The 116,557-nt window shown below is 46.8% G+C and overlaps 1 protein-coding gene across 6 annotated transcripts; it reads right to left on the bottom strand.

The window, feature by feature from the left end:
- Window positions 1–6,930: 6,930 nt before the first annotated feature.
- Window positions 6,931–98,061, bottom strand: SFSWAP (splicing factor SWAP). 6 transcript variants are annotated; one of them, XM_054444800.2, is made up of 19 exons: window positions 97,686–98,061; window positions 94,894–95,063; window positions 94,181–94,312; window positions 89,013–89,098; window positions 83,065–83,290; window positions 81,609–81,721; window positions 80,226–80,361; window positions 54,600–54,840; window positions 53,450–53,581; window positions 52,480–52,573; window positions 51,316–51,487; window positions 43,576–43,806; window positions 41,943–42,133; window positions 30,522–30,787; window positions 23,335–23,490; window positions 21,972–22,097; window positions 9,308–9,499; window positions 7,562–7,634; window positions 6,931–7,244 (listed from the first exon to the last, which is right to left on the bottom strand). In XM_054444800.2, the coding sequence occupies exons 1-19, from the start codon at window positions 97,901–97,903 to the stop codon at window positions 7,179–7,181; spliced, it is 3,021 nt and encodes a 1,006-aa protein (XP_054300775.1). In that variant the 5' UTR covers window positions 97,904–98,061; the 3' UTR covers window positions 6,931–7,178. The 6 variants fall into 6 exon arrangements, with proteins under 6 accessions (XP_054300775.1, XP_054300779.1, XP_054300776.1 ...); XM_054444804.2 differs by having other exon boundaries at window positions 94,941–98,054; XM_054444801.2 differs by lacking the exon at window positions 23,335–23,490 and having other exon boundaries at window positions 97,686–98,052.
- Window positions 98,062–116,557: the final 18,496 nt, after the last annotated feature.

Below are 116,557 nucleotides of genomic sequence, written 5' to 3'. Positions count from 1 at the left end.
TGCTAGATACAAATCCCTTACCAGATACGCGATTTGCAGTTTTCCTTCCATTCTGGGAGCTTTTCACTTTGATGGTGTCCTTCGATGCACAAAAGTTGTACGTTTTGATGAAGTCCAGTCTGTCATTTTTTCTCTCATTGCTCTTGCTTCTGTGGTCCCGTTGAAGACACCACGGCCACCACGGTCACAAAGGTTTAGCTTCTAACGGGGGCCCGCAGCTTCCACTCTTACACGTCGGCCTGAGCCAGTCTGAGTTCACTTTTGCACATGATGTGAGGGAAGGATCCAGCTTCGTTCTTTGCACATGGACACATGCCTTTCCCAGCACTGCTTGTCGAAATGAGCACTTTTTTTCTCCCCTGAATTGTCTGGGCTTTCAGTTCTGTCCCTTCAGTTCTGCGCGGTCCGGGTCCCTGCGCTGTCCAGTAAGTTTTCCAACTGTGAATTGTGAGTCTTTCAACTTTGTTCTTTTTCATGAGTGTTTTGGCTATTCTGGGTAGAAATGCTTTTTTTTTTTTGAGACAGAGTCTCGCTCTGTCACCCAGGCTGGAGTGCAATCGTGTGATCTTGGCTCACTGCAACTGCTGCCTCCTGGGTTGAAAGGATTCTCCTGCATCAGCCTCCCGAGTAACTGGGATTACAGGCACGTGCCACCATGCTCAGCTTATTTTTATATTTTTAGTAGAGATGGGGTTTCACCATGTTGGCCAGGCTGGTCTCGAACTACAGACCTCAGGTGATCCACCTGCCTTGGCCTCCCAAAGTGCTGGGATTACAGGAGTGAGCTATTGCACCTGGCCAGGTTATACACTTTTAATTTTGAAACAAATTTATTTTAAAAAATTGTGAAAAAAATATTTTGTGATATGTAAAAATTCTATGAAATTCAGATCTCAGGGTTCACACATAAGATTGTATTGGAACACAGCCACACCCGCTGATTTACATATAGTCTCTGGCTGCTTTTATGCAACCGCAGAGTTGAATAACAGAAACTGAATGCTCTGCAAATACTAAGATGTCTACCATCTGGCCTTTGCTGAACGTTTGCTTATGCTAAAGATGTTTGTGCAGATATGAGAAATGACTTAGGCACAAGGTTTTTAGAGTAGTGTTATTTGTAACAGTAGGATCAGAAACAACCCAAACATGCCCCAGAAGAGGACTGGTGAATCAGCAATGCGTCATTTATAAAATGGAATATTACACAGCTATGAAAAGAAAGAAGAACTTCCCCAGCCCAGAGGCGCCCAGGGAGATGGGACTCGATACAAGGTGGGAACCTGGATGGGATCCTATGACAAAACAAGGACATTAGGGGAACAAAGGGAATCTGAAGTATAGACTTTCAATAATAGTAATAATGTATCAATATTGATTAATTCATTATAACAAATGTACCATCCTAATGTAAGGTGTTGCCAGGCACGGTGGCTCACGCCTATAATCCCAGCACTTTGGGAGGCCGAGGCGGACGGATCACGAGGTCAGGAGTTCAAGACCAGCCAGGCTAACATAGTGAAATCCCGTCTCTACTAAAAATACAAAAATTAGCCGGGCGTGGTGGTGGGTGCCTGTAGCCCTAGCTATTTGGGAGGCTGAGGCAGAAGAATCGCTTGAACCCAGGAGGCAGAGGTTGCAGTGAGCCGAGATGTCACCACTGTACTCCAGCCTGGGTGACACAGTGAGACTTTAAAAAAAAAAAAAAAAAAAAAGATGCTAATACAGTGATATAGTGGAAACTGGGTGCTGGTATATAAGAACTGTGTACTATCTTCACGATTTTTCTGTAAATCTAAAACTGTTTTTAAAAAAGGTTATTATTCTTTGGGAGGCCAAGGTGGGCAGATCACTTGAGGTCAGGAATTCGAGACCAGCCTGGCCAACATGGTGAAACCCCATCTCTAGAAAAATATAAAAATTAGCCAGGCGTGGTGGCGCATGCTACTCAGGAGGCTGAGGCAAGAGAATCGCTTGAACCCAGGAGGCAGAGATTGCAGTGAGCTGAGATCGCACCACTGCACTCCAGCCTGGGCGACAGAGTGAGACTCCATCTCAAAAAAAAAAAAAAGTTTATTATTAAAAAAATAGGGAAGCTCTTTATGTTCAGATAAGGAAATGACTCCAAGACATCAGTAACCGCAAAAGCAAAACGAAGCTGGCACAGAATGGAAATGATACACACTTTCTGTGTTTAAAGGTGTGGGGCTGGAGGGGGAGAATATATTTGCACATTTGCTTGTATTTATACAAAGGAACTTGGAAGGATTCACAAGAAATTCCTGTGTAGCTATGTGAGTGAATCACTTATTCAAGACAAAACCCCAAATGTTGGCCCTGAGGTGGAAGTTTTCAGCATTCTTAGCGACTCCTCACACTCAGTGACCTGCCCGGCCTCGTCAGCGCCCCGTTCCCAAGCCCTTTCCCTGCCTAGCCGCCTTCTTACTCACAGCCCCCAGTGCCTGTCTGGCTCCGGGAATCTGGTGGAGTGACCCAGCCCTCTCAGCTTGCATTAGGGCTCAGATAGCTGAACAATCCAGACGCGGGTCACACCCAGGGACACGCAGGGCAGTGATCCAAGCCACGCACCAGGAAACATCAAAGCAAATGGCTTCTGACAAAAGCCAGCCTTACTAAACACAAGTGAAGGAGACAATCTTTGGAGAACAATTTTATTAGCACAGTTTAAGAACCTTAGAAATGACACAGTGAAACTACTGTAAATCTGTCCTAAAGAAGGAAAGAATATTTTTGTTGTTGTTGTTGTTGTTGAGATAGAGTCTCACTCTATTGCCCAGGCTGGAGTGCAATGGCGCCATCTCGGCTCACTGCAACCTGTGCCTCCTGGTTCAAGCGATTCTCCTGCCTCAGCCTCCCGAATAGCTGGGATTACAGGTGTGCACCACCTTGCCCAGCTAATTTTTGTATTTTTTGGTAGAGATGGGGTTTCACTATGTTGCCCAGGCTGGTCTTGAACTCCTGGCCTCAAGTGATCCACCCATCTTGGCCTTCCAAAGTGCTGGGATTACAGGCGCGAGCCACCATGCCCGGCCCCAGAAGGAATCTTTTTAAAGGGGAAAAACTCTAGTTTCATAGCAGCATCCTTGCCGACGGTGAAAGGCAGGAAGCTGTCTAGATGTCCAATGGCAGGAGAATTAGGCCCAGGGAGGGTGGGGTTGCATCTCACATGGGTGAGGGATCCAGCCAAAGTCACCCTTGGAAATTTCTTCAATCACCCATAAAGTAAGACATTTGGGGTTTAACATAATAGTCCTTAGCTGTGATAAAACTTTTTTTTTTTTTTGAGACTGGAGTTTCATTCTGTCGCACAGGCTGGAGTGCAATGGCATGATCTCGGCTCACTGCAACCTCTGCCTCCTGGGTTCAAGCAATTCTCCTGCCTCAGCCTCCCGAGTAGCTGGGACTACAGGTGCCCACCATCATGCCTGGCTAATTTTTGTAATTTTAGTAGAGACAGAGTTTCACCATGTTGCCCAGGCTGGTCTTGAACTCCTGACTTCAAGTGATCCTCCTGCCTTGGCCTCCCAAAGTGCTGGGATTATAGGCGTGAGCCGCTGTGTGCCTGGCTGGTGGTAAGGAATTACTACTGTGTCATACACACAGTAATGTGTCTTGTATACACTATGCAAAGTCTAATTTTACAGGTTTTTTTTTTTTTTTGAGACAGGGTCTCACTTTGTTGTCCAGGCTGGAGTGTAGTGGCTCATTCACGGCTTACTGCAGGCTTGACCTCCCAGGCTGAAGCTATCCTCCCACCTCAGCCTCATGAGTTGGTGGGACTACAGGTGTCACCACGTCTGGCTAATTTTTGTATTTTTTGTAGAGACAGAGTCTTGCTCTGTTGTCCAGGCTGGTCTTGAACTCCTGGCCTCATGTGATCCTTCTGCCTTGGCCTCCCAAGGTGCTGGGATTGAATCACTGTGCCCAACCCAGTATTTTGTTTTTAAAGATGGAGTCAGCTGGGCGTGGTGGTGTGCGCTTGTAGTCTCAGCTACTCAGGAGGCTGAGGCAGGAGAATCTCTTGAACCCGGGAGGCAGAGGTTGTAGTGAGCTGAGATCATGCTACTGCACTCCAGCCTGGGTGACAGGGTGAGACTCCATCTCCAAAAAAAAAAAAAAAAAAAAAAAGATGGGGTCTCCCTTTGTCACCCAAGCGGCAGCACAGTGGCGTGATTGCAGCTCACTGCAGTCTCGACCTGCTGGGCTGAAGTGATCCTCCTGCCTCCGTCTCTCAAGTAGCTGGGACCTCAACTGCGTGCACCACACCTGGCTCCAATATTTAGAGTGCACGTGTGCTATTGAGTTTACCAGGGGGGTCTGTGCAGAGTGTGACACCACTGTACTCATTTCCGGGGGACACTGGCCATCATGAATGGCAACTCTGGAGACGAGTGGTTGGAGGGCTGGGTGGGTATTCTTCCTTGCTCCAGGCACTGATGCCTGTTCCCATCTACCAGGGAAGTGCCCCAGCCCTTCCAGCACCAATGCACCAAACAAAAACATCACTGTATCAAGACATGGCAGGTCCCTCAGGATTCCCCGATGTTCCAGACGCTGGCCAAGTCCGTGTTGTCCTCTCCGATGATCCTAGCTGCCGCCGGCATAAACATCCACTTGACAGTGCATGGGTAAAAGCACGGTCCTGCTGACGCCTGGTCCCATGTAACAATCTCCCTGCATCAAGACGCCAATTTCTGGCTCATGATCCCCGACCCTTTACAGCGGAAAATGACCCAGCAAACAAGGAGGGTGTCTAAAACTTGCAGGCGCAAACCCGAGGCAAAGCAAGGTCACCTCTGCACATACAGAGCCCCACCTCAGGAGCAGTGCCCAGAAGCCACGGCAAACATGAACAGCCACGGCAAACACGAACAGCCACGGGAAACACGAACAGCCACGGCAAACACGGGCCACGGCAAACACGAACAGCCACGGCAAACACGGGCCACGGCAAACACGAACAGCCACGGCAAACACGAACAGCCACGGCAAACGCGAACAGCCACGGCAAACGCGAACAGCCACGGGAAACACGAACAGCCACGGGAAACACGGGCCACGGGAAACACGAACAGCCACGGGAAACACGAACAGCCATGGCAAACACGAACAGCCATGGCAAACACGGGCCACGGGAAACACGAACAGCCACGGCAAACACGGGCCACGGGAAACACGAACAGCCACGGCAAACACGGGCCACGGGAAACACGAACAGCCACAGGAAACACAAGCAGCCATGCCTGAACATGCCCAGCTGCATCTGATTGCGGAGGCTAAGCAGGGTTGGGCCTAGTTAGTACTTGGATGGTTAGTACTTGGATGGTTAGTACTTGGATGGGAGACCAACTGGGAGTATCAGGTGCTGGAGGCTTTTGGAAAAAAAAAAAAGACTACATACAAAAATTTTTCCATGTAAAAAAACCTTAAAGTCAAAACAGTGATGACAAATTGGGGCAAACATTTACAAAATAAATAATGCCAGAAGGCTAAGTCCCTTAATATGTAGAGAGTGGTTATGATTGAAAAAGAACTCCACAGCAACACACAGGAATGGACATGGTTGAGTTCACAAAGCAATATAAACGCATTTTTAAACAGAAGAGAAACTGTGCCATTTGACTCATCACTGAAGAAATGCAATAAAAATCAAGACCTTTCCATCTTTCTGATTTAGCAAAGATAAAAATGTTTGCAGACGCTGCACCAGGAGGATGTGGGCAACATCTGCCTGAGGACGGTCACCACAGCACTGACCCGGAGCAGCCACTGGGGAGCCCTGAACTGAACCGCAGTGTACCGCAGCGGGAGGAAGCCAGTGACTTCCCGGAGATGGCTTCACGTCCAGGTGCAGAGGGGCCGATGAGCATGTGGGATGGATGGCTACTGCAAGCCGTGGGCGGGGGGAACCTGAGTGATCTGAGTCATCTCAGAAACCAACGCACTGGGAGATGCAGAGAGTGCTACATAAAGTTGGCCATCGGTTGTGAGAGGAACCAGGTATATGGTACCGTGGGGGTTGGGGTGGCGGAGGCCCTGGCTGTGCAGGGTGCAGGCCACACAACTTTGCCCTCTGCCTCGTCCAGGGCCTGTAGCATTTCTGAGTGGTTGTGGGCAGCTGCAGGGCTTGTGCCTGTGTGTGTGCCTGGCCCCACCCACCCACCTGCCCCAGCTTGCCCACCTGCCTCACCCACACTGGCTTTCGCGGGCAGGCAGTGTCTGGACCCCAAGCGCCATAAGGAGGAAAAAGTGTAATTCAATTTCTGGGTTTTGGTAAATTGGCAGAACTGAAAATGGAACTTGACCTCGGCACAGCAGGGTTAAGCAAACGCCAGGGAGTTTCCTTCCTGTGGGGACAAAAGTGTCACTGTGACCTGCTTACAGCAGACAAGCAGCAAATCCTCATTTCTGGTGTAAGGACCTTACGAGCCCCAACTCCAGGTGGCTGGACCCTCAGCTACACACAAATTGTGTTTCCACTGGGAGGCCGAAGCCTGCAGTGGAGTCCCGGGCATCTGGATGTCAGGAAAGGCGCCAGGAGCAAGCAGCCGGCGCTCAAGGCAACACGCGGTGCTCAGCATGGTGAGGCGGGGCTGGGCTGCTCCCCTGCTGTGCGCCACTGCCGCAGGGAGGACCTGTCCAGCAGCTGCAGCATGGGTGCCGGCAGGGACACATGCCCATGGGGAGCTGACGGCCTGGGAAGGGGTGCGTGGTGACCGCAGGAGGCATGGAGAGGGGGAAGGGGAGTCCAGTGGCTGCTGTCGGAGGGCTGGGGGCCCAGGACAGGGAGGCCCAGTGCTGCTCACCTGTCCCTGCCGCACCTCCATGACTACACGTATAACAGATGACAAATGGTCAAACAGACCCAGAAGCCAACCAAGGAGAGACGGAAGAAACCAGGCCAGGGTCTAGCTAGAAAAGGTGTTTCCTCCCATTTTATTTCATAATACATTTTCACAGAAACATGATATATTTACAAATATACAGGTAAGAGACTGCTGGTCAGAAATCTTGAAACTTAAAATGTCATCAAAAATTAATTTACAAAAGCCACCAAGGGTCCACGGAGGCGGCCAGGTGGATGGTGTGGCCAGCGTCCATGTGAGCCTGCCCAGAAGCCCACGCAGCCTCCCGGCTCTGCCTCCGCTGGCCCCGTCTCAGGAGGCGCTGGTTTGCAGGTTTTTGGAAGCTGCAAGCATTGCTCTGACTTTGGCCATGAGATCCTGTGCAGGGTGAGACACAGAGGAGAACCTGTGAAGACCTGGCCAGACAACCCACACGGTGAAGAAATTCATCGAGTTGGTGGTCAAGACCAAAGACGGTGCTAGCACCGTGGGGGCAGCGGAGGAGCCTGGCTGTGCAGCGTGCGGGCCACACGGCTTTGCCCTCGGCCTCACCCAGGGCCTGTGGCATTTTGCCCGACATCCCTGTCCCATGCAGGTGTCGATGGCAGGAGGCACAGGGAATGAAAATTAGCTAAAGAGAAACCACGAGGCCCCTTGATGAAAGGCTGGGAGCGGGAGGGGGCGTGCCCACTGACCTGAGTGATTTTGCTCTGCACGGAAGAAACGATTGCGGAAGAGATCTGGGCTTCTTTTTCCTGAGAGACTCCCCTAATGCAGACAGGGAGAGAGCAGAGCTTACAAGCGTGTGAAGACGCTGAGCCAAGGCCAGCGAGCAGCATTCCCACCTCCGAACCTCAACTCTAGAACTGAGAAGTGCCCACTGCATCTGCTTCCAGTATCCTTTTTTTTTCCCCCAGACAAGAGTTTCACTCTGTCACCCAGGCTGGAGTGCAATGGCACGTTCTCAGCTCACTGCAACTTCTGCCTCCCAGATTCAAGCAATTCTCCTGCCTCAGCCTCCTGAGTAGCTGGGATTGCAGGCGTGTGCCAACATGCCCGGCTAAGTTTTGTATTTTTAGTAGAGACGGGGTTTCACCATATTGGTCAGGGTGGTCTCGAACTCCTGACCTTAGGTGATCCACCTGCCTTGGCCTCCCAAAGTGCTGGGATTATAGGCGTGAGCTGCCGCGCCTGGCCCTCCAGTATCCTTCAATAAAAATTGGCATCATAAACATGCTGTGTTATACTCATCTGAAATGTTTACAAATTGCAATCTAACTCAAAAAGATTTTCATATAAAATTACCTTCAACACAAAGGAAAAAAGAAACAAAGAAAGGAAAGACGCAGCAGAATGGTAGAGCCCTCCCAGAACCATGGCCTTGGCTGTGGGTGCCCTCGGCCTGTGCATGAGGTGTCTGTGTGCTGGAGCCAACACCCCCTCCCCGCAGCGATGCTCAGCCTCCTGCACTGATGTACATTTTATCGTTATTACATTTTCAGAGACAGGGTCTCTCTGTGTCACCCAGGCTGATGTGCAGTGGTGCTGTCATGGCTCACAGCAGCCTCCACCTCCTGGGCTCAAGCAATCCTCTCACCTTAGCCTCCTGAGTAGCTGGGATTAGAGACGCGTGCCACCTATTTTTAGTAGAGACAAGGTCCTGCCATGTTGTCCAGACTGGTCTCAAATTCCTGCCCTGGCCTCCCGAAGTGCTGGGATTACAGGCATGAGCCATGGCGCCCAGCCCGATTTACATTTTAACTCTAAAGGTGCCACCTCTTAGATTCTAATCCATCTCAAATGAGCTGAGGCCTCTGCCACTAGAATGGAACAGTTGCGCGTACTCCCATGATTGACATTTACGGAAGCAATCAGTTTAAAGAGAGCAGCTGTTCCCAGATGCCGCCCTCTCTGGTTCCCCCAGGGTGTGGGTGCCTGGGCAGCGGAGGGTGTCTGACTTGAAGTCATTATCACCTAGCCCGGGACTGGGACGCCCACGTCTGTGCTGCTGCCCAGGTTTGACGCCCGGTGACAGGTTGGCATCATTTGGCCCCGGCCATTGCAGCCTGGGGACCTGCTCCAGCCACAGCAGCCTGGGGACCTGCTGACAGTTCCGGGTCTACTAGTCATTGCAGAGCCCAGTGTGCCTGGTGGGCATCAAGCACATGTGTGACACCTGGGCTGCTTCAAGTGGACTGCTCCACTCCTGGGCTCTGCAGGAGGGTCTCCCCATTACAGGACCTGCTCCTCTGAGCGCTCATGGATTGTGAGAAGCCACATCTAGGCGACTTCCTTGATAGAGGGGGTGCGGTTTGGCTTCGTGGCTGGTGCCCCTGGACACAGGCAAGGACTGACATAGGCAAGGACTCAGGGAGGAGGGAGAGTCCTGCTGGCCGCCCCTTGCCTTTCCCCAAAGAGAGCTGCTGGAGGACAGGGGTTACCTGGAGCGCTCCTGGCTGGAGCCCCGACTCTCCACAGGGGAGACGCTGGCCGAGTGGGCCGAGGGGGCCGCGGGGGCCGAGGGGGCTGCGGGCCGGGGAGCTGCCTGCTTGCTGGGTGACACCGACTGAGACCTGGCCTTGGACTTGGTCCGCGACCGGGACCGCCTCTTCTTTTTCTTCTCGTGGGGACTTCTGAAAGGCAAGAGTTTCTGTGAGAGACGTAGCTTTGTGTTTAAAGGCAGAGCACAAAGGGAGAAGCTCGGATCTGAGCCAGTTTTTGGCTAAGAGTTCATCAAGGCACAATTCAGGGACAGAACCACTCCAAACCCATTAATTTCTCTTAAAGCTACTTATTTCATGTAACCGATAACTGACGATGCGGGGAATCGATCCATGGGTTTAACAAAAGCCACCCAGGACACCGAAGATGGCATAATCTTCCCTAGAAGCAGCTCCGTCCCCGTTTAGGACCTCAAGTAAAATACTTGTGGCATTTAAGATGCAACCAGCATTTTATTTACATGTAAAATACCTAAGATAAGCAACCACAGGCAGTTCATAGTGCTTTGCCACTTATGTTTCATCAATAAAAATTTCCAAAAAGATACAGGAAATTTATTAAAGTATCCATACATCAAAGTTTAGTGTTCCTTTTTTTTTAAAAAAAAACAGACAGGGTCTCGGGCTGCCGTCCAGGCTGGAGTGCAGTGGTGCCATCACAGCCCACTGCGGCCTTCACCTCCTGACCTCAAGCAACCTCCTGCCTCAGCCTCCCAGACAGTTGAGACTAGGGGGCGCAGCTTCTGGTGCTGCTGCTTCCTTTTTCTTAAGAGATGGGGTCTCACTCTGTTGCCCAGGCTGGAGTGGCACTTCTTCCTGACCTGCCAGTTGTCCGCCGCTTGGTGATACCGCTTAGCCTCTGGGCAGTGGAGCCTGCTCTGTGGGCAGCAGCTCAGCTCTGCCTGCTGTCCCCTGTCCCCTTGCTTCCCAGAGTCCACGTCACCAAACTGACAATCCCACACCAGAAATGCTTTCCAGACATTCCGGCCTGCACCTGCCCTTGGACCATCCTTCTCTCCTGCCTGGAGAGGCCGACCCTTCGGCTTCCGCCTGGTCTAGCTTCATTCCACACCTGAGCCACGTGGCCATCTTGGCCACTCCCCTACAAACACCTAAGAGAGTGAACATGTACTTGGTAAAGGCAGACAGGCCTGAGCCCTTCCCGTGAGGCCCTCTAGGCCCTGAGGTGCCCTACCTGGCATCTTCTTTCAGAATTCATCTGTAACAGACGCTGCAGCCTGCGCTTCTGGCCCTGAGTACAGTGTTTCTTGGAGAGTCTTTGCATGGGTCATTTGCATCACTAATTTATTTCCTTCCTTCCCTCCCTCCTTCCTTCCTTCCTTCCTTCCTCCTTCCTTCCTTCCTTCCCTCCCCTATCCCTCCCCTCCCTTCCTTCCTTCCCTCCCATCCTGCTTGCTGGTGCCTGGACAGGACAGATCCTAGGAGTAGGGCTGCGGGGTCCCCCGCTGCAGAAGCTGCCAGGGGGCCTCCATGGCTCAGCCTCACCCTCGCTATCCAGGTGGACCCAAACTGCTCAATGTGCCAACCTGAAGGGGGAACCGTGGTTCCCTGCTGGTGTCTGACTCTCTCCTGGGGTTGCTATCTGCACAGCTTGCAAGCGTCTGGTCTCCCTTATGATTCTGCGTGCCACGAAGCCCTTTCCCAGCCTGGCCTCCTCTGCCTTCCAGGGAGACCCCCAGGGCCTGTGCACAGGCCCAGTTACCCCAAGCCCTGCCCCTCATCAGAGCCTCCCGACTTCATGCATTTCTTGTGCCACCCCCCGATATCTGGAACATTCTTGCTTAATGGCTGGGGCTGTGCTCACAGTCTGGGGTGCAGACCCCATTGAGGGGCTGTGCCCTCTACCCATCTCTAGGACCCCACTAGCGTCTGGCCCTGCAGAACTTAGACAGAGCTGTGGCAGCCAGGGACCACAGCATGCCCTGGTAGGGACAGCCCCGATATGCAGAGGGGGACTGAGCATTTCCTTTCTTTCTTTTTTTTTTTTAAATTTATGAAGTATTTATTGATCATTCTTGGGTGTTTCTCGGAGAGGGGGATGTGGCAGGGTCATAGGATAATAGTGGAGAGAAGGTCAGCAGATAAACACATGAACAAAGGTCTCTGGTTTTCCTAGGCAGAGGTCCCTGCGGCCTTCCGCAGTGTTTGTGTCCCTGGGTACTTGAGATTAGGGAGTGGTGATGACTCTTAAAGAGCATGCTGCCTTCAAGCATCTGTTTAACAAAGCACATCTTGCACCGCCCTTAATCCATTTAACTCTGAGTTGACACAGCACATGTTTCAGAGAGCACGGGGCTGGGGGCAAGGCCATAGATCAACAGCATCCCAAGGCAGAAGAATTTCTCCTAGTCAGAACAAAATGGAGTCTCCTATGCCCACCTCTTTCTACACAGACACAGCAACAATCTGATCTCTCCTTCCTTTCCCCACACTTCCCCCCCTTCTTTTCAACAAAACCGCCATCGTCCTCATGGCCCGCTCCCGATGGTCGCTGTCTCTTTGGAGCTGTTGGGTACACCTCCCAGACAGGGCGGCCGGGCAGAGGCGCTCCTCACCTCCCAGACGGGGCCGCCGGGCAGAGGCGCTCCTCACCTCCCAGACAGGGCGGCCGGGCAGAGGCGCTCCTCACTTCCCAGACGGGGCGGCCAGGCAGAGGCGCTCCTCACTTCCTCCCAGACGGGGTGGCCAGGCAGAGGCGCTCCTCACCTCCCAGACAGGGCGGCCGGGCAGAGGCGCTCCTCACTTCCCAGACGGGGCAGCCGGGCAGAGGCGCTCCTCACTTCCCAGACGGGGCGGCCGGGCAGAGGCGCTCCTCACTTCCTCCCAGACGGGGCGGCCGGGCAGAGGCGCTCCTCACCTCCCAGACAGGGCGGCCGGGCAGAGGCGCTCCTCACTTCCCAGATGGGGCGGCCAGGCAGAGGGGCTCCTCACTTCCTCCCAGACGGGGGTGGCCAGGCAGAGGCGCTCCTCACTTCCTCCCAGACGGGGGTGGCCAGGCAGAGGCGCTCCTCACCTCCCAGACAGGGCGGCCGGGCAGAGGCGCTCCTCACTTCCCAGACGGGGTGGCGGCCAGGCAGAGGCGCTCCTCACTTCCCAGACGGGGCAGCCGGGCAGAGGCGCTCCTCACATCCCAGACGATGGACGGCCGGGCAGAGACGCTCCTCACTTCCTATATGGGATGGCAGCCGGGCAGAGGCGCTCCTCACTTCCCAGACGGGGCGGCCGGGCAGAGGCGCTCCTCACATCCCAGACGATGGACGGCCGGGCAGAGACGCTCCTCACTTCCTATATGGGATGGCAGCCGGGCAGAGGCGCTCCTCACTTCCCAGACGGGGCGGCCGGGCAGAGGCGCTCCTCACATCCCAGACGTGGGCGGCCAGGCAGACGCTCCTCACTTCCTAGACGGGGTGGCGGCCGGGCAGAGGCTGTAATCTTAGCACTTTAAGAGGCCAAGGCAGGCGGCTGGGAGGTGGAGGTTGTAGCGAGCCGAGATCACGCCACTGCACTCCAGCCTGAGCACCATTGAGCATTGTGTGAGCGAGACTCCGTCTGCAATCCCAGCACCTCGGGAGGCCGAGGTGGGCAGATCACTCGAGGCCAGGAGCTGGAGACCAGCCCGGTCAACACGGCGAAACCCCGTCTCCACCAAAAATACAAAAACCATTCAGGCGTGGCGGCGCGCGCCTGCAATCCCAGGCACTCGGCAGGCCGAGGCAGGAGAATCACAGGATCCCGAGGCAGGGAGGTTGCAGCGAGCCGAGATCACGGCAGCATAGTCCAGCTTTGGCAACAGGGAGACCGAAAAAAGGAGAGGGAGACCGAAGAAAGGGGAGGGGGAGGGGGAAGGGGAGAGGGAGAGGGGGACTGAGCATTTCTGTCCGGGCTCCCTTGTGTGGTTCTGGGCGTGAGCAGACTGGGTGCCAATGAAGTGACCTAAAGCAGCAGCGCCAGGCCTGGGGCGCTCCCACCCAGCTCCATTCAAACAAGGCGGGACCTGCCAGAGGCGGTGCTTGCTGGCAGCTTAAATCCAGCTGCTGGAGGGGCTGTCCCTGGTGAGCTGGGCCCGGGCAGATGACCTGGCATCTTCTGGAAGCCGGCCTGACGTGCCCAGTGAGGACAAAATGTTGTTTACTGTTCAATACACGCATGTGGGACCTGCACGCAAGAGTCATTTTTCTAAACTGCAAAATGTTTTGTGAAATTGTTGTCTGTAAACACATGCCAGGATTTCAAAGGAAGCAGCAAATAAATAAAATATATACCAGCATGTGACATGTGTCCAAAATGACTTACTCCCTAAATCCAGCTGAGTTTATGTGGCTGCATAATGAACAAAAGGCAGGTTACTAATCCTTAACTGCAAACTGGTTCAATTCTGCTACAATCTGATCTAAGCCCTTGCTGAAGGAATGGAGCAACTCATTCATTTTTTTAAAGCACTGAGGTGCCACCGTCCATTGGGTGAAACGCTGTCCTCGGTGCTGCCACTGAGCTTGGCAAGTGCGCACACCCTGACACCTGGGCCCTATCCACGCAGGGGTGTCCCTTCATTCCAGAAGATTCCTCAATGCCACTTCAAGTCCGTCTATACCCCTTCTCCACCCTCAGCATTCCCCACTGCTCTGGTTTCTAGGGCACAGCTTAAAGCTCTATGTAGATGAACCCCACACTATCTCTGTGTTTGTTTGTTGGTTTGGCTTCTTGGTTTTCTGTTGTTTGTTTCTGAGACAGTTTCACTCTGTTGCCCAAACTGGAGTGCAGGGGCATAATCCCTGCTCACTGTAGCCTCGACCTCCCAGGCTCCAGTGATCCTCTTGCCTCAGCCTCCCAAGTAGCTGGGATAACAGGCAGACGCCACCACAAATGGCTAATTTTTTTTTTTTTTTTTTTTTAAGTAGAGATGGGGGTCTCTACTAAAAAAAAAAAAGAAAGCCTGGAAATCCTGGGCTCAAGCAATCCTCCTGCCTTGGCCTCCCAAAGTGCTGGGATCACAGGTGTGAGCCACCATGCCTGGCCTGTGTCTGGCTGCTTTTGCTCAGCAAAGCATGTCTGAGACTCCTCCACGACGTGGGGTGATCTTCAATTTGTTCCTTTTACCGATGAATAGTATTACATGACAGGACGCTACCATCATCTGTTGATTCATTCTCCCGTTAATAGAGATTTGGTTGTTTCCAGTTTTTGGTAATTATGAATCAAAGTGTTTTTGGTTAAATGTTGACTTTATAGAGGAGTTCACAACTAGGAACAGGACAGCTGGTCAGGGAGTAGGTGTATACTTAATGTCACAAGAAACCGCAAACGTTTCCCAACCCAGTGTCTGAGAGCACAGCCGCTGGGCCCCTGCCCACTCTCCCCAGAGCCCGTCCTGGTTTTCAGGGACGGGCGACCCCCGTCCAGTCCTGTCTTGTTGGTTTCATCAGCACGTCCCTGACTGGTGACTCATGCCATTCCACATCTTTCCACGTGTGTACCGGCTATTTAAGAGATCCTTCTGTGAAGTCGGCTGGCGTCATCTGCCCCCTTCTAATTGGGCCCTTTGTCTTTTTGGTACTGACACAGGCTTTTGTCAGAGACACATGCAGCAAAGCCTGCGGCCTGCCTATTCATCTTCTTAACTGTGCCTTTTGAGAGAAGTTTTTAAACTTCAATGAAGTCTAATTGGTTTTTTCCTCTTATCAGAGGGTTTTCTACATCTTAAGGAATCTTTGCCACCCTCAAATTCATGAACAGATTCTGTGTTTTCTTCAAAAAGCTTAATGGTTCTAGTTTTTGTTTAGATGTCTGATCTGCCCTGAATTAAATTTTGCATATAGTGTGCAGTGCACTTTTTCCCCATTCCGATACCCAGCTGTTCATGCAAGTTTTGTTGGAAAGGCTTTCCTGGCTGGGTGCTGTGGCTCACGCCTGCAGTCACAGCATTTTGGGAGGCCAAGGTAGGACTGCTTGAGCCTGGGAGTTCAACATCAGCCTGGGCAACATATCGAGACCCCGTCTCTACAAATAATAAAAAAAAAATTAGCCGGGCATGGTGGCGTGTGCCTGTGGTCCCAGCTGAGGCGGGAGGATTCCTTGAGCCCAGGAGGCTGCAGTCAGCCGGGCTGAGCCGAGATCACACCACTGCTGCACTCCAGCTTGGGCAACAGAGTGAGACCCTGTCTCTAAAGACAAAGAAAGAAAGGCTTTCCTTTCTCTTTTTCCTCACTGAATCGCTGTGGCTGTGGTCCCGGCCCCCTGCCTTTTGGGTATGGAATTTCTTTTCTGTACTTTCTATTCCATCCCACTGCTCTATTGTATCCTCATGCTGACACCACACTGCCTTGGTTACTGTAGCTTTCTGGCAAGTCTTGAAATCCTGCTCTTTGTCAAGGAGGTTGTTCTGGCTCTCCCAGGTCATCTGCGTTTCCACACATGCTTGGAGTTTGTGTGCCAATTTCTAGAAAAGCCGTGGGAGCTCTGAGTGGGAATGCACTGCATCTCTGCATCAACTTGTGGAGAACAGGAGTCTCAGTAATACTTAGTTGGCTAATATTTTGTGAAGTATTTTTGCATCTATGTTCTTGAGAGTCCTGGTCTGTGAACATAGGCACATGTGCACACACAGCACTGGTCTGTGAACACACATGCATGCACACACAGTACTGGTCTGTGAACATACACGTGCGCACACACACTACTGATCTGTGAACACACACGTGCGCACACACAGTAATGATCTGTGAACACACACGGGCGCACACAGTACTGATTTGTGAACACACATGTGCGCACAGGCAGTAATGACCTGTGAACACACACGGGCGCACACATAGTACTGGTCTGTGAACACACACGTGCGTGCACAGTACTGATCTGTGAACACACGTGCGCACACACAGTACTGATCCGTGAACACACACGTGCGCACACACAGTACTGATCCGTGAACACACACGTGCGCACACACAGTAATTATCTGTGAACACACACGGGTGCACACACAGTAATGACCAGTGAACACACACGGGCACACACAGTACTGATCTGTGAACACACACGTGTGCACACACAGTACTGGTCTGTGAACACACACGGGAGAACATACAGTACTGGTCTGTTAACACACAGGTGCACACACAGTACTGGTTTGTGAACACACACAGGTACACACACAGTACTGGTTTGTGAACACACACGGGCGCACACAGTGCTGATCTGTGAACAGACAAGGGTGCATGTGCACACCCCTTCCCCCAAACACAGAATCCTTATCTGGCTTAGCTTTGAGAGTTATGATGGACTCAAGAGATGAGATGGGAAGTGTTCCTTCATCTATTTTTTAAAAAGAGCATCTCTTCTTTCTTTTTGTTTTTTGAGACGGAGTCTTGCACTGTCACGGGCTGGAGCACAATCTCGGCTCACTGCAACCTCCGCCTCCCGAATTCAAGTGATTCTCCTGCCTCAGCCTCCCAAGCAGCTGGGATTACAGACACACACTACCACACCCAGTTAATTTTTTGTACTTTTAGCAGAGACAGAGTTTCACTATGTTGGCCAGACTGGTCTCGAACTCCTGACCTCGTGATCTGCCCGCCTCAGCCTCCCAAAGTGCTGGGATTACAGATGTGAACCATTGTGCCCGGCCCCTCCTTTCTTGAATGTTAGAATTCACTGGTGAAGCCATCTGGACCTGGAGTTTGGTGGAAAAGTTTTGTTTATTTATTTTTTTGAGATAGAGTCTCACTTTGTCACCCAGGCAGGAGTGCAGTGGCGTGATCTTGGCTCACTGCAGCCTCCGCCTCCCAGGTTCAAGCAATTCTCCTGCCTCAGTCTCCCGAGTAGCTGGGATTACATGCCACCACACCTAATTTTTATATTTTTAGTAGAGACGGGGTTTCACCATGTTGGCCAGGCTGGTCTTGAACTCCTGACCCCAGGTGATCCGCCTGCCTGGGCCTCCCAAAGTGCTGGATTACAGGTATGAGCCACTGCGCCAGGCTAGGTCTTGCTCTTTAATCCACTCCACAATCACTGCCTTTTAACTAGTCTTTAGTCTTCTTACATTTAATGTAATTATTTTACAGATGGTTTTAAGTCTACAATCTTGCTTTTTATTTGTCCCATTTGTTCTTTCCCACACCTGCCCTTTTCTGCTGTTTCATGAATTTAAGAAAGCATCTAGAATCCTACTTTGTATCTTCTATTGGCTTTTTAGCTACATTTTTGTTTTTAGTGGTTGCTCTAGGGAATTAGGTTATGCATCCTTCAGTTAGCAAAGTCTACCTTGAATTAACATTTCATGTATAAAGAAAGATCTTTACTGCAGCAGTAAACTCCCATTCACTCACTCAACAAATAGTTGTCCATGTGCCTTGTGCAGTGTTAAGTACTAGAAACTCAATGGGAAAAACTTGTAACTAATCATTCATTGTATTTGCTACAATAAGATAACCGGGACATCTTGTTGAAGTGTGCTACCAGAAGATTTGGTCAATATTCTTGTGAAAAGCCCTGGATGTGAACTCCTAGGCTCAAGAGATCCACTCAGCCCTCCAAGTAGCTGCGGCTGTAGGTGCCCGCCATTGTGCCTGGCTGAAAAACACTTTTATGACATACTCAAAATAACTGTCACGAATGTTGTTTTATATATTTCCACACTGTACCAAATTTTACTCCTAAAAACACTTTTATGACGTACTCAAAATAACTTTCATGAATGTTGTTTTACATATTTCCACACTGTACCAAATTTTACTCCTAAAAATTCCTCATACGTCCACATCTGGATTTTCAAATATTCACTAAAAGGAACCAGAGGTCCTTGAAGAAATGGCAGATTCCAGGGCTGTAGCAGGGAAAACACCCGGTAAACCTGGAACATCTTGTACCAAAAGCAAGAATGCAAAGAACTATGGGAGGTGTCAAAAGAACAGAACTGACTTGAAAGGGTTGCCACTGGCCAAACTGGAGACAATGTCACCATCTAATAGAATAATAATAGCAACAGATTATCACACAACAAATAAAAAATCAAAACCAAAAATACTCCTGAGTCCCTGGTGAGATTTAAACAAAGGGGCAGGGTCTTCAGCATAAACACAGAAGGAAGAAGAGAGAGGGAAAGTCACTATTTTGCAGTCAGCAGTGTAAGAACTGATTCAGGCAGGGGTCACCCAGGGATGCTGAGACAAACGAGAAGACAGCTGCTGGGAGCAGGAGAGCCGCGCTGCTTCAGTGTCACCTCCTGGATTCCTCGCCGGTGGGGAGACGAAGGGGGCAGATGCAGCCTTAATCAAGTGGTCAAACTCAGCATCATGAATGATGGGACGAATGGACACTTCTGTGTGTCCTGATCTGTGATGCAATGGGAAGCTACGCAATGTCGCCTACGCAGCCAAAACATTTGCCTGAACCCAGCCACGAGGACGCAGCAAGACGAAGCCCGACTGTGGGACCATCTATAGTGGAGCTGGCCTGGAATTCTCAGGAACACCAAGGCCATGAAATACACACATGAACGGAGGAGGGAGGGAGGGGAGTGGATGGGATGCGCAGGATGGGAAGGGGTGAGAGAGAGCAACGTGGCAAAATGTCAGCTCTTGTGGAACTGAGCTACAGATTTTATGCATTATGGGTGTTTATTGTACACTTTTTTTTGAAAGAGAGGGTTTCACTCTGTTACCCAGGTGGGGGGGGGGGGGGAGTGCAGTGGATATTCACAGGCACGATCACAGCCCACACTACAGCCTCCAACTCCTGAGCTCAAGTGATCCTCCTATCTTGGCCTCCAAGTGCTGGGATTATAGGTGTGAGCTACTGAATCTGGCCCCATTGTACTATTTTAAAAACTTGCCTATAAGTTAAAAAAATTTCAAAGTAAGAAGTCAGTGAAACAATCAGGCAATAATCAGTTTACAGAAATGACCCTTTAGGGCCGGGCATGGTGGTTTACGCCAGCACTTTGGGAGGCTGAGGCAGGCAGAATGCTTGAGCTCAGGATTTTGAGACCATCCTGGGCAACATGGCAAAACGCTGTCTCTACCAAAAATACAAAAAATTAGCTGGGCATGGTTCCCTGTGCCTGTAGTCTCAGCTACACAGGAGGCTGAGGTGGGAGGATCAGTTGAACCCAGGAGGTTGAGGCCGCAGTGAGCTGAGATCGTGCCACTGCACTCCAGCCTGGGCAATGGGAGTGAGACCCTATTTCAAATAAAAATAAAAAATAAAAAGAAAAAAAGAATCAAATCTGGGTAGTGGGCATTTCCCTGGGTTTGGTCTGGTGCTGGCACAGCATTAAAGCGACAGCAACTTGGTAGCTGAATTATGTGCACTGAACCGCAGCAAGGAAGTGGACGCCCACTCTGAGACAGGGACACAGCCTGGCTGTAAGATTAATACGATGATTGCTAATAAAACATATTCTGTACAAGTCACGGTAGCTCATGTCTGCAATCCCAGTATTTTTGGAGGTTGAGGCAGGTTGATCACTTGAGGCCAGGAGCTGGAGGGCAGCCAGCCAGGCATGGTGGTGACAGCCTGTGGCCCCAGCAACTCAGGAGGCTGAGGTGGGAGGATGGTTTGAGCTCAGGAGGTAGAAGCTGCAGTGAGCTGTGATTACGCAACTGCACTCCAGCCTGGGAAACGGGGTGAGACCCTGTCTCAAAAAAAAAACACCCCCAAAAGAAAACCAAACCAAACCCATATTCTGGATTTATAGACTAACTGGGAGCTTGTAATTAAATTGACCAGTAATTACACACGTATTCACCTCTGTTGAGTTCCTAGTGAATCACAGTTTAACACTCCGCAGACTTAGGTTTGCAGGTTTAATCCCGTTTGTCTGGGCAGGGCAGCGCAGGGCTCAGCACTGCACTGAGTCTAACCCTTTGCTTCTCTTGTGTGACCTGTTAGTGCTCGGTGAGAATGTCAGCAGGTCACGTGAGTCTGGTGTCTGAGTGTGCTGGCTGGCCATCAGGACGCTGCTACTTCCAGATACAATCACCACCTGCTCCCACGAGGTCTCTCTTAAAGCAAAGGTTAATGTGAAGGCAAAGCAAGGCCTCTTCTGTTGAGACAGAAGGAATTAATTTCTAACCATGCCCTTCACATATAACAAAGGTGATGGTGAATTTCTGATGTGAAATTACTTGTTTAAGGGATGGATTCTAACATTTTAATTTTCATCAGATTGTATGAGAGTAGACATGAATGCTCAGTGTAGGATTACTAAGGAACAAAATGTAATTTATAAACAGAGCCAGGTGTACATGAAACATTTGCTGGTATCTATCCGCTTTATAGTTCCTTTGCTAATTTTTCTGTTTTAAGAAAAAAATCACATCTTGTCAACGGAGGGAACTGTGGTACTAGGCCAATCGCAGCACGGTCTTCTTGCCCAGGGTGCTGTGGGGAGGATCTGCTGCGGCTCTCTGCCTAGTGTGTGCCTTGTGGCTAGGCCGTGTGGGTGATGGCTGGGGCCATCTATCCCAGGAGCAGGAGGGTCCCAGTGTGTGGGTGACCCTGGCAATGTAAGACTCGTCCTCTGGAAGGCTCTGGGACCCTGAGTGTCCTGACCCCCATGCACTTAGCAGCACCATGTTAAGAAACTCAAGGCTACGATGTGCAATGCTCCATCCTTCTCTGTGTAGCTCCAGACACAGACACGGTCCACCCACACAGCCAGGAGGCTGCACGAACTCCACATGGTGACACAAAACAAGCTCCTTGTGCTTGGAAAGAGTAGAAATGCACGGCTGCCCCACGCAAGGCACTGGGTGGCGACATCAGTGGGTGAGAACCAGAGGAGGCGCTCGTGAGGTGGCACCCCCACGGCCGAGAGGGTAGTGCTCACTGGCGGCACCAATGGAGGTGGCCGTCCACAGCTACTGGAAGCCGGGGCGAGAGGAGAGATGGTGGACGTATTTCCTGAAGTGAAAGGTGGAACCTCTACTGAGTGCCAGGCACTGAGTGAGGGGTGAGCCCGCGGCACCCTGGGCTGTCAGAGGCCCTGCCAGGCACCACGGCTGGGGCTTCTACTTGATGAACATGAACGCCAACCTCCCTCCATCTCCTGCTCCAACCAAGACAGGCTCTCCTTAGTGGTCAAGAGGTAAGCGGTGGGTGCTCCCTGCCCTCTGGGCCCCAGTAGGGCTCTGTGGCCTCTCCCGGGAGCTCCAGCCTGGGCCGTGGTCAGAGTCACACAGCACCCAGGCAACCACAGTGACTGCACTTGAGACCAGGAGGCTTTAGGACCAGAAACGTGCATTTTCCTTCTGTTTGTGCCTTCCCGTCCTCTCCACCAGCAGGTAGAGGGGCAGCAGCTGCATGTGGACCCAGCCGAGGTACCAGCACAGTGGAAAGCTGGACACGAAGCCAGGCCATGCAGAGCCCCGGTGGGTAAGTGACCCCCGCCCGCCAGACACAGGAGCTCAGTGTGATCAAGTGTCAACAGTGATGGCCACGCCACTGGGGGTGGGGGGGAGAACTCAGCACCTCCCTCTAGTCATCCACAGCTCTGCTCACAGATACCCAACCTTCAGACGCCCTTTCCACCCCGGGAAACCTGGCCCGCATCCGGCACCTGCGTGCACACCCAGTGGCCTACCTGGAGCGGGTCCGCTTCCTGCTGGCCCCAGGGCTGCTGCTCACACGGTAGGCAGTGGGCACGCTCCTCTCTTCCCTCCGTCTCTCAGGGGAGTGGGCTCTCCTCCGAGGGGACCGGGAGCGGGACCTGGACAGGGGAGGAGGGAGCGTTCAGCTCTGCGGCCTGGCTGGCGGGACGTGTCACGCTTCCTACTGCCCTGGCAGAGATCAGGCCCCGTCTGCAGAGGCTGCTCCTCAGGGTGCTGCCTGTGTAGACCCTGAGGCTTCAGAGAACCCCTGCCACACTTCACTACTCTACCGACAATGAACTAAAACCCAAATCCCATCTCAGAGGCAGAGATGGTCTCTCTCCCGTTCCACACACTTATCGCACCAAGGACAAACTTTTAACCAATATGCAACTGGCGTGGAGGCTGGAGCTGCTTCACATAGTCAATGGCAACCAATTCCCCAGGAGCCACCGTCTGAGTATGCAATTTATGACCACCTCAGGCTGGCGCTTCCTCCTCCTTCCTCCTACCTCTGCCCATTTTATCTCCCTATACATTTCAGCTCACTGATGTTTCTACCAACATGAGGTAAGAAGAGGCAATCAAACTCCAGCGAGTCATGTCTACCTGTCTGAATACCGGCAGTAAGAAACCCAATGGTAATGAAGCTAGAGGCCTACCTGGAAATTTCTCCTGTTCACACTAATCTTACGGCCTCTCAGCACAGATACTCAGGAACAGGCTGTGGTGTGCTGGCATGAAGCCTGAAACCCTCAATCCAATTCGGAAATGCCAGTCTCACGACAGCTTTGGCTAACTTAAGTGTATGCGATTTCACAGAAGCAAAGCCCCCCATTAACACTGACTCCTTCTCCTCATGTGCCTGGAAAGGACTCGCTCCTCTCCTGTGGTGACATAATCCACACGCGGCCACGAGGACCCTGAGACCCGCGCCCCTCCGGGGGTGATGCTCTTTAGTGGAGGCCCCTTAGCGATGAGTTTGGGACCTTCATTTTAGTTCTTTGTTCATTCAGTAAAGCTACTATTTTGGGAAGACCTGCAATGAGCACAAATCTGGAAAAAAAACACCATTTATTTCCATTTTGTTTCCATGACAACTCATTCAAAAACAATATAAAGAAGAGCGGTTTGATTTTGCCATTTGAAAAAGTTCTACATTGAATCATTTTCATGACAATAAACCGCAAATGCCACAGGCTGTGCTTCTACAGATCAGCTTGGGATCACTCAGCCCCTGACATCCTGGAGGGCCAGGAGTGGCTGCCCTTTAACGGATAGAATGGTTTTGATTTTTTTTCCAGACCTTTCCTAAGATTTACAGAACAGATGATAAAGGCGAGGTCAGTTAGACACCTTGACGTTTTACCAGGTTTTCCCTCAAAAGAGCTCGCGGAGTCAAATCTGGTGGTGGTCGAGGCTGCCTGATAACTTCCTGGCTTGGCTGCCGCTGTCACTGACGCGCTGCTCTGACAGGGCTCCGCGCGCAGCGTCCCTGGGGAGGCTGTGGCTCTGTGACACGGAGGCACACACTTCACATTCAGAATAAAAGGTGCTGGGCTGAGCGCTACCAGAACTCTGAAAAAAGCTCTGCTTATTCAAAGCTATAGCGGCTAGGGAATGCTTACACGTAGAATTCTACAATAAACCCAATAATCAGGAAAAATAAGTTAGTTTTTAAGGCCTGCAAATTCGTAACTTTGAAATACAATATCATTTTGTCGCGGCTATTAGTAATAGAATTCTTTAAAGGGAAGTGGCTGTTACCAGTAGATTTTCAAGTTATCTGGGGAAAACGCCCATCTCAGAACGAGGGGCTACATACCATTAGACAATTCTGTAAGTTTGACTTTAGCTAAAGAAGCTTTCATGCTTTTTATTCTGTTAATTAGGCTTCTCATATTGACACCACAACATAGTGCAAGAAACAGGAATTCCATTTAATAAGCAAATCATCTGTATAATGTGACCAGGGGCCTTCTTAAAGATGAAATGGTCTGAATTAAACACTTTCAAGCATAGCGTGACTCATAGGTTTTTTTTTTTTTTTTTTCCTCAAAAAAGCATAATGGTTTGCTTTCAAATAGAAACATAATGAGACTTTTTTCAATGATAAAACTCCAGAAATTTTATCTGAATGACAGTGGTCATATTCATAAATAGCCTCTTTTCTCCAACATTTAACCATTTCATCTACTCCACTTTCTCCATTCACGTCTCTACCCACGGCCTTTCAATCATGGAATTATCTGTGCAGATGACTCAGCAGCAAGGTCTGGGCTCTACCACAGCTGGAACTACCAGCAGCTCCCGGGATAATCCCTGCAGATGACTCAGCAGCAAGGTCTGGGCTCTACCAGCAGCTCCCAGGGCTGAATTTTCCTCAAGTTGAAACTGGATCTGATGTCACCTGCAGTTCCTCCTCGTGTCCCCAGCCCAGTGATAGCCGCTGCAGCTCCCCTCCTTCCTGGACTGCTCAGTGCAGACACCCTCTGGTCTTATCTGTGTTTCGCTACAATTCACTTTGATTCACTTTGCAAGGGATGGAACGATGGTCCTCACCTTGGCATGATCAACACTACCCCTCGGGGAACTGAAGCATCTGGTTTCCCCCTTTAAGGAGCAGGATTAGGAGATGAGTCATCGCTGTTACTGACTTGCTATGCAGTTTATTGTGGGGAAAAAGGGCAGTGAGGAGCCACAACTTTCAACCTAAAATAGAAACCCAGTGTGGCCTGAGTCCCTTCTGAATGCTAAACAAGACTCCTAAGAAACTCTTCCAAATCCCCGGTCTCCTTCACCAACCCCAAGTATTTAGGGAGCTAATTTCTACAAAGAATTATATATATATATATATATATAATTTTTTTTTTTTGAGACGGAGTCTCGCTCTGTCGCCCAGGCTGGAGTGCAGTGGCGCGATCTCGGCTCACTGCAAGCTCCGCCTCCCAGGTTGACGCCATTCTCCTGCCTCAGCCTCCCGAGTAGCTGGGACTACAGGCGCCGCCACGCCTGGCTAATTTTTTGTATTTTTAGTAGAGACGGGGTTTCACCATGTTAGCCAGGATGGTCTCAACCTCATGATCCATCCGCCTCAGCCTCCCAAAGTGCTGGGATTACAGGCGTGAGCCACCACACCCGGCCAGAAATATATTTTTATCATATAAATCTCTACACTGGAAGATATCTTAAAATGACAACATTCAAAGATCTATCTAGAACTCCCAGAAGCCCAGGCTAACTCTGAAGATGCATTTAGATAACTAAATGAACACAAGAGACTATCTTAGCAAAAGTTTTAAAAATAAACTTAAGTTTCAAGCTGATACTTATTAAAATTTAATTTCAGGTTGTAAATGAACTACATGAGTACTTCTTCATTCCATTAACATAGAGAACCAGATACGATATCAAAATACAAATGAAAACAGACAATAAAAGTATTTTACTTTAATCTTTTTTTTTTTTTGGACGGAGTCTTGCTCTTTTGCCCAGGCTGGAGAGCAGTGACACGATCTTGGCTCACTGCAACCTTCACCTCCCGGGTTCAAGCAATTCTCCTGCCTCAGCCTCCCGAGTAGCTGGGATTACAGGCGCACACCAACACGCCTGGCTGATTTTTGTATTTTTAGTAGAGATGGGGTTTTACCATGTTGGCCAGGCTGGCCTTAAACTCCTGACCTCAGGTGATCCACCTGCATCAGCCTCCTTAAGAGCTGGGATTACAGGCGTGAGCCACCGTGCCAGCCTCAATGTTGATATAAAAGACACTAAATACTACCTTGTCGTAACTAGTATACTTTTTGAGAAGCAACATAGTGATTTTCCAAAACTAAAGATTTTTCCATGACTAATTTGCCTTTGGAGATCCAGAGTCACCTATAACTTAGACATATTAAATAAATGGGACTTCAACCACAGGAACAGTATAGCCATTAAAGAAATATTCATTGTGCTGTAAGAAGGCTTTCTAATCTTAACTTTCTGTATTTCATATAGAATTTGAGTAATTTAATATATAAAACAAAATACATTCCATATAGCATCCTACCACAATTAGAAATATTAACAACTGCAGTATTCTACTGTAGGCTGGCAGCAGTCACTAAAAATGATCAATTAGGTCTGTTCAGGCCCAAGTGACAAGTCTGATCCGTTCTGAGTGGAGGCTGCGTTTGTAACAGTTTATCCTATCTGATAACAACAGCATTAACACTTTCAATATTTTGGTTAAAATTTAGTTATCTTTTATACTCCAATAATTCATATTACTGAGGAGATCACCGCCCCTCCCATTTCTAACTCGCATTTTGAAGCCACTTGGATCCCTGGAAATGATGATTGCTGGCAGAGCTTGGATGGAGGAGGCAGGTTTGCAGCCAGTTTAGAAAAATGCAATCCTACTAAATAAAACACGCACTCCCTGTTCCCAGAAGAGCTGAGACAGAATTCCACAAGAAAAGGTTATGGTGAGAAACCACCAGCTTCTTCTTCTTCTTCTTTTGTCATAGAGAATATGTTGATCAGGCTAGATTCGATCTCCTGGGCTCAAGGAATCCTCCTGCCTCTGCCTCCCAAGTATCTGGGGCTGGACTAGCTTGTTTAACTTATGTCCTCAGACTCCAGAGCCCATGGCACCGCTGGTCTCTGCACCCAGCTATGCCCTTGGCCCTGTGGAGGGGAACCAATGCCAGGGGCCAGCACCCATGGTAGAACTTGCTAGACAATCCAACACCTGGAAGGTTTTGTTTTATAATATTCTTATTTTCATTTTATAATAAACTTGCACTTTGCCTTCATATTTTGTCTCAGTTGCAAAATCAAATGCTTTTTAATCCGTTATTTAACTAAAACTAACTAAAAGTATGTAGATACTACCTCCTTGGCCATGGAGATTAATTAAAAATTTGAGTGTTCTGAAAACACTTTGCTCTGCTGACACTGTAAAATATTTTAAATGTAGGTCGAATTAAAATTGGTAGCCTACCATCACGGTAGAAACCATACTCAGATAATTTTTACCTTAATTTTTTCTTTTAACTGAAAGTTACAAACAAATGAGTAGGATTTTGCTTCTTGGACTTGTCAGCAGTGAATATATAAAAATAATATAGGCCGGGCGCGGTGGCTCACGCCTGTAATCCCAGCACTTTGGGAGGCCGAGGCAGGCGGATCACGAGGTCAGGAGATTGAGACCATCCTGGCTAACACGGTGAAACCCCGTCTCTGCTAAAAATACAAAAAATTAGCCGGGCGAGGTGGCGGGCGGCTGTAGTCCCAGCTACTTGGGAGGCTGAGGCAGGAGAATGGCATGAACCCCGGGGGGCGGAGCCTGCAGTGAGCTGAGATCATGCCACTGCACTCCAGCCTGGGCGACAGCGATACTCTGTCTCAAAAAAAAAAAAAAATAAAAATAAAAAATAAAATAATAACAATATAAAGATATATTTGTATATGTGAAGTAATATGTAACTAAAGCTATTCTAAATTATTCAAAAATATGTAACTCTAAATCTATCCTAAAATAAATCATTCAAATAATATGTCAAATGACCTTTTCTACTATAGACTAGTCAACAAAAAGGATGTACAACTTAGAAACCTGAAATTCCAAGTGTTAGGTGAAGCCTTTCAGCTCTGAATATACCAACGTGGGAAAAGCTGGGGGCCACGGCATCACCTGTCCTTAGAAGTGAATGGTAGGATACCCGGAAATATCAGACATCACACCTGCTGTGTTTGCAAAAACTCCCCACATGAAAGCTGAGCTAATTTCTTATGCTAAAGAAACACCATGAACAGCTCTTACAATGATCAGTCCCCAAGGCTTGGGATTTAGGAAGGAATTATGCTTTTTTTTGAGCCTGTAGAAAAGGAAAATTGGGAAGAATTTTACTGAATGTGGTTACCAGGAGGGCTTGTTTATGCCTATCTTCAGCTACGTAATGTCGTAAGAAACATTTTCAAGTGGGAAATTTTTTATTTTAATCTTCATTTAATTGCATTTAGAGGCAGGGTCTCGCTCTGTCACCCAGGCTGGAGTGCAGTGGCGTGATCATAGCTCACTGCAGCCTCACACTCCTGAGCTCAGCTCAAGCAATCCTTCTACCTCAGACTCTACGCTTGAGCTCAGGAGTTCAAAGCATGCACTGCCATGCCTGGCTAATTTTTAAAAAATATTTTGTAGAGATAGGTTTTCACTATGTTGCCAAAGCTAGTCTTGAACTCCAGGCCTCAAAGTAATCCTCTCATCTTGGCTTCCCAAAGCACTGGAATTTCAGGTGTGAGCCATTGTGCCTGGCCTCAAATGAGAAATTTTTAAAAAGCTTCGATATACAATACAAGTTCCTGGGAGTCTTCAAAATTGAAGATATGTTAGCAAAACTGTTCATTTGATTAGAAAATAGCAAGGTTTCTTTTTTGCGTGTATAAGGGTATGAAGTGATGAAACGTTTAAAACTCTTGCAAAAATGTAGAGTGAAAGATCAAATTGATTTATCATGGAGTCAAAGCCAATTTCACTGCAGAGGAGTGTAAATGCTTGTCAAACTTTAAGTGTTGGCCAGGGTAAAAATAAGGACAGCAGGCTGGGCACAGTGGCTCACACCTGTAACCCCAGCACTGTGGGAGGCTGAGGTGGGTGGATCACCTGAGGTCAGGAGTTTGAGACCAGCCGGGCCAACATGGTGAAACCCCATCTCTACTAAAAAAACAAAATTAGCTGGGCGTGGTGGCGCATGCCTGTAATCCCAGCTACTTGGGAGGCTGAGGCAGAAGAATTGCTTGAACCCGGGAGGCAGAGGTTGCAGCGAGCCGAGATCGCGCCATTGCACTCCCGCCTGGGAAACAAGAGCAAAAACTCCGTCTCTAAATAAATAAATGAATAAATAAATAAGTAAAGAAAGCAAGCATATTGTTTTTAGGATATATTCGGAGAGGCAAATGTGTAAAATTACACTTAAAAAGCCCGTAAAGCTCCCAAGGCATCTGTATTTTTCCCACAGAAACATAAGAGCTAACACCAATTCCAGAAGAAAAACTAGATGGGCACAGTCAGTGTGGCGTTAGAGAAACCGAGGGGAGTCAGCCAGTGTTCAGCAGCGAACCCAAGGTGTAACGGGGTCCTGAAAACAGGGCAAGCTGTGCCAACCTCCTGTAAGCCAGCCACTGTTTTGTTTTTAAAAAGTGGTTTTCACCAAGATGTAAATTCTGTGACTCTTAAATGTTTTTACATTTTTAATTTCTGCCAGAAATGTTAACCTGCTTTCTGAAAAACTGGCTCCTCATCAAGAAGGCCTTTGGTTTAAGTGACTCCTGGAGGGAGGGTGGAGAGAAAACATTCTGTACCAGCGCCGCCCTCTTCACACACGCTTACCCGCGCTGCCCTCTTCACACACACCCACCCGTGCTGCCCTCTTCACACACACTCACCCGCGCCACCCTCTTCACACACACCCACCCATGCCACCCTCTTCACACACACCCACCCGCGCCGCCCTCTTCACACACGCCCACCCGCGCAGCCCTCTTCACACACGCTCACCCGCGCAGCCCTCTTCACACACGCTCACCCGCGCCCTCTTCACACATGCTCACCTGCGCCGCCCTCTTCACACACACTCATCCGCACCACCCTCCTCACACACGCTCACCGGCGCTGCATCTCTGCACACATGCTCACCGGTGCCAAAGTGTGTGCAGAGTGTGGCACCAGTGAGTGTATGTGCAGAGTGCAGTGCCGATGAGTGCATGTGCAGAGTGTGGTGCAGAGTGCGGCACCAGTGAGTGCGTGTACGGAGCAGAGAATCCAAACCCAGAACCAGTGCTAAAGAGTTCTCCTGTCTTGCAACTTTACACATTTGAGACAAATTAGCATGGGAAACTTCACTTATACAAATAAAACAAAAGACCCCCAGCACACCACCCTGTGAATCTTCCACACAATCAGCAAACGGGGTAGGCTTGCTTCCAGGACCCATTAGAATTTAAACAAACCAACTTTTAAAAACCTGGCAGTAGTTTATGAGCTTTGAAAAGTTAAGTGTAGGCCTGCGCAGTGGCTCAGGCCTGTAATCCCAGCACTCTGGGAGGCTGAGGTGGGTGGATTACCTGAGGTCAGGAGTTTAAGACCAGCCTGGCCAACACGGTGAAACCCCGTCTCTACTAAAAATACAAAAATTAGCCTGGCGTGGTGGTGGGCGCCTGTAATCCCAGCTACTCAGGAGGCTGAGGCAAGAGAATCACTTGAACCTGGGAAGCGGAGGTTGCAGTGAGCCGAGATCGCACCACTGCACTCTAGCCTGGGCAACAAGAATAAAACTCTGTCTCAAAAAAAAAAAAAAAAAAAAAAAGTTAAGTATAAAACAAACAAAAATCTGAAAAAGATCTTACTTGGACTTGCAGGGCACACACGCACATGCATACACGCGTCTGCTTAATGAAAGCAGCCCTGATTTTAAACGTTCTACCTAGCTCTACTGGGTGTCCCGTGAAGGACACGGGGGTCAGGAGGGTACCAGAGGTGCCGCCCCCTTCACACCCACCTCGACCGCCGCACTGTCCGATAGGCACTGGGAAGAGAATGCTTTGCTTTTGAGTGTGATCTAGACCTGGACTTGGATGACGAATGGTACTTGGGAGAACGTGATCTTGTTCGAGATCTCTTTTTGTGCTTTTTCTTTTTCTTTTCTTTCTCTTCTTCTCTTGGTGGATCTTTGCTTTTGCTCGAAGGCCTATCGGGTGGTTTAACTTCTAAAGTAGGCAGAGGTCTGCCTCCAGTCAGTAGAGGGCAGGGCGTAGTGCTGGATTCCTAAGAATAAAAGGAAAATCTGGGTGTTAACAGGGAAAACAGAACATTGAAGATGTATATTTATAAAATTTCAACTTTGGGCCCCTCACACCAACAAACACAGCAACCATCTCTTAGAAAGTCTCCTCCTGTGGCTATCCAGAGTGACCTCCTTGTCACCTCCCAGGATGCAAAAGGAGAGAGTGAACCCTCCGGTTCCTGAGCCTTTTCACAGGCAGCACTCCCTTCCCAGCCCCCAGGCTGTGGACGGCCGGAGCCAACAAGAGGAGCACAGTATTAGAGTATTAGAGATGCTATGCTGGAAAAAAATACGTTCCTTTTTAGTTCAACCATTGTGGAAGTCAGTGTGGCGATTCCTCAGGGATCTTGAACTAGAAATACCATTTGACCCAGCCATCCCATTACTGGGTATATACCCAAAGGATTATAAATCATGCTGCTATAAAGACACATGCACATGTATGTTTATTGTGGCACTATTCACAATAGCAAAGACTTGGAACCAACCCAAATGTCCAACAATGATAGACTGGATTAAGAAAATGTGGCACATATACACCATGGAATACTATGCAGCCATAAAAAATGATGAGTTCATGTCCTTTGTAGGGACATGGATGAAGCTGGAAACCATCATTCTCAGCAAACTATCGCAAGGACAAAAAACCAAACAGTGCTTGTTCTCACTCATAGGTGGGAACTGAACAATGAGAACACATGGACACAGGAAGGGGAACATCACACACTGGGGCCTGTTGTGGGGTGGGGGAGGGGGGAGGGATAGCATTAGGAGATATACCTAATGTTAAATGATGAGTTAATGGGAGCAGCACACCAACATGGCACATGTATACATATGTAACAAACCTGCACGTTGTGCACATGTACCCTAAAACTTAGAGTATAATAAAAAAAAAAATAGGTCTTAAGGAAAAAAAGTTTTAACTACCAGAGGAGAGATTCCTCAAACCTCCAATATTAGGTTTTTAAATGAATATCTGCACTACTCTGACAATAATTTTTAAAGAAGATCTAGGTTCCCCTTTGATGTTTTAAAACCTCTCCATCTGAGTGTCACATACATACAGAAGAGCATATGAATCTTCAATGCATCCTGACACATTTCCACCACAGTGCATCGGAACCAGATCAGGAGACAGCACCCTTCAACAGCACAGGCCTGCAGCCTGCCCCTCTTTACCCAGAAAGCTCACTCTCTCCTCACTTTAAGTGAATTTTAAAATATAGCCATTAAACATTTCACACCTTTAGACACAGTGAAAAATCTGCAATTTATCCTTTGTGCCTCGAAGAAATTCAGGTTAGGTGCTGGGGTGGGACCCAGTCTCCCAGGCTGCCCCCAGCTGCTCCCGGGGGAGAGAGCTCCAGCCCAGCCCGTGGCAGTGTGCGCAGGACGGCATGTGTGAAAGGCAAAGTGCTAAGGGGGCTTCCCTCCCTTCTTTCCTCTCCTTAGGTCCACTGTGGCATGGCCAACTGGCTGCGGGAAAACACTGTAGAAATGATTCTTCTACGGTTATGCTTCTTACTTTGGCTTTGAGATCAAAAGCAATTCAGCAGAGCCCTGGTGGGGCAGGCCCCAATTTAAGATGAATTCCACTTGAGCTGGCTGCTTTATGATGGCACCGTGATTTCTCAGCCCTCTGTTCAGCCTCCTTGCTGTTTCCATTTACACCGTGCTCTCTAATGCGCTCCCTGGTTGTGGGTGTGCTGCGGGCAGGAGGACAGGGATGAATTCCTCTTCGGGATCTGATGGCCGCTATGAAGTTCATCTTTAAGTCTCTGCCTAAATTATCTCCAGGGACATCTTGGCAAAAAAATCCATTTTACTGTGGGACAGTTCTTATCAAAAAGGTCTTTCTCATTTAAAATTCTGTAAGTGTAACAATATTTTTCAGGTCAAACTTTTAAATATTTTATTATTATTATTATTTTTTGTTTGTTTGTTTGTTTTGAGGCAGAGTCTTGCTCTGCCGCCGGGGTGGAGTGCAGTGGCGTGATCTCAGCTCACCGCAACCTCCGCCTCCCGGCCTCAAGTGATTCTTGTGCCTCAGCCTCCTGAGTAGCTGGGATTACAGGCATGTGCCATCATGCCCAGCTAATTTTTTTTTTTTTTTTTTTTTTTAGTAGAGAAAGGATTTTGCTATTTTGGCCAGGCTGGTCTCAAACTCCTGGCCTCAAGTGATCTGCACGCCTCAGCCTCCCAAAGTGCTGAGATTACAGGCGTGAACCACCACGCCCAGCTAAAATATTTTATTGCTTACATAATTCTAACACACAAATGTCCAATGACAAACCAAGCTCTATATCCAAGAACACCTCCACTCTGGCATTAGTCAGGATTTGCCCATAAGCAATGCTAAATGATCCTTTAAATTAAAAATACAACAAATAAAAAGGTACTAAGCTTTACAACTTCAGAGGCTCAACATCCTAGCTATGACCTCTCCCATACACACCGAAAGGGAGAGGGCTTCCATTCTGCAAAGAGCAAAGAACACAGATTTGTGAGCTGAGCACATCCTCTGAGGCGAGCCCTGGGTGGACACCACAGAAATCAGCTGATGCACTAAAAAAATCCCAATATCCACGCCCTCTACATCAGGAGTACACACTGCACAGAAAGCAAGCCGGCCCCCCAATATCCACGGCCTCTACATCAGGAGTACATGCTGCGCAGAAAGCAAGCCGGCCCCCCAATATCCACGGCCTCTACATCAGGAGCACACGCTGCGCAGAAAGCAAGCCGGCCCCGGGGATGAAAGACTCCATTGGGAACCTCAGCACGGGTACCTGTGAGTGTTCGGGGAAGTCAGAGCTGCTGCAGGTCCTTTCAACAAGGCCCGGGATTTCCCCAGGAAAACAAAGAGAAAGCTGAAGAGGAGAGCCGAGATACATACTCCACCCTCGAGTAAGGAGTTTGTTCTGTGACGAGAAGGAAGAGAAACACGTCTTTGCTGTCTTTTTCTGGTGAAGAACTCTCCTCATTTACTCTCTCCACGCTCACAAAATCACTGCACTAATTTGGTGTGTGATTGATAACGCGCTGAATTAAAACAGAGGGGAGATGGAAAAACATGGTCCCTGACAAACGTCGTGAGAGACAAAACCAAATGGGTGCGAGACGCCATCTGAGGCACAGTCAAGACAAACAGGAGTGCGAGGAATCAACTCTCCAGCTGAGTTTCTATTCATATTTCTACTGCCAACTTAATGATTTGAGCCTCCAAACTTTTTTTTTTTGCCTTTATCCTAACTAATGCCTGTCATTAATAATACTTATCTCACCACTGTGGTTAAAGACTAGGGCTCCATTTTGAAGTAACGGGACAATCTGAATCAACACTTTCAAATGTCACTTGTAATCAAGTCCAGGTCTATTTATTCCAACAACACGATCATCCTTCACCATGAGGGTGAAAACTAGAGCTGCTGTGACCTCTGCCAGGCTGAATTAAGATGGTTCATTATGTTGACATTACTGCTTTTTTCAGCTTCAAGTGCTAAAAGTGCACAAGGACAGATGCCAAACACAGCTTTCCAGAAACCACAGCTGCCTTTGAGATGCATTTTTAATATTCCAGCAAAAATGATCAAAACCGAAGTCATGTTTGAATATAAGGGGGCAGACATACATTGGTTTAGCTAGAGTCTGGGACAAAGCAAATAACTTCTGAAAAATGGTCATTTATGAGAGCATTAAAAGCTTACGGCCTGCCACTTTTGTAACACTGGAAAATAACATTGATTAGTCCCCCTTTATCACAATGAAGTATTTGGCAACAAAATTAGTACATGAACTAGCAACTATTACTTCCTACTGTGGCAAAACAAATCGCTCAAAAGCAGACCGACTTTGTATCTGATTGTATTTGAAAATAAAATAAATCTTATTTGTGAAGGGCACTACATTAACTATGAAATGGATAACCAACACTGCAGTGTCGCTCTCCATCCCTTCACCCAGCCCCACTGCCCTACCACGTCCTGCCCAGGTGCATCCTCCCACCCCTGCCCCCACTCTGCTCCAGCGCCCCCTGCCCCGCAGCCACACTGTCTCAGTGGAAATGTGGCTCTCATCCTGTTGGTCTCTCATGCTCACTTATTCTGGCATCCCAGGCTCTCCACAACTGGCCTCCCATTGTCATTCCGGTTCTGCCTGAGAACACGTCTTCTCGAATGGGGCCACCTGTCCTTTACCACTTGTGGGTCTTTGGTCCTCGTGGGCCCTCACTATTCTGGTAAGCTCCTCAAGGCCTCGCCTGAGCCCCAGGTCCCGGAGCCGCCACTCTCTTCCTGGCTGTGCTGTCCTGATGGAAATGCCCATGTGTGAACAGCAACAGCTCAAATGCAGTCATGGTCACTGGTTAACAAGCAAGCTTCTAATGCATATCCCAAAGCACCTCAGCACCTAGCACATAGCAGAGATTCAGCAAACACAGGCGGGTTTCGGTTCCTATTTCCTTTTCAAACTCTTACTGGAATCGTAAACTCGGCAGGATCAGTAACTTGAAAACATTTGTGGGCTGGGTGCAGCGGCTCATGCCTGTCATCCTAGCATGTTGAGAGGCCAAGGCGGGAGAACTGCTTGAGGCCAGGAGTTCAAGACCAGTCTGGGCAATATAGCAAAATCCCATCTCTACCAAAAATACAAAAAAATTTAGCTGGGTATGGTGGCAAGTGCATGTAAGTGCTAGCTACTTTGGAGGCTGAAGTAGGAGGACTGCTTCAGGCCGGGACGTGAAGGCTGCAGTGAGCTGTGATGGTACCACTGCATTCCAGCTCGGGCGACAGAGTGAGACTCTCTCAAAAAAGAAAAAGAAAAAAATCTGTGGAACCTAAGAAATCATCCTGCAGTCTGTTGCTACTATGTAAATGACTGCATAAAAAAAGGGGTTCAATGAAGACTTCTGCTTTCTCTTCATCCTGGATTAAGAACACACACTAGGAATGAAGAGAGAATGTATGTGATACGGGCAGGAGGCAGGGAAATACTGGTGAGGGCTTCACACTCAAGCCTGGACCCGTGGCCCAAAGTGATAACTATCCCTGTTTTCCCACCTGAATGTTGCCTTTTGGCCTGCTCTGCCCCCTATCCTGTGCCCATAAGAACCCCAGACTCCAGACTCAGGGGACGCATGCAGAAGAGACAGCATCCGAGCGAAGAGAGGAGAGGAAGCAGCTGGATGTTGGAGAGGAGTTTGGCTGAGGGATGGCCAGACTCCAGGGGAAAATTATCTTCCTGCTGTACCCCCTTTTCAGCTTCCCTTTCTGCTGAGAGCCACTTCCACAGCTCGATAAAGTCCTCCACATTCACCACTCTTTAATATGTTCGTGTGACCTGAGTCTTGCTGGACGCCGGACAACAACTCAGGTACCAAGAGGGCAGGGTGTAAAGGCTGTCACCCTGACACTCCACTGAGCTGATTAACACTCAACATTGATTGTAACACAGGCTTTCTGGAGCTCCAGGGGTCACAGACACCCGCTCCCGGACGGCAGAGCTAAAAGAGCATTGTAATATGCTTGGAGGCTGCCGTGAGGCCAGCGCAGAGCCTGCTCCCGCTAGAGGAGCGTTCCTTTGCTCTGGTTCCTGCACCTGTCCGTTCGTGTGGTCCCTCCCGTAAGGGACTGAGTGGCGGCGAGGAAATGAGCCACGCCCTGTGCCAGCCCTGAGAAGGGTCAAGGGAACTCTCCAGTCTCATATGCATTAGCAAAGTGGCCGGGCGCGGTGGCTCAGGCTTGTAATCCCAGCACTTTGAGAGGCTGAGGCGGGGGGATCACAAGGTCAAGAGATTGAGACCATCCTGGCCAACATGGTGAAACCCTGTCTCTACTAAAAATACAAAACTTAGCTGGGCGTGGTGGCGCCCGCCTATAGTCCCAGCTACTTGGGAGGCTGAGGCAGGAGAATCACTTGAACCCGGGAGGCAGAGGTTGCAGTGAGCCGATTGAGCCGAGATCGCGCCAGTGCACTCCAGCCTGGAGACAGAGCGAGACTCCGCCTCAAAAAAAAAAAAAAAAAAAAAAAAGAGACATTAGTAAAGTGACTCAGTATTACTTACCATTAAATACGGAAGTTAAAGCAGATGCTGCTTTCCCACTGAAAGGCTGATGGTAACCAATGCCGACAGGGGCATAAAGAAATAGTCCTCACACCCTACGGGGGCACATAAAACTGCTACGATCTCTTCAGAGGTCAACTGAGCAGTATCTCAAATTAAAAAAGGAATTCCATGGTGAGGATTTCCCCTGTGGGTGCACTCACTGGAGTACACAAGACACAGGACACAGATTGGGTGAAAGCGGCATTGTTCACAAAGACAGACCCACAGCTCACATTTCCCACAGCAGGGGAGGGGCACACACAGAGGGGGTGATTTACAGGTAAACTACTTAGAGTCATTCGGTCAATAAATACCTACCGAGTGCCTGTAACACACCAAACACTACTGTAAGCATTAATAACAGAAGGATCTCTACTGTAAGTGAAAAAAGATGTCAGAAAAATACGTAGGGTATGATCCCCTGTGAGGTTTTACGTCTCTACATACATGAATCGAATTGAGTTTTTCCCCTCAAGGGTTCACTTGGCCTTCCAAAGTGTTCGGAAACAAACGGGGTAGATGCACACGACCGAGCATCATCCAACTGTAAAAAGGAAGGAAGGGGGTCCAATGCGGCTGCCGCATGGCTGGACCCAGAGGACACCACGCTAGGTGAAGTCAGCCAGGCACAGAAGCACAGACACCGCAGGATCCCACTCACATGCGGTCCCCAGGAGTCCCGTTCACAGAGGCTGCAAGCAGGCGGGTGCCAGGGCTGGGGGAGGGGAGAGCGGAGAGTGACTATTTAATGGCTACAGAGTTTTGGTTTTAGAAGATGGACATTCGGGGAATGGTTGGGTGGTAATTGTTGCACAGTGTGAATATACTTAATGCCAGCATAAACTGCACAGTTAAAAAAGGTAAAATGGTAACCTTTATGTTAAAAACTCAAACTCTACACAAGGGAGAGAATTGAGAGGAATTTTTAAAAGTGCCATTTCCACAGGAATTAAAAAAAATACACAAGAAAGAAAGGACCTTTCCTCTTTGCTTTATACCTTTCTCTAGCATTTGAACTTTAAAAATCACATGTATACATCAGTTTTATAAAAAGCAAAGACAGAGAAGTGACTGTCCTTCAGGCACATAAGCTGCACTGTGGCTGTTTTCAGTTAACTTTAAGGTGACAGCAAAATTCCTGCCATGTTATGCCAGGCCTTGTATAAGGGAGTGTCCTCATGCCACCCTGCAGAGCCAGCCCGAGCTAGCCACGGCCCCAACAGACCTGTGGGTGCCATGAGCCTCCTGGTGCCGGCGCACACTCAGCCACGCAGGCTTCCTCACCCAGGGCGTGCGGTGGCCAAACGTGGTCTTGTCTCAAGTCCTCCTGGACTCCGAGAATTTTACAACTACATAGCTGGGTCAAATGTCTCAACATCAGCAAGTAAAGTAGATGCTAGAATACTTAGTAAAGTCAAGGGTAACCTGTCCCAGAAGTTGTTTTAGGCTAAAAATATTTTCAAGTTTGAATTTTATTTATGGCAATTGCCAATTTAATTACAAGTATTTTTGTTTCAGAAGCAATTAAAGACATTTATCATCATCTGCTACAACCATTACATTTTTGTTGAAATGGCTTGGTAGCTGTAATCTGCATATACACACACACATATATCCAGGGAGAGCATCCTAGTGATTTAAACACTCATTTCTGTGTTCTACAGATTCAAAAACCAATGCTTGCAAACAGGAGAGGTGAGAGGGTACGTATAAAAATAAATAGGACAGATTGAGACCATCTTGGCTAACATGATGAAACCCCGTCTCTACTAAAAATACAAAAAAATTAGCTGGGTGTGGTGGCGGGAGCCTGTAGTCCCAGCTACTCGGGAGGCTGAGGCAGGAGAGTGGCGTGAACCCAGGAGGCGGAGGTTGCAGTGAGCCAAGACTGCGCTACTGCACCCCAGACTGGGCGACAGAGCAAGACTCCGTCTCAAAAAACAAACAAATAAATAAATAAATAAAATAAAATAAATAAATAGGACGAAGGCCTAAGCTGTAACATATCTTGTGTTTATAAGGAAATAATTCTGGTTGCTGTGATGCGGAACTACAGCAGATTAGGAAAAACTGGGCTAGTGATAAATTATTCTTGTGACTGAGTTTCACTGGAATTTTATTACGACATACACGTACAGTCATGTAATATAACTGGTTAAAGTATTCTTGTAAATGTCTTTCAATCAACCCCTTTACCCGCTGCACAAATGATATCAAAACATGATAACCCATACGCCACTGTAACAGGTCCCTTACTTTCTTAAATTCCCTTCCCTCCTTGCTACATGCATATTTTCATGGCTGTAACCACAGAAGTGGATATATTTTATACTGTGCTTCTCCTGCTTATTACATCAGAAGCATTTTCTGTGTGGCTACAAGCGTCCTCATGATCATTTTTGCTGTTGTGTATTTCATCCCCTTATTGCTGCAGAATATCCTTTTTTTTTGAGATGGAGTCTCGCTCTGTCGCCCAGGCTGGAGTACAGTGTCGCAGTCTTGGCTCACTGCAACCTCTGCCTGCCAGGTTCAAGAGATTCTCCTGCCTCAGCCTCCCGAGTAGCTGGGATTACAGGCATGCTCCACCACGCTCAGCTAATTTTTTGTATTTTTAGTAGAGACAAGGTTTCACCATGTTGACCAGACTAATCTTGAACTCCTGGCCTCAAGTGATCCACCCGCCTTGGCCTCCCAAAGTGTTCGGATTACAGGTATGAGCCACCACGTCCAGCCAAGAAATCCTATTAAAGCTAAGGAATGACCATAGATCCTTCGGCCGTAACTGGCTGAAGTGAGGAGCCAGGAGGCAGCCCTGACTCTGAAGAGCTGTGGAAAGGCTGTGAGATAGCGTCCCGGGGGGCTGCTGGGGGTTCCCACCTTGCCTGAAAATGTTCGTTTCTGGGACTGGCATGTCAAATGGCTCAGAGGACTGGGCACCACCGATCTGTGGAGCTGAGGCTACAGCGGGTGGCCGGAGCACTCAGGAATCAGGGTAGGAGCCCACCCTGTGGCACTTGGGGACTCCACAGGGTCTCACACAAACTCATCTTCTCTGCTCTTCTTATCTAATTCTCCCCTCCTTGCTCATCAGTTATTATTTCTGAGGCCTCCTGCCAGATGTGAGAGGATTTCAGACTGGATTTCAGACTGACTCCCAAAACAAGAAAGCTGATTCAGCCTTCAGCATCATTTGAAAAGTCTGAGCTTAGAATGCTGTTTTCCACAGAAAAATAAGTGAAGTGACTTCAAGCAGAAAATCAGTTTTGAATAATGGCCCTGGACTCTTAGAAATGTCAATATAATTAAAGTGAAAGGCTCATTCTGTACTATGGGAAAAAAAGAGAGCTACAAAAGACATGTGGCGCCACTTGGAGCAATGTGGCTGCGGCCTGCAGAGAAAGTGATGTACCATCAGTGGACAATCTGCATGCAGCGCTGTTTCCCAGGAGAAGGCCCTTCATGGGAAATGCAGCTGCAGTATTCAGGGCACAGCGGTCACATCTGCAACAACTCGCAGAGAGGGCCAGTACACGTGGGTCAATGTGCGCACATATAGATGAGTGAGCACGCGCATGCAATTGCCTGGGGCGCTGCGGGCATCTTACCATTCTTTCCAATTTTTTGAAGGTTTGAAACTTTTCAAAAAGTAAAATTCCCGGAGTTACTACCTTTTTTATTCTTTCCAACTTTTATTTATTTCATCACCCAGGTGGTGAGCACAGTAGCTAATAGGGAGGTTTTTGATCTTAACCCTCCTCCCTCCCTCCACCCTCAATGAAGCCCTCGAGTCTGCTGTTCTCTTCTCTGTGTCCATGTGCAATCAATGTTTAGCTCCCACTTATAAGTGAGAACGTGTGGTGTCTGATTTTCTGTTCCTGTGTTCATTCATTTTTTTAAAGAGAGAGATTAGGTTGAGAAAGATTTTATAAAATGATTTTTAAGTGCTCTTGAAATAACATAAAACCACAACTTTTTAGCTATTGTCTAATTGTAGATGTAAACCCATTCTAATATTATAGTTCAAATGTTAAGTCAGCTTTTAATTCACCTACAATTATAGGACTAGCTACTAAAATGCCCAGTTTTGTCACAGTTTATTGATACAAAGACAATCCTCCTTTAATCCTCAAAGGATGTGTCCTACTCTATTATTTTTCTTACTTTAAAAGAGTTATGTCTCCAAAATGCTCCTAAACTCCCCAAAGAATTTCTGGATATTCTTGTAGTTAAAATACAAAATAAAATTCAGAGACAGAACTACTATAAAGAATCTAAAATTAAACTTAAAAGATTCTAAATTGATGTGACAAAAAAAAAAAAAGCAGAGTTTTTGCTGAATATGATTAATTGCTGTACTGCTGCTGCTGAAGGCATCAGTGTTTCCTGAAGGTCTCTGGTCTCGGACACCCACGTGAGCAATCCCCTTGGCACAGGAGCCAGTGTCTACTGAAGGCCTCTGGTCTGAGGCACTGTTCTGAGCACCCCCCCTTGGCAAGGAGACTTGTAAGGCAGCCACGTGATGACCCCCATGAAAGGTCATATTCCTGCTCACACCACTGAGGAAGGAGCCATGTACTCCCGGAGTCTGTTCTCTTAACTCCCTCTTCCTTTTTCTCTTTAATTAAAGTGCTGACATTGATACAGACCGTGGCAAAAGGATTTCTGCCCTACGTGTGAGTGCAATACTGGTGCTGCTGCGGAGGCGGGGCTCCAGTGAAGTGTGTCCATCACATTTCCCCAGCAGGACCCATGGGAGGCACTCCCCAAGCCCTCCTGCCAGCCCCATAAGGGCAGCCGTGAAGCAGAGGCTCCCCTGAAATCGCAGGCAGTATTTGCTGTTGATGTGAATGTGCACTTACGGGGGAAACTGTTGTCAAATTCTTAGATTCACAGCTATAAAGTAAAAGGAAGGGCTGGGAGCTCATATCCCTCACTCAGGCCAGAGACTAGGGCAGCTGGAGGGAGACACATCCTCCCTGCTTCTATGTACCACGCAGCCCCGCAGATACCAATGTGGGATTTTACTATACCTCGACATTGAAAGGACTCTCCTCAATTTTCCCAGCTTCTGCTTCCGGCAGAGGATTTTTGAGGGTCTGTAAAAATAACGCCGCTTTCCTTTTACGTTCTGCTTGAAGCTGTTTCTCTTTTGATTCCTTAGACGCCTGGGCCAGCTTTTCCCGGGCAGCAGCTGCGAGGCGATCTTCCAGCTTTTGCTTTGCTTAAGGAATAAACAAAGAAAAAAGAGAAGTTTAGAGCAAACAGTATTTTATCTGATCTTAATTTTCACAGGTTGCAAAAGTGTCATACGATGCAGTTAGTTAAAGTTTCTGAATAGGTACATACATTGGACAAATCAAATTTTGAGAGAAGTAGTTTATAATGTGCCCTTTTTTGGACATTTTACTTTCAGAGTTAGAAGGTTGATGAGACTCTATACTAACGAAAGCTGGAATAATGAAAACCTCAGAATGGCTCTCAGCATATATCCAAAATATTCACACCAGGCAATGAACACTCTATGAGAAGTGTTTTATTCCAAATGATCCGACAGTTGGTTAGTTTACACACAGGAAGGACAGATTCAGATGTACAGGCATGAGTACAAGTTTGCTTAGGGAGAACACCACAGCACAATGGAAGTTCTTGATGGTGGATTGTGGTCGAAAAATGGCCTTCTTTTTTTTTTTTTTTTTTTTTTGAGACGGAGTTTTGCTCTTGTTGCCCAGGCTGGAGTGCAATGGCGTGATCTCGGCTCATTGCAACCTCTGCCTCCTGGGTTCAAGCAATTCTCCTGCCTCAGCCTCCCAAGTAGCTGGGATTACAGGCGTGTGCCACCATGCCCGGCTAATTTTGTTTTTTCAGGAGAGACGGGGTCTCACCATGTTGGCCAGGCTGGTCTCGAACTCCTGGCCTCAGGTGATCCACCCACCTCAGCCTCCCAAAGCGCTGGGATTACAGGTGTGAGCCACTGCGCCTGGCCTGAAAATTGGCCTCTTTTAAATGTTGCTTGATCTGAATGTGTGTATACAGGAAAAGCAATTTAAGAAAATCAGTTAGAATAGATAACCACCACAATGCAGCAACCATTATTTGATGCTTTAATGCAGAACAGAATTTATTCTGGAGTCGGGATGGGAAGACCATATGCTGTCCCCATGCTGCTAGCAGTGTTGGGGTGGGTGTGGTGGCCACGCTGCGGCCCATGAAGACGAGCCGCAGCCCGAAAACCAGCTGGGTACACACCACCTTCAAGGGCCCAATGGTTCTGTGGGGAGGCAGCCTCACAAGAGGGCATCTCCTAGTTTGGTTCCTGAGCTGGGAAGACAGGCTGAGCCTTTTACCCTGGGGCTGCCGGCCAAGCGCAAAGTGAGCTTCCATTAATGCATCCCACTGTAGCGCATTAGGGCTAAGACGGCCAACTCAGTTTCTTCAAAAACAAACTGCCAACGGCACTGCATTTGAGGCCCAGTGAAGAGCAGAGCTCACTCCTCTAAAAAAGAACGTTTCAAAACCTCAGCCATGTTACACAACTCCCAAATAGGTCTGATTTCCAAAGGCTTCAGATTCTAGTTGGCAGCCTCGAGATCTTTTGGCTTAGCAGATAAATCTTATATTTAGGTATTTCCTTTCTTTCAAGAAGTTTAAAAGCTATCAACAAACCTTGCTTTGCTTCTAGCTCCTCCTGGGTAAGTTGAGGCTTCTTCTCCTCAACAACTACACAGGGTGGGGCAACTGCTGGGTTAGTGTTTGCAGCACTACTAGAACTTTCTTGGCCTTCTTTGCTTTCTTCATCATCATCACTGTCATCATCTAGCTTAACACGATTTTTTTCCAGGGGAAGCAGATCATTTTCTTTGGCCTTGATTGCAAAGCTTATTGGAGCAAAGGAAGCTATTGAGGAAAGGTGAGAATTATGATACATGTTACAGAGTGGAAATCTTTGCAGGCCCTGCTACCCACCTGAGCATCGGCTGCTGGGAAGGGGATGACTAGCATGGAGCCACATCATATGCAGGGTCTACGGTGGGGGACGCCGTGCCGTCAGAACAGACCTGTGCAGATGTGCACTGCACGGCGTGAGGCTGGGGGGAGCCCCTGAACCATGCTGTGAGAACCGCACTGACTGGGGACTGCATGGCAAGGGCACACTTGCTGATGCCAGGGCAGTCACCTGCAATTTTAAATGGCCAATTCTTGTCATTTTCTTTTCTTTTTGAGGTGGAGTCTTGCTCTGTCGCCCAGGCTGGAGTGCAGTGGCACGATCTCGGCTCACTGCAACCTCTGCTTCCTAGGTTCAAGCAATTCTCCTGCCTCAGCCTCCTGAGCAGCTGGGAGTACAGGCGCCCGCCACTATGCCTGGCTAAATTTTTCTATTTTTAGTAGAGATGGGGTTTCACCATGTTAGCCAGGATGGTCTCGATCTCCTGACCTCGTGATCCGCCTGCCTCGGCCTCCCAAAGTGCTGGGATTATAGACGTGAGCCACTGTGCCCGGCCTCATTTTTCTTTAAAAAAAAAAAAAAAAAAAAAAAAGTTCATGGCTCAGCATATATCTAAATTTGCTTCAGGAGGCATATGATGTGACTCCACTATAAACAGGTCTCTTTCAAAAATTCCCCATGATAAAAAATAGCCTTTTCTTACAAAGCAAAAATTACAGAATCCATGCCTTTATTCAGCAAACATTTTTACCTACTTTGTGACAGGCATTATGTTAGACCATTTTCAACACCTGTAAGAAAATGTCAAACCCAGCGTGACAAAAATTTAGAAGCAATCCCTCCTCCTAGAATATCCAGAAGGCTTAAATTTAAGGGAAATATGGAGGCCCTGAAGAAAAAATCATCTTCCCCACCCCACCACTCAATGAGCAGAGTCCCTTTCTCTTACAGACGCTGTGATAAATGGCTCTTGACAAGGACTAACTGGTTGCAATAAGATACAGTATTTTAAAAAACCATCAGTTGTTATTTATGAAGAATATTCAAGTCACCCACAATGAAGGGGATGCTAAGTGCACCGCAAACCAGGTGACTGAGAGGGAAGTGGGTTCTGGGTAAACAAGGCAGCTTCTGGAAGGGCTGCAACTTATGTTTGTGATGCCACCTCTGCAGCACAGGGTGGGCTACCTGGCTGGTCCCTGGAGGAGGTCCTCCTGCTTTAGCATTTTATGACTCCAAACCCGTGTGTGATGTGAAGTAGACAGTTAAGCATGTGATAGCCCAGACCCTCTGAAATATAACCACTTTTCATCAACGACTGCCTCAGGGGACAGGGCACACACAAAGACACTGATACCGGGAGAGCAGTATTTTATAACATCAAAATAAAAAGCAGCAGGGCCAGCAGCTGAAGCCAGATGATGAGCACGTGTGTGGGGCGTGAGTGGTCATTATGTGATATTCTGTTTTCGTACATGTTTGAGATTTTCCATAAGAAAAAAAAAATTGGCCGGGTGCAGTGGCTCATGCCTGTAATCCCAGCACTTTGGGAGGCCAAGGCGGGTGGATCACAAGATCAGGAGTTCAAGACCAGCAGGGCCAACATGGTGAAACCCTGTCTCTACTAAAAATATACAAATTAGCTGGGTGTGGTGGCGGGTGCCTGTAATCCCAGCTACTTGGGAGGCTGAGACAGGAGAATCACTTGAACCCGGGAGGCAGAGGTTACAGTGGGCTGAGATCACGTCACTGCACTACTCCAGCCTGGGCGACAGAGTGAGATTCTGTCTCAAAAAAAAAAAATAAATAAAAAAACAAAACAAACAAGGGGCTAGACTAAAATATATCACAAAATGATTTAATAACAATTATTTCCAAACCATCTCCCCAAATTAGAAAAATACGCAATCAACAAATAAGAATATTAAGATGAAAGCTTCCAGAACGCCTTCTAGCAATGCTTATTTCATTTCACATTTTGTTTTCTTTATTTTTTTTGAGACAGGGTTTCGCTGTGTTGCCCAGGCTGCAGTGCAGTGGTGCAATCATAGCTTATTGCAGCCTTGACTTCCTGGCCTCAAGCAATCCTCCTGCCTGAGCCTCCTGAAGTGCTGGGATGACAAGCATGAGCCACCGTGCCCAGCCTCAAGTTGACTTTTTTTTTGTTTTTTTTTGAGACAGAGTCTCGCTCTGTCGCCCAGGTTGAAGTGCAAAGGCACGATCTCAGCTCACTGCAACCTCTGCCTCCCAGCTTCAAGCAATTCTCCTGCCTCAGCCTCTTGAGTAGCTGGGATTACAGGTGCTTGCCAACATGCCCAGCTAATTTTTTGTATTTTTAGTAGAGATGGGTTTCACCATGTTGGCCAGGCTGGTCTCAAACTCCTGACCTCAGGTGATCCACCTTGTCCAGCCTCTCAAGTAGACATTTTAAAGCTAGGATCTATGCACAGAAAACACAAAGCCAAAACCACAGCTGCTCACAGTAAGAGTTGCCTATGGCCCACAGCCCACAGGCCTCCCTTACTCAGCCTTCACAGCTCCACACGACAGACACTGAGAGGCTTCCCATTTCACACATGGGAAAACCGAGGCTGAAAAGATTAAGTAAGTTTCTCAAGGTACCTCAGGTCAGTGCAGGGAATCAGGAATTACTTCTTTATGTGGAATTTTTCAATCACAAAATTGTTGCTTCTGCCTAGAATCTTCCTTGCAGATCACGTCACAGCACATGGAAAGCATGTCCTACAGCTTCAGTGAGTGGTCTCACGCTGCATTCAGAATAAACCCAGTTCCTTCCCAAGGCTGCCACGTCCCTGCGTGATCGGGGCCACTGCTCCATGTTTGCACTGCCCCTCACCTCTGCCTGAGAGCTGCCTGCTCTTGTCCTGTCCCTTTCACACTCTTCAAGGATCGGCCCCCACGATGCCTCCTCAGACAAGCTATGCCCAACCTCTTTCCTGCACACCACTCACTATGATTTGCATTCAGGCACTGACGGTCCACTATCTCCTAGGCGGTGGAGGACGGGACCATGCGGGGACAGATGCACGGCTGACATGGCATCGGGCACCCCTGAGTGAACCCGCCATCTTCCATAGCAAATAGGTTTCTGTTTTTTAGCTAACAACTCTTATTGCTAACTTCCAACTTCAAAAGTAATATACATTCTCTGTGGGAGATTTTGAAAACATATGAGCAAATAGATCAACTGCAATTCCAATATGGAAAAAAATCATCCGAACATAATCAGTGGATTCCCAGGCAGAAGTGTACTATGGCACATGTGTGTAAAATGGGGGCACAGCTCCTTGTTTCATAACCTGCTATTTTCACTTTGAGACGGAGTTTCGCTGTTTCGCTCAGGCTGGAGTGCAGTGGCGCGATCTAGGCTCACTGCAACCTCCACCTTCCAGTTTCAAGCGATTCTCCTGCCTCAGCCTCCTGATTAGCTGGGATTACAGGTGCCCGCCATCACACCTGGCTGATTTTTGTATTTTTAGTAGAGACGGGGTTTTGCCATGTTGACCAGGCTGGTCTCGAAATCCTGACTTCGTGATCTGCCCCCCTCGGCCTCCCAAAGTGCTGGGATTACAAGCGTGAGCCACTGCATCTGGCCCCAGCAACTCCTTTCTTTACTGTGTAGACAGGTTTCTGTGTCAACACAGACCACTTAAACAGACAGCAATATGGACATGCCAATTCACAATTTCCCATAACTGTTTCCAAGTTTGTTTTTTTTTTTTTAAAAAACAAACATGCCCTACAACGAACATCCATGTATATATAGACATCTTGGTAAAACATGTTTCTAGGAACAGAAGGTCATTTTCATTTAAAACTCAGTCCATATGACTGGGTTCTATCAACTTACACTCAAAAACAGTATTCCCACTGCCCACAGCCTCTCTATCATTGTTACTTTTTTTAAACTTTATCAATTTGAGGCAAAAAATAAAAACTTGTTAACGAGGATACATCGAAAAAATATATTTACTAGCCATTGATTTTTCTTCTTTTTGGAACCATCTTTTCATGTCCTTTGTCTATTTCTCTAGGTCAGTGACTGTCTTTTCATATTGATTTATAAAAGCTCTTTCTATACTGAGGATGTTAACCTTTATTTTTATGTATTAGCAGTTACTGCCATTTCTGTATTTGTCTTTTAACTTTATTCAGGCCATGCCCCCATCAGACCTACTAATCTTTCCCTATGATTTACAGCTTCAGTTCTTAGACACTTCTTTCCAGCTCCAAGATTATTTTAAAAGGAAAATTACCTTTATATTTTCCTACTTTTCTAGTTTTATGTTTTACATTTAAATACTGGATTTATATGGAATTATGGTTGTCAAATATGTGATGTCTTATTATTTTTCAAAATGGAGAGCCTGTTTTTCCAATATCAATTACTGTTATACTAAAGTTTCATCATAAACATTTGAGAGAATGTTGCTGCTTTCTCGGCATCTGAGAAAGCCACTCATCTGTTAATATGATAAACTATACTAGAAGATCTTCTCATTTTGTGACATACTGGGATTCCTGGAACAATCGTACTTGCTCATAATCTATTACTATTTTCATACATAGCTGAATTCAGTTTAATATTTTGACATCTACACTTGTAAGTGATCGTGGTCTCCGGACTGCCAAGCTTTGAGAGCTTCATACCTTTCCATCTTTCTTAATGCTCTGGAGTGGCTTTCACGATGTAGGCGTTCTATTCCTTGAGGGTGACTTCACTTGACCTTTAATTTGTCTTGGCTGACTGCCCGGGTTTAGAGGTATTTCACTAACCAATTATTTTCAAAATTCTTTCAGGTCTATAGATCTATGTCGGTTCCTTATTTCTTTATGAAATAATTTCAGCACTTACATTTTCTTAGAAAACGATATTTTTCACTGATTTTCAAATTCATTCAAATTTAAAATAATATACGTTCTCATATACTTTATTTTCTAGTTTAACTTCTAGTTGTATCTTGTGTACTTAAAAAGATACCTATAATTTTCTTCCTCTGTAACGCAGGCTGGAACGCAGTGGCATGGTCTTGGCTCACTGCAACCTCCGTCTCCTGGGCTCAAAAGATTCTCCCACCTTAGCCTTCCAAGTAGCTGGGAGCACAGATGGGTGCCACCATGCCTCGTTAATTTAATTTTTTGTAGAGACATGGTCTCACGATGTTGTCCAGGCTGGTTTCTATCTCCCAGGCTTAAGTGATCCTCCCCCACTTCACAGCCTCTGTGAGGAGCTGGTGCTACAGGCATGCGCCACCATGCCCGGCTACATTTTTGTATTTTTAGCAGAGACGGGGTTTTGTCGTGTTGCCCAGGCTGGTCTCGAATTCCTGGACTCAAGTGATCTGCCTGCCCTGGCTTCCCAATGTGCTGGGATTATGGGTGTGAGCCACCACACTCCACAGCAATTTATTTCTAAGCAATCTTTTCCACGTCTGATTATCAGTAGCACTAGTTTTATAATATTTTCTATTTTGTAGAATACAAATTAGAGACTTAAAGATTTTTCTCCTGTTACGCAGGAGTGTGTTTCAGAGATGCCCATATGCCTGGAGGCTCAGCTGTGTCTCCCGAACTTTGGAATCTCTGTGGGCGCAATGACATTTCTGTCTCCGCATCTTTTCAAAGAGAGGCTGGCCTGTGCTTTTGAGAACTGAGAGTTAGCATGGGTTTTGTCAGATATTGAGTAGATCTCTGTTCAAGTGTCTCAGGCTTGGGTGGATGTAGACGGGAAACTTCTCGGTGTGCTGTTTCATCTGCCAGGTTCTAGGACAATCAGGGAGGTGTGGAGAAGGTCACGCTGGTTGGCAGCAGCCTTGTAGGCAGGGCTGCTCCTCTGCGGGCCCCACAGCTGGCAGGCGTCAGGTGCCTTCCCTGGGCTCATAACCCCTCTGCACACCCCATAGCTGGCTGGGTCAGGCGCCTTCCCTGGGCTCACAAACCCTGGGGCAACAGGCAGGCTCGGGCTGTGGTTGCGTTCTGGGGCGTGAGAAGGGATGAGGTACTGCTGCCTCTGGGATGCTCCCAGCTTGTTCCAGCCTCCTGCCTGCCCCTCTGTGGCTGACAGTCGACTCCCCTGGAGTCACTGCCCTGAGTCTTAAGGGCACTTCTCTGCAAGCTCCAGGTATGCTGCCTTACCCTGACCTATAGACAGAACCTCCCCCTGGTTTCTAGAGCAATAACCATTTTCATCCTCTACTTATTACATTCCTTTGATTATCCCAGTGAGAGTTTGCGGGTGGCCGGGAAGGGTGAGACATGGATCATTTGTGCTCAGGTAACCTCCTCGAATAAGAGGCCCAAAGACACACATAGTGAATTGCCTAGTTAGTGGTTCATCCACATGGATTTGGTTTCGCTGAATGATCACCATTCTCATACAACAAGGCATCTTTATGTGAAGGACGGTCCTCTTATCACCCCAGCCCACTTCCTCAATCTCTTGTCTCCACTCTGCCTTTCCTTCTGACCCAAGAGCTGTCACCTCGCCCCACTGCCACACCTCACCCCACTGCCACACCTCACCCCACTGCCACACCTGTCACACTCTGTTCCAGGCCACCAATGCCACCGGAAATCTCTGAAGTCGCTCCAGTGGCTTAACTGCATCACAAAGCCACCAGACTGGATAAAGTTATTCTGCTGACCTAAAACCTGTCAGATGTGCTGGCCCCTCCCCGACAGGGCGCGCCTGGGCAAGCTGGCCAAGGCTCCTTCATCAGCCACCCCCCAAGTCACTGCTGACCACCTACCGCATCTCAGCACGGGGCTGGGCAGCTCGCACCACGGGGCTCCTGCCTAGGGCTGCGCCCCTGCCTCAGAGCCTCCCGTTCCTCTCGCAACACCAGCTGAACACCTCTCCTCCACAGAACCTCCCTCCCGCGGGGGGAGCCCACTGCTGCTCCATGAGGTTCCTGGCTAAGGGCCTGCTCTGGCCTTTGCTTCTGTCTGCTTTTTAATTACACTGGCTTTTTATTTTTATGTGCCTGTCTGTCCTGCGACATGAAAGTCTCCCTCCAAGAACATAACAAACTAACTGAAATACAGTGAGTGAAGTATTGCCTGGTAGAGATTCTCAAGGAATCTACTTTGACAAATTAATAAATGAATTTCATTGGTACAACAGTTTGCATATAAATAGTTTCAGAAGTTCCAGGGAGTATGAAGCATTATTTGATACTTTCTGTACAAATGTCTAGTACACTGAACAGACTTAAATAGACACATACCTAAGGGCTGCTCACACTCACGTTACCTCCAATGCCACGTGAGGCAAGCACGACACAGCGTGGAAGGCGGAGGTTTCACCACAGCAACCTCCAGGGGGCCGCCAACCCCACCCCAGCCTGCAGGTGAGGGCGCTGAGTCTGAGGTCACCGAGGATCCTATGCTTGCCGACTTACGGTGGAATGTGCAAGGCCAACATGCAAGTGGCAGCATACCTTTCACCAGCTTCCCGTCCGGGACGGTCTTACTGGACGATGCCTCCTTCTTCCCGCCTGAGCCTGCCCGTGCTCCCACCTCGGCTGCATCTTCAGGCGCGCCATCCTCCCCAGCGTCACTTGGCTTCTCGGGAGCAGAGTCTGTGGGAGCCTCTTCTGGTGCAGACACAGCCTAGAGATTAAACGTCACTATAAACTGTCAGCAGGAAATTATACAGAAATTTTCAAAAAAGAGAGATGTATACAGTACATATGTTTCACTGGACAACGGCAATTGTACGTTACTGCCCAAGCAGCACTGGGAACAGACTTCCAAATCCAGATCTGCTATTTTTTCTTACAATGGAATGTATCAAAGAGGAATAGAAGATTTTCTCCTGTCTGAAAAAACACTATACTCTTTGAAGCCCTAATACTGCCTTGGGAACCAATTTTCAGTATCTTTTCTTTGGACGCTGATTACTCAGAATTCTTTAAAAATACCAAATTATCCCCATCACCTACAGAGGAGTCAGTTTCTTTCAGTGTGGGCCATTGGAGATAAGGGTCTGAAGAAATCTCCTGAGAAGCAAGGCCCATGTCATCTCTTCACCAAAACTGGCTTTACAAAAATGTCAGTTTTTGTGCTCTGAGAAGAGCAGAGCAAAGGCAGAAGAGGGGGCTGTGGGACAAAAAGCACTTCCAAGTGCGCCAGCACCACGCCGGGGACCTGGTGAGGGGGAAGGGCGTGCAGGCGCAGGCAGAGGCCGTGCTGCAGGACACCCCCAGCACCAGCTGGCCAGGCGTGAGGCACCCACTTATATTTTATATATTTCATACATGTTAACACAACAGAAGCAGGGTAACCGGCTGTCATGAAATGTAGCTAAAAACTGTAGACGGCCAAAACATCGAACAGTTGAAGGAACAGGATTTTTTTTGTTTGTTTAGAACGTGCTGGACAAACAATCATCGACGCTGTGAACGTGGGCAGATGCTTTCAAAAGATCAAGATCCAGAGCTAAGGGGGACGTGAAAGATGGAGTATGCCAGACACACATTAAAAAAAGGTGAAGAATCACCCAGCCCTTTCACCTGTAGGAGAATAAACAGAAAGCGACTTCTGATCTGGAAGGCAGAGCCACCTGTAACAGCTTCACAGCCTTCCTGTGTTCAGACACGTACCTGTGTGCTATCACCCCCTTCTTTCTGGAGGAAGAACTGCTTCTTAAACTCATAATAGGCATTATACTGGTGCCACGGCTGCAGGAACTCAAATCTGAGCAGAAAAAGAAAGAAAATGGGTCATTTACCAAGACAAGCTCACTGAAGTAACAACAGGCCCTGTTCTCCTAGCTCTTTACTGATCTCAACAACCCCACAAGGTGGTTACTGTTATAGCTACTCATCTTATAAACGAGGGAGACTGCACACAGGGGGTCGAAATCGCTTGCCTGGGGTTACACAGGTCACGCTGCAAATGTGACAATATATTTTTATGTTTTACCAGTACTGAGGCGTGGGACATTACTTGGTTTTTAAAAAGAAGGGTTTGTGTCTAGATTTTTAAGGCAGATTCTTGAAAACTATAGGCTTTTATTTTAGGTAGCTTCAAAATTCCTACTTAAAAAATAAAACAAACAAAAAACAGGTAACATAATTTAAAAACACCACCCAAGTCTAAGCAATTTAACAAGCCAATTAAAAAATGTATTTATCTAAAGACACTGGTTGGGCGTGGTGGCTCACGCCTGTAATCCTAGCACTTTGGGAGGCCGAGGCAAGTGGATCACTTGAGGTCAAGAGTTTGAGACCAGCCTGGCCAACACAGTGAAACCCTGTCTCTACTAAAATACAAAAGTTAACCAGGCGTGGTGGTGCACGCCTGTAGTCCCAGCTACTCAGGAGGCTGAGACGGGAGAATTGCTTGAGCCCAGGAGGCAGAGGTTGCAGTGAATCAAGATCACGCCACTGCACTCCAGCCTGGGTGATAGAGCGAGACTCCATCTCAAAAAAAAAAAAAAAAAAAGACATTTGAGCCAAGAAAAGGATTAAAAATATATAAAAAAATTAATTCTGTACCTACATTTTTTAAAAAAGGCTAAACGAAACCCCCAAATGCCATATACCTAACATATAAAATTCTTCTTCTGACCTTTGATCATTCTTGGCACGAACACTGGTCTCGAACTTCAGGCCGTTCCTGGCGACATACTCGGCCAGCTTGTCAATCACGGGCTGGACGTCGGGGGGCGGGGGGATGATGGCGGCCACGGGGGCAAGTGCACTGTGGGAGAAGAGTCTGTGAGACCCCTGGGCCTCAGGAGCTCGCCAAGCTCAGTCCTGGCTGCTCGGGGGTCCTCACCGCCTCAGATGCCCGGAGAGACATGTGAGTGACAAACAGTGTGTTAGGGGAGGCTCTTGTTGAAGGTGATGCACACGACAGAAACTAAAGTCAACTAGACAGGATTGTTGTCAAAAGTGAAAATGGGGATTTTAGTGATAAAAGGTGCATTTCTCCTACTAATTAACATTTCCCCCCAATCACAAGCTAATTCTTAGAAATAACCAAGAATAAGTAGTTTTTTTTTGTTGTTGTTGTTATATTAAAAAAAAAGTCAGCAAGCATGATTCAACCTCCTTCATTTCCTGTTTGACTTGCTCAGCATGACCAGAAAGAGTCGTTTTCACAGAAATTCCCGTGTTTCATTCCATTTCCCAAGAGCCTCCTTTCAAGGCGGGGCATTCCAGGCCTGCTGGTAAAGCGCCTGTCTCCTACTCGTCCCCTGAACACTGGGGGCCCTCGCTGTTGGAAAAGCTAGGGCTCTGCCCATGGCTTCACAGGTTAACTAAAGTAGCTGCCAGGGTCCCCCGGTGGCCAACAGCTTGGGAGAGACTCATGAAGCACCCCAACATCACCTGCGTCAACTTCATGAACCTGCATGTTCTGCAAACAACTGCAGTTTCACTGCATACTGATTTTGCCTAGCACAGCTCAACTGAGACTCTGACACAAAGCGCAAGAACAGATGCTGGAGATCTGGGGCCAGCGTGCAACGTGAAATGAATTCAACTTTATAAGTGGTTTAACTTCAATGCTAAAAAGTTTGTGCTACAAAGTTGACAGGAAAAGTTTCTGTTTTCCTGTCAACTTTGTAACTTGGGGATTTGGAATAATAACTACTCAGATAATGGGGACCCCGTATGTGATCTAGATTACAAGCCCCCCATGGAGACACAGACGGCCCCAGTGACTGCAGTGCTGAGTGACTCACACAGCAGGCAGCGGTGGATGCTGCACCTACCTTGTGGTGGTGGTTGTGGAGGTGGCCCCGCTGCTAGTCTCCGCCGTGGTTGGGGGCGGTGGTGGTGTGGTCCCAGGAGGTGGTGGGGCAGTGGTTGTCACTCCAGGGGAGTTAGACACGGTCACGCCAGCAGGAAGGGTGCTGTAGTAAGTAGCCACATCGATTCCGGGAGGGGGCGGCGCCAGGCAGTAAGTGCCGTCCGGTAGCATATAGTAGCTGTAATACATGGCTGCCACGGTCGCTGTGGAGACACATTGCCCTGGAGTGAGCATGGCCGGCCACAGGCTGGTCCATGAGTCCACAATGCGCTGAGCCGCAAGAGCCCTTCCCCCGGCAAGATGCAGCTTTGCCTCTGCTCACTTCCAACCATGCCGTTTTCTAGATTTTTCTGATACAAAAAGGTTGTCTGCGCAATATGCAATTTAAAGGAACCAGGCAAAGACACAACACACATCCAAAGACAGATGGAAAGTGAATGGCATGAGGACATTCAAAGGCACCAGACGTGAATATTCTCTAGACAAATTAATGTTCTCCTTAACTTCAAAATGTGCAGGTTGGGAACAGTCTCCTCTCTAGCGGCAACCAGTCATCCCTTTGCTCACACGGCCCACCAAGGCCACCTACGCTCCTAAATGCACATGGAGGAAATGCCTTTGGGTAGCTCCCCGCGCTGACACCAGCTTTCATTCTCCAGGTACGCTGCTCCCTCCGTTCACATGTTAATCCGGAAACCATCCCCTTGGTAAGGCAGCTGCTCCTGGCAACCCTGACGTCAGCCCCCGGCCCCAGCAACACATGCTGTGCAGGAATGTATTCAGTAAACAAAAGTTCCCAGGGGCACTGAGGCTGTGTGCGCCATCTTGCCAGCGATTCTGCGCACACATGCAGGTATCTGTAGGGTAGCGGCGCGCTGTCTTAACAATTAAAAGACATACCTCACGCTAGAAGACGAGTTAGTGGGTGCGGCGCACCAGCATGGCTCATGTATGCATATATAACTAACCCGCACATTGCGCACATGTACCCTAAAACCTAAAGTATAATAAATAAATAAATCAATAAATAAAAAGAAGAAAAATAATCGACCTAATCTCCAGCTCTTGAAAAATACCATAATGTAATACTATTTTTAACAAATAATCGACCTAATCTCTAGCTCTTGAAAAATACCATAATGTAATACTATTTTTAACTTGCCTTTTCTGATTAATAATAGAGAACATACTTCTAGGTTACTTTCTATTTTGTAATGATTTTGCTGTTTTAAAAATGTTTTAGGTCTTTTTGTATATGGAAGAAAATTTTATACATGGAATTGAGAGAAAAGAACAAGGACAAAGGTAAAAATCACCTATAATTCCATCATACAAATGAATCACTTGGAAGTATACAGAGTAATTTTTTTAGCATTATTTTTATTTTCTTCTGTAAAACAGGGATTGTTTGTACATCTTTTTTAGCATCCTGTACCTTTAACTTAACAATATATTGTGAATATGTTTCCAGGTTAAAATATTCTTTTTTATCAAATTTTAAAATTGAATGTGTATTATAGATGGGCCATAATTTTATTTACCCAATATCTGTCATTAAACATTTGGTTCTTTTCAAAAAAAAAAAAACAATTAAAAATCCTGTACATTTATCCTTTTTGGGGTTAAATGTTCAGAACCACGAATCACAGAAGATTCAATGATTAATTACGAAATTATTTAACTTCCAGTCCTGTTGGAGATAAGCAAGTAGTTCTGACTACACAGAGATTTAATCTTCTCTTTATTAGGAGATGATGAAAATATTTTTCGAATTAAGAACTTTTATCTTCACTTTCAATTAATTCACCTTAAAACAATAACACTGAGAAACAGTGAAACCTTAACCATGGTTTCCAGTAATGTATGCTATGCAGAGAAAAATTTCCGAAGTACAACTTACACTATCTTGACCTTTCCATCTTAGATTGGCGAGGCAGCATAATTCCTTTGTGCTGTAGGCATATTCCCCAGCTGCTAACGACTTATTTAAATTAATTATACATGATGAGCTCCTAAACCGTTGTTCTCTAGCTCCATGTTACACACCAACCACCATGACACAGAAACTCCAGATTTTCAAAATAAAATAAGTGGGTTCAATGTACTCCACACTATCGTCAACACAGAAATATCTGAGCAACATTTCTGAGAAAAGGCCGGGGACAGGGATGAGACCCTTGGATGTCAATGAGAGGCTGACAGCAGGGCAGGCACCATCTCTGAGACTCCTGCAGCGGCAGGTCCTGTCTTCACTGTCTCTGCAGTTTCTGCATTGAGCACAGAGTATGTGCTGGACCAGCGAACTGACCTGATGGTCCAACATAGGCTTTCCTATCAAAATCAGGAATCCGAATATAAGCACGTGCTTCTGTAAGAGACAACGTCATCCCTGGAAGTGGGGAGCTGCTGCTTCCACCCACTCCCTGCTGGAGCCATCAGGCTACTATGTATGGATGCTTCCTCTCAGCCAGGGCGAAGCCAGCGCTCCAGGGGAGAGAGTGCAGCCCAGTGTGCGCTTGGCTCTGGGGAGGGCCGGGTGGAACCGACCCCACTACTGACTGGCTACTGTCAGGTCTCAAGCCTCCCACCTCAGCAGGAAGGACGGAAACCTCATGTCCTGCTCTGGACAGTCAGTCTCATCCCTAAAAAGCAGTCCAAATATGTTTTAAATTGGGGCCACAAAGGATGGGATCTGAATTCATAAAAACAAACAAAACAAAACAGTTTATAATTATTTCAACTAGTAGTACATATTATGCAGCTCCAACCTGATACCTGCATTCTTTATGTAACTGTGTAAAGTGCAATCACACTGGAACACAACAGAGATGAAGAAGCTGTTTTCAAAGCTGAGCGCCATTCCTTTAAAGAACACGCAGACTGTTAGTCTATATGACCTTCCTGAGCCTTCCATCATGTTAAATAAAAACGAAGTGTTAAAAAAAAATAGCAGTGCCGGCAAAATGGCAGACTACTCAGAGACTCATCCACTACAAATGCCAAAAATGTTGGCTAAAATATAATGAAAAATTTAGGCTGGGTGCCGTGGGTCACACCTATAATCCCAGCACTTTGGGAGGCTGAGGCGGGAGGATGCTTCAGGCCTGGGCAATGTCATCAGACCCCATCTCCAAAAAATAAAATAAAATAAACTAGCTGGGCATGGTACACATCTATAGTCCCAGCTACTTGGGAGGCTGTGGCAGGAGGATGGCTTGAGCCCAAGAGTTTGGGGCTGCAGTGAGGTGTGATGGCACCACTGCGCTCCAGCTTGGGTGATGGAGTGAGGCCCTGAGCTGAGCTCACAAAAAGAAAAAAAGGCTGTCTCTAGGTGTAAAAATGAAACAAATGCCCAAATCTGAAAACACCTCCAGGGACATCCTAGCCTAGGTCCACAACTTGCTTCAGAGGCTCCACGCTAAAAACCACCCAGGCTGACAATGCTCTGGGCACACCCTTGACCCAGACCCAGGAGATTCTCACGGAGGAGAGCTGTGAAGCCAAGACACGTACAGCCTCTGTGAGGCGGTCTGCTGCTAGCCACTGCTGTTGTCACCTCTTCCCCACACACACCTGTGATTCTCTCCAAGGTTTTAATCAAATTTGAAAATCATCCTGTCTCTCAAAAGGACTCCAAGAGAAATAAGTATGTGTTGCTCGATGAGATGAAAACACTTCTCTGTCGGCAGACAGTGGGCATGTGGGACGTGTCCTATGGCACTGCCATGCTTGGAGGCAGCCCGGGAACCACCACCACAGTGGTTCATGAATTCCGCTACACTGTTCCTGGGTTGCTTCTCCCAGATTCTCACTTCACAGGGTGTCAGGGATGTGAAGATCTGAGGGGGACGTCAGATCCGTCCTTCCCCAGATGCTGTGGCTCTGCTGGGAGGCAGGATGAGCACAAGGCATCTGGAGCAGCCCAGGGCCAGCCTCCCAAAGGGCTTCTGCGCTTGCCCAACCCACCCCTTGCCCTGGCTTCTGTTCCCCAGGTCTCTGTCCTTTGCACGGCCTCACAGGGTCTCTGCTTGCCAGGAAGCCCCTATTCAGCTTATCTCCAGTGCCACCTCTTTCGGGAAGCCTCTGCCTCCTTGGCAGACTCAGGAGGCCTTTGCTCTGGGCTCACGTGGGGACCCTGTAAACAACGCCCTATGGCGACTCCTGTGCCACTAGGACTGGTGTGCAGCTATGTCCCTAAGGACTCCATATCTCCAAACAGTGACCACAAAACCTTAGCAGCTCGCACAGCTCCTGGCATGAGCAGGCCCTCAGTAAGTGTTTAATGAGTGAGTTCATGCCAGCTGGTGGCACGGCCTGGACTGCTTCTAAAATGCCTCAGTGCTAAAATATCCTGCAGTGACCATGAAGCTGCTTGACACGTGCCCCACACAATGGTGGCACCACACAACTCACGGAACCCTTTAACTGGACTGAAGCCCTTTAAACTGACTACCAACTACAGGACACAGAGATTTTGTATACAGCCCCTTGTATGTTGTATATAGCAATTCTCATGAACACTAAATTTTAAGAATTTCTGGACTAGAACAGGGTGAGAACAGAAATAAAATCTACAAGCTGGGCTGTAGTCTACAAACTGAAGTCTGGGCTGGCAAAAGCCACATCAGCTTTACAATAACTGTGCCATTACTAGTCATGAACAGGGAAGGGCACAGTGCGCCAAGGGGCTCCTGCCGTCCTCAGGCTGCCACAACATGCAGGGATTCTCCTGGGCTTATAGTGAGGCTACTTCCCGGCAACCCCACCATACGCTGACAACACCGTGAAGCGGAAAATGCACAGAATCCACCTATAACCTACCGAACACCATGGCACAGCCTCGCTTGCCTTAAATGTGCTCAGGGCACCTACAGTAGCTGATGGCTGGATGAAATCATGTAACACGAAGCCTATTTTATAACAAAGTTTTTAGTATCTCAAGTATTTTACTGATGTTCTACTGAATGCAAATTGCATTTGCACCATCGTCGAGTTGAACCCTCAGTAAGCTGGGACCATATATATCTTGTTAGGTTTGTTGCTGTTCTCAGGATTTTATATTGAATTTCCCAAAGCGGACTAGGTTTTAAACTAAGTTAAATGCTGATGTCATGTTACTCTAATAAACACTATGAGCACTACGAACGCCTACTCCAAATAAATCCAAGAAAGAAATTCCAACAGGTACCTACACAGTCCCTAAAGGCAAGTGTAGTTGTATGACGAGAACCAAGCTGCTTAAAAGCAGGAAGCACATTTGTAAGTCCTTCTCCAATACTGCCTCCTCTGAAACGTGCAGAGCTACTTAACACAGGTCAGAGAAATCTGCCTAATTACCTCCCAAGGCCCTCTCTTCAACTGGCTTCTTGCAAAAATCAGAGCCAGTTCCCTCGTATCTCTGCATGATCTTAATCTCGTGTAAATTTAACACACAGAACAGAACTCCTGTGCTGAGAAGGTTCTTAGAGAGGAGGAGACTGGTGAGTAACCACCTTTCTGGAAGAGCTAAGTAATGGAGGATGAACAATGTGTATATTAAGAATGAAAACAGGCTGGCCAGGGTGGCTCACGCCTGTCATCCCAGCACTTTGGGAGGCCAAGGTGGGGGGATCACTCGAGGCCAGGAGTTCCAGATCAGCCTGGCCAACATGGTGAAACCCTGTCTCTACTAAAAAATACAAAAAAAATTAGCTACTTGGGAGGCTGTGGCAGGAGAATCACTTGAACCCGGGAGGTGGAGGCTGCAGCGAGCTGAGATCAGAGCCAGACTGTCTCAAAAAAAAAAAAAAAAAAAAAAAAAAAAGAATTAAAATAGTTAAGAGTTCTATGGAGATAAGTATAGATATTCTGAAAACACACACCTATTTAAATAAGAAATGTTAAAGAGATGGCCCCTGTGTTTTAGCCAGGCAAATGTCACCAGCTGAGCACATCTGAGAGACAGCAACAAGCCAGCCTTCCTGTCTCCCAGCTCTCCAGGCATCCAGAGCCAGATGGTGGCCTCGCTGCTCCCACAGCCCCAGGCTCTTCCTCCGCAGCGGCCATGCCTCTCGGTCTCCTTTCCTGAATCTAAATCCTGTTGACAGGGACTCTTCTAAGTTCAGTGGCTTTGAATTCTATTTATACTTGGTGGCTGCAGAATTCACATCTCCAGCCCTGAGCTGAACTTGAACTTGTGCATCAACCACCTACTCAACATTCCCACTGGGATGTCTCATACATATTTCAAGCCGAATGTGTCCAGAACAGAGCCCCTGATTTCTCCCCATGCCTCTCCTCTGTAGTCCCCCAACGCAGGAGGTGGCCACACCCCTCATCCATCCAGTTCATCTGGCAGACCCCATGGCTGACGCCTGACGATTCAGCTCTGAGTCCCGCCCTCCAGCTGCAGCACCTCCTGCCCTCCACATGCACAGCCTCTTGGCTGCTGCCTGCTCTGGGTTTTCCATCCTTGCCTCCACAGTTTCTGCCTGAATCCCTCCCACGGCGACCTCTCTCAACCAGGGTCAAGCTAAGTCCCTTGTCTGGGAAGCCCTCCTGCAAACCCACCTGCTTGCTTCTCCTACCTCATGTCCCATCGCTGTCCCATCCCCCATCCTGCACATGGTAATTGCTGGGCTCACCTGCACTTCCTCTGGTCTCTGGTCACAGGAGGCCTCCCTGTCCCCATGATGCCAGCACTGCTGGCCTCCCCAGAACCCTGGTCCCCTTGTCATGGCCACTTTCTCCATCGCTCTTAGTCATGTGTCCACTGTCAATGTCTGGCTTTGCCCTCCAGAATATAAGCTCCATGGCAGAAGGAGCTTTGTCCACTGTGTTCCTGGCATGGCAGAACATGATGCAAATCTCTCAACACCTGTACAAGTTACACAGGAGAGAATGGGAACGAGCATGGCATGAGCTTTTTTTTTTTTTTTTGAGACAAAGTCTCGCTCTGTCGCTCAGACTGGAGTGCAGTGGCACGATCTCAGCTCACTGCAAGCTCTGCCTCCCAGGTTGATGCCATTCTCCTGCTTCAGCCTCCCGAGTAGCTGGGACTACATGCACCCGCCACCGCACCCGCCACCACACCCGGCTGATTTTTTGTATTTTTAGTAGAGACGGGGTTTCGCCGTGTTAGCCAGGATGGTCTCGATCTCCTGACCTCATGATCCGCCTGCCTCAGCCTCCCAAAGTGTTGGGATTACAGGCGTGAGCCACCGCGCCTGGCCGGCATGAGCTTCTCCATGGCAGCAAAGGCTCCTGCAGATGGTGGCATCCAGCACCCACATTCTTAGGGAAAGTCATACCCACCCCGTAATTCTAGGTGCTTCCAAACTACCTGTCAAATGCGAAGGCAAAATTAAGGCATTTTGAGATATCCAAGAATTTCAAAAACTTTGTGTTCCTATGTACCCTTTCTTGGGAAACTACTGGAGGATGTGCTCCAGCAAAATACAGAAGCAAACATACAAGCAACAATAATAGGAACGAACACAGGAAAGAAAGAGAAGTCACACAAAAGCATTGGCTACAGGCTCAGAACACTGATGTTCCAGGCGGGGGCGGGGGAACAGGGAAACCCAGCTGTCAATTTCACCAAATGCACACTGCAAACAAACGACCCACATGCCAGAGAAGCTCGCTCCGCCTGGGTCTAGCAGCAGCAGCAAATGAGGCATCAAAAGTCAAGACTTGCTTAAAAGATGGCACCATTACATGAGTCTACACTGCAACAACGCTGTAGGTCCTCAGCTAGGAAGTCAGCACAGCTCCATCTGAGAACCACCTCTCAAGGGTGATCTTAACTTGCCTGCATTCCCTTCCATTCTTTCTCCACATGCACACTGACTTCTCAGAGATGCAAGGTGGGCTGCACTGTGAAGATAATGTGCACGTTCCCAATACTCACCTGAGATCTCCTCTCCAATTCAGGCTAATGGTTCACCAATATATGCAGTCATCTGTAATACTACGCATGTACATGTATTAGTGTGTCATACAGAACATGCAATATGTAGCAAATTTCCCGGACCATAACCGATGTTCGTTTATTTCCATTTAATTTTCAAGCTGGATTCTAGGAGGAAGCCGCTGAGAGCAGATTTACCCTAGCAGGGCTGGTAAGCCAGGAAGCAGCCTGCTCTGAAGCCCACAGCCTGACCCGCTGCCAAGAGTCGCCGTTCCCTGCAGGCTTATTCGGCTGCTGGATCAATGTCAGAATTAATTGTTTTCATGGCAATTTCATTATTTAATGTAAAATTCTACAATACTACTTTTTTTTTTTTGCCAAAAAAAAAAAAAAAAGCCTTACCAGAAGTTTCATTACCATCTGAAGATGCAGATCCCTGAAACAGGTATTTTTAGGTCCTTCAGACTGTGGCAGCCTGCCTGATTTGAGAATCTTACTCTGCCTACAGTTAGAGTGCTGCCTTATTCACAGTGAAGACCTGCACCCCAGGAGAGGTCCACATTCTATGTACGTAAATGTCAGGCGTTGACAACACAATTCAAGAATAATTGTTTTTATTACTGAATTCTGCATTCTCAAGAGTGAGGAAAGTGCCTAATACACCTAGGGGATGTTAGAAACCTTCAAGGTCCTCTAGAAGTGAATGAGAAAACAGGGCAGAGAAACTCTTTCTCCTTCTGCAAGTTTCTCTTTTCCACTCAATTATCTCCATTCTCAAGACTTCTGATTTCATCTCCTGAACTCAGATAATTTTCAAGAATTCCTAAAAGATCCCTTCTGGCAATTGTTTGTTTTAGGCAGGGTGGTTATCTACTAGCTCTCTATAACATAAATCTCATATTGCAAGAATAAAAATGGTAAAACAAACCAAAAACTCCTTAAGATGTAAGCCCACAGTTTTTAAGAAAATATGATCTTCCTTCCCATCCTCCCAAATACTTAAAAGCATTTATTATTTGGCTCATCACACATTGTGTCCAAGTATTTTCCAACTGAGATACAACTGGTATGGTTTGGCTGTGCCCCCACCCAAATCTCATCTTGATTAGTAACTAGCACAATTTCCATGTGTTGTGGGAGGAGCCTGGTGGGAGGTGACAGAATTATGGGAGTGGGTCTTTCCTGCACTGTTCTCATGTTAATGAATGAGTCCCACAAGATCTGATAGTTTCAAAAACAGGAGCTTCTCTGTACAGGCTCTCTTCGCCTGCCGCCATCCATGTAAGACATGACTTTGCTCCTGCTTGCCTTACGCCATGATTGTGAGGCCTCCCCAGCCATGTGGAACTGTTAAGTCCATTAAACCTCTTTTTCTCTCCAGTCTCAGGTATGTCTTTATCAGCAGTGTGACAATGGACTAACACAGTAATTTGGTACCAGAACTGGGGTACTGCTGAAAAGATAACCCCTAAATGTGGAAGTGACTTTGGAACTAGGTAACAGGCAGAGGTTAGAGCAGTTTGGAGGGCCCAGAAGAAGACAGGAAAATTAGGGAAAGTTTGGAACTTCCCAGAGATATATTGAATGGCTTTGCCCAAAATGCTGATAGTGACAGGAACAATAAGGTCCAGGCTGAGGTGGTCTTAGATGGAGATGAAGAACTTGTTGGGAACTGGGGCAAAGGTGACTTGTTATATTTTGGGAAAGACACTGGTGGCATTCTGCCCCTGCCCTAGAGATTTGTGGAACTTTAAACTTGAGAGAGATGATTTAGGGTATCTGGTGAAAGAAATTTCTAAGCAGCAAAGCATTCGAGAGGTGACTTGGGTGCTGTTAAAGGCATTCAGTTTTATAACGAAACACAGCATAAAGGTCTGGAAAATTTGCAGTCTGACAATAGAAAAGAAAATCCCATTTTCTGAGGAGAAATTCAGGCTGGCTGCAGAAATTTGCATAAGTAACCAGGAGCCGAATGTGAATCCCTGAGACAATGCAGAAAATGTCTCTAGGACATGTCAGAGGTCTTCATGGCAGCCCCTCCCATCACAGGCATGGAGGCCTAGGAGGAAAAAACAGTTTCGTGGTCTGGGCCCAGGGTCCCTGTGCTGTGTGCAGCCTAGGGACTTGGTACCCTGTGTCCCAGCTGCTCCAGCCATGACTAAAAGGGGCCAAGGTACAGCTCAGGCTGTGGCTTCAGAGGGTGGAAGCCCTAAGCCTTGGCAGCTTCCATGTGGTGTTGAGCCTGCGAGTGCCCAGAAGTCAAGAACTGAGGTTTGGGAACCTCCGTCTAGATTTCACAGGATGTATGGAAACGCCTGGATGCCCAGGCAGAAGTTTGCAGCAGGGACAGGGCCCTCATCGAGAACCTTTGCTAGGGCAGTGCAGAGGAGAAATGTGAGGTTGGAGCCCCCACAGAGTCCCTACTGGGGTACTGCCTAGTGCAGCTGTGAGAAGAGGGCCACCATCCTCCAGACCCCAGAATGGCAGATCCACCAACAGCCTGCACTATGTGCCTGGAAAAGCCACACTCAACACCAGCCTGTGAAAGCAGCTGGGAGGGAGGTTGTACCCTGCAGAGTCACAGGGGCAGAGCTGCCCAAGACCATGGGAACCCACCTCTTGCATCAGCGTGACCTGGATGCGAGACATGGAGTCAAAGGTCATTTTGGAACTTTACGATTTGACTGCCTTGCTAGATTTTGGACTTGTACAGGGCCTGCACAGCCCCTCTGTTTTGGCCAATTTCTCCCATATGGACGGTTGTATTTACCCAATGCCTGTACCCCCACTGTATTTAGAAAACAACTCACTTGCTTTTGATTTTATAGGCTGATAGGCAGAAGGGACTTGCCTTGTCTCAGATGAGATGTTGGACTGTGGACTTTGAGTTAATGCTGAAATGAGTTAAGACTTTGGGGGACTGCTGGGAAGGCATGACTGGTTTTGAAATGTGAGGATGTGAGACTTAGGAGGGGTGGGAGGGGATGACATGGTTTGGCTGTGTCCCCACACAAATCTCATCTTGAATTGTAACTCCCACTATTCCCACATGTTGTGGGAGGAACCCGGTGGGAGGTGACTGAATTATGGGGGCGGGTCTTTCCCGCATTATTCTCATAATAGTGAATGAGTCTTATGAGATCTGATAGTTTCAAAAACAAGAGTTTCTCTGCACAAACTCTTTGCCAGCTGCCATCCATAAGACATGACTTGCTCCTTCTTGCCTTCTGTCATGATTGTGAGGCCTCCCCAGCTGTGTGGAACTGTAAGTCCGTTAAACCTCTTCTCCTCACTCTCGGGTATGTCTTTATCAGCAGTGTGAAAACAGACTAATATAAACCGTAAGGCTATCCATAAACACAGAATGGTTTCCAACGATCTGTCAATGGGTTCTTATATGCCAAGACCTACAAGAAAATCACTTAACATGCAGTCCATCACAACCACACTGTATTTTTGTTGTAACCTCCAGACGACCTAGTATCTTAAAAAAAAAAAAGTCCCCCAACAAGAGAAGACTTGTTTTGACATCACCAAATTGGATAAGGGAAACCTGAATGACTTCTGTAGTGATGCAAGATTACTCATTTGTCAAACTGGCAAACTATCAAAATGAATCCGTTTTGGGCATTTAACCAGCTATTTGGAATTTTAGCCCACTGTGCTTAAAAGTCACCTCTTTCTGGCAAATAAAACTTTCCTCTAGAAAAAAAAAAGCCTGTCTCTAAACATAACTTATCATTTTCATCAGTGACCCTCAAAGTAAGAAGTTTTCAATTTTTAATGCTGTATTGAGGTTGTGAAGACTTCTTACATAAAAATAGGTTCCAGAGAGTTGTGGGTAAAGAGAGCAAGTGGCTGAAGTGAGACCTGGGCCCCACCATGGAGAGAAGCAGGTGGAAATGCCATTGACCTGCAGTGGGGATCTTGACAGTGAGGAGAATGGGGCTTGTGGACCTGGGGCCCTGCCTGACATATGCTGTGATACTCAAGAACATCTCTCCCTGTAGGTCCCTCACTGGGGGAAGGAAATCCACTCTAGGACATTTTTAGAATCTCACAAAAGACAGCAGAGGATAGGTCTTCCCAAGAAGGCTGTTTGAAGGGAAGAAAAAGGAGCTAAGAGAAGGTGAGAGAGCATCAAGGAGAATCCACCCACACCAAGAACACACAAGCTTGCACACCAGGGAAGGAGAAGTGCCAGACGGCATGAGACCCCGCACACGCCCCCAGGAAAAGCAGCAGAGGGAAGCAGCATGGCATGTGAATGGCAACTCAAGCTGGAGGAGCATGTGACTCGAGGAACCTTTGAGCTCTCTGAGCCACAGATGAATCTGAGAAGACAGGAATTCAACAAAGCACAAAAATAAGGTAACACAACCAAATGCAATAGAGGGGGAGGCTGTGAGGCAGGGTCCAGCAGGCACTCTCCCTGTTCTTGTACAGCCATCAGCAGAATGGTGTTTACTGGCTTTTTTTTTTTTTTTTTTTTGAGACAGAGTCTCGCTCTGTTGTCCAGGCTGGAGCACAGTGGCACAACCATTGCTCCCTGCAGCCTGGAACTCCTCAATGCCTTCCCCTCTGCCAACCCCCACACCTCACTCTCCCCAGCAGCTGGGACCACAGGTGGACGCCATTATGGTCACCTAATTCTCTTAATTTCTTTTTGTAGAGACAGTCTCACTATGTTGCCCAGCCTGGTCTTGACCTCCTGAGCTCAAGAGATCCACCCACCTTGGCCTCCCAAGGTGCTGGGACTATAGGTGTGGTTTTGGCTGGCCTGGTTTTTACATTTTGGCTGGCCTGGTTTTTACATTTTTAAATGGTTGAAAAAATACAAACAAACAAAATAATAATATTTGATGACATCAAAATTGTATGAAATTAAAAACTTAGGCTGGGCGCGGTGGCTTGTGCCTGTAATCCCAGCACTTTGAGGGGCTGAGGCAGGTGGATCACGAGGTCAGAAGTTCCCAGCCTGGCCAAGATGGTGAAACCCTATCTCTACTAAAAATACAAAAATTAGCCAAGTGTGGTGTCGGATGCCTGTAATCCCAGCTAATCGAGAGGTTGAGGCAGAGAACTGCTTGAACCCAGGAGGTGGAGGTTACAGTGAGCTGAGATCGTGCCATTGCACTCCAGCTTGGGCGACAGAGTGAGACTCCATCTCAAAAAAAAAAAAGGAAATGAAAATCCTTGTATCCATCAATCAAGCTTTAGTGAAGAGCTGCCACACTCACGGGTCTATGACCATCTGCAGCTGCCTCCACACCCCAGGGACAGAGCAGGGGCTGCATAGAGGCTGGGCAGCTGCAGGGCTGAAGACATGCACCTTTATATAGAAAGGCTGTGGAGCCCTGCTGTAAAGCTTAGAAAACCAGCCAAGGATCCAAACAATACCATGCAGAAACAATGGAATTTAAACTACAAGGAACAAATAGACATGGCTGAAAAAAGTCGCTGACAGGGAAGATGGACACAGTCCTGCTGAGTGCCAAAGAGAAACACAGGGAGCACAGGCTCGAAGAAGAAACGTAACCCGAACCAAGAGACTGTGTCCTTCAAGCAGAGGCACCAATGTGTGGGACAGGAAAGGTGCTCGAGGCGCAACAGAAAAGAACTTCCCGGAAATGAGAACTGAACCTTTGACTGAAAGGTATACAATATAGTCCATGAAAAATGGGAAATTAAGTTAATAAAAGTTAAGGGCAAAGCAAGACTTCCTCAGATGTTGGGTCAGAAAGAGCATCCACCTCCCAGGACAGGGTAGGGAAGACAGGGCTGGCCTCGCCCTTTCCACAGCAATGTTCAATTCCACTTCTGAATCCTAGGCAAGCGACTCGGTGCATTGTTCCCTGCAAACTGCTATTTATGTTAAAAGGCAGCTGAGAAAGATTTTCAAGCATGAAAAAACTCAGAGAGCAGCATAGGAGCAATGAATGCAAACCAATCAATGAACAAACCCAAATAGGTAGTCATGACCCATCCAGCTACCCCGGGCCACTCTGCGGTGGAAAAGACAGCGTCAGATTCTAGTTCCCAGAGATCTGAGAGGCCCACAGCATTACCCAAGAGTTTTTATACCCAGACAAGCTGTCCTGTTCACACAAAGGTCAAAGGCAGGCATTTTTCAACAGGCAGAATTCACGAACTACAGCCCTTGTAAAAACGTTACTTGTTTAGGAAATTCAAATGATCAAGAAAAGATGAATCGAATAAATAACTCAAAAACAGAAGCTGTAGGGAAAAAACAAATCCAGTCAACCATAAAACTAAAAGTAAGCAACTAGGGGCTGGGCGCAGTGGCTCACGCCTGTAATCCCAGCACTTTGGGAGGCCGAGGCAGGTGAATCATGAGGTCAGGAGATTCAGACCATCCTGGCTAGCACAGTGAAACCCTGTCTACTAAAAATACAAAAAATTAACTGGGTGTGTTGGCGGGCGCCTGTACTCCCAGCTGCTCGGGAGGCTGAGGCAGGAGAATGGCGTGAACCCAGGAGGCGGACCTTGCAGTGAGCCAAGACTGTGCCACTGCACTTCAGCCTGGGCAACAGAGCGAGATTCCATCTCGAAAAAAAAAAAAAAAAAAAGCGCAACTAGGGAATAAGAGAACACAAATACTATTTATACACTCTCATAATATAAAAATAATATTTCTATACTTTAAAGGAACCAAAGTCAAAGTCATATATATAGTATATTGACTGTCCTACTCACTCTTAAATAAATATATTTCTATATCAGCATATTCAAATCAATCTTACATTTCAAATGGTTACAAAACTAAGAAGCACTCATATCCCAGTGGTGGCATTGCATATTGACACAATGTTTCAGAAGGCAACTGCTCAGTCACTGGTAATACTTTAAACAAATGCATATACTCTTTGACCTAGCTGTTTATTTTCTAAGATTTTTATCTTGCATATGGAATTATACCGTATTAGTGCTTAAAAGTAATAAATAATTGGCATGGCACAGTAGCTCATGCCTGTAATCCCAGCACTTTGGGAGGCCAAGGTGGGTGGATCACTTGAGCCCAGGAGTTTAAGATCAGCCTGGGCAACATAGCAAGACCCTCTAAAAATTTATCTAAAAAAATCAGCCAGGTGTGGCGGCACATGCCTGTGGTCCCAGCTGGTGAGGAGGCTGAGGTGGGAGGATAGCTTGAGCCTGGGAGGTTGAGGTTGCAGTGAGCCAAGATCACGCTACTGCACTCCAGCCTAGGTGACAGAGCGAGACCTTGTCTCCAAAAAAAAAAAAAAAAAAAAAAAAAAAATGTTCATTACAGCACTAGAAAAGTAGAAATAATTGGAAATCATAAATAATCAAATTATCAATTAATGGAGGGCTGTTTCATAATAAATCTATACAACAGGATACTAGGCAGTTGCTACAGCTAGGAGAGAGAGATACACATGCACTGTTAATACAAAGATGTTCGATATATATTAAATGCAACGAAAAAGTTGAAAAATTCTAACAAAAATCAGGAAAAATATATAGTTTTAAAAAATATCTACAATGACAATCTCTCAATGTTCTCCTAACCATTTTTCAGAACTGAATTCTTTAGGCATAAAAGAAACTTTCATCCGAAGTTCGACAGTTACTTCATTTTTAGATTGTAGGCTCTTCTGTTTAAGTAAAATTAAGTTTATTTCCACTTTAACGTAAGTATTTCTAGAGACACATCCAACATTTTAATTGATATTCGTGCATAAAGATGATCTTTGTGTTCCACAGATAACAAGCTTCTTTCTTTCCTTTTTATTTAGCACGATTACCTCAGTATTTTCCACTTTGCTAATGATGTTCAGTAATGGCTATTTCTGGATGGTGGAATCTTGGGTAATATTTTTGCTTTCTTCCTTCTTCTCTTGACATACAATAAAACCATTTTTAAAAACGGGTTTGGAAAGTAAGTAAAGAACTTCAAAGTCATGATTTGCAGGAAAAATATACCATAAACAGCAAAGGCACATTTAAAAAACTGGGATAGAAGCAAGAAAATATCTATAGTAGCCACGCGAAATGGTTTAATTTCACTTCAGATATTTATAGAATAAATATTAAGAAAAACTGAGTTGGCATTTTGTTAAAAAAAACCATAGGCTATCACAGTGGGCAGCATTTCACTATTACTGCCTCCTGCATAATTACTTTTATTTATTTATACTCTTCTGTAAGGATTTATAGCTAAATAGCAGAAGACAAGTAATGAAAAATAAAGAGCATGAAAAGTAGTTCACTGTCAGGCTAATTAATAAATGAAATAAATTGTTAGTTTTACACATCTATATTTAATGAGCTTCTAGAAAAATTATTTTATATACATATATATATATATGAAATTCTGCTGGACTTTAAGGAAAAAAATAGATGCTTTTCTTCCCAGGCTGCCAAAATGTAGGAAAATCTCTATCAATAGGAAGTAAATAAGAAAGAATGACTGAGTATATCCTAAGGTGATTATTAAATACCAGGCCACATGAAAGCCAGAAAAGCTTAGTGACCCAACAGCCTCCCACGAGACACAGCAAGTCTGGGCACGCAAGTCTTTATGGGGGAAAAAGATGTTACGGGGGCCACTTCGGCCTAAACAAAATACACTAAGCTGATGAAACACCTCAAAATTATAAAAGCACGTATTATTAAAATACAGAACTATAAGGAATTAATTCAGCATAGCAGTTTAGTCTCAAAATAAGCACCACGTCAATCTGCATGTTTTGAGAAGGTGACAAGTCACGCTGAAAAAATGCAAGCAGCACAAACGGGCAGGTGAGTCAGCCACTCCTGTCTGCGACCTTGTCCTTCCAGTTACCCTCTCTGGTCCTTCTTACCTGCCCTTTTAGGTGCTGATACAGAAGCATGTACAGACACTTCCCTCCCCTTCCGACATGAACAGACTGCCTCGTCCTGCCCTCCCCTTGAGTCACCTCGCCTCCACCCTCAGGAAGAGCCATTCCGGAGGGTGGCCCTGCAGCACTCGGGCCCTGACTCACCCCCAGAGCTCTGCAGCCCACCGTGAGAGCACACCAGAGGGACTCCATTAGTCCTCCACCGAGGATGTGGGTCGTCTCAGTCTTTTGCTCCTACTAAAATCGTACTATTATGAATATCTATGTGGCTATGTTCACCCATTATTAGTAAATGAGAGCAGACATCCTGGGTTGGAGGCATGTGTGTTTTAGACTGATAGACTGCCTGCTGGCCCTCCACATGTACATTGCTGGCACAAATCTACACCCTCACCGATAATAAACATCTGACACCTTTTCTTTCTCTGCTTAAGTGACAGCTGAAAAATGGCACTCCATTGTAGGTTTCCTCTGCATTTCTTTTATTTAATCTCTATTATTAAGGTACCCGAACTCGCATATACAAAATAACATTCCAACGGCCTAGAAATCTCCGTCTTCTCCTAAGTCTTAGACCTTCACAGTGTTCTGTGTGCCTATGAGTGCGCTCCTTTCTACTGTAATACAAAGCCTCACATCCTAACACATTCGCTGGAGCTGAGCTGAACCAAAGCGCTGGAGGGGTGTTTACTACGGATTTCGGGTTCTACGGTCGGCGGACACGATGCCTGTGAGCAGGCAGTGAGGGTGAGCCTTTAAAAACCGTATGGGCATTTTTACCTCTGAATTATTCACACTGCAGATCTTTTTTCTACTAGACTATCAGAATTTTTTCCTATTTGATTGTAAAAGCTGTTTACACATACAGGCTTTTTTTTTTTTCTCATTTTTTTTTTTAAAATTAATCGAATATAACTGCCGGCTGAAAATAGATGATTCTTCATTCTGCTGAAGCATCCTTACTTTCCTAAGAATTTCCACAACTGGCATTTACATCTGGAAGTGATTCTGATGCTGGGTGAAAGTGAGGCTCTAATGTGATGTTTTCCAAATAGCTCTTTGTGTCTTAAAACACCCCTTCCTGTTAGCTTGGCATTTCCTTTTCTCTGTCCTTATTTTTATTTGGATCTGTTTCTGGGGACTCATTCATCCCTTCCCACTGCAGGGCCTGTGGATTTCTGTGCTGCAGCCGCCTTGTTTGAAACACTGCAGAAGCTCCCTGGCTGGACCGGTGGCTCCATCTTGCTGGGTTGGCCCGTGCCATGACAAACACCAGGGGAGAAGGGGCGTCTCTTCAGAAGCCTGGGCCTTTTTGCTTTTAACAGTAGAGTCTCTCTTATTTTTTCCAGTTAAACTTACAAAATTTATGCAAACATAAAATTTGAGTGAGAGATGAGAATTATCATTTCTGTGAAAATGAAGCTGAATACTTTGAGAAGATGGATAAAAAGTCAGCTGCTTTAAAAAGCCATAGAGCAACTCGAGGAGGGAGAAGTAACCATGAAATAAGCACAGCATCACATTACAGAAATCCAGACTGGATCTGCTCGCTGGGTGCAGCTCACGTGAGGACCACAGGACGCCAAGACCAAGGGAACACCAATAAACGGGCCGGGGCCCAGCATGTTCATGGTTTGGGTCCACACACAGCATGTGTAGACCTGTTTTAACTGCCTATTTTGCTTAAAGCGCTAACTATGAGGCTCGAGAGACCTTCGAAGGCAGCATCACACTCTACGATTGTGTTTTCCCTTTATCATTTGTTTCTCAAACTCTCCCTGGGGTTCACAGGAACAATGGGAAACCTCCAAAATGTTCCAGAATTAACTGATGTCCCATTCAGAATACGATAGAGTGCTTCTGCTACTTAAATTAATACCCTAATGGTACAAATGGGAAAACTGAGGCCTAGAGAAGCAAAGCAAAGGGCTGAGTCACCCAGCCACAACAAAGCCCAACTGCAAAGGTTGTTCGTCAGAAAGCGCGCGCATAAATCTTCAGGCGCGGGCGCGCAGGGAAGATGCACAGCCCCTGGCTACGAGAGCTCTCTTCGCTGGGGGAGGTTGTGGGGACTTGATCTTTGGGCTTTTCTGTCATTTCCAAGTTTCCCTTGTCCCCCAGACCCAAATACTTGTCAGTGCTTTCAGCCAGGAAAGCCTCCCGCCGGCTCTCTGGAGAGTCCGAGTGCCTGTGGCCACATTGCTCTGCTGCTGCCTCCCACTTTTGTGACTGTGTGGCAACAGCTTGCTGCTAAGGTTATGGTATGAGCGTCACCTTCACGGCCAGTCGCTTCCGGCCTGACCTGTCTCTCGGAGCAGGCCCCCCTTCACTGCCCCACCCCGCCCCCATGCGCCATGCCGGCTGAGAGGGTATCTGCGGCTGCAGCAGCAGCAGCTCCGTCATGTTCCAATGCCTGCTCCTCAGCATACACGTGCGTGCATACACGTGCAAGCGTACACATGCGCACGAAGGGAGAGCTCGTTCATCTCACATGTCAGTTGGATCCAAGGTACCTGTGCAGGTGATTTCTCCCAGGAAGCACCAGGTGCTTTTGGAACTTCTGCTCTTCACTTTTCTGAAGTTACTTGGTGAATGTTCCTGGGAGCCCCGTGGCCCCTTGGATCGAGGTGCAGGGAGCACGCTGGCCAGGAAGACAGTCCCAGCCTTTGCCTCATGGAGCTCTGGGTCCACAGGGCATTCAAACATGCACAAGCCCACACATGACTGTGTAACTCAAAACCGTAACAGGCTCTAAAACAGAAGTGTGGTAACACAACAATGGGGCCCCGGCTTACAAGCAGGGAGTGCGTGGGGTGGGGCGGCTGCCTTTCTGACCTCCTAGTCACTCTCTTTTTGATCATAAGTCCTCTTCTCATTTCCCCTGCACATTCATTTTAAAGTCCTCTTGGGTAAGATCATGGTTAGCCAAGACATTCATTCTTGTCTTCGTAAGAACCCAAAGTCTGTAACTTTGCTATTCTAAGTTGTGGGGAAAAACATGAATCCACTGTGTGGGCCCTGTCCTATGTACGAGCCACACCCAGCCCAACGTCAGCCTTCAAGTCCTCGAGGGCGGCAGAAGCCAGCGATGAACACGCTCTCTGTGCCAGGGGCCACCTGGCGTCCACCACAGCAGAGGCTCTGATGCTTCCCCAGCCTCCGCTGCAGGTGTCACTGTCACCTGAGCTGTTGGGTCTCAATGCCACAGGGTAGGCACTCACCTAGGACAGGAGCAAAGTTCCCGAATGATGGTGGCAAGCCACACACAGGGCGCTGACCTGCTCCCATGTGTCACCCTGCCCCAGGGTGGGCTCAGGGCTCCCATGTGTGTGTTTGGGGCCTTGTTTGCATCTAGGAGGTAAGTCATCTGCAGACCACGCCCTGGAGGATGAAGCTGCATGGGGAGTGGAGGGGCAGGTGCCAGGACCCAGGCCTGGGAGGGCTGCTGTGCTGCGGCAGGAAGACAAGCCTGAACACACACTCTGCACATCTCGGGGCCCACCCCTGCCTGTCCACCTCACCAAGCCTGTGACCCCAGGGTGGAGTCCTCTGTGCCTGTCCTGAGGGGACTGTATGGACTGCTGTTTCCTTCCGGGCTGTCACAGATGCTGTGACAGGCCTCCTCCTCTCTCCAGGAATACGGCTGCAGTCGGTGAGCCCCCAAGAAACACAGTGAAGAAATCCCCCGAGAACATGGAGCTGCGCCCACCTCCAGCCTTGGCTCCACTGCTCAGAGACAAGGAGGAAGCCCTGCTCCTGTGGCCCTCTGAGCGCTGGGGCAGTGCAGGCAGCGTCGCTGCCTGGCTCTCAGGATGCATGCTGTGCTTTATGATCGTGAAATTTCCTCCTACAAATGACAAACTGCCGCTCCCTGCAAAGCTGGACTGCAAATCCTAAGACCCTCAATGTGAAAGGCGCCTTATAGACTTGCCAATCCACCCCTGGCTCCACAGGTCAGGAATGGGAGGAGGAGGAGATGGCAGAGACACACATAGGAAAGTTCTCACAGGGGAGGGTGAGGAGCTCCTGACGATACGCACCTTCCCAGTAAGTCCCAGGGAGACCGTGCCATCCCCCGCCCGCTCTCATAGAGCTGATGTTTCAAGTCCACGGCCAAAATGTCCTTTGTCTTGTCTCTGGTGTCCATGGTTGCCAGTGGTCTGAAACGTGGGTCACAGGGCTCTGCTTTCATTGTGGGGCATGATTCTCTGCATGCTTTAAATCACGCTTCCTCCCTCACATGCAAGTCCTCTGTCCTCGGGAAAAGTAACTGGGTGCTGTGGAAGCTGACGTGCTCGACGGACACCAGCCTCGCCCTTTTCCAGACCCCACGGAGCCCCAGGTTTGCCCCAACTGAGAGTCTCCCAAAATGTTATCAGTAATGTTAGTAATTTTCCAGACAGCTTTCTCTCCAGTATCCTACTAGAGTATTTCCCAAGTGCAAAGCCCACAATTTAAGCCCTCTTCTGAAAATTACTTCAATGCCTCTGATGGTTGTGCCTTCTCTATAGAAAGCTGGCTGTTTAAGAAACAAAGCCATGCATGCCCAGAGCATGGAAAATCACACATTAGAGATACAGGAATAACAGGCTGTATATGAAACCCCATGGGACAACACTTCTGTGAACACACTGGGTACCTCAGGCGGAGACAAGGAGCAAGCTGAGAGCAGCCAAGGGCAGCAGAATCCGCAGACCTGCTTCTCAAGCTCTCCTGAGCAGGGCTGGGTGTGCCCAAGACAGAAAGGGGCCCCTCAAACCTTCCTCTGTGCTGGCTGAAGCAGGAATTTCAAAATAGCCCACCAACCTCATATACTACATTCACAAAGGCTCATCAGACACAGCCCATGAGTTAAAGGTCTTTTCTTGAAGCAACTCAGCAACGTCCTCACAACAGTCTGAGAAGGAACTCTGGGAGATCTGTAGAGGCTTGGGCTTACCACAAACTCAGGCCAAGCCACGGGCTGCTCTTGTCCTCACTGTCCAGCATTTCAAACATTATAGTTATTCTACGAACTTTGTATTTTACTTTGTTTCTTAAGTATAATAGCAACATGGCTGGGTGCAGTGGCTCAGCCTGGAATCCCAGCACTTTGGGAAGCTGAAGTGGGTGGATCACCTGAGGTCAGGAGTTTGAGACCAGCCTGGCCAACATGGTGAAACCCCGTCTCTACTAAAAATACAAAAATTAGCCAGGTGTGGTGACGAGCGCCTGTGATCTCAGCTACTTGGGAGGCTGAGGCAGAAGACTCGCTTGAACCCAGGAGGTGGAGGTTGTAGTGAGCCGAGATTGCACCACTGCACTCCAGCCTGGGTAACAGAGAGAGACTCCGTCTCCAAAAAAAAAAAAAAAAAGTAAAATAGCAATGCATACTCAAAAACATTATGAAAATGAAAAAAGTATGCAGAAAAAAAAATCAACCAAATGCCAATTTGAGAGGTAGCTCTGAGCCTCATAGTATTTTTTGCACAGCTCTCTCCAGTTTACTATTTTAAGCATAGTTGAGATCCCACTGCATTAATACTTTTGGAAACTAACTACATATAATGAACGTAAAAATATTATCTTGAACTTTAGCATGACGGAACTCAACCCAAAAACTATGACCAGTCTTCCTTCTATTTGAACTGTATTTGTAAATAAATGCTGTTATCAATGACTGATTACAAACCATAGTAATCAGTCATGAATACTGTAGTAGTCAGTCCATGAATTACATAGTAGTCAGTCCATGAATTACAGGCAGTTCCCTAATCATGACCAACCTGAGTAGAGCAATGACTATTGTCTCCACCTGCAACTGCCAACAACCTGCCACACAGGACCCCAAATTCCGCAACAACTTCACTGAAAACCCAGGAAGGTGAAGACGAGGTCATGAGGGACTTTCACCCATGAAACTTCAACAGCACACAGAAGCATGAGGCAGGCAGAACAAGATACTCAAAGGGTTGCAGAGGAAGATGGCAGGCAGGGAGGTGTGTGAGTCAGGTGCCCTGGAACCTCTGCAGATTCTGCAACGGCCGCACTGCCCGGGCTTGCGTAGTGCCGAAGGACCCGACTACTGCCACGCCACAGCCACTCATCCCATAAGGCTGAGCGCCTGAGTACAGGTTTATACTGATTTCTGCTAGGTTTTACAGTGATTTAGAGCCAAAGTTCTAGCTCTTGGCTCTTCTTGGAAACTGGATGAGGACACCTCCCCCACCTTCTGACCCTCCAGATCCAAGATGGGTGGGACTGTGGTGGTGGCCCTGAGCGCTGTGCTCAGTGAGGAGGCTCATAGGAGGGCTCTGACCCCTATGGCTGATGCAGGAGCATGTGTCTAAAACCCACAGACCCTAACAGCAGACACGCATGCTTTCACCAGCCTCCAGGCACCCTCACTCTCACGTGTGTATCCACTACTCTTGCTGTGCCGAGGAGAGACAATGAGTTTCAAAACAACGGCACCGTATTGAGGGGAGGAGACGGCACCCCCTACTAGAGCACTTGCAGTTGGGAGGAGGGCGGGGCTGCTGTCAGTGCCCAGGGTGCTGGTAGTGGGGGGCTGTCCCGGCTTATCAGTGGTCTCGGGAGTCACCAGCAGGTGGGAAGAAACCAAAGTGCGTGGGCTCCGGCCGCCCCTGCGGTGAACCCTTCGGAATGTGCCCAGCCTTCTGACCCGGACACCTCACAACGCCACCCCTGCATGCCTCAGTTCAGATCACATTCCCACCAGACCAGGGGATGCTGTGTGTCACAGAACGGCCACTACCAGCCGGCTCCACCATCCTGCCCGGTCCTGCGGGGTCTGCACATGGCTGTTCTTCCACCAGTGATTAGCACAGCAAATAATCGAGGTCAGCCCGCCCTGAATTTCTCGTCCTCTGCTTTGCAGCAGCTTCAGGGATCTGGTGGACGTGCATGGACAATGCATTTGGCTCATGCAAACTCAACAACAGGCTTGGAAAAGGAAAGGAGGAAGCAGAGGGATGGTCCCTCAGTGGGCAGGCATCCCGGGCAGAGCACAGCGTCCCAGGACGCCAGGGCGGGAGCTTCACAGGCTGCCAAGTGGGGCTCAGGACTTAAAGGTGTGCAGCCGTCTATCCAAAAATCCATGCAGTGAGGACTGGGCATTAAGAGTGATCTACAGAGCACCTCAGATAGCTGGCTGCCTACACTATTTAACATGCACCTCTGCAGCAGTAGAGCTGACCTTTGATTTGAACAGTCAATGAAATTTGATATGACTTGATTTAATCATGTAAAGACATTCTCAGCTTTCAAAGGTTTTTGGGGGGACACATGCAGAAAGTTCACTCTAGTAACTAATTTTTTAAAGTCTAAAAACGTTTAGTATGTGCCAGTGCTAAAAGGGAAGTGCAAAGAACACAGCTGTGATGTTTACAAAAGCTTGTCCCAAATAAAGAGGAGCTGATGTTTTAACAATTCATCTCCGGCTGAACTGAAGGAGACAAGCTTTACAAATGGAGTCAGGGTACCAGATCTGCCTGGGAAGCAGACTCAGCAGGTGGTTCCTCGGCTCTGCTAAAGCTTCCTCATTCCATATTTAACCTCTGAATAAAACAATTACAAAAAGACCTGATGCCGGAACCAAGGTCAAACACTTTCAAATGATCTCCTGCATGGACCTTCAAGACTTACCTTCAATTAATACCATAAAAGAACTGCAATCAGCGAGAAAAAGAAATGTAATTTCTCAGTGCATATAATATGTTACCTTATGCTGTAAGCCTTTTTTTTTTCTTCTTTTTGAGACAGGATACTGCTCTATCGCCCAGGCTGGAGTGTGGCAGTGCAATCCCAGCTCACTGCAGCCTTAACCTCCTGGGGCTAAGCCATCCTGTCACCTCAGCCTCCCAAGTAGCTCAGACCACAGGTACACCACCATGCCCAGCTAATTTTTTTTTTATTTTTTGCCGAGATGGGGTTTTAGTATGCTGTCCAGGCTGGTCTCAAACTCCTGTGCTTAAGTGATCCTCCCACCTCAGCCTCCCAAAGTGTTGGGATTATAGGCATTAGCCACCATGCCTGGCCTGCTGTGAACCTTTTTAAAGAAAGCAACTGTGTTAGACAATACTATGTGTCTCCCATTCTCCATGTTCTTAACAGCATTTGACTTTGTTTAGGGCAGCAACGTGTTTAAATGAGGCCCCACTGCCCAGCCTCTGCTGAGTGGGGAGACCACGTGACACCACGCTAGCCACTGAGAGGTAAGGGAAGCCACTAGGTATGGCTTGGGTGGAGATATTTAAAGAAGGGCAGAGCCAGGGCCAGGAGCAGTGGCTCATACCTGTAATCCTAGCACTTTTGAAGGCCAAGGCGGGAGGATTGCTTAACCCCAGGAGCTCGAGACCAGCCTGGGCATCATAGTGAGACCCCATCTCTATCAAAAAATCAAAATTAGCCCAGTGTTACAGTGCTTGTAGTCCCACCTACTAGGGAGACTGAGGCGGGGGGATCGTTTGAGTTTGGGAGGTAAGGCTGCAGTGAACCATGCTTGCATCCCTGCACTCCGGCCTGGGTGACAGAGTGAAACCTAGTCTCAAAAAAAAAGAAAGAAGGGCAGAGGCAGCCAGCTACATTTGCCGGTCCTCTTCCTTCCTGGAATGCAGAGCTAATGCTGGAGTAGGGCAGCCATCTTGCCAAAACTGGGCCAAGCAAACGGCAGCCTCATGGCACTCTCCCTTGGGACCATGCGTGGGCTCTGGGCCGCCTGCTTCCATACTTGTTACACTTGGAGGATAGAACACTTGGGGTTTAGAGCCCTGTAGCTGGCTCTGTCACAGGCAGCTGAACACAGGTCAGGACACACACAGTGAGTACTCACAGTCTGCCGTGTACTCCACCTGGGAGGGCTGCACAGGCGCACCGTCTGCGTTGTGTGGGGTGGGAGTGGAACTGTCAGCCTGTGCCTTACGAACAAGCGCTGCGAGGGGATGATCTGGGTCCACTACCTTCAAGGGCTGGAAACAGAGAAGACACAGCCTTAGCATTCAGGATTCTGAACCATGCAGAACTCTTCTGCTGCAAAAGCCTCGCCTCTAGGACACAGTGTACATGCCTTAGAAAAAACACACACATGCACGCACCCACGGAGGTCCTAACGGGTTGTGGCCAAATGCCCCAGCTGGCTGTCTCAGAGGAACTGAGTGAACACAGGGTTTCAATTTCCAAAATAACTACCAAGAAAAGGACAGATGAACAACTAAGACCAGTTTGACACCAATTAAAGTGTGAATGTCTAACCCCATGCAAAATTTGAAACTGCCTTTCCTTATAGGAGTTTCTGATTTTTAATCACCAACAGCTTTTCCAGTCCAATCAATCAGCAATCATTCCCACAAAAGGTCACCCACACTGCACAACTGCTGAAAACCAGATGCTTAAATCTAGTAGACTCCTGTTTTTTATGTCACAAATGGCAGAGTGGTGTGAATTAACCACAAGATACTGCTGAGTGGTTTCTTCACACAGATGAGGGGAGAATTAGAAGTGAAAATATTTATTTAAAAACAATCTGTGATGGTAACATAGGACTTGAAGATGCATATATTCTGATCACCTATAAAATCCAATCCTATGATGAAATCACAACTAAACAATTTTTTTTTCTTTTTGAGACGAGTCTCACTCCGTCTCCCAGGCTGGAGTACATTAGTGTGATCTTGGCTCACTGCAACCTCCACCTCCCGGGTTCAAGCAATTCTCGTGCCTCAGCCTCCCGAGTAGCTGCAATTACAGGTGTACCCACCATGCCTGGCTAATTTTTGTATTTTTAGTAGTGATGGGGTTTCGTCATGCTGGCCAGGCTGGTCTTGAACTCCTGATGTCAGGTGATCCACCCGCCTCAGCCTCCCAAAGTGCTAGGATTACATGTGTAAGCCACCACACCCGGACAACAAAACAATTTTCAAGTCTTAACCAACACTCTACTTGGAATTCTAAATATCTCAAAGGAGTAAAATTGTAATAAAATGATAAAATTAACCTGAGCAAATGCTCATGAATTTTATAAGCTAGTCAGGTAAGAAACCAAAGAAGCAGATGCTTTGTCACCCAGCTAAAAACAAAAATGCAAATGCACCTCAATGATGATAAAATAAGATACAACTGTAACACACAAGAATGACATACTTCAAATTTTCCAAAATTATATTAGCAGAAGTTTTGTTGTGGCATAAAAAATATAGTTCAACAATGAGATAAAAACCTTCATCAGCTCTTCAAGTCGGTTACACTTCTTGGAGGCAAAGAGAGAGGGATGCAGGTAATTCCCATCTTCTTCATCATCATCATCTTCATTGTCAGAGCTGATTCCTGATTCTGAAATCAAAATCACATTTCAAGATTTTGGTGTTTGGTGAGAAAAAAAAGTACAAATTAATTATGCAAAAACTTAGAAGCAGCCAAAGGTAGAGCTTCTTGGTTATCTGTCGAAAAAACACTGTTAGAAATTTTTCCCTAGAGTCACCCAAGTTGTTCAGAAGAAGGCCAGATAGAAAGGATTGTGACCTTTGGCTATTTGGTGATTCCTTGCCAGCATCGAGCACCAGCTGGTCTGGGGCTCTGTATGCTTTCTGTCTGTCTTTTTTTTCCCCTTTTTTTAAAAAAGGGCAAAAATTGTACCGATTTATGAAAAGCAAAATAATAGCAACAGAAATAAACTACAACAACAAACCTTAAGATGAGATCTGCAATAAGAATTACACAACTGATTTTAAACTTATTTTGGCTGAAGAGAACAAAATTCAGTGGAAGGGCAAGGCACAGTGGCTCACGCCTGTAATCCCAGCACTTTGGGAGGCCGAGGCGGGTGGATCACCTGAGGTCAGGAGTTTGAGACCAGCCTGGCCAACATGGTGAAACCCTGTCTCTACTAAAAATACAAAAATTAGCCGGGCGTGGTGGCACGTGCCCATGATCCCACCTACTCGGGAGGCTGAGGCATGAGAATTGCTTGAACCCGGGAGGTGGAGGTGGCAGTGAGCCAAGATTGCGCTCGTGTCATTGCACTCCAGCCTGGGCAACAAGAGCGAGACTCTGTCTCCAATAAAAAAAAAAAAAAAATTCAATGGAAGATATGTGTGTGTGTATATATATACATATATATGAACAGACTTGTCAAAATACCATCTTTATTCAAAATACAGCTAACTGGCTTTGGCAGTAAGAACTCCAAAATAGAGACACTGTTATAAAAATAATAGCTTAAAATAGATAATCCAAGTAAAATTTTCACTTTTGTGGCCATGTATAATTGAGCTATACAGCCCTGAACACTGTGGTACTTGAATAATCCAAGAGAGGTACTTGAATAATCCATAGAGAAAACATAGAGAACTGTTTTCTCTATGAAACGTTTTCTCTATGGGCAAAATGAGGGCAAAAATTTCCCACCCAGATGATTATGTTCTGATAGCATCAATATTTAATTATATTTCATTTATCTATAAAATATTAACCAAAGATTTAATAAAGGTGCACCAGCAGGGGTAACGATCATGCCTTAGCTGCAGAATTTCAGACACATTCTAGAAATTCAAGTCTGGCTTTCAACCATGCATCTGTAAGAATGTGTATCTTCATACGTTTCCCAGAACCACCCCGCCTGCCGCCCCCACAACACAGGCCCAAAGTCTGGACGGAACAGACGCAGTGGGACCTACTTTTTTTCTCGTCACTTTTGTTTTCTGCCAGGATGGTGTAGCGTCCCTCCTTCATGGCTTTCTGGATGAACTTATAGTAGGGGTTGAGGTAGTGGTCGAAGCGCAGAAAGTCGAACTGGGAGTTCCGGGCCTGCTTGGCCTTCAGCATGATCTCAAACTGTGCTCCCTGCCTGCACACGAAGCTGGCCGTGCGCTCGATGATGGCGTGCATTTTAGCGGTTGGTGGCTATGGGAAAACACACATATTTCATGTCACCCATTTGTCCTCTTGTCCACCGGCCATGTGATTTCATTAAAACATAGAAATGACTCTGGTTTTACTGTCAATTTTAAGAGATATGAGACTTTAAGCTGGAAAAGCCCAGGCTGTTCGGACTCCTCATCTCCAAATCTTGACAGGATTTTGCAGGGGAGAAAACTCGCCAGCTGAGGCAGGCCACTCCACTGTGGTACAGACCCACGGGAGGTGACTTCTTTGTGCACCAAGTCAACATTTTTCTATACATTTAAGTTCGGTTCTATGATGGAATTCAGGGGGTTTGTGAATCCTCTGTGCATGCAAATTTTACATACAAGCATTTTTCTAGGGAGAGGGTATACATTCCATGGTTCTCAATAACCAGAATCACTGCTCTTTCCTTCTTCTTAGCGGGGACTAGTTCTCACAGCTTGCAGGCTCCCTCTTACAAAACAGCCCTTCTGGACATCCAACAAAAGCCACAAGAGTACGCTATGTCTTTTCGTCTGCACCTGAGCCCTGCTTCTCAGCCCCTGCACAGTTCCTGGCTCACTGCTATTCCCACTTAAAAGCAGTATCCCAAGCTGAAGACCCCCTAGGTGTGGTCTGGCCAGAGCAGATGGGACACTCCGGGTGAGTTTCTTTCCAGCATCAAAGCCCTCCCCCATCCCTTCATGTGCTGCTAAGGAGTCACTTTGACGAACCTCATGCTCTTAGCATTTCCTGCCCACAAATGGATTGTTAGACCAAAGGCTGAAAGCCACACATCTAAAATACCTTTCATATCGACAAAGAGATTAACACTAGGAAATTACTTGCAAATAAATCTGGCAATTATTCTCATTAAAAATGGATGGTTAAGAATTCAGGGCTCCATCCTTCATAAAATATAAACAGCTTAATTCTCTAATTTAATTTTTGAACTAATAACATCCTTCACACTTAAAAAGGATAAATGTCTACAATTAGTTATTCATTAATCCCCAAATAATTTAAATTCCATGTTAAAGGCCCATTGTATGCACATCCATGACTTGGATTTTCAACCAACTTGTTGATCCAAAATTTCTTAAAAGTAGGCCTATCTGTTATATAATACTATTACCATGGTTAAAAAGCAATGTGTAGGTAATTTTACAAAAAAACAAAGCATCTTACGGACATATTTCAAAGTTGGCTACCAACCCTGAATAAGATGAAAAAGTATCTGGTTTGGAAAAAGCCATTCTTTACTTTCTTTATTAGGCAGACTTTAGGTAAATCATGTTCCATTTAAGAATATCATGATCATTCCTACTACACAATGAGATTTAAAAAATGCAGTCAACATATAAATATGCATATGTTACAACGGCCTGAGAAAAGGAAAACTGTTTTTCTAATTTAAATCCAGTGGGGAAGCCTTTTGTTTAAGGAAGCAGATGGAGCCCCGGAAGGGGGCTAAAACCTCCTCCCCCTCCCTGGAAATTCCATTAATGTGAATTTAAGCTCCAGAGGAGGCATGGGAAACAGGAGAAAGGTATCTACAGGTCAGAAAACCCACACAAATGTACGGTTTCCTAAGAGCTTTGGAAAACGCTTGAGCTCAGACCCATCGGGGGACCAGAAAGGAGGTGGCATGACATGAAGACAGGGAAATTAGCAAGGAACCCCAGGGGCAGTGGGGCCAGCCCTCTCCTCACGGGATTAGGGGAGAAAAAAAATCAAATACACGGTTTGCCCACAGCCCTAAGTAAGTATCAGATAGAGTCAAAATTCAAAGGCAAAAATACAAATACACAAGTACTAGCAGTAAATATAGGAAAATATTTTCAAACTCTTGCGGGTGGGAAGTCTTCCAAAATAAGCTTTAAAATTCTGAAGCCATAAGGAATAGAGGGACATATATCACTCTATACTTAAATTCTGCACAGAGAGTCGTACAATCACTTACAAGACAAAGTGCGGGGAGAAAATACCTGCAAGACACATTGGGGACCAAGAGTTAAGACTCATTAGACGTCAAGAGTCCTTATGAATCCGAACAAAAAGCCAGTCACTCCACAGCAATTCAAGAATAAATCAACATTTTTTCTCTCCCCACTCACCTTCCATGACAATACAGTACCTAAATTATGATAAAATAATGCTCTAATCTGCACAAATTCGATAAAGCTTAACTTTAGTGGTTCAGAGCTCTGGAGTCGGTCCCTTGGCTGGAACCCCAGGCCTGACCCTCACACATCTAACTTAGGGCAGTTACTCTTGACTTTCTAAACCTTAACATCTGGCAACAACTGTATCTGTTTCATAGAGTTATTTTTGTATTTTTATGAGACAGGATCTGGCTCTGTTGTCTAGGCTGGAGTGCAGCGGTACCATATCAGCTCATTACAACCTCTACCTCCAGGGCTCAAACCATCCTCCACCTTGGCCTCCTGAGTAGCTGAGACTACAGGCATGTACCACCATGCCTGGCTAATTTTTTTCATTTTTTATAGAGGCGGAGTTTCACCATGTTGCCCAGGCTGGTCTTGAACTCCTGAGCTCAAGCGATTCTCCCACCTCGGCCTCCCAAAGTGCTGGGATCACAGACATGAGCCACTGCACCTGGCCTGTAAAGTTATTTTGAGTATTAACTGAGAGATATGCCTAGAGAAGCACTTAGTACAGTGTCTGGTACACAGTAAGTGCTTCATAAAGCCTGGTTCTATGTTATTATTCATTAACAGAGTAAGTGTTGCACATAACAGCAACTATCAAACCTTTCCCCACTTTCCATAAAACGTGTTTGAGCAAGCACATTTTCCTTGGAACCGCGCCCTAACAGGTCTGGGACTACAGGCACGCGCCACCACACTGGCCTATTATTTTTACTTGTTTGTAGAGACAGGATCTCACTATGTTGCCCAGGCTAGTCTCGAACTCCTGGCCTCAAGTGATCCTCCAACCTTAGCCTCCCAAAGGGCTGGGATTACAGGTGTGAGCCACTGTACCCAGCCTGGGGTGCTATAATTTCTAACTACTTCTCACTCTTCATCCAAAAGCCTCAAGGATCCTGTCATCATTAGGTTCTAAACCAACATTTAGTTTAAAAACCAAAAACCTCCTGAAGTACCTGCTGTCTTTCCCAATCACTCCAATCTTCTCTTGTCAGTGAGTCAAACCATGTCCTGCCCCCTGAAGCAGCAATAGTCTACTTAACCACAATTCAACAATTCTGAGGCCTGGTCACTAAAACAACTTATAATGCAGACACTTTTGTCTTCTACATTTTCTCCACTAACATGGACACCACAGTGTATAATGTATACAATGAATTACTGCCAAAAAACACATAATAATTATGAGAATGAAATACCGACACTGCCATAAAATAAATGAAAGATGCAAATGAGAGACTCAATCAAGCACTCAGTTTCCACACAGTCAAAACAACATTCAAGAGGCCTTTTTATAATATCATTAGAAGAAACTCTAATGATAAGACAGCAAGTTGCTACACACTAAGACTTACTTTGCTCTCCAATGAGTGACAACTATGTTTGATCTGGCAGACTATCAAGAGCTTAGTGATGCTTATTTTGGCTGAGAACACAAAGCCATTAAATATTTTAATAGGAATTAAGGCAACAAAATTCTATTGTACCTCTATATTTAAATTTGAATAAAAAATTTAAAAATTTTTAACACTAAAAACAAGTAAAATTCCATATAGTCAACTTCACATAAACTTTTTAGCATTAAATATAGATGGAGCACTTAGCATTTAATAAAAATGGGGCAACTGTGATTTTTTTAAAGCTTCATGTTAATGTGTCTCTCATGCATAATAAACATATTTCAGAACAAATAGGAATACAACATATATAATACATGGAAAATATATTAATACAAGTCTCAGGATATCAAATCTTTGGGTAATTTCAGCTTTAACTATAGCAAAATGATCAATACTAGAAATGGGAAACAAACATATGTAGTAATATAGTTTGGATCTGTGTCCCCACCCAAATCCCATGTCGAATTGTCATTCCCAATGTTGGAGGCGGTGCCTGGTGGGAAGTGAATGGATCATGGGGCGGATCCTTCATGAGTAGTTTCACACCATCTCCTAGGTGCTGCTCCCGTGATAGACAGTGAATGAGCTGTCTTAAGATCTGGTCATTTGAAAGTGTGTAGCACCTCCCTGCCTTCCTCCTGCTCTGGACATGCTAAGACATGTCTGCTCCCTTCTCACCTTCCGCCATGACTATAAGTTTCCTGAGGCCTCCCCAGAAGCAGATGCTGCCCGGCTTCCTGTACAGCCTGCAGAACCGTGAGCCAATTAAACCTCTTCTTTATAAATTACCCAGTCTCAGGTATTTTTTTATAGCTGTGTGAGAACAGACCAATACAAGTAGTAATTATACTAGGCAAAATCCAAAGAGTTATTTTACCCATACTTGCAAGAATAAAAGAGAGGGAGAGGATATGTAAATGAGTAAGGGAAGAGAAGGAAAGCGTTGGAGGCAGGAATTAAAAGGGCTATTTTTATATTGCCCTTCATCACATTAATGAAGGGTAAGAACCATCAAATTCACGCTTAACTCAATTAGAGTGGCAGCGAGTGATCGCAGGGGGAGGTGAGAGATGCTGTCTCTGTGCGGAGCTTTCCTGGCATCTACAGTGCGGCGAGTAATTCAGGGTGTGGGACACAAACAAGAATCGAGAATGCCGGCATTGATGCCACTTGCAATCCAGTTACAAAAATGTCCAAGAAAAAGCTTCCTGCGAGGCACGAACACTTAAGAGTCCTTCCCAAGTATACACACGCAACAAAAAGATTTTCAACCTCCCTAGTAAACATATAAAAATCCCATAAAGCACGGTGACTGAAGATGGCATCATAGTTAAGACCACCGTTCCCAGCTGCCATTTATTAGCCAAATTCTTGACTTTCCTAAGTCTCAGTTTCTTCATTGGCACAAGAGGGATAGTAAACAGTAGTTCACTTATAGGGTTGTTAGCTTTAAATAAGATAATATGTAAAAAACAGCTTAGCACAGTGACTGGAATGTGGAAATCCCTCAATGAATATTCAGAAAAAAAGGGAAAATCCTGGTTTGGGCTTTAACACCTGTTATAACTTAATTTAATGTGATATAACTGAAATAGCAGGAAAGGTCAATGCTGAACAGACAGTAATCAGCTGCAAAGCCCTCAGATGAGGAAAACCAGGGTGGAATTCCCCTTCATCAGTGGAAGGGTGGCCTGGGCCTGGAGATGCCACAGGGACCTAATCACAACACAGAAAACTGCTAAGAAAATGTAACGTGAAGTGCCCCCAAAAATCACACTTTAAAAAGCCAGAACAAAGCAACGTTACTGAAATCAACGCTGTCTTGATCTAGAGTGCTTTTACATCTATGTATGGGGAGTAGCCCACTTGCCACTGATCCTGACTTAGTTTTTCTAAGCTATAAAATCTGGGGATTCAACTATATGGCCGCTGAATCACACCCAACTCCTCAAGTCCCTGATGCTCCAGTCTAGTTCTTTTGCTATAATTCTTCCCTTTTCTTTGAGGAAAATAAATAGGGTGTGACCTTTTTCTCCATTAACTCACAAACCATTTTAAAGCATTACATGCCTAAAAAGCAGCTATAATCATTATCGAGCTTTCCCACAAGCAGGAGTGAATTATGATAAATAATAATGATGACAATTAGTGCTCATGCAGGACACATACCAACTCCACGTCAGACGGGACGCTCAATCCTAAGGGGGCAACAAAGGGCTCTTCATTTTCCTCTAAATTTTCAGCCTCATTTTTTTCTGCATAAAAAGAAAATTTTAAAATTCAGAACAATGCAGGGAGGAAGGCACCCATCAACAGCAGGCAGCAAGATGGAAGCATGTGACTGGCTGTCCCTGCTTCTTTACCTTCTGTTGTTACTCCTAGAAGCCATTTTCAGCTTTCTCTTCTACCCACAAGGCAAGTGAAACTCACTTTACAAAATTCCAAATGAGGCGGGGTCGGGGGGGGGTGGTGCGGCAGCAGGGAGGTGTGGTGCAGCAGCAGGAGTGTGTATAGGGTCAGACTGCACAGTATTCCCTTGGTATACGCAGGGGACTGGTTCTAGGACCCTTGCAGACACCAAAATCCACACGTGCTCGAATTCTGCATTTGATCCATTTGAACCCACATATATAAAGAAGCCGATCCTCCATATATGCGGGTCTCACATCCCTCAATCTGATCTGTTTGGCTGAAAAAAATCCTCATACAAGCGGACCTACGCAATTCAAACCTGTGTTGTTCAAGGGTAACTGGAGTTAAACTCCTGCCCTGCCACTTGTTAGCTCCGGGATCCTGCTGTTCTCTGTTTCCTCACTGGCTGTGAAGTCATCACATCTACTCCCAGGGCCGAGTGGTGCTTAGGTGAGATAGCCCATGTGAACATCTCTACCATAATCCTCCACACTTAGCAGGTGCTCAATCCATGTTCCTTTTCCCCTCCGCTTCTCTTTCAGGTATGTATGTAAGTATTTAATTGGTATCGCTAAGATTTCTCTCCAACTATTTCTGTGGATTCCTGACAGCATGACACAACATAAGGTAGTCAATTCCTAGATAACTGATTTTCGTCTTTGAATTGTAAACCACCTGGGCATAACTATCAAGATTCCTCCACCCAAGCAAACTACCTCTTTCACAAATAATCAATTATTTTTCCATTTCTATGTACTCATTAACCGTTCACTTAACAAATATTTGTCTACTATGTGGCAGACAACATACTACACATTATCTTTCTGTATTCTAAGGTACCTAAGTACATCTCAATAACTCAGATGATTACCAGTTTAAAAAGATACACTGAAATGTACAAAAATATCATAGCAAACTTTAAAAAGGTAACATTTTTAAGGATTTCAATGATCTATTGAGGTTCTTATTTCCAAACAGATGACATTAAAGAAACAAACCTTAAATCTTCATCAAAATAAATGTTTCTATCATATACAGTAAAGGCTCTTGAAGCGATAAATAATTTGCAAAGATCTCCTGTCAAACCTCATTCTGTGAAACCAAAGAGGAATTTTAAGCAGGTTTCCTGGTATATAAAAACTTGGGTATTCCAGTCTGATCAGATATAAGTTGATTACAATCCCTATTAAGTTACAGTTATTTAACACTGTCCCATCCATTTCTGTTTGAGTCCCCTGTTCTTTCAAAAATCAGAGACAAAGACGGGTGCAGTGGCTTACACCTGTAATCCCTGTACTTTGGGAGGCCGAGCCAAGTGGATCACCTGAGGTCAGGAGTTCAAGACCAGGCTGGCCAACATGGTGAAACCCTGTCTCTACTAAAAAATACAAAAAATTAGCCTGGCATGGTGGCACATGCCTGTAATCCCAGCTACATGGGAGGCTGAGGCAGGAGAACTGCTTGAACCCAGGAGGCAGAGGTTGCAGTGAGCTAAGATTACACCACTGTACTCCAGCCTGGCCCGCAGAGCAAGACTCTGCCTCAAAAATAAATAAATAAATATATCAGAGATGAATGAGAGGGCAGAGATTTACTACTGCTTTTTAAAAAGCTCCCTGTAATTAGTAAGTCTGTCATTCAGCTTCAGTAACCAAATGACACAGTTAGATTAGAAAATATCAGAAACACTGATTTGTAGAGACTTTCTATTGGCAAAATGCCAAGTAGCAGATGCGCTTTCTCAAAATCTCTTTGGGAATGAGGCAGGGGTGTGTGTTTAAAAATACAACTTTTTATATTCCAAGGTAGACTGCCTTAAAAAAAATAAGTAAGGCTGGGCGCGGTGGCTCATGCCTGTAATCCCAGCACTTTGGGAGGCCGAGGCAGGCGGATCACTTGAGGTCAGGAGTTTGAGACCAGTCTGGCCAACACGGTGAAACCCTGTCTCCACTAAAAATAGAAAAATTAGCCAGTTGTGGCAGCGGGCGCCTGTAATCCCAGCTATTCGGGAGGCTAAGGCACAAGAATTGCTTGAACCCGGGAGGCGGAGGTTGCAATAAGCTGACACTGCACCACTGCACTCCAGCCTGGGTGACAGAGCGAGACTCTGTCTCAAAAAAGTAAAACAAAGTAAATTTAAAAATACAACTTTTACTATATTTTCCTAAAATGAAAAAAATGATTAAAACATTGTCTAGGCAAATAGCTTTTCCTTAATGTTAAGTTATTCATAAAAATCAAGGCATTTTAATTGAAATAGCTTTTTGGGATGGATGGGTTAAACAGATTTGGTCTATTCTTATATATACCTTTATTTACAAAAAAAACAGCTTTAGTAGCACAAAATAAAAACCAACCATTGCAATACAAACTCAGATTTAAATAAATTCAAATAATCTTTTGTTTAAAAAATGGATATATAGCAGTGAGGGCCTGTCCCCACTCCATTATTCCCCTAAAAGAGGGAAAAAAATGGATATAGAATGATGAAAAATTATGAATATCTAAAGGATAGAAACTTGACTGAAAATAGTAAAGATCAGAGATGGAGGAGGCACTATCAAAATGCTTTTGGCTAGTATCATAAGGCTTTAAAATACTAACAAACAATACAATAGAGTAATTTTGAAAATCAAGACATATGTAGACATACTGACGGCTCAGGAAAAAAAATTTTATTTTAAAAGAATGTGACACTCAACGTGGCTGTTAGTGGTACTGGATTCTATTACAATATGCACGTGTGTGTGTGTGTGTGTGTGTGTGTGTGTTAGGTGTTTCACTTATATTAATGCAAGTTATACATGAAATGTCAAGCTCTAAGTTTTATGTGGGCCCAATTTCCATTAAGGAAATTAATCAGCATATAAGGCAATGTTCTGAGAACACCATTACAGAAAGAAAAGAAGTAACATTGTAAAATACTAAAGAGAACTTTATCTTAAGGGGAAAGCAAACTAATACTCAGATGATAAGCTAAGTCATGCTGAAGTTCTCAAGATTCAATAATTATAACAAACTGAACATCATTTAGCCCAATAATTACGCCGAGACAATGGTCCACCATCTAGAATAGAGGCTGACAAACTCTATAAAATGCCAGACAGTATTAATAAATATTTTTGGTTTTGTGGGCCATATGGTCTGTTTCATTTCTTCAACTCTGTCGTCGAAGTGCGAAAGTGGCAACAGACAATATGTAAACAAATGAGCGTTGCTGTGTTCCAATAAAACTTTACTTGTTATTTTCTTTCCAATACTTTAGATCTGTGGTTGGCCGAATCCACAGATGTGGACCCGATAAGCTGACTGTATTTCAACTCTTTATTTATGAAGTGGCTACAGTCTCTATTCCTTCCTTCTGATAAAAACACCACAGATAGAAAGCTGAACTCCTGTGTGTGGCTTAGAGATAAGACAACAAAATCAGAACTATCCAGAACCCGAGGAAGGACAGCTTATTCTGGACAAATAAATGCATGTTTACGTTTTAGACCTGATAGAACATTTCCAGTGCATTGTAACTTCTGAGGGATGGGTAGGTTTGAAAGTCAGTGCAAAAAGTCTTAAATACTTTAACTGGCCTTTAACTCAGTATAATTACAATTACACTTGAAAGTTTCTCTAAAAGCCCATAAAATAGAGCTGTGCAACAGTAATTCTTGTGCCCACAAAGTAAGGAGCAGGACTAAAGGCAGGGCAAAAGGAAAGCCTGTGTGTGTGTTTGCCCCACGTCCTATCATTCCATTAGGATTGCAGCCCTTGGAGAGTGCCGATGCGTAGAACCATAGTGCAGTCACAGGATGGAAGGGCAAACATCATTTTGCTTTAATACTAAAATGCTATAATTGCTTCATACTTGTTAAAAGATGTGTCACTTGGCTGGATGTGGTGGCTCATGCCTGTAATCCCAGTGCTTTGGGAGGCCAAGGCAGTAGGATCACTTGAGCTCAGGAGTTTGAGACTAGCTTGGGCAACACAGTGAGACCCCATCTGTTTTTTTAAATTATTGTGTATTTTATAATAAAAAAATTTAAAAAGATAAAAAGTGTTACTTAAGGAGAGACCAATGAAGTTCGGAATAACAGATTAAATTAGCTCTACAATTAAATCTCCATTTGATGTAATGTAAACATTTGAATGTTTCTAAGTTAACGTTCTTCTTCTTTTTAAACAGAATATCCTGAATATAGTGACCTGTCTTTAATGTGTCAGGTTCATGTTACCATTATTGCTAATTAATGACTGACCATGATGCAGTGCTGTGGTAGTGGAGCTCTCAATGCTTACTGAAGTGATTAAGGATATTTGTGTCTATACTACACAAGCCCAGGTTTTTCAGCAGCATTATTTTTTATATTCAAAGTTTCCCATGTTAATCCAGAAAAGCATAAATTCCAAATCTTTAATTTAAAATACTGTGGTAAGTATATGCCCTAGGTGGCATCAAGGCTACCAGGAAGCTGTGCTGTTTTCTGGGGAGTAGTAACTCCCTCACTGTGTCCTTCCACTGGGCATGTGTCACTGTCTCAGCTGTGGAGGGATATGGGGAAGGAGGTCGGTGAGAGGGCGATATTAACTCATCCCAGTTAACACCTATTCTTTCACTGCCTCAAGAATGAATCCCTGAGGATATTAATGAACATGTTACCAATCTAGAAACAAATAATCCGGAGTGAGTAATTCTGTTACCCGAATCAATGAGAAATAAACGATCCAATGCATTCACTTTCCACCTCCATTAATCATTCTAGTTTTTAACTTCGTTTTACCAAAAGAAGGAATATCACTCCCGTTTTCTCCTGTGGTCATAGTGGTGTTATCATGAGTGCCAGAGATGTGTTCTGCAGACTTGACCATCGTGCATGCAGCCTGTGTGTACACGTGTAGCCCTACACCAGCAGTCCAGGCAGCTCCCCACTCACCTCTCTGTTTGGAAGGCTCCTCCTCCTCTGTTGGCTCTGACGGGTCGTAATAGTCGCTACCGTAAGTGAACCCCACGGCATTGTAGCTCCCATCCTCTGCTAGTGCTTCACTCAATCGCTTGTATTCTTCCTCTTGAATAAAAATGAGGATTTTATCAACAAAAATAGAAAATTACTGAGAAAAACTTTACATATTTCTAAAGTTGTAGCTATCAGTAAAGCATACAACATACTTTTTTCAACCTACTTTTGAGGTAAAATATTTTTAAAAATTCACACTTTATATCTATCAATATGTACTTTTGTCAGTACATGTTTACCCACAGACAGCTGAATACACGTCTTTTGTGGAAAATTTCTTCCTGCTGAGAAAATTTTGGGATTAAGAACTGTATTAAAGACTGTTACAGCAAAGACAAGAACATCAATTTTATTTATACGATACTGTTAAAGAAGAACAGTTAAAGAGTTTGGTTTTTGTTTTTTTCAAATCCCAGTCTGCCCTCAAAAGCTGGGAAAATTCTTTGTGGCTCTATATATAAACTATCCTGAGGTCCTCTCAGAACGCAAAGACTCCTGTTTTTCCAATCCACTGGGTACTGTCAAGATAATATCAGAAAGAGTGAGTATAAAAAAATGAATGGGAGTAAATTTTTAAATACTTAAAAATTTTAAAAAGTTTGTTGCTGAAGTAAGTTTGTCTTGAGCAGTACCTTGCCTTGCCTCCTCCTCAAGCAAGTCCGTATGCAAGGCTAAATACCTCTCTTCATCACACAGGGCCTCTATTCGCGCCTCCTCTTCAGACAGCTGATAATCTCTGTTCCACGTGGAATACTCAGCATCGTACTCAGAAAGGTCATGCAGGTGACCACGTCCATCATATCTGTAATGTGAACAAGCTGGTCAATAAAAGGAAATTAACGTCTAGACTGGTGTGCATGTGTGATGTTTTATATATGTATATATAGATACACACATACTTACCAATTAAAATAAATAAAAATATTAAAACAAGTATAAAAACTCTTCCCAGATTTATATTTAATTTGGATAGTCATATCTCACCTACTTTTAAACTCAAGTTATCTTAACAAACTCTAAATGCCTTTCCACAGTAAGATAACATTTATAACTAAAGACAAACAATCCATTAATAGCAAAAATGGTATCCACTTCACTGGCAGTTCTTACCATTATGGTTTGGTCAACCATTCAATGCCACTTGCAAAAAATTATTATTTTTTTCTGAAAAGTTAAATATCATAGCTTACATTCACACAAACCAAATACATAAATACCTATCCGTAAGAACCAAACGGTCGAAATTTCCTCGCTTCTTTCTGCTAGTCCCGAACTCTCAGGAGAGATCTTCACCAAAGAAACTTGCGTCCATTGGAGGTAAAATCTTGGCTAGGCTCGCCCCCTAGCCACTTGGCTGAGGAAATAAGTGCTGGGTTACGTGATAGAGAGACACACATACATCGGAACAGTGACATATACATGCAGTTTAAGGAGGTTCACTGGGAACAGAGCAAAACTATTAGAAGATACGGTATCAATATTTCCTTCTGAACTTTATACCCTCAAGGAAATAACATACATGAAGACACTTCCACGTTTCTCTTGCATGGACCGAACAGTAGTTTGGCCAAATAAGTAATGGGAGCACTTTCTGCTATGTTTTTAACATAAAGGATTCAATGAGGGTGCTGTCAACGTGTAACTGTCAGATAATAAATGAGTGAGTGAGTGAATTTTACTTAAAACACTCAGGTTTAGGGTTTCAAAAACAAATGTAGAGAAACAAACAAAAGTCTGCTTATTTTTTTAATGCTGACTTTTGTAAGGGGAACCAAAAATTTTAATGTAGACCAAAAAAGACATTTACAGGAAAAAGGCCCAAAATTCCAAGGTAGTCAAGTTACTGCATTTCATTAAATTTAAAAATTAATTGGACTTTGATGTAAACCTCCTTAACTTACAAATGTAGATTATTATTAAAAATATTATACATGTACATGTGCGGCGTTTGCTCCCCACCAGTTTTGGAAGACCTAACTCAAATCATGTACAGAATGACAGGAAAACTGTACAAAGAGCTCAGACTTCATTGCTTACCAAACTTTAATGATAAATATCACAAGTGACACTTTGGAAAAGCAAGCCTGACAACTCAGGCGACATATTCAATATAAACCATGGTGTGAAGGCACAGCACGCTTGAGCACAGCACGGAGCCATCAGATCCAGACATGATCTGATTCCGCGGCCCTCCCTTCACCAGTTCTTGTTTTCGAGCTCTAATTCCAAGAGGAAACGTCAGGGATGGAAAAAGGCCTATTTGGTCATTAATGGGTCCATTCTGGCCAGCTCAGAGGTCATCCCTACAGTCATGCTCCAGGGCTATGAAGAATCCAGTTTTAATGGTCTCAAACGATGGGCTTTCTTCACGTGGAGAAACTATTCCACAGTTTAATGGCTGGTCATGGTTAGCTTTTCAGTCCGGGCCCCAGAAGTAGCCGAACAGGCAAAAAAGAAAAAAACTACCCCACAACAACCCCAAAACCCAGAGACGAGGGGAAGGGGGATTGAAAAAATGGGAAGAAAGAGGGGAGCAAACCACCTACATCATGTAATGTTATCCTTTTCAAATCAAACGCCTTTAGAAATCCCTAATCCCAGGCCCCCACTGCCCATAATCGCTAGACACCCTCGAGTGACGACCTAAAGCAGGTTTGATTTGAAAAGAAACAACACATCTATATCCCAGCTCCACCCTTCAGTTTTAAGAGACAGTGAAACCAGCCCTAAGAACACTATCTCTTCCAAGAGCAAGGCCAGGGTCCGCACGAAGTCAAGTGGCCGCCAACTGACGGGCAACTTTGCTCACTACCTCAATCTGTCAAACTCGTCGGATTATCACCGGGAAATCAAACGTCATGCCGGCAAAGTACGGGCGCTCCACTGAGGGCTCTGGGGGGCATAACAGGTTAAGGCTAACTCACAGGGTCCAAGAGACACTTCTAGCCACTGTCTCAGTGAGCGGCGGTTCGGAAGAATAAAGGCACGCCTCCCAGGCTACCCTCCCAGTACACCCAGCAGTGAGAGCGCGGCGAGTAGAAAAGCAGCGCACGACCCCATGGCATCGCCGGGCGGCAGGCCCAGGTGCGCTCAGGAAGAGACCCTGGGCACTGGCTGCTTTCACCGCGCGGAATCGCCAACTGCAGCCCAGCGACAGGGTGAGGGATCGAGAGGGGCTGCGGGACCAGAGACGATCCCTCCGGAGACGGACGCGGCACGCAATTCCAGCCAGTGCCTTAGGGCAGGTTTCACCGTCCCCCTCCCCACCAGAACACCAGGAGGAGGTGGGGACAGGGGAGGGGGTGTCCCCCAGATCCCCGCTGGCTCCAGAAAACCCTCTGCAGTCCTTGCAATCAAGTCAACATCAGACGAGATCAAGCGGGTGAGGGAAGGGAAGGATCGACGGGTGGGGGGAGGAACCGACCTGTCGATGAGGATCTTGTGGTCCCCCATCCAGGGGATGAGGTGCTGTCCCTGTTCCTGAGCCAGGGCCCGCTCGTCGTCCCGGAACAGCTTGCAGGCATAGCCGAAAACCAAGAGCTCCACTCGGCTGCCCCCACCGCCGGCACCGCCTGGCCCGGCCTCCTCCTTCGCGCCGCTTTTCCTCTCGGGTTTGGCGCGGCCCCCGCCCGCGCCGTACATGACAGCGTCCCCGGCGTCCAGGCTGGTCCTCTTCTGTGCCGCGCGACGTCCCTGATACCTCCACTTGGCCTACCCCTTCAGTCAAAGGCCCCACATCCCGGACCCAACCTCAACACCGCCGCCATAGCGGGCCACAAAATGGTGGAGGGGCAGCTTCCGGCAGGAGAGCTCGCATTTCCGGCGAGCGGACCGGCAGATTCGCCATGGCTTGGAGCTCTTTTGGCCGCTAGGAAATATTTTGGCTTTAATTTTCGCATTCAGATGTGCCGCCACAATAGGCGCTGCTGTATTCAGTGGAAAGTGCAATTTTAATGTCCGTTTTATCGGGCAGCCCTCAGGAACGTGGCGAAAGCGCAGCGTGGGATCGCGCGCCGGCTTCCGCTGCGGCCAGTCGGGCGGCGACGGAGTCGGCGGGAGGGGCCCGGCGCGCTCTGGGCCTTGGGCGAGTCCTCGTGGGTGGCGGGTTGCTGCAGCCTGCCGCGCGTGTTGAGGCCTCGGGTCCACCCCGAGCCGCCGCGCCCCTCACCATGTCCTAGTCGTTGGGGCCGTGCGTGCTCTGCCCAGGGCGGCGATGTCCTTTTCCTTGGTCCCGCTTCCTTCTCCATCCCTAGGGGGACTTGGTCCCCGACCCGCCCACCTTTGAAGGTTTCCGAGGCAGCAGAGGCCCCTGCGCCGCAAATCACTCGCAGGTGGCGAGATTTCGGAGACCTGAGACCCTTGTCGCCGGGAGGTGGTCTGGCGGGGCAGGGAGACCCCAGTCTGGAGACTGGCCACCTGGATGCGGTGCGATTTTGCTTGGTGTGTTTCCTCCTGGGCCGCAGTTTTCCCATCGGTGGTTCCGTTAGGATCTTTCGGTCCCTTTTAGCTCAGTAATTTCAGGTCAGACAAAGGGACTGGAGTGCAAAATCTTAGGCTTTGGGAATGGGATGGGATATCCCCATGTTTGCCCTTGACTGGAAAACGATGACAGTCTCCTTTCTGGGCCTCAGATCCCCTCTCCATAAAAGTGGCATCTTTCTACCAGTGATGTTGAAATGAGATAATGTATATGAACCTTTAACTGATTTTTGGAAATTAAGAAACAGGCAGTTCCCACCAAACGTCTTTTGTTGTGGTTTCCCCTGACTGGGTCATGCTTTTGTCTTTTCATTTGTCAGGCTCCTTACCCAAGTTTAACTCAGTCATCCATTTCTCCACCTGGCCTTATGTGTCTACGTTGTCTGGAGTTTCCCCTCACTGGTGGCTAACTTGTGCCTTCCGATTTGTCTGTGTACCTCTCATCACCACCTTAGGTTACATCCTGTGTTCAGCATCCCACCAGAATTAGCTTTAAGAGATCAGGGACATTGTTGGGGTCACCTTAGCATCCTCAGTGCCTAGAATGGTGCTTAGCACACTGTGGGCCAAATACTGGTTAATACCTGTAGAAAGAGCTGGGCCAGCAGCTGAGCATGCATGGCCAGGTCATCATCTTCCTATCTAACTCTACAAGACTGCTCTGCCACTGCTGAGGAAGATGTATGTGTCATGGTTACTTGGTAAACACTGTTGTTTGCCCCCAGGCATATACTAGTTTGTTTGGGTGCTGGGCTCCCTTCAAGCTTTCCCTTGGGTTCAGGTGTGGGATGCTAAAGCGAATAAGGAGGCTGTTAGCTTGACATCAACTCTGTAACACCAGCTCCTATGCAAGCAAACCAAAACCCAATCAAGTAATTTTTCTGCTTCCGTGTTGGGGCTATAAAAGCTTGCTGCTCATGCTGCTGAGTGGAACTCTCTGAACCTGTTCTGCTTCTGCATGCTGCCCGATTCATGAATTGTTTTTTTGCTCAAATAAACTCGAATTTGTTTTGTGTAAAGTTTTTCTTTTAACAGTTCTGGTGTCAGAAATGGGATTTGAAGGCCCCCCTATTCCCTCAATGATGACCTCTGGGAACAGTGACTAAACAGATGCAGGTGCTTCATTGTGCAGGACAGTTCTCTAGATAGCATTGGGCCTACCCAGTTCTCCCTCCTTTTCCTTTGTAGTTTTCAAGAGTAACGGCATAACAAGCTGGGATGCAACATCCTGAGATAGGGAGGGACTGGCTGAAGTAGGCCAGGCTCTGTTCCAGTTCTCCCCTGGAAATAGAAGGTCCTTCAACACTTTAGCCCAGTGATTCATGTGACATGCGGTATGTAATCTGGGTGGGCCGCTCTTCGGGATCTCTTATCTGTGGTGTAAGTGAGGAATATGCAGTAGAGATTTCATCCACCTGGGCAACTTTCTGAGCTTTGGGGGGATTGGCTTACAGTGAGTTCTAGCCTTCATCCCCTACCACCTGTCTATAGGTAATAAATGCACTACATGTAAATTGTTGCTTATGAGAATTCAGAACAGGTTGGTAACCAGTGCCCAGTGGGCCTGCTTCACACACTGAGCCATTTGTGCTCAGGGCTTCTCACTGCACATTTGGAGGCTGCCACTTGTAGGCCCTGCTTGGATACAAACTCTGCAACTTGTGTCAAATTCTTAAAGTTTATTTGAGCATTTTTTATCTGAGCTGGGTCCAGAAGTTATGACAGAAACTGGGACTGGATCCAGTACAAGGCCTATGGGAGCAAGATTGAGTCCAGTAGGAGGCTTATGGTAGGAAAGGGTATGAGAATACAGGGAATGATGCCTTCGTTTGGATCCAAGGAGTCTGAAACTCCCCCACCTGGAACTCCAGCCAATTTCATATATAAGAACCTATGAACCCAGAGTCTGCACTTTTCCAGAGAAATGGATGAACCTACCAAAGGTAATCTAAGAGTTAACAGTGGTCAAAGTGAGGAAGTTTTAATCTAGATAAAATTGTTCAGTTGCAAGACATTAGAAAAGAAAGGCTATTTGCAGGACTAGGTCTGAAAGGAATAAAATAAAATATTAAGAAAAGAAAGGACAAAAAGCACCTCAGAAACAACAGGATGTATTTTGATTGACATGCAGAGGCTTCTAAAAGGTTAAATGAACCGAAAATTGCCTTTCTAAATGACTTCTTACAAAAAGCAAATGAAAAACGTAAGCATATAATTTATGAGAAAAAAATTGTATTTTGATGTATTGAACTCACTGTACATTCTATCTTTCTATCCTTCTCTGCCTACTCAGAATCTCCTAACTTCTTATCTCAGTTACCTTCCTACCCCAAAGACAAAAAGAAAGCTAAACAAATGCCTTACATAGTTAGGCCCTCAGATTAATAAGTCTGCTTCTTTAATTACTGTTATGCCTTGTTCAAAAATCTTTTGAGTTCAGAGCAATAGTGAAAGGTTCCAAAGGAAAGCCCCCAGAAATTTTCTCGGAGGTAAAAAATTCTCGTGGTGTATATGATGCATGATTCCTTGATCTTTCCCAATTTATTCATATGATACTGGGACTGGTGGTACTTGTAAATGGATGGCTGAGGTCAAATGAGAGGTACTTGAGAAAGATATCAAAGATCTAACCATTCGGTCTTTCAGGGATGGACTAAAAAACGGCTAGGGAAATCTCATGTCAAAGTAAAGATCTCAAGATCTTAAATTTGGAAAGGAGAACTTTATTTCTGAGAAGGGTTGCAACCCACAGCCTGGGAAGCAGACCCTCTGGCTGAGACAGAAAGGAGGCACTTTGAAGGAAGAAGGGTGGGAAAGGAGTTTTATGCTAAACAGGTTGGCTAAACATACATATTTAATAGGTTATAGGAGGAGCTATGAATATTCATGAAAGGGGCTTGCTAGGATGTGTGGCAAGCAAACATTCATGTTACATGGTCCCAAGTTCACTTCAGGGTGGAGACAAAATTAAAATGTAATAAAATTAGTCTGTATAGGTCAAAAGGTGAAACTTAGGATTGTTTGAGCATGGAAGGTCAAGGCTGCAGTGAGCTGTGATTGTGCCACTGCGCTATAGCCTGGGTGACAAAGCAAGACCCTGTCAAGACCTTGTCTCAAAAAAATAGGTAAATAAATAAAATAAGATTAAAGAACTTGTAAAAACCTAAGAATAAACATGCTAATGTGTGTTTTGTAAAATTGTTTTAAATTGACACATAATAATTGTACATATTTATGGGTACAGTGTGATATTTCCATTGCATGTATACAATGTGTAGTGATCAAATCTGGATAGTTTATCTGTTGCCTCATTTATCATTTATTTGTGCTGAGAACATTCAAAATCTGCTCGTTTAGCTATTTGAAATATACTATAAATTGTTAATTATAGTCACCCTGCAGTGCTATGGAACACTAGACTCATCCCTCCTAACTAGCTGTACTTTTGTATTTGTTTTTTATTTATTTATTTTTATTTATTTATTTATTTATTCATTTTTTTTTTGAGACAGAGTCTTGCTCTGTCGTCAGGCTGGAGTGCAGTGGCATCATCTCGGCTCACTGCAACCTCTGCCTCCCAGGTTCAAGCGATTCTCCTGCCTCAGCCTCCCAAGTAGCTGGGACTACAGGCATGCGCCACCATGCCCAGCTAATTTTTGTATATTTTTGTATTTTTAGTAGAGATGGGGTTTCACCATGTTGGCCAGGATGGTCTCGTTCTCTTGACCTCATGATCTGCCCGCCTTGGCCTCCCAAAGTGCTGGGATTACAGGCGTGAGCCACTGTGCCTGGCCGACTACTTTTGTATTTTTTAATCAACCTTTGGCTATGCCCCCTTCTCCTGACACTTCCCAGCCACTAGTAGCCACTATTTTACTCTCTACTTTTATAAGATCAACTTTTTAAGCCTCCACATATGAGTGAGAACATAGAATATTTATCTTTCTGTGCCTCACTTGTTTCTCTTAATAACCTCCAAGATTGTCCATGTTGCTGGTATGACAGAACTTTATTCCTTTTTTTTTTTTTTTTAAGACGGAGTTTCACTCTTGTTGCCCAGGCTGGAGTGCAATGACGCGATGTCGGCTCATGGCAACTTCAGCCTCCCAGGTTCAAGCAATTCTCCTGCCTCAGCCTCCCAAGTAGCTGAGATTACAGGCATGAGCCACCATGCCTGGCTAATTTTGTATTTTTGGTAGAGACGGGGTTTCTCCATGTTGGTCAGGCTGGTCTTGAACTCCTGACCTCAGGTGATCCACCTGCCTTGGCCTCCCAAAGTGCTGGGATTACAGGCATGAGCCACCGCACCCGGCCCAGAACTTTATTCCTTTTTTGTGGCTAAATAGTATTCCATTATGTGTATATACACCGCATGTTCTTTATCCATTCACTTGTTGATGGAGAATTTTATCCTGGAGAATGTTCTATGTACTGATGAAAAGAAAATGTAATCTTCAGCTATTAGATGAAAGATTCTATAAATGTCTGTTAGGTCCATTTGGTATAAAGCACAGTTTAAACCTAATGTTTCCTTGTTATTTTCTGTCTAAATGACTTGTCCAGTGCCACGAGTGGGGTGTTGAAGTCCCCAGCTGTTATTGTATTGGAGTCCATCTCTCCCTTTAGAACTAATAATACTTGCTATTTATGTATCTGAGTGCTTTGGTGTTGGGTGCATGTGTATTTATTATATCCTCTTGCTGAATTGATCCTTTTATTATAACATAATGACCTTCTCTCTTTTTACAATTTTTGCTGTAGAGTCTGTTTTATCTGATATAGCTAATCCTGCTTGCTTTTGGTTTTTGTTTGCATGGAATATCTTTTTCTATCCCTTCACTCTCAGTCTATATGTGTCTTTATGGGTGTAGTGAATTTCTTGTTGGTAGCATATAGTTTTGTCATTTAAAAAAATCCTTTCAGCCAGTCTATATGTTTTTAGTGGGAGAATTTAACCTGTTTTAATTCAAGGTTATTATTAATATGCAAGGACTTATTCCTGTCATTTTGTTGACTGTTTTCTGGTTGTTTTATATATCCTTTGTGCCTTTCTTCTTTGCTTATTGTTTGTTATTTTGGTTTGGTGTATTTCTGTAGTAACAAGTTTTTGTTCTTTTCTTTTCTTTTTTTTGAGACAGGGTCTCACTCTGTTGCCCAGGCTGAGTACAGTGGCATGTCCATGGCTCACTGAGCCTCAACTTCTCAGGCTCAAGCGAATCTACTGCCTCAGCCTCCTGGGTAGTTGGGACCACAGGCATGCACCACCACACCTGGCTAATTTTGTATTTTTTGTAGAGATAGGATTTCACCATGTTGCCCAGGCCGCTCTCAAACTACTGGGCTCAAGCATTTGCCTTCCTCGGCCTCCCAAAGTGCTGGTATTACAGGCATGAATCACCCTGCCCAACCAAGTTTTTATTATTTCGTCTTTCTCCTTTGTGTACCTGGTCTACCAGTGAGTTTTATACTTTTGCATGTTTTCACGATAGTGACGATTATCTTTTCACTTCCAGATGTAGGACTCCCTCAATCATTTCTTATAAAGCTGTTCCAGTGATAATGAATTTCCTCAGTTTTTGCGTGTCTGCAAAAGACTTTATTTCTCTCTCATTCCTGAAGGATAGCTTTGCTGGATATAGTATTGTTGGTTGACAAGGTTTTTTTTTCTTTCAGCACTTTAAATATATCATCCTGTTCTCTAGATCTAGCCTGTAATATTTCTGCAGAGAAATCTGCTGTTAGTCTAGTGGGGATTCCCTTATATGTGACTTGATGCTTTTCTCTTGATGTTTTTGTTTTTATTTATTTATTTATTCTTTTGAGACAGGGTTTCACTCTGTCACCCAGGTTGGAGTTTAGTGATGCGATCTCAGCTCACTGCAGCCTCGACCTCCCAGACTCAGGTGATCCTCTGACCTCAGCCTCCTGAGTAGCTGGGATTACAGGCACATGCCACCACGCCTGGCTAATTGTGTGTGTGTGTGTGTGTGTGTGTGTGTCTATATATATATATGTGTGTATATATATATGTGTGTATATATATGTGTGTATATATGTATATATATGTGTGTGTATATATATGTATATGTATATATATATATTTTTTGGTAGAGATGAGGATTCACCATGTTGCCCAGGCTGGTCTTGGACTTCTGGGCTCATGTGATCCACCTGCCTTGGCCTCCCAAAGTGTTAGGATTACAGGCATGAGCCCCCATGCCCACCCTCTTGATGTTTTTAGGATTCTCTCTGCCTTTAACTTTTGACATTTTGACTATAATTTGCCTTGGGGAAGACCTTTCTGGGTTGAATCTATTTGGGAAACTTCAAGCTTCCTGGATCTGGATGTTTATATCTATTTCCAGATTTGGGAACTTCTCAGCTATTATTTCATTAAATAGGTTTTCTATGTCTTTTCTCTTCTCTTTTTCTTTAGAATACCCATAATGCAAACTGTGTGTGTGTGTGTGTGTGCACTTAATAGTGTCCCATGTCTTACAGGTTTTTAAATATTTTTCATTCTTCTTTTTTTTCCCTCTGACTAGGTAATTTCAAATGACCTATCTTCATATTCAGAAATTCTTTCTTCTGCTTGATCAGGTCTGCTGTTGAAGCTCTCTATTGTGTTTTTATTTTATTCATTGAATTCATCAGTTGCTGGATTTCTGTTCGGTTGGTTTTTTTTTCTATGATTTCTATCACTTTCTTGAATTTCTTGTTCATATCCTGAATTGTTTTCCTGATTTTGGTGGATTGTGTATCTGTATTTTCTTGTATACTGTTGAGTTTCCTTCAGATCATTATTTTGAATTCCTTTTCTAGCAATTTGTTGATTTTCTTTTCATTTGGGTCTGCTACTAGAGAGTTATTAGATCCCTTTGGTTGTGTCATATTTCCTTGCTTTTTCATGTTTCTCATGCCCTTGCATTGATGTCTGTGCATCTGGTGGAAAAACCACCTCCTCCAAATTTTGAGAGTGCCTTGCATAGAGAAAGACTTTCACATGTAGTTGTGTTGGTTTTAATGTGCTGGTTAAAAAGGATGTGGTGACTCTGTTTCCAGATAAGTGCAGTGATATAGTCCCCACTCAGCTTCTTCAACTGTGTTGAATATCAGCAATAACTGTAGGTGCCTCAGTTGTCTAGGCTGTAGAAGTTTATGGTAGCAGTGGTGCCAGCATAGATGGTTAATGTTTGGGGTCCTCCTATTCCTGTTTTCCCCACAATAGGGCACTTAGGTCAGGGCATCTCTCTTAATGTCAGTCTGACATGGCCTATAAGCAGCTCCAGTGGTGCTGGGTTCCAGATGCAGATGCTTGCAGCAGCTATGGATCCAGGGTCCTAGGCTCAGGGTCTCACAAGCCTATTATGGCACCTGGGTTTTGGGGTCTAGGTTCATTCTTTGTGGCAGGGTTGGATGTTGGTTGCCCATAGATCTGTGACTCTGAGACACTCCCTAGCAGCTCAGGCCTGGGGGTCTGGGTTGTAGCTGTGATTCTACCCCTGGGGGACAGGGCACAGCACTGGCCCAACTCTGGGGAAGAAGGGTTGTCCTGGGGGTTTGGGCCTCAGGATCAGGGCATGACTGCAATTTGGTAACCTCAGCCAATAGGGCTCAGTGGCTACTTGGGTCCCAGGGGATGAGGCACCAGGTGGTAGTGACACTAGACTCTGGGATGGTGAGGCTTGGCAGTACCCCAGACTCTGGGAGTCCAGGTGCAGTGATGGCAAGGACCCCAGATGGTGGTATAAGGTTGTCATTTGGGCCCTTGAGGGGTAGGGAATAACACAGCAATGCCTCCACTTCCCAGGTAGAGGGCTGTCGCAGCCCCTGACACTCTAGAGTGCTAGTCCAGCTCCAGGGAAGCAGGTACTAAAGTTGTTTGGCCTGTAGGGTAGGTGTCTCCGCTCAGCCCACTGCTCTTTCCCTGGAATGTGGAGTACTATCTCAGCTCAGCTCTAGGATGTGAAGCTGTTCAGCTTGGCCAGGGCACTGATTCCTCAGGAAGCAGTGTGCTGTTTCAGCTCAGGCCTGGGGAGCGTGACTGTTCTGGGCAGCCAAGGCACTGTTTCCTGGGATGTAGGGCACTGCTTCAGCTTAGGTACTGGGGTATGTGACTGCTCTGGGCAGCCCAGACACTGTTTCCTGGGATGTAGGGCACTGCTTCAGCTTAGGTATTGGGGTATGTGACTGCTCTGGGCAGCCCAGACACTGTTTCCTGGGATGTAGGGCACTGCTTCAGCTTAGGTATTGGGGTATGTGACTGCTCTGGGCAGCCCAGAGACTGTTTCCTGGGATGTAGGGCACTGCTTCAGCTCCAGCCCAAAGGGGTAGAGGGAGGGGTAGGCACAGTGGCTTCACGTCCGCCTGGCCCCACCGGGAAGGCTATAACAGCTGCACCAGTTCTGCTTGGGGATGTTGGGCCATTGGGCTGGGGTGGTTCCACAGGAGCCACCTTTATTGTTCCAGACCATGACACACTCCAGCCATGCTTCCAGTTCCAAGATGGCAGAGCACAGTAGCCACATGGCCCACGGGGGTGGGCACTGTGTAGCTTCCTTCTCTTAGGGAGCACAGCCATGTAGACTCCAGGCAGCTCCCTCTGCTGAGCTTAGTGCCTGTGGGGACTACAGGGACCCCCGGGTGGTGAGGGCTGTGGGCGTCCATGGTGGTGGTGGGGGCTGTGGGCGCCCATGGTCGTGGTGGGGGCTGTGGGTATCCATGGTGGTGGTGGGGGCTGCTGGGGTCCTCTTGCTTTCCTCCTCACCCCAGGGAGAAGCTCCTCATGGGTCCCAGCTGGTCCCAGTTGGGGCATGGGGTGGTGGAGGCCCAGCATATCCTTCCTGATGTGGCCATCCTGAGTTTCTGTGCTCACCGGCATTTCTGTGACTCCTCTGATGCACTCCACTGCTCTCTCTCTGTTACTTTCGTTCTGATGCTGTTGTGTGTTCATTGTTCTGGCTGACTCCATGAGGGGCCGAGCACGAGGGGCTTCTAGTCAGCCATCTTGCTGACCCATGTATATGTGTTTTGTATGGTTAAAAGAAGGCCATGATCAAAGTGTGATTTCACAAATAACATGGTTTAGTTGCCATACAAAGAGACTCCTTTTTTCACAATGCTCAAAGATGGGGAGGATGATGAGAACAAATCTCTCAGGGAATACACTCAACAGATGAGGTACGTTTTGTCTAGGGTGCAGTTATTAAAGTCCAGTTGCTCTAGGGTGGAAGCAGGGTGCTGGGGATGTAGAGTCTAACTGAAGTTTGAGGTCTGCCTTTCTATGAGAAGTTCTTGGAAGAGACAGTTTGACCAGCACAGCAGAGATCTGGGGGCGACGCACCAGGTCCCTCAACACTAGTGAGTGGTGTTGCTTGTGGACGAGGCTTCAAAGAACAGATCAGAGGCTGACAGAGTAGCCCAGCCACAGCCTGAGCTGTCAGTGTGTCTGTTGAAATTACGGATGTATATGTGTTTTGGGGTCCAGTACTCACATACGTGGTCTGATAAGGTGTGATGTAAGATCTTCCTGGGGCTGGGGCTTATTCTCCATTTTCTCATCACAGCAAAGCATGTGCCACTCACGCAGCACATGAGTGTTTGGAATCGTGTCACAGATGCGTAGCAAAGTGGCCTGCAGGGTCCATCCCTCCATGGATGTCAAGCCCCACAGTAAACCCAAAAACTTATGTATTTAAGTTTTTTGGGATTATTGTTTTCATGATGACAAAATAAGCAGCACGGTCTCCGGTTTTCCCATTTTCCTGGGCGGTTTCATAGCTAATGTATCTCTTCACCTAGCCTTTCTTCTAAGTGTCTTTGAAATCTGGTATTCAGAGTGAAAGCTTGTAAACAGTTATGATGAAGCCTTTTTGGAAACAGCTTTGTATTTCTTTCCTACCTGGGCCAAGGCTTGACTCAGAAGTATAACTGGCAATTTTTACTCCTCATAACAGTACCCTGGATAGATCGATTGGTTGACCTTGATGTTTAACTCAGCCAGGTTGTACCGGAGGCTCTGTTCTCACTCCTTCCCTTGCTGACTGCACAAGTTTGCCATTTAAAAATGCAGCTGTGTCTATTTCACTCCTCACCACATTGTCCCCAGTCATCATTTCTCTCACTAATTGGCATTATATTCCTGTTTAACTCTGCAGCACTGTTCATGAGCTATTTAATCTCAGTCGAGTCATGATGATACATTTGGGAGTGGAAACATTTGAGCCTGATGTGCTCTGTGGGACTAAGAAGAAGGAATGTGGTGCTGTTTGTGCAATCCATCGGCAATTGATCATGGACTGTTTTTGTCTTCTACTGTCTTGAATTCTCATTTCATCTTTCCTTGTTAGACTCGTTAGTGAACCAGAATACACACATTTACTCTGAATTCACTCAAAAGGGACCTCGCAGATGTGGCTGAGGGTCTTGACATGGGGAAATGATTCTGGATTCTTCATGTGTGTCCAATATAATCGCATGGGTGCTTATGAGAGGGAGGTAGGAGTGTCTGTGTCGGGAGAAAGTCATGTGAATATAGAAGCAGAGGTTGGAGTGATGCGGGGTGGCCTCTGGGAGCTGGAGGAGGCAAGAAATGGACTGTCCCCTAGACCAGTGGTCCCAGCCTTTTTGGCACCAGGAACTGGTTTTGTGGAAGACTGTTCTTCCACGGGTGGGAGTGGGGATGGTTTTGGGATGATTCAAGTGCATTACATTTATTGTGTACTTTATTTCTATTATTATATTGTCATATATAATGAAATAATTATACAACTCACCACAATGCAGTGGGAGCCCTGAGCTTGTTTCCCTGCAGCTAGATGGTCCTATCTGGGAGTGATGGGAGCAGTGACAGATCACCAGGCATTAGATTCTCATAAGGAGCTCACAACCTAGATCCCTCTCATGCACAGTTCACAGTAGGGTTCATGTTCCTGTGATCATCTTTTTTTAAATTTTTTTGAGATGGAGTCTCGCTCTGTTGCCCAGGCTGGAGTGCAGTGGCGCGATCTCGGCTCATTGCAACCTCCACCTTCTGGGGTTCCAGCAGTTCTCCTGCCTCAGCCTCCCAAGTAGGTGGGATTACAGGCATGCACCACCACGCCCGGCTAATTTTTGTTTTTTTAGTAGAGATGGGGTTTCACCATGTTGGCCAGGCTGGTCTTGAATTCCTGACCTCAGGTGATCCGCCTGCCTCGGCCTCTCAAAGCACTGGGATTACAGGCGTGAGCCACCGTGTCCGGCCTCCTGTGATAATCTAATGCCACTGATCCGACAGGAGGCAGAGCTCAGATGGTAATGTGATTGACAGGGAGCGGCTGTAAATACAGATGAAGCTCCACTTACCCACCGCTCACCTACTGCTGCGCAGCCTGGTTCCTAACAGGCCTGGTACCAGTCTGTGGCCCGGGGTTGGGGACCCCTGCCCTAGAGTTTCTAGATGGAACCAGCCCTGCTAGCACCTGGGTTTCAGCTCCTCGAAGACTCATTGTAGACTTCTGACCCTCAGAGGGAAGGAAGTAAAGCTGTGTCGTTTTCAACTGTTACAGCAGCAATAGGAAATTAGTGTGTATGGCAACTCCATGCTGAAGCTTCCGAGGCACTGCCAAACTGTTTTCCAGGTGGCTGTAACATGTTACATCCCCACCACCACTTGGAGTGGGCAGTCCTTTTGTCTACAGCCATTCTAGTGGCTGTGTGTCTCACTGTGGTTTTAGTTTGTGTTTCTCTAATGGCTGATGATGTTAAGCATCTTGTCCTATGGTCATTAGTCATCCAGATATATTCTGTGGCAAAGTGTCTACTAAAATCTTTTACCCATTTAAAAGTTATGGACTTTTGGCCGGGAGAGGTGGCTCACACCTATAATCCCAGCACTTTGGGAGGCTGAGGCGGGCAGATCACCTGAGATCAGAAGTTCGAGACCAGCCTGGGCAACATGGCAAAAGCCCGTCTCTACTAAAAATACAAAAAATTATCCGGGTGGCGCATGCCTATAATCCCAGCTACTCCAGAGGCTGAGGCAGGAGAATTGCTTGAACCTGGGAGGTGGAGGTTGCAGTGAGCTGAAATCACACCACTGCACTCCAGCCTGGGCGACAGAGTGAGACTCCATCTCCAAACAAACAAACAACAACAAAAAAGTTATGGACTTTTCATATATCCTGATATGCTGATTACCTGATATGCTGATTACCTGATATGCTGATTACATGATATGCTGATTACCTGATATGCTGATTACCTGATAAGCTGATTACCTGATATGCTGATTAATTTTTTCCTTAAAGGTAACTATTACCCTGACTTTTATCGTGGTAAGTTGATTTTGCCTGTTTTTATATTTTATGTAAATGGAATTATATAGTATGCATGCTTCTAAATCTGTTGTCTTTTATTTACTTTTGTGAGATTTTCCCAAATCATGGTATATTATGAGAAAAGTAAAGAACTTTAGGCTAGAAAAGTAAAGAACTTTAGGCTGAGGGATGTTACGAGAAAAGTAAAGAACTTTAGGCTAGAAAAGTAAAGAACTTTAGGCTGAGGGATGTTATGAGAAAAGTAAAGAACTTTAGGTTGAGGGATGCGAGTCCTTTTAATGATCAGGCCCAGAGAGACCGTAGAGTGAGCGGCAGCCACGTGCTCCCCCTGCTTCCAGCTGTGTACTCGTCTCTTCAAACTGTGGGCTGTTGCCACAAGTAGCTGTAAATTAACCTAGTAACACCACACTGGACACTGTGACCCACACTCTACCTTGTAACAAGGTGCAACCAATCACTAATCAATGTTATTTCTGTAGACTAATGAGAATTCTTTTTTCATTTTGTTTGAGATGGAGTCTTGCTCTGTCTCCAGGCTGGAGTGCAGTGGCGTGATCTCGGCTCACTGCAACCTCCACCTTCCAGGTTCAAGCGATTCTCCTGCCTCAGCCTCCTGAGTAGCTGGGATTATAGGCATGCGCCACCATGCCCAGCTAATTTTTTGTAGAGACAGGATTTCGCCATGTTGCCCAGGCTTGTCTCAAACTCCTGAGCTCAGGTGATCCACCCGCCTCGGCCTCCCAAAATGTTGGGATTACAGGCGTGAGCCACTGCGCCTGGCCAGATAATTCTTGACATAACTTTTATCAGCCCACTCCTTGTTTCCTTTTGCCTTTAAAAATCCGCTTCTAACGGTTGCTAATCAGAGTGTATATTTGGGAAACTTGAATGTGTGCTCCTGGGCCACAATCCTCATGTTTGGCCCAAATAAACTCTCTACTTGTATTAATTTTTCCTCAGTTTCTTCCTTTTGGGTCAACAGTTATTTCTAGTTTATTCATTCTCACTGCTGAATAATGGCCCATTATGATAGTACCATCGTCTATTTAGTAGTCTGTGGGCATTTGAGTAATTTTACTTTAGGGCAATTGTAAATAGCGCTTTGTGAGCATGTGTACACGTCTTTTTTTTTTTTTATGAAGTATTTATTGATGATTCTTGGGTGTTTCTCGGAGAGGGGGATGTGGCAGGGTCATAGGATAATAGTGGAGAGAAGGTCAGCAGATAAACACATGAACAAAGGTCTCTGGTTTTCCTAGGCAGAGGTCCCTGCGGCCTTCCGCAGTGTTTGTGTCCCTGGGTACTTGAGACTAGGGAGTGGTGACGACTCTTAAAGAGCATGCTGCCTTCAAGCATCTGTTTAACAAAGCACATCTTGCACCGCCCTTAATCCATTTAACTCTGAGTTGACACAGCACATGTTTCAGAGAGCACGGGGCTGGGGGCAAGGCCATAGATCAATAGCATCCCAAGGCAGAAGAATTTCTCCTAGTCAGAACAAAATGGAGTCTCCTATGCCTACTTCTTTCTACACAGACACAGTAACAATCTGATCTCTCTTTCTTTTCCCCACACTTCCCCCCCCTTCTTTTCAACAAAACCGCCATCGTCCTCATGGCCCGCTCCTGATGGTCGCTGTCTCTTCAGAGCTGTTGGGTACACCTCCCAGACAGGGCGGCCAGGCAGAGGGGCTCCTCACTTCCCAGACGGGGCAGCTGGGCAGAGATGCTCCTCACTTCCTAGACGGGGCGGCCGGGCAGAGATGCTCCTCACTTCCTAGACGGGGTGGCGGCCGGGCAGAGGCTGTAATCTTAGCACTTTGGGAGGCGAAGGCAGGCGGCTGGGAGGTGGAGGTTGTAGCGAGCCGAGATCACGCCACTGCACTCCAGCCTGAGCAACATTGAGCACTGAGTGAGCGAGACTCCGTCTGCAATCCCAGCACCTCGGGAGGCCGAGGCGGGCAGATCACTCGAGGTCAGGAGCTGGAGACCAGCCTGGTCAACACGGCGAAACCCCGTCTCCACCAAAAATACAAAAACCAGTCAGGCGTGGCGGCGCGCGCCTGCAATCCCAGGCACTCGGCAGGCCGAGGCAGGAGAGTCACAGGAGCCCGAGGCAGGGAGGTTGCAGCGAGCTGAGATCACGGCAGTACAGTCCAGCTTCGGCAACAGAGGGAGACTGAAGAAAGAAGGAGAGGGAGACCGAAGAAAGAAGGGATACCAAAGAAAGAAGAGGGAGAGGGAGGGGGAGGGAGAGGGAGAGGGCCCTTTTTTTTTTTTTTTTAAGATGGAGTTTTGCTCTTGTTGCCCAGGCTGGAGTGCAGTGGCGTGATCTTGGCTCATTTCAGCCTCCACCTCCTGGGTTCAAGCGAGTCTCCTGTCTCTGCCTCCCAAGCACCTGGGATTATAGGCACCTGCCACCATGCCTGGATAATTTTTTTTGGTATTTTTTGTATTTTTGTATTTTTAGTGGAGACGGGGTTTCACCATGTTGGCCAGGCTGGTCTTGAACTCCTGACCTCAGGTGATTCGCCCGCCTCGGCCTCCCAAAGTGCTGGGATGACAGGCGTGAGCCACCGCACCCGGCCATGTGCATGTCTTTTGGTGCACGATTCACGTGTTTTTGTACTGGTATATACCACAGGTGGGACTGATGGGTTGGAGGGTGGGCGTACGTCCTGCTTGAGGAGATACGGCCATGCTTTTCCATGGATGTGTGCCTATTCAGACCAGATTGTTTTGCCATTGGGCATTTTCACACGTGGGGGCCACACCCAGGGACGCTATTGCTAATCAGTGTGGCCAACGTTGTCATCTTTAGGCTAGTGAAATGAGAAAGGATGGAGGAAGCGGTGAGTGTCAAGATTGGAAACCAGGACCAGGGAAGGGGCCAGGGAGGACACCAGGAGTAGGGGGTGGTGACCATGGGACAAGTGAGCCAACGTGTTTAGCGCTAGCTCTGTGGCTGACACCATTGCAAAAGCATTCGGTGTCTCTATTGGGGGGGGATTTAGCTTAGGCACACGTGTAATCACTTACGTGTGTGTGGACACCCTGGTGACTTGTAGAATTGGTGTGAGGCCATGCAGTATTTACTGCTGTTGCCAAGTTACATCTGTGTGGTGGGTTGAACAAACGTGAAAGAACCATGTTGGAAAGGTGGCATCTAACTGCCCTTGTTACTCAGGGACATCCTTTCCCACACCCAAGATGCTTTTCCATGTCAGAGGCAGAAACAAAGTGGGAAAGGGTTTTATTTCCATCGAGCCCAACTCCGTCATGATTTCCTTCCATAAGGAACAGGTGGTCTTGGCAACCAAGTTCCCAATTCACTGACCTGCTCTGCATTCAACCTCCGCTTTTCTGAACCTCAAAGTGTTTACATCTTCCTGAAGACAGCCCGATTCTTAAAGAGCCCAGTGCAGTGTTTTCCCTACACCAGAAGTGTTAAGCTCAGGTGCCGCCAGGGGCCAGGCCTGTACGTGAGGATGCTGCAGAGGTGGAGGTGGTGAGAGTCAGGGTGGGTGCACCGGTCGCACCCTGCAGGAGCACGAGCTGGGGTTGCCTGATGAGAAGCTCAGAGTATGGATTTTTATGTGAAATCCCCTATTAAGAAAAAAGTTGGAGGCCGGGCGTGGTGGCTCATGCCTGTAATCCCAGCACTTTGGGAGGCTGAGGCGGGCGGATCAGGAGGTCAGGAGATCGAGACCATCCTGGCTAACATGGTGAAACCTCGTCTCTACTAAAAATAGAAAAACATTAGCTGGGCGTGGTGGCGGGTGCCTGTAGTCCCAGCTACTTAGGGAGGCTGAGGCAGGAGAATGGCATGAATCTGGGAAGTGGAGCTTGCAGTGAGCCGAGATCGCGCCACTGCACTCCAGCCTGGGTGACAGAGTGAGACTCTGTCTCAAAACAAACAAACAAAAAGTTGGAATAGCAGCCCAAAGAAAACACACCTTCCTGCTGGGCCACTACTTTGCAATCTCTGTTTTAAATATTTTAAAACGTGATTTGAACCAGCAGAATCGTGTTTAAAGCACCCAGCTCTGGCAAGGAGACCACGGAGAGCTCAGCACTTAGACCGGGAACAGCCCCACAGCCCCCTCCGATGGTCCAGTCTGCGTGCAGGCAGCAGACACTCTTTGTAGGAATGACTTCCATGGGGAAGGGACTATTCCACTCACCCTCACAGTGGAGGCTTCACTGGCTTTCCCCAGGCACAGGCAGCTGTGTGCAGCTTCTGTGTAAAGCCTCTGTATGCAGCCTCTGTGTGCAGCTTCTGTGAGAAGTCTTTGTGTGCAGCTTTTGTGTGCAGCCTCTCTGTGCAGCTTCCATTGCACAGCCTCTCCTTGCAGCCTGTGTGCAGCCTCTCCTTGTAGCCTGTGTGCAGCCTCTGTGCACAGGCTCCCTTGTGCAGGCTGTGGACTCTGTGCACGGCCTTTTTACAGGATCCTTTCTGTCCTGCTCTGTCCTGTTCTGCCTCACCTACTGTCATTGTCAAAGGGTTTCAGCAGGTGCCCTCTCCTCCCTTCCCAGTCCTGGGATCAGAAGCCTCAAGGGGGTGTGTCTGCTGCAGGGCGGGCAGGTCAGTGGGCCCCTGGTCTCTCCCCTGGACGCAGGACCATAAGGTAGGCATGTGTGTTTTTGGGCTGTGGTGTCTCAGCTGGGGACTGTCCTCTGTGGCCTGTGACCCTGGGACATGGTCTCTGCAAACCCCTCTTGGACCCTGCCTTAGGGGCATAGTGCGAGGCAGTGAGACTGGAGGACTGTGGAGGCCAAAGCAACTCTGTCTTGGACATGAATCCCCATGTTGGCTTCTGATTAACCCCTGTTCCGAGAAGTCCTCTAACATTTCCAGTTTATGGACTGTTCCTTGTGTAGGACCAGGCACTTACTGTAAATCCTGCCACTGGATCAAACAGTCTTAAGGTTACCATCCCTCAGTTGTCCCTTCTGAGTCACCCCTCCCTGTGGTCCATAAGCCTTGGGTCTGGGAGTGATGGGGCAGGGATCCACCATCTCGCCTCGCTGTCGTCTGAGACACAGACCTGGCTGCTGTTTGTAAGTCACTATTACATGTTTCTTTTTAAGGAACTGAACATGTCGGCCTCTTTCTTCAGCTTCTCAGCTTCCTCGGACTTTGGGGTAGACTTGCACACACCTGCCCACTGCAGAACGACAGAGGACTGGTGGCCTCCAGTTTGCTTCCTGCTCCTCTGAGCGCCACCCCCCAGCAGCCACACTTCTACCAACAGCGCAGGCAGCTCCGGACTCCTGCCTGCTCAGCCTAGCCCACCCCTGGCCAGCCTCCCTGCATCATCCTCCTGTGCAGGGCCCTCAGTGTCTGGGTCTCAGCCCCGTGGGGTCCCTCTTCCTGCTCCTGGGAGATTCGCCCCAGCTGGGACCCAGGAGATTGTCCAAGTGTGGAGGTGTGCGTGGTGAGGGGTGTGGTATTGCAGAGTGAGAGGCCCCTGGAAGACACATGAGGGGGGCTGCCTTGG

The sequence above is a fragment of the Pongo pygmaeus genome, chromosome 10, assembly GCF_028885625.2.
Source record: "Pongo pygmaeus isolate AG05252 chromosome 10, NHGRI_mPonPyg2-v2.0_pri, whole genome shotgun sequence".
NCBI lineage: Eukaryota > Metazoa > Chordata > Mammalia > Primates > Hominidae > Pongo > Pongo pygmaeus.
The sequence above is the reverse complement of the archived record's forward strand: the minus strand, read 5'-3'. Positions and strand labels throughout refer to the sequence as shown.

Excerpts from the sequence above, each read along its gene's own strand:
- SFSWAP (XM_054444800.2), bottom strand. The coding sequence starts at position 97,903 with ATGTACGGCGCGGGCGGGGGCCGCGCCAAACCCGAGAGGAAAAGCGGC. Across the intron at positions 80,362-81,608 it reads GACTTGAAGAGCTGATGAAG|CCCTTGAAGGTAGTGGACCC; the intron begins GTTTTTATCTCA and ends CTCTGTTTCCAG. Across the intron at positions 54,841-80,225 it reads GGTGGAGTACACGGCAGACT|CGACCGTGGCAGCCATGTAT; the intron begins GTGAGTACTCAC and ends GTGTCTCCACAG.